The 142593-nt window shown below is 54.2% G+C and overlaps 2 protein-coding genes and 1 pseudogene across 2 annotated transcripts; 2 read left to right on the top strand and 1 right to left on the bottom strand.

The window, feature by feature from the left end:
• Nucleotides 1-34323: 34323 nt before the first annotated feature.
• On the top strand, nucleotides 34324-41326 carry TPPP (tubulin polymerization promoting protein). Its single transcript, XM_065874349.1, has 3 exons — nucleotides 34324-34643; nucleotides 40841-40994; nucleotides 41132-41326. The coding sequence occupies exons 1-3, from the start codon at nucleotides 34327-34329 to the stop codon at nucleotides 41324-41326; spliced, it is 666 nt and encodes a 221-aa protein (XP_065730421.1). The 5' UTR covers nucleotides 34324-34326.
• A 2820-nt stretch (nucleotides 41327-44146) lies between these two features.
• On the bottom strand, nucleotides 44147-82441 carry CEP72 (centrosomal protein 72). The gene is given in 18 exon segments (XM_065875617.1): nucleotides 44147-44197; nucleotides 44974-44991; nucleotides 45864-46105; nucleotides 46327-46531; nucleotides 50670-50775; nucleotides 51792-51903; nucleotides 53022-53152; nucleotides 59782-59912; nucleotides 59914-59978; nucleotides 61111-61237; nucleotides 62218-62340; nucleotides 65865-65990; nucleotides 66788-66947; nucleotides 74304-74424; nucleotides 77070-77262; nucleotides 77794-77878; nucleotides 77880-77916; nucleotides 82363-82441. Coding segments are annotated over 18 exon segments (2112 nt in total).
• A 28416-nt stretch (nucleotides 82442-110857) lies between these two features.
• LOC136121683 (small ribosomal subunit protein eS28-like) lies at nucleotides 110858-111067 on the top strand (annotated as a pseudogene).
• The last annotated feature ends 31526 nt before the right edge of the window (nucleotides 111068-142593 follow it).

The following is a 142593-nucleotide window of genomic DNA, read 5'->3' as shown; positions in this document are numbered from 1 at the left end:
TCTAAGGCTTCCTGGGTTCAACCCAGTTCTGCCGGTTCCCTGGGCAGGGAGCCCTGTGCGTGTCTACTCCCGTGCAAACCTCTACATTTATTGGTGATGATTGCAGAGGTGCTCCACTAGCACAGCACCCAACACGTGGGAGCATGCAACTGTTTCTTACCATTAACTTGAAGATCCAATCATAAACGTGGACAAAGCTCTATTGCAAAGATGTTCACCGTAGCATTGTTTATAATGATGAAAAATCTGAAATCTAAAAATCCAAATTCAGGTGAATGATTAAGTAAAATGGGCTCTGAAGATGAAATAATGAAGTTAAATGCTTCTGATGTAATAAGTGGGGAAAAGCAGTATATAAAATTACCTATATGGCATGTTTGCAACTGTGTAAAACAAAAACCAAATCCTATAAGTGGGGGGAAAAGTGACAGAAAATGCATGAAAATGCATTAGAATGATTGAACTCTGGGTAACTTTTGGTTTTCTTTTTCTATTTTCCAAAGTGTTATCTGTGGTTGCATGATTTTTGAGTAAAAATACGGGAAATATTTAATTTTTTAGGTTAAAAAAGGAAGAAAAAGAACGAAAATGATACATTGGACATCATCAAAGTTTAGGGTTAGGGTTAGGGTTAGATTTGAACAAACTCTTTACCAAAAGGGATCTATGGACAGCAAATAAGCCCGTGAAAAGAGGCTCAGTATCACTAGGCACTGAGGAAATACAAATTAGAACTGCAATAAGGGATCACCACATACCCGCCAGCGTGGCTATAAGCAAAAAGTTTACTGATACCAAGCATGGTGAAGAGGCAGAGGAGGTGGAGGCCTGTGCCCTGCGGGTGACATGTGGAAGACGGGCCAGGCCGGCAGCGCCTGGGGTCAAATACATGCTTTCACGTGCACCAGCCGCCCCACTCCTGTCCACACCAAGCAGGAGTGAAAACACGTGCACGTGGACTTCTCTGCTTGGGCTGCAGAGGCCAGGCAGCCCAAACTACACGTTTCTTTTCTTACAATTCTGGAGGCTAGAAGTCTGCAGTCAGGCCATAGTCAAGGTTGGCTCTTCTGAGCATCTCTCCTTGGCCATCACACGGCCTTCTTCCTAATCTCCTCCTCACGTGAGAAAACCAGGCACAGTGGCCTATACGACGCACCCGAATGACCTCATTCCACATTAACTGCCGCTCTAAAGGCCCTGTTTCCAAATACAGTCACAAAGTCACGAGGGGCTAGGACTCCAACATAGAAATGGAGGGGATGCAATTCAGGCCAGAACCCGAGGACTGGGGGTAGGGTACCGCCCACCAGGGATCCTTCCCTGGACCTGGGAGCCCCTGAGGTAGCCTCACTCTAAGTCCACTTACGATGGGCTGGATTTTGCGGAAGGTAAGTTCCATGTCGAGGGCTTCTTTCTTAACCTGGTGAATCATCATTTACTCCTTTCCCCCCACAGGAACTGGATGGCACCCTGCGTTCATCCACAGTGGGGTAAGTGTGAGCTTCCCTACCTGACAAAGGGCCGTGTACTCCTCTTAACGCAGATACCTGAGGGCAGTGGTCATCTGTGATGGGGTATCTGGGGGAAGACATAATAGAAAATACAGTTTTTCAGGTAACTCTGTGACACTGTCACTCACGGCTGCCCCCCAGCCTGGAAAGTCCTGAGTTCTCCCTGTCACCTTCTTTACAACTGACACCTGAGCTAATGGACACATATGAGTCACGCTCGTTTGATTTCTCTCTCTGTGAACATGTAGGACGCCCTTCCGATGGTTTTCGATAGTGCCGTCCTGACGCAGGCCTGATTCCAGTGGGCGCTGAGTCTGTTCGCCTTCCAGGAACACGGGCCAGCCCACTGCCCACCTTCCTGCCTCAAGGGCAGGAAGTGGCCCTTTACAAAGGCCCTGACCCAGTTTCAAGCACACGTGTTAAAGCGTATGCTCTGTGCCCTGGCAAAACTGTGTGTGGCCACGAGAGTCTTGTATCTCAGAATAGCGTGTAACAATGAACACACTCACGACGTGACGGTAAGTAAATTACTCTTTATTCACTTACTCAGCAACAGGGAGAGCTTTAAATAAAAAGCTGCTTTTATAAAACATTTCCTATGTTGTAAGCATTTGGAGATTGCACGCTTACCCTCCAAGCTCAATCACTTTCATCTGGTGTCATTTAATACAATTTAAAATAAAAATTAAAAGGAACAAGTCATTTACTTGAATCTCACCCACCAAATACACACACGCACACACACGCACGCACATGCTCACGCACCTCTCCAGCCCTCTCCAGGCCACTGCATGTGGCCTCCTTCCGTGTCCCCCACATGCCACCCCCCGCCTCCCCGCTGATTCTGTTTCCCATGACCCCAGCAGAGTGAAGTGGAAGAAGTTCCTGCTGCCACCGTCCAGGTGCTCAAGTGTGACCTCCCTCAGGACCATCCGCCCAGAGAGCTCCCTAAAACTCCAGGTGAGCCCGGGGGACCCACCTCTGAGTGCAGAGTGAGGCTCTGTGTAGAAGTCAGGCTCCCCAGACCGAGGTTAGGATGGCTGCTTTGCCTGTGACCCAGGAGTGCTGGCTGCTCAGGGCAGCCCAGCTGAGTGCAGAGCAGCAGAGAAAGGGGGGCCAAGGCTGTTCTTGGCCGCGGGATGGTGTGTGTGTGGTAGAAGCAGACGGACCCCAAAACGGAGGCACCACCAGCAGCCCTTGTGGGAGTCCTGATGTCCACAAGCAGCTTTGAAAGACTGTCTAGTATCTTTTCATTTTAGCCTGAAGAATTTGGAGGGGCTGTGTAAACCGTGTTAAGTCTATTGGTGATAGATTCCCTCAGCATTTGTTTGCCTGAAAATGTCTTAATTTCTCCATCATTCTTAAAAGATACTTTCGTTGTGTATAGAATTCTTGGTTGGCAGGGTTTTTTTTCCTTCGTGACATTATGTCACCCCAATGACTCCTGGCCTCCATGGAATCTGATGAGAAACCACTGTTTATCACACTGAGGACCCCTTGTTTGTGATCAGTTGCTTCTCTCTTGCTGCTTTCAAAATTCTCTCCTTAGGTTCTGAGAATTTGGCTGTAATGTCTCAGCGTGGATTGTTTTAGTTTATCTTACTTGAAGTTTGTTAAGCTTCTTGGATTTGTAGATGCATGTTTTTCATCTTTGGGAAGTTTTCAGTCATTACTTCTTCAGGTATTTTTCTGTTCTCTTCCCTTCTCCCCTCCTCCTGGGACTTCCCCATATGTTGATACCTTTGATGGTGTCCCACAGGTCCACCAGCCTCTGTCCACTTTCCTTCATTCTTTTTTCTTTACGGTCCTCAGACTGGATAATTTCAGTTTCACCAAGTTTTCTGATCCTTTTTCCTGCCTGCTCAAATATGCTGATCTCCTCCAGTGAATTTTTTATTTCGGTTTTCATATTTTTCAGCTCCAGAATTCGTTTAGTTTCTTTTTCTAATTTCTACCTCTTTATTGACATTCTTATCTGTTCATACACCATTTTCCTGATCTCCTTTGATTCTTTGTCCACGATGTCCTCTGCCTCACTGAGCATTTTTGAGACAGCCAATTTAATATCCTTGACTATTAATTTGAAAGTCTAGGCTTCCTGTTTCTTTGTATGTTTTATAATTTTTTGTTGAGAACGGGATATTCTGAGTATTATAATGTGGTAACTCTGGAAGTCAGATTTGCTCCTCAGGGATTATAGATTTTTGCCTGTTGAAGGCTGGAACTATGTGTCTGTGACTTTTCCAAACTATTTTTGCCAAGTGTGTATTTCTTGTCACTGAAATTTCTCTTGCGTTATCTCTGTGGTCAGCTAGTGACCTGACAAAGACTTCCTTAAATGTCTGGCTGCAAATAGAGGGGAAAGGTTCTGTCTCTTTAAGTCCTCCAGAAGGTGGCACTGACGGAAGCTCTTGCTGCCAAGGGGGCCAAAACCAAGGCAGGCACCTGTGCCTGCCCCTCAGGGCAAGGCCAGACCAAGCAGAACACACAACCCCAAACTTGCGGAGTGCATCAGCCAGCTGCTCCGGGAATGAAGGTTCTGCCCGAAGCCGCAGCAGGACTAAACAACAGAGGGTGGCAGCCGCTCCCTCCCCCACAGACGTTACAGCATCTGATCGGTCTCCAAGTGTGAGATGGGTGACTGACAGCTCCTTTCAGCATGAGGGTTACCTCAGTGGAGGACGAACTCTAAAGCTTGCGACTGCACCCCTTTTCCCTAGCAAACCATTGCTGCACTTTTGATACACAGCCTTCTTCAACACAGTCATCAGCCACATCCTTCCCCGCAAATCTCCATTCCACAGTCGTCCACTGTTTCACCTACCTGCTTTGTCCGGTTTTTATTTTCATTCCAAAGTAATATTTTGTTTCCCCTTAGTTCCAGTAATTTTTAGATGGTTTGGAAACACCTCACCTCACCTTTGCTTCCTGGGCAGACTTCCTCTGCGTACTTTTTCTCACGCTGCCCTGTCTCTACCAAGATCACTGCTCCAGTGCTTCCATCTGGGGGCAGACACCCCGTTGTTGCCTGTGGACTCAGGAAGGTTTGTAGCAGTGATCGTTCTGCAGTGGCCCCAGCAAGTTATCCATTGAGGGTAGTCCCCCCAACCGTAGCAGCACCCTGCCCGCCTCACGGTGGGTTCCATGCGGGTCTCTCCCACCTTCCACAGCACACTCCCCTGACCATGTCCTTCTGTGCCCATTTGCTTCCACCTCTTTGGGAGTTGTCTTTTCTGGCCCAGCAAGGGTTTCCCTTCTTGTTTTCCCCTGAAGTTATGTCTTTACCCCTTTATGTATCTATTTATCTATTGACTATAATTTTAAAGTACTGGATCAGGGAAGGGAGACTCTAGCATATTTTAGATATGCTGTTTTGATTTAGAAGTCTCCTAGTGACATGTTTACTTGTAAGTCTTTCCAAATTTTCAAAGAACAATTTTGCATAATCCCAGTCTCTGGTTCATGCCACATTCAGCGCTGAAAGTTGAAATGATCACCATCCCTGACCCTTTGGCAAGTCTGGCAAGAACCGTGGTCACCCTTCCTGTTGGCTAGCTGGCAGACGTGGGACAATAAAGTCATCAGTCTGCTGGGCCAGGTTGGCACCAGGGCAGGGAAAAAAATGCCTGTATTCAGATGTAGGTGTGAAACACTAGGGGCTCCCTGGTAGCCAGGCCCCAGCACCACGGAGCAGCGAGTTATACGGAGAAGTTGCCAGGTTTGCGGTGACCTGTGTGTGCTCCAGGCACCCCCCGTTTGTCGTGCTGGGAGCCCACACAGGTCTCCTTGGCTTCCATGAGACCCTCACACACATTAGGCAAAGCACACTTGTCTTTATCCTGATGTACGTGCCGGAGAAAAAGCCAACATTCTCCACCAGAAGCAGTGGTGGTTGTAGCCACACAGAGAGATGAATGCTCTGAGGCTCTAGAGGTGACCGACTGCCCACGTCTCGGAGCTCGTCCAGGGGAGAGGCAGGCTTGTCTGTCTCTAAAACATCCTCTTGTCACTACATTTTGTCCCCTTTGGCAGTTTAACAAATACTGCATCATGTATTCCGTATTACTTCTCTTTCTGTAGGATGCAAAGGATCGACGAGACGTAAGGCAGCTTATGGAGGGAGACGTGGCTGAAAACCAAAGCTCAGCTTCAGGTAAGCTATTGGGCAGTTTGGGTCAGGTTGAGCTCTACCCAAGTGTGATTTTCTACAGAGTTAAATATTTTCTAAGGAAAAAAAAAAAAGGAGAGAGAAATCAGCATGGAAACTCAGGGCTGGGACGCTTGTCTCTGTGACGTGTCCGCAGACAGCCCCCGACGTCCCATGTGTTTGCCCTGCCTCACTCTGTGCCAAAAAGCCATCCAAGGGGTGGAGCTGGACACCGGCCGAAGCACCAGTAGCGAACGTCTGGCCCTGACTGAGGCCTGGTTCCGGGCATCCGTCTGTGGCCACCGATCCGAGCTGTGCACCACGAACGGTGCTGGTGGCCGACCTTGTGGTGGCCACACGGGGCAAGGTCCCACCAGAGAGTCTGGATGGCGACTGGAACAGAAGGTCCAATGTGCTCCACCACGTCCCACCTGCCGGGGTCTCGAGTGATTTCACGCAGCGTCTTCATCTTTTGTGAGTCTTCATCCTTCCAGAGTTTAAAAAAATATTCACCGCTCAGCCTTTCACCAACTAACGTTCATGACGATATCGTCTCATGAATGTGCATACCGGTAGAGCACACGGGACACCTCCTTGAGCTGTTAACTCTTCAGCACGCTCGATGTAGGACTCAGAGACTCCGACTCCTGGAGGGGAGACGGAGGCTGGAAGGGTTAACTGACGTTACGTCATTCCACGTAAGCTGAACCTGAAGGCTCACAAACACAAACGTGGCATCGATGAAGCAGGGAGGGGAGAGGGGAGAGGCTGTTCCATGAGCCCGAGTGTGCAGGTTGATTCTGAGGACAGAGGGTGCTCCCGACAAGCAAGCACCACAGGTGTGTGAGGGTGCGCCCACATGTGGAGGTCCTCCTAAAGGTGATGAACCAGCCAGGCGGTGAGGGGCTCTCGGGCTGGGGCTGAGGCAGGGAGACCCCCAGAGAGAAGCCCAGGGCACCTGCCAACCCTGGTGACCTTGTCTTCACAGACGTACAGGAGGTAGAAACAGAAGGCCAAGTTCAGAGCCAACTTCACTTTATGGGTTAAGTTGTCCCATAAAACCGGGACCCCAAAATGCGGAGGTGAGCCAGAGGACCCCAACTCTCTAGCCCCAAAGGACACAGGAATAATCAGCTTCAAACCCTGGAGGAAAAGAGAAAGATCATTGCTGACTGTTCGGGACGCCAGGCTGTCCCTAACTTTGCGAAAGGGGGCTGGTCCCCTGAGCCCCCAAGCTGAGAAGTGACATAGAGGCTCAGGGTCATCCTGGGCGCCAGGCGGAGACCCTCCGAGACTCGCCCTTCATCGCTTGCTGCTCCCTCATCAGAGAATCACGAAGAGGACTGCAGGGAAAGTGAGCAGCTCCCGGTAAGAGTGACCGACTTCACGTGGGGACAAAGCACCGGCGTGGGAATGCACAGAAACTAGCAGAAACAGAGCCCTCGGGACTCATCAGACGAAAACGCCAAATAATTATGAGGATTTATTTTGTTTAGAGAAATAAAAGGCGGAGTTTAAAATATCTGAAGAGAACAGAAAACTGTTCTTTAATTACCAAACACGTTTGAGGAAGAATGAAATAAAGCTTACAGAAATGCAAAAGGGCAGGACAGGAGGTGCACAAAGCCGAGACTGGTCTTCGCTGCAGCGGCCGGCTCTGTGCCGTGTGGGGCGCCGTGTGCTGTGTGCGGGGCCGTGTGCCTGGGCTCGGAGCCCCCCACCCCTGCACACACCCCTCCGAGGTGCTCACGGGTATGTCTCCTTTTTCTGCAGGACCCCAGGGACCTGCGCTGGCTGAGAGCCCCTTGCAGGGCTCCTTCTCTGCCGGCAGGCTGCCTGTGGAGTCGGTCCCGGAAACCCACGCTCTCCTGTCCTCTCTGCGTGGCCAAAGAAAGGACACGTGGTCCCAGAAGCACTGGGACGCCCTCCCCAGTAGCCAGAAGCCCTGGAGCTTGGAGCCCACGGTCATCAAGATCTCCGGGAGTTGCCAGGAGGTGCCCCACGTGTGGACAGTGGCGCCGTACACCCAGGTGCCCCAGGGCCTGCCCGTCATCGAGGAAGAAGAGTATGGGATGAAGGTGACCCCTGTCGTCAGCGTGGAGGAGGGCTGCAGCCCCGAGGAGGCCACTGAGCCCGGCAGCTCCACCAAGGTCCCCATGATCGTAGAGCCTGAGGACCCGGAGTCCGAGGACCGGGCTGCTCAGCCTCCATGGAGCAGGCGTGTCCCCCAGGGCCCCAGGGCGCCCCTCCCTCCAGAGCTGCTCACACAGCCTGGCCTCATTTCCAATTCTAGGAGGAGACCTGGGCCCCGTGGTCCACCTTCAGATCCCGCGCTCCCTCTTCAGACCCCGCCGTCCACCGTCAGGCCCCACACCCTCCGTGAGGGCCAGGAGGGAAGAGGGAGCACATGAGCCCCTCTGCTGCTGGCTGCGTGGGAAAGGCTTTACGATCGCTGCACTTCACTCACTCTAGAAGCCATGTTCTAAAGGCTCGCATGCTTTTCTAAGCACGTCTAAGTGTTATTCCAGGAAGGAAGAGGATTCAAGATGCAGTGGGTGCCATGTTTTTACTCTGTTGACTATTAATGTTTTTAACTGTATGAATTTAAGTAGCTTTTAAGAAAATTCTTCAGAATTCCTTAGTAAGTTTTATAAGAAAAAATAAAAGTGAATTTTAATGGCAATAACCTTGAAATCAGTCTTGGTAAATTTCAAGTCCCTGGGTTTCAAGTGGCTGCTTCTGTGGAGGGCTGGCAGCCGATCCCTGGCCTGCCCGCCACACTAGTGCTGGGGTCTGAAGTCCGGTGTGAGCCAGGCCTGGTCCGGGCCTCCAGAACTGGCTCCCAAGCCCAGGCCCGGGGGCAGCCGCCCCAGCCTTGTCTCTGTCACTCCCCTGAATCGGGCCCGCTGCAGGCGGTGACCGTCCAGGGCACAGCCTGCCTCACCCGCGCGGCTGTGGTCACACCTGTGCTGGCCGTGCTCACCCCCGCCAGCACGGTCAGAGGCCCTGGGCAGGCTACTGAACTCCCATTTCCTCCGCGTGAGCCACGCGGTGAGGAGGTCCCCTCCTAGAGGGTTAGCCTCCAGGCCACCTGTGTGGTCCCCCATCAGGAGAGCACACGCGTGTGTCGCACGTGACGCAAGGAGCCCCTTGGCCTCACCTGCTCATATGCCCATGTTCTTCAACCACAGAGTCCGTTTCCAGCCCCTTCCTCCTGACGGAACGTGTTCTCCCTTGGGGACCACCTGGAAGACCCCCAAACTCCCTCGGGCCTCTCCAGGGTGGGCCTGCACTCCCCCCGCACCACCCGCACACACTTCTCATCCCCATCAACAGTCAGGGGGCCCTGCCTCCAAGCTGAAGACTGCTGCGTCCTCCCACCTGCGGGAAACCTGGAGCGGCCCCTCCCTGTCCCTGTTTCCCTGCCACCTCCAGCCCTCTCTGCCCTCCTCCACAGGGCTTGGGTGTCTCTCTGGGCCCCTGCCCCCAGCCCCCAAAGTCTGCAGGACCTGCTAGTGGAACTGCTGTCACCCCGATTACTTGAAATTGGATTATGGCACCAGGTGGCAGCTCCCCTGGCCCCATGGCATGGGGATCTCCAAGTCCACATGGGCTCATGGGACTGAGGGAACCCAGCCGCTCATCTGACCTCAACCGTAAGGAAAGATGAGCCTCTAGCTTCCAGAGGGGAGGTGGTCTCTGCCTCCCACCCAAGCTCACAAAGAAGACCCAGAAGATCCCCCAAATAGAGAGCAGGTTCAGAAGCTGGGTGGCTAGAAAGTACTGACCAAAAGCATGCAGGGACTACGTGATAGGCGTGAGGGCTGTGGCCCTCTGAGTCATGAATATGGACTGAGGACCTAGGACACGAGACATGAAGAAAGGGCTCCCAGGCTGTATGGTGACGTTTTTACTACAGAACAGTAAGCACTTGTTTAAAAATGCATTTTTATTGCATCCTGCATTGAAGAAAGTGAGAAAACTCTCAAGAAACTAGAGAAAGGGAGCTGGGAGATAAGTAGTGAGCACACAGAAGGGTGGGCTTCTTTGAAACTAGGCCTTGAACCAAGAGCAGGGCTGGGTGCAAGGTTCCAGGACTAAATCGGGGACTCCAGCAGAAATAAACCGAAATAAGGCGGCTGAAGTTGAGACCCTGGATTTCTTAGATTTCTAGATTTCAGCGTTTAAGATCAATCAAAATCAGTTCACAATCAAAGATCAGAGAAAACCCACCATTGTGAGTGGAAGTCAACAGAAACAGCAAAAGTGGATTTAGGCCCCAGACACTTGAGATTTGGAACTAGAAAGATGGAATATTCAATAGGGTGCGTGAAATATTTAAATATATGAAAATTACAGAAATAAGCAAAAAGAAAATTTCCTTCATGATCAGGAAGATATGTAAAAGATGCAAATAGACTTTTTAGAAATAAATATACATGTTAAAATAAACATAACAGGTAAACGAAACATCAGATTAAACATAGTTGAAGAAAGAGTTATTAAACAGGAAAATCATCTGAAGAAATTACTCAGAATGCAGACGCAGCAGAGAGGATGAGAGATGGACAGAAAGAAGGGAAGGTTGGCAGGGACAGAGGAAAGATGGGGTCTCAGATGCTAGAGGAGAGGAAGACAAGAACAGACGGAGGGAAGTGTTATAAGGAATGATATTAGGGTTCCCCTGAACTAACAAAGGACATGAAAGTACAGGTACAGGAGGCATAATGTATAACAAGCTGCGTAAATAAAAAAGAAACCCACACCTAGACATCTTGGAGAGAGAGGCAGAACACCAGACAATCTGACCTTGAAAGCAACCAGAAAGAGGACGGATCACCTACCGAAAACAGGAGACTTCTGGACAGTGACAACAAAAGGAGGGAAGTGATGTCCACAAAGTGTGACAGAAATGGGCGTCAACCTAGAAGCGTGTACCCAACAATGCGTACTTAGGGAAAAGAGCAAAAACACATTCTTAGATAAATAAAAGCTGAGTTTACCACCATCAAAGGAAAACACGTAAAGCAAACACTGGCAGAAGCCACAGCAAAAATGGAGAAGTGCTTCCAATACACCCCTCTCGGCTGTGTCAGGCCACCACATCGGAAAGGAAGTAAAAATACAGGTAGGACAACACGATGAACAAGCCCGGTTTAGGGGGCACCTTCAGGACCCTGGACTCGTTTTCTGGAACATGTATGTGGGTTCTGCTCAGGCACACAGGGACTATTTCCCAAAACAAAGCCCGAGCAACCCTCTGGCCACGGGCGTGGGTGGCTGAGCATCTCACCCCTGTCCCCACCCCCGCCCTGTGTGGTGCCGTCTCCTGCTGCCTTAAGCGTTCCCCGTGACCACGGAGCTGAGCGTCGGGAGTGCTGTACACGCCGAGCCTCCCTCTTGGTCTTCATGTTTGGGCTTCAGCGAGCTTCTTGCACCTTTGGGTTTAGTTTACATCGAATTTGGAAACATTTTGGCATTCATTTTTTTTCTAACATCTTTTCTGCACTCCAACCCCAATATTTTCTCCCCTTTTTCAAGAGCTTCAGCTAAACATACATTAGGCTGCTTCAAGCTGTCCCACAGGTCACTGATGATTTTTTATTTTTTGGTGGTGGTGCCACACAGCATGTGGGATCTTAACTCCCCAACCAGGGATCAAACCCGTGCCCCCTGCAATGGAAGCACAGAGTCCTAACTAGCAGACCGCCAGGGAAGTCCCTGTGATGATTTTTTTTTAATTCTCTTTTATCTCTGTTTCATTTGGGGTAGCTGGCATTGCTGCGCTTCTCCATGGTCTAACCTGCCAGGAACCCCTTGTGTATTTTATCTCGTGCATCGTAGTTTTTACCTCCATGAATTTAATCGGTAGCGTTGCTATAGTCTTAGAACACGTGGGATAAGTTATAATACTGTTTTATTGCCCTGTGTCAGTTCTAGGTCCATTTCAATTGATTCATCTATCTTCTCATTATGGGTTTTATATTTTTTTTTTGCTTCTTTGCACACCTGATAGTTCTCATTGAATGCCAGTGGTTGTTAAGTGTACCTTTTGGGTGCTAGATTTTCCTGTATTCTTATACAGTAAATTTTCTTGAAGTTTGGTTTGAGATGCAGTTTGGTCTCTCTGCCTTGCTGCTAAGATGTGTAGGCAAGACCAGGGCAGAGCTCAGGCTACAGTCTACCATCCCCTCTCCAGAGCGATCCCCTTCTTTCCAGGCACCCCAAACGCCCGAGAATTGTGAAGTCTTCTTGTTGGCCGGTACCCGCATCACTCGTGACCTTGTGTGGGCGTCAGGCTCTGCCCCCTCTGACATTTGCAGTGGTCCACTCCCAGCCCTGCCGGTGTCCTCACCTATGTGAGGGGTCAGCGCTCAGCTGTACTCCCTAGGGGGCTGTGTAGCTCTCTCCGTGCTACTCTGTCCACTTTGGGCCCCCCGGTCTCTCCGCTTTGTCCCCTCACCTGGGGAGGCTGCCGGCTCCACCCGGGTCCTCTCCCTGCACCTGGACGCTATGTAGGACGTCAGCTGGGTCACTGTCCTTTGTCACCTGCTGTCCAGTGCCTTGCAAACCATGGCTTCATATATTTCATCCAGTTTGGGGTTGTTTCATGCGAGAAGGTAAATCTAGTTCCTGTTACTCCATCTTGCCTGGAAGCAGAAGTGTGTTCAGTGATTATCTGATGCATATGGGCTACTGCTGCACACACACCCATTTTCCTTTGCACACTCAGGAAATGCAGTCACGGGACTGGACCCACACAGGCTCAGACAGCTGCTGTCGTCACTGGTGAAGACGCGCCAGGGCCGAGGGGTTGCAGACCCTAACCCCCAGCAGTGACGCGCCCCCTGAACAGCAGGAAGTGGGGGCGGCGCTTCTCAAGAGCGTGTGTTCAGAGAAGGCAGGGAGAGGGTAGCTGACCCAGTAGCTACTACCTTAACAGGTTAGGGACCGTGCTGAGAGCTCCATGTGCTAAGAAGGCAGCACAGAAGAGCAGATTATTAGTTTAGATAAGTGGCAAAGGCTAGGACTGGGCTGAAGGGCGGATTCTGCTCCCACGGGGCAGCTGACCCCGGCATGGTTTCCGGGGAAGCGTGGTGCCTCTGTCCCGGGATCCTTTCCAGACGACGAGACACGGTGTCAGGCAGAGCCAGTGACTCCCCTGCAGTGGACGTCTTATGATGGATTTCCACAGACGCTGGAAGAACAAGCTTATCAAAATGGCTTTGATTTCTGTTAAACTGTTTCTATTTTTATAACCTCTACGACGTGGATGCACGTCCACGTCCTCTTGAAGGGACCTCAAGCCCTGCAGTTTATAACGCTGTCCGCCGTGACTTCGGGGTGTCCGACTGTCCTACTGCCCTCTGGCTCTCACTGAGCCTGGAGTGCACAGGCGTTAAACGAACTTGATGGCACATTCAGGAAACCGTGCACGCCTGTGTTGGCACCATATGCCCTCAGCCTCATGCAACGTTGGGAAAAAGGAAAAGCCAAGGTTGGCTGCCTCGGATGGGCACGGGCACCACCTCGGCCACTGTGATCACAGCAACCAACAGCCCCGGGGAAGAACTCAGAGTCCGTCGCTGTGCTCAGAGCTCACGCACCATGTTGCCAGGGTTAGCACCACAGGTTTGGCACGAGCAGAGGTGAGGAAGGATGCGTGGGCAGGAGGGGTCCCCAGAGCCAAGGGGAAGCACCAGGCCTCCACCCCGAGTTGGTGAGCTGATGCCTCTCGAGACCGTCTTAGAAGCAAAGTTAATAACAGACCCCAGGTCCTGGAGGTCTTATTAGAATAAAAACTAGGGAATCACCTTAAACCATCAGAAATTTATATGGCTTTCTTAAATGCCCAGGTTTATGACCACAAGGATAAGTCTATGAGCCACAAAAGCAGGTTTCCAAGGTGAGTATCAAGCACGAGATGGTGGTGGACGCCAGCCCTGCCCCAAGCCTGCTGTGTGTCCTGGGTCAGCTTCTCTGAGTCCCAGGGGCATCGCCTGAAAATCGGGAGAGCGATCAGGGCTGTGCACGCCTAGGACCCCCAGGAGGACCCCGTGCTGGTCCAGGGCTCGGCCGCCAGCATCGAGAGGTTCTTCACAATCTGGAACGAGGGCCCCACGTTTTCATTTTGACTGGATCCCGCACCTGACGTCGGCGGCCCCGATCGGACCTCCACTCCAGGCAGGATGCGCGGCAGGGCAGGGCCAGCGTGGGCCACAGAGCGGGCACTGGGCATCCACGGTCACCATGCTGGGCGGTGGTGAGGACATTCCTCCCCAGGAGCCATCTCTCCGTCCACCCCATGCACCTCACCCCAAGGAGGGGGCCCTGCTGGGCACCGACCAGCAACGAGCGGACAGAGCGGTCCCCAGCGGGCTGAGGCGCCCCACCCCGGGCAGCCGCTCCCCAAGGGGCTCAGAGCTGGCTGAAGGTCGTCCCTCCTTCCTTGGCTGCCCGGGGTATTTTGGCTCCATTGGGTCTAGCTTCGATGAAGGGCGACTCTTCCCTGGTTGAGCAGCGCGAAGTGGGAGTCGCCACAGCTCTGTCCCCAGGCGAGGTGGACGGTCCGCCTTGTGCCCGCCGGTGTCGCCCTGCCGCCTGGTGAGAGCCTGCACGTGCCCGCGGCCCACGAGCAGCTCCCCACGTGGGGGACACTGCACGGCCGAGGATGGAAGCTGCCCGGGCCTCCGAGCACGTGGTCAGGAATGCATTGCAGCCAAGAGGACGGACTTCGGGTTGTAAAATAAGGAACGCTCTCATGCCTAGCGTGTGGAGTTAGGTATAGCCTGAGGCTCCAGCCCCTTCCCGCCCACAGACGCCCTCTGCCTCCCGTCTGGGTGGTCCTCGGGGTGGGGGCCCAGGGTCCAGAGCCTGAGGTAGCCAGTGGGGGCTAGGGTGGACGAGGCGTGGGAAAGAGAGCGCGCGAGGAAGCCAGGCCAGCGAGCTGAGCACTGTCCTGGGGGGAGCACAGAAGGTGGCCTCTGTAGATGTAACTAGGGGCCTCTACAGGAGGGCACCTCGGATTACCCTCATGGGCCCTAAATCCACGAGATTGTCCTTAGGAGACACAGGGAGGAAACAGACACGGGGGAGGAGGCCACGTGAAGACACAGGTCGAGGTCAGGGTGATGGGGCCACAAGCCCAGGGATGCCCGGAGGGCCCCGAAGCTGGAGAGGCAGGGAGGGTCCCCAGGCCCCTGCAGGGAGCACAGCTGCCGACACCTTGACTTTGGACTGTGAAGGCTTCTGTTGGTTAAGCCGCCAGCATGCGGTCCTTTGCCCTGTGGCCCTGAAAAACCAGCACAGTGTCTTACAAGTACAGATGATCCCACTCACGGGCGGCCTCCGTGTGGCCACCGTGCAGACGTGCATGTGTCAACTCGAGTTGGCTTTTGATAACTGGAGTGTAGACGGAGGTCGTCCAGGTCTCGTCAGTGGACCAAGGGCCAGGGAGCAGCGTCATCCCCCACCAAGGGTGCGCTGGTCCAGCAGCCAGCGCTGGAAGAAGGCTCTTCCGACTCCCACAACAGGATGGAACCTGCCATCCCATCCTATCGCGAAGGGGACTCTCCCAGCTCGGTAAGAGCCCATGTCACTATTTCAGGCGATCTTTTGAGTGTGGCCAGGACTGATTCTATGCTGTGAACTCAAAACACAATCTCATTCACAGACGACCAGTGGTAGCCTCCAGGAATGGTACAGCCGGCAACCCCGCTGGCTGACTTCTGGCCGCCTGCACCGTGGGGCGTGGCTACGTGGGCTGTGGCTCTAGCCACCCCGTCGTCGTGGGGGCGGCAGTGCTGGGAGCCCGCCCCGTCCCCCAGGCCCCGCCTCTGCGATGACTGTCCCTCACACATTTCTGCCCCCGGAGTCTGGCACTCACCTCCCAGAGCAGTTCCGCCATCAGTAAACCCACACATTTATGCCACAGCACTTGCACAGGTTTTGAAAAGTGGGCTGAATGCCCGCCTTTTGGCTAATGCGACACTGGGAACATAATAACGAGTAGTGTTTTTCGTTCTTTCATTTGCATCGTTAACAGTGCCTTCAGCGGTGCTTGGGGCTGTGGGGGACAGAGAAGGTGTAGCCCAGCTTCAACCTAAAGAGTCAGGACCGCAGGTCAGGGGGGGCGCCCCAGGGAGCCTCCTGCTTTCCCGTTCTTCCAACTCTAAGATTCTGGACTTATCTGGTGTTCAGAGCGTGAAACTTTTCAGAGAAACGAGAAATAGAAGCCCATCTTCAGCCAGTTTTCAGCAGGAGCAGAAACCAGAGGGGTTGAGAGGAAGGCACTTCAGCCCAGGACCACGGTGGGGATGGGCGGGCTCAGCCTGCCTGTCCCTGGTTCCCGAAGGGTCGAGAAAACCGCATCCTCTCTCCCGGGGGCGGGCGATCTGCTGGACAGCAGCACCTGTCACCCCTTCTCTGGCTCAGCACCCCGGCCTCCTCTGCTGCCTGGCCCGGCCGGAATCCCAGGTGATGTTGGAAGCTGCTCCCCGCAGTTCGATTCAGAAGAGACCTGAGAGCTGAGCAGAGCCTGGGGTCAGGTGTGGGGTCTCTGCAGCCAGGAGGGAGGACAGAGCCTGGGGTGGGGGGGGGGGAGGAGTGAGGTCTGTGGCCAGATGGGCCATGGAGGTGTGTATGTGTAAGGCTCAGGGTGGGGGCTTGGAAGCCAAGAGGGGAGGACAGGGCCTGCGGTGGGCTCCTTGGCCAGCTCCAGGTACTACAGCAGTGAAGCTAGAGGCCACAGTTCCCCCTGGAGCCCGGGCATCTGGACAGCTTGGGGCGGCTTGCTCCACTGGAGGGGGTCCTGGAGGATAGAGAGGGAGACCCCTGCACCCCAAGTCTCAGTACTAGAACCTCCCTGTCACCCCGGCCCCAGAACCTTCGGCTGAGCAACCTCCTGGTTGAAGGCGGGGCCGCGCCCTGTCTCCGAACCCACCCCTCCTGTCGCAGAGCCTCCCTGGTGGAGAGGAGGCAGCAGGTGTACCAAGAAGAGAGAGGCAGAGACCCTGGAAGAGGCTCTGAGGTCTGCTGCTTTCACCCAGGTAACCCGCGGAGGCCCCGGTCGGACGCAGGAAGATGGCCCGCCTCCAGCTGGAGTGGGGGCCTGGGTTGGGGCGCCGCCGCTTGCCCCCGGGAAGGCGTCCCAGCTGCGCACCGCGCCCAGGGCCCGGCACGGACCCGCCTCCCCGCCTCTGGCCCACCCCAGCCAGGCGCTCGCCTCACCCTCCCACTGTCCCCCAAACGCTCGCGGGGCGGCCCCACTCCTCGCCCCACCCTGCTCCCCTCCGTGGGGCCCGAGCCCGGCCACCCCGGACCCCAGCGTTGGCCCGAGCGTCTCCGCAGAGAGGCCAGCGCCCGGCCGCCCCAGCCAGGAGGCCCGTCCTCGCGCCCATCCGTCGACCCGCGTCCGGGGTCCCGGAGGGCCAGGTGGGACCGCACGGGCGACACCCCACCCCGCGGAGACGTGTGGCCCTGGGGCCAGCGCCGACCCGCCTTGTAAGGCAGGGTCCGCGCTCTGGCAGCCTCAGTGCGCCAGGCAGCCCGGGAGGGAGGGGGCGGGGCGGAGCCGCCAAGAGAGTGCGGGGCGGGCCTGGGGGGGCGGGTCCGAGAGGGGGCCAGTGGGGGCTTGGGGGCGGGTCCTGGGACGGGTTCTCCAATGGGAGCGCGGGGAGGGCAGGGCGTGGGGCGGACCGGGCGCGGAAACTGGGAACCAGGGGGCGCGCCGGCGGGTCTGGGGGCGGGCCTGAGGCCGGGGGCGGAGCCGGCGCGCTGGGAGCTGCGGCGCGAGCGCAGGCAGGGTACCGGGTCGCTCGCGCGCGAGTCGCGGAGGCGCCGCCGCTGCAGTCGCCGCATCTCCGAGGTAAGGGGCCGCGGGGCTCCGTCCCGGGGCGCGGCGCGCAGGCCTCCCTGCTCCTCCTGCCACCTGCGCCCGCAGGCCGGGGCGCGCCACCCATTCCCGGCGCCCGCCCGCGCCCCTTCCCCGAGGCCCAGTGCGTCCGTGCGCCCCGCGCCCCGGAGCTGCCGGCTATCCGCGCGGCTCTCGGGCCCCCGTGGTTGCGTCCGGGCGCGGGTTTGGGGACGCGGGGGCGCGGGCTGGAGCGACCGGAGATGAAAAGGACAGGTTTATAATTGGGCCCTAAATGAGGCGCTGTGGCCTTCCTTCGCGTCGGTGCGTAACGCGACAGTGGAAGCCCCTTGCAGCCCCTTCCCTCTCCGTGTCCTGCTACATAAACACCGTTCACATGCCCAGGCCTGGGGTGGCGGCTGCCAGCGAGACGGCGGGACACTGGGGCTTAGAGGGTTTGAAACGAAGCCACTGTCATACAGCACGAAATTTAGGAGACCCAGGGCCACAGAAAGGGCCGTTTGTGTCCACGGGCCGAGAATGTACGTGATCCTCTGGCGAGAACTCGGCCGCCCCTCTCGGTCCGGCATTAACGTCGCCATATCGGTGCAGGTGAGAGGGTCAGGCCTACACTTTGCAAATCCAGAAGCATCCCCGGAGGGGTGTTCTGTTTTCTTATCGCATGTGGGCACATAACCCGGCAATCAAGATAAAGAGGTTGGCTGCCAGTGTATTTTTTCCACACGCCCCTGGGGACCAGTGCCCCGCCCTTGAAGGAGGATCCAGAGAAACCCTTTATTCTGCGGTTTCAGTTATGTAAATGAAGCCTTGAAATGAGGTGGGAAGAAAACCTTCTCTGTGACTGCTGTTTTGATAGGCGTTTTGTGCTGTCTGATGATGGGACACCTTTTCGGCTAAGCTGTCATCCGTCTGTGTATTTACTGGCTAATTCATCTGCCGTTTATAAACGATAAAAGACCTAGCTCCCGTGGCCCCCACCACCACCTCCCAGGACTCCCTGTGGCCAGTCTCTCAGGGAGGGTGTGCTGGGGGCGGCCGCCCCAGGGCCTGGGCCAGCCCCTGCCGCCTAGGAGGTGATCGGTAAACCCTGACCCGAGCTCCAAGTGCACTAGGACCACATCCGGGATGGAGCGATGGGGCTGGGGAGGGAGAGCTTGGAGCGGGCAGGAAAGGGGGGGGAGGGGCGGGGCCTTGGGACAGGCGCCTTGCGAGTGCCTTAAACTGGACTCCATGATGCCTTCTCTGGCACCAGCCCCTGTTCCCACCACATGGTTGGAATCGCAGGGCTCAGTGATGAGCGACGGGGGAAGGGGGTGCTGGTGAATTTCCTGGGGGTATCTGCGAAATGCGTGCCACGCAAGGGTACGTGTGTTTTCCTGGGGAAGGGGCCTTCACGATTTCCAGAAGGATCTGTGACTCAGAAAGGTACCCTAATTTATGTACTACATTAAAAAATTCTCCATCTTTTTGGAGTGATGAAGTGGTGGAGATTAGAGGAAGCTGTGTTGGCCGAATTCTTACCTCCTCGGCGTTGTTTGGCTGAGATCTTCGTGAACCCTTTGAAGTTGCAATAAATAAGCTGTTTTAACGATATACAAGGTTATAGATGCTCATTGTGGGAAATGTGCAAATCACAGGAGAATTTCGTAAAGAAAAATCACTCGTCACTGGTTGAGGATTAAGAGAAACCTTTGAGCAGCCAAACTGTCCTCCGGGGCTGCGTCCTCGTGGCTTCCCTCCCTGGTGGGCAGTGGAGCCGCTCCCTGCAGAAGAGGCTGAGAATTAGAAGCTTCCTCAGGGAGAGGCTTGCTGGCTTAGCGCCAGGGCTATTTATAGCTGGTGATGTTGCTGTGAGGCCAGAGGAGCACGTACAGGAGACGCCATCTGGGGCTACTGGGGCCATGAGGCACAGCCCCCACTGCACCTTGAAGTATCAGGGCCTCCCTGGGTCGGGAGGTCCGTGCCCTGGGCCCAGCCTGGCACCATCTGGAAACCACCCCAGACCGAGGGTGCTGGGCACCGTGCAGAGGCCACCTGAGCCCAAAACCCTGGACCAGACAGATGCTGGGATTAGGCAGGAGAATCGACACACGCCCAACTCCTACTGCTTCAGCAGCAGGTGTTTCCTGGGCAGGAAGGTGGGGAGCTGCCTGGGGGGGGGGGGCCCAGCGGCATCTGGGGCTCAGACGTGGTCTCCGGCGCCCCGTGTGGGCTCGCCCCACTCTTCAGCCCCTCCTGGGGAGACCAGCCTCCTCTCTGGGTGGGGCGGTAACCACGCTGTCACAACCCATGGAATCCCCAAAGCCAGCACCCCCAGAGCCCACAGCGTCCCCACCACGAGTCCCAGCTCTGCAGAGCCTCTTCGGAGGGGGAGCGTCCTCAGCCGCATCCACATGGCAGCTCCTGGAAATGGCTTTGATTGGCCCTGCTGGGGTGACAGGGGAGGGTGCGGGTTCTGTGATCTGCAGCCCCTGAGAAGGGCATATGGGGGAGGGGCAGCTCCCCACAGGGCCGAGGCACGCTGTCTCCAAATCTCGTTTGCTGACAGGGAAGCAAGGCTGTTTGGAGCTTGCAGATTTCCCCTTTAACTGTGGGACGTGCAGTGACATGCAGTGAAGCTCAATTGTAATGTAATGTCTAAATGTCCAAATGTAGGACCTTCTTTGGTGAAGAAATGTAGGAAGTCTTTCACGGGGTGTGAGGAAATGATGGTGTTCTGACTTCGGTACCAAGCCCAAGTGTGTCCTGCGACCCCCCCATTAGCAGGGGGAGCGTGAGCTCACCCTCCGAAGAGCACATTCGTGCCCACTTTTCCTTTTCTTGATCAGATTTGTGAAAAGGAAGGACTGGTCCTTACCTTTTCTCAAGCCTAAAAGTTAAGAACACCTGGACCCCTTTCCTGCCCATCGCCTTGCGTCCCACGGCACAGTGTCCGCCTGTGTCCCCAGCATGTCCCGTGTCCAGTTGTCCCAGCACCGTCTCCCCTCTTCGGGCCACATTCCCAAGGTCTCATCCTGTAACCCTGTTGCGCCCATTTGTTCATCAGACATCAGGTGCCAGGTGAGCCCGGCCAGGTCAGCCCCGGGAAGCTCTCGCTCCGGCGGGAATGTCACAAAAGCCAGCATCCTCCGGGGGCCTCGTTCAGGCCTCACACTCCCACTGCCTCTGGGTGCGGGGGGGCCGTGGGCCTTGGAGCCTGGGAGGAGCCGCCAGCACCCAGCTGCCTTCCTGGGAAGGCGGTTGCCGCAGCTCATCTGGGCCTCGCCTCCCCCGCCCTGGCCCTGCCGGCTGCTCGGCCCCCAGGCCTCCGGAGGTCCCGAGGCCGCTCCTTCTTCCTCCTGCCAGGGGCTGTGGCTGCCCCCCCAGCCCGTTCCTGGGGAGGGGCTCTGCTTTTGCTGTGGTTTTACTACCTGACCCTGTTTCCGCCCCCCCTCCGGTTTAGTGTTTAGCCTTCCTACGTCAGAGCACGTGCTCTGCCATGCTGGCGCGTTTCGGGCAGTACCGCGTGGAGCCGGCGCACGCTCCGTTCCGCTGATCCCTTGTGTGGGCCACGGGCCTTGGGGTTATTTCCATCCTCTGGCGTGGCTGCCTGGAGCCCCGCTGCGTGTTCCTCGGAGAACACGCGCGAATGTTTCTGCCGGGCCCTCGGCGCCCCGTCTTAGCCTGTGGGACCGGCGTCTCCCCGGACTTGAAGCCCCTTGGCGGCCGCGCTCCACAGCCGCCGGCAGCGGGCAGGGCGCAGTGGCCTTCTGGCGGGTGGCCGTCTGGAGGGTGCGTGCCAGCGCCTGCGTTTCAGGCCAAGGTAACGAAGCCGGGCGTCCCCGCCAGTGACTGGGTGTCCGGATGTGCTGGGCCTGCTCGAGTCCCTTGCCCATTTCTCTAGCGCTGTCTTTTTCTGGTTGATCCACAGGGCTCTTTCTAGATTCTGGAGACAGCAATGTAAGAGACACCTTCTCTGCCCACAGCTGTCTTTTCACTCCTTAGTGCTATATCTTCTGATGAATGGAAATTCTGAGTTTTAATCTGGTGCCGTTTAAGAGTCTTTTCCTTTAGGGGTAGTGGGTTTTGTGTCCTGTGTAGAGAGTCTTTCCCACCCAGGACATCAGATACTCTCAAGCATCCCCTTCCTCAGGCTTCATGATTTTGCCATTCCTGCTTCAATCTGCACCTGAATTCATTTCCATTTTTCTCCACGCGTCTGTTCAGTCAGCCCGTCTCCTTTTGTTGAAAAAGTTTTTTTCCCCGCTTCTCCTGCAGGACCACCTTTGTTGTCCACACTGTCTCTGCACCTGTGCAGGTGGACTGGAGGCTCTCTTCTGCCCGGTGGTTTATCTTCTGTCCTTGTACCAGGACCCCACGCCACACTGGCTTCATTTCCAGAACTTTCCATCGAGTCTCGAAACCGCTGGGCAAATCCTCCACCTGTTCTTCCTTCACGATCGCTGGTTAATTCATGGTTCTTTGCCTTTTCGTGTCTATTTTACATTCAGCTTGTCTCACTACCCAGACATAAAAAGTGTTAGAATTTTTATTTGGATTAAATTAAAACTGCGTGAATTGAGGGATAATTGACATCTTTGTATTTCAGACTTAATCCATGCTCATAATATCACTATTCTTTCAATAATGCTTCAGAGTCTCTGTGTCTTGCGCATCTTGTGTTAAATTTATTCCTAGGTAATTCATACTTCCTCACTTTTTTTTAAATGGTATATTTCTAAATACCTTCTATTGTCTGGTTTTGCGGCTACGTGGAAATAGAATAGATCTTTGCATGTTGACCACGTGTCCAGAAACCTTGCTAAACTCGCGTTGATTCTAATAGTTTTCCTGGGATCCCTTTGGATTTCGTATGTACACAGTCATAGAAACGCAAATAATGCCAGTTGTATTTCTTCCTTTCTACGTTTATATCACATTTATTTCCTTTCCTTATCTTTCCACACTGACACAGTGAGTAGAAGCGGTGATAGCAGGCGTCTTTCTCTTACTCCGGTTTGAAAAGAAAAATTTTCAGTATTCAAAGCGTGATGATTTTGTAGCTTTTTGTAGGTACCCATTATCAAATTAAGGAATTTATTTCCTTTCCTAACTTGCTAAGAGTTTTTACGGTGAATAAATGCTGAAATCCATCAAATGCCTTCACTGCATTTATTAAGATGATAATATGATTTTGGCTCTGTATTGTGTTATGTGATGAATTAAGTTAATGTTAAATGAACCTTGCACTCCTGGCATAAACCAAACTTGATGGTAAGGTATTGATCCTTTTTATCTATTACTGGATTCAGCTTGTTTGTTAATATGTTGTTTAGGGTTTTTGTATCTGTGTTTGTGAGATTGGCATAAATTTTTCTTTTCTTGTAACGCCCTTGTCAGGTTTTGGTACCAGGATTATTTTAGCCAGAATGAGTCCGGGTGGCGTGTTTCATCTTTTACTCTTCTCTGGAAGAATTTGTGTAAGACTGACACTATTTCTTCTTTCAGTGTAAGGAAGAATCTGCTGGTGAAGTCATCCAGGCCTGGAGTTTTCTTTGTGAGAAGGGTTTTAAATAAGAATTCAAGCCCTCAATAATTATAAGAATTAGTAATAAATACAAGAGCAGTGGTAACATATTTCTTCTTGTTACTGTTTGGGAAAATGGCTTTTGTTTTCTTTTTAGGAATTTGTCTGTTTCATTTAAATTATCAAACACATTGGTCTAAAATTGTTTATAATATTCTCTTATTATATTTTAATCCCTTAATATCTGTAGAGCTTGTAGGGATGTCCTCATTTTCCATTCTGATATCCGATACTTTTGACCGTCTCTTTTTTTTCCTTGATTAACGTCCCCAGTATTTATCAATTTTATCAGTGTTTGCAAGGCATTAACTTTTGATGTCGTTGGTCCTCTGTATGATAGATTCGTTTTCTAATTTATTAATTTTTACTCTTATCTTCATTGTTTCTAACGCCTTTGTCCTTGATTTGCTGAGGTTTTCCCCTGACTTCTTAGATGGTAGCTTACCTCACATATGATGGTGTACCCACATACGATTTTCCTATGTGTGTACACCGTGTACGTGCACATAGCTATGTACATGTGCGCCCACACACACGTTTCCACCACGTCTGGCTGTTTTCTTTCGCGTATGTCTGATCCACGAGTTCTTTAATCTGCTCTGCTGTGAAACCCATCCACTGAGTTCTGAATTTTAGTTACTGTGCTTTCTAGGGCTGGAATTTCTAAGGTGTTCTTTTTTCAGATCTGCCTCCTGCGTCCTTACAGCTCCCGTTCTTTGCGGGAATTCCTCATCTTGTCCTTTTCTTCTTTGCACACGGCGCGCACTGCCCACTTCTTCTTTGCACACGGCGCACGTAGCTGCTTTAAGCTCTGTGTCTGATCGAGCTCCAGTAACTGGAACCTCTCGTCGTTTCTGCTTCCTGTTGTTTCTGCAAGTTCTTGGCACTTGTTCCCCTCTTGGGCCCGGTGGGTTTTTTTATCATGTGTGGATATTGTGTTTTTCCGTCTCCAGCGGCCGTCTCCTCTTCAGGAGTGCTTGTGTGTGTCCTGCCGGTGTTTGGGGCACCCACGATCCAGATCCCCGCATCCACGCTGGGGCTTGAGAGGAGCCGGCCTGACCGCCCCTGACTCCCGGGCGCCCGTCCGTCCACCCCCAGGGCAGGGCTGGTCTGTTCAGGGTGCCCTGCCCTTCCGGGTGGGGGGCCTGGGGCTTTTCAGTCCCCGTGGTTGGTGGGAAGCCTCCCAGCTGTCTGGCGGGGGCGGGGAGCGAGGGCTGGGCTGCAGACCACTTCGGAGACCCTCGGGCTGCCTCTGGCTTTGCGCCTCACACCTGTGCCGGCTGCCGTCCTCTTCGGCTGCTTGGGGGTAGGAGAGGCTTCGCGGCCCGCAGGCGACGCTGTCCCCCACCTGCCAGCCGTCAGACCCAGGTGGTGGCCCTTCCCCGCAGGCCCCTCTGCTCTTCCTGGCCCTGCGGTTGGCTTCCCCGGGCCCCGGCCAGCCCTCCACGCTGTGGGCTCCTGAGAGGCCTGGCGCCAGGACCTGCCGTGCGGGCACGTGGTGACCGCAGGGCGCCTGCCGTCGGGGAGAGGCCAGGCCATCCGCGGGCAGCTCCACGTTCCTGGAGCTAACAGACTTCCTGTTGAGGGTCTCACGTGCACGCCAGACCCTGTCTGCGGGGAGGGCCCTCTGCCCGCTCTCGCCTCTGGGTTCTGTGCCACCGCCCAGGCTTCGCTCCTCTGGGCCTTTGCAGGCGCTTTTCTCTGGGGCAGAGACCCCCTTCTGGTGTCCCTGCTGTGTGTGGGTCCTGGGGCTGCTGTGACAAAGGACCACAGACTTTTGAATGAAAACTACAGAAATGTGTCCTCTTCCAGTTCTGAGGCCAGACTCCCAGTCCGAGGTTGAGGTGTCGCGGGGCCGCGCTCCCTCCAGAGGCACCAGGGAGGGTCCCTCCTGCCTCTTCCAGCTCCCGGGGCTCCGGGCATCCCTGGGCTTGTGGCGACGTCCCTCCCGTCTTGGCCTCCGTCTTCACGCGGCTTCTCTGTGTCTGTGTGTCTCCTCTCCCGTGTCTTGTAAGGACACCTGTCAATGGACTTAGGGCCACCCTGGTCCAGAGCGCACCCATCTCGGGATCCTTAACTTGATGACGTCTGCAGAGACCCTTCTTCCAAACAAGGTTCCTCCACCTTGCGAGGACGTGGACACACCTGGCTCGGGGCCACCATTCACCCACCACACGTGCCCTGCACAGGGCCCGCCCGACCCCAGGTTAGCTGCAGGTGCCATGTTCTTGGATTTTGTAAGAAACATGCTGACAAACAGTAGAGACCGGCCCTGGGACCCGGGGACTGGGGCCCCCAGGATATTGGTTCCTGGGAGGCCAAGGGGTCCCAATGGAGTGAGTCCCCCGAGAAGCCCCAGCTTCGTGGTGACCCAGAGAAGTTCCTGCTGTCCGCATCAGTTCTTCTGAGCGGCTGGGGTGGCAAACCTGTCCTGGCCCCTTACTCCCCCCCCGCCCCCGTCCCCTCCCCCGCCAGCCCGACCAGCAGGAGCCCCGAGGAGGCCCGAGGGTGCGGCTCCCACGGCGATCTCACTGCAGGACGGTGCGGGACGCAGGATGGCCGCGGCCCCCAGGAAGGCGCCCGCTCAGCTACCCACCTTCTTCCCTCTCGTCCCAGAGAAACCGCGTTTGACTTGGGCACAGGGGACAGTGTGGCTGTGACTGTGGTTCCCAGGCTGCCCCGAGGGATGGCCTAGCCTCAGTGCAGGAGGTCCCACCCCCACGGGCCTTTCCGGGCCTACGGCCTGAAGCATGTGACCCGGGACCTGGGAGGCATCCTGCTTGGACGGTGTGGCCGCTCATCCCGTCCTGTCAGGGCCCCTGCGGGGACCGTGAAAGGCAGCGCCGAGGCGGCAGGGCTGCATCCACGCCTGAGACTCCTGGGACCGTCTGCCCTGCGGGGCAGGCACTCAGAGACCGCTTTGTGCCTGCCTGGGAGGCTCCCACTGCCTGGGACGAGTGGTCATTCACATCGAGTGTTGGGCAGCCGAGGAGTGGTGGCCGTATTATGATTAAAATGTGAACAGTTGCCAAAGGGCTGTGTTGTGTTCAAATGGACTCTGAAATAAAGAGGCAGAGCTGCGGGCCGGCGGCCCAGAGGGTGTGCAGGCCCGACGCCTCTGTTCCCCCTCGCGCTGTTCACTCGGAGGCTGTGCCTCTTCCAGGGGCTGCACCGAGGGCGAAGCTGGACCCCGACCTGGGGGCCTGAGCCCTGGTGGACGGAGGGGAGGAGGGGGAGGCGACGGCATCCATCCCCCCGGCTTCTGGCCGCTTGGTCTTCCGCATCTTCTGTCCTAACCCTCACCCGCCCACCTCATCTTGGCTGCGCGGGTACAGCGCGCCCACCCGGCAGGGGTCAAGGAGGTTCTCCCTGGGACCAGCTGACCAGGCACCCTGGCCTCCTGTGCGGCCCCGGAGCAGCTGTGCCTGGGACTTACCTGGGGGCTGCTGCAGTTATGCCCTCGCCCCCTCCGTCCGCGTCAGTCCTGGGACCGGGCCCGGTGGGTTGAGCCATCCGAAGGGGCTGGGCTGCCCTGGGAGGCGCCTGCTTGCCCTGCACTCTCTCCTCTCCTTCCCGCACTTGGCGCAGAGCCTCTGGGTTGCCTCCGCGCGTGCGGCGGCATCCGGCGAGCGGCGTTCTGTGGCCAGGCCCCTGCACGGCCGAGGTCAGATGCGCTCAGCTGACCGTCAGCCCGGTCAGCGTCAGGCACTCCGTCGAGGTCCAAGGAGGGCTAGTTTGTCAGATGCTCGGGACCTGGCATTTCCAGGGCCCGTGTGGTTCTTGCGCGGAAGCAGGGTCTCAGCTGGACCCCAGGCCTTGGTATCACATCAGCGGGCACAGCCACGGCTCAGGGACTTGGGCTCTCGGCCCTGGTGGAGGGTGCCGCCCCTGGGCCCAGCTTGGTGTAGACATCTGGAGGGTGCTGGCACCACGCCGGCCCTGAGAGCGCAGGAGGGCGGCACGTGGGGCGGGCCGACGGGGCCGAGGACCAGGGACGCCTGAGGAGCTCGAGAGCCCAGGGCTCCCACCGCGGCTGGTGGCTCCAGAAGACTCCTTGTGGCGTCCGCTGTCCCGGGAGCCCTTTCCCACCTGCGGGCCGGTCTCCTGGTCCCGAGCAGCCTCTGGGACGAGGTCGGTGACAAGAACCCCAGTCGAGCTCTAGTGCATCGTCAGTGGCGCCCCGGGGGCCACAGCGCGCTGAGGCCTCTGGATCCCCCAGCTCCCCGACCCTTCAAGGAGGGGGCTCGCCAATGGGGCGGCTGTATTGTGGGGAGGTTCCAGACTTGGGGTGCGATGCCTGGTGACCCGGCAGAGCCCGTGGTGGGGTCCGGGCGCTGTGACCGGGCCGTGACCCGCGTTTTCCCCATGCCGCCGGCCCAGCTCGCTCGGCGTGAGGTGGGGCAGGATTCTGAGTTCCGGGAGGTTTGGCGTCAAGGAGGCCAGCGGGACGGGGCCTGAGGCCTGAGCAGCGCCCCCTCAGGGCCTGGGAGGCGGGGAGTCCCCTGTGCGGGTCCCAGCTCCCTGACATGCGCATCCTGCCCCCCAGAAGCACGCCACCCCCGAGCCCTCACCCCAGGGCCGGCAGCTTTCCCAGGCCGCCCTCCAGCGAGCCTTGGCCATCCTGGTGCACTCAACACCTGCCCGGGGCTTCGGGCCCAGAGGACCAAGGAGGTGGAAGGGGCCCCGGGGGCTGGAAGGCACCTGGATCCCGAGGGGCAAGATGCTTGAGGCCTGGTCCGATCGCAGGAAGTGCCTGCAGGTAGGGTGTAGATTATGGGCAGTATGAGGAGGAAACGAGGGGCTGAGAGCTGGTTTGGGGGAGCCAGGGGTTGGAGGTGCGTTCACACCTATGGAAGCAGGAACACACACTCCACCGTTAGTCTCAGTGCAGACCTGTGTTCTGCTCAAGGAAGGGGAACCAGGAGAGGCAGAGCTGCTGTTGCCTTTAAAACAATACCGGGCCCAGCTCACATTTACACCTGGCCCAGCTCACATGCACATGTGGCCCATCTCACAGGCACACCTGGCCCAGCTCACAGACACACCCGGCCCAGCTCACAGGCACACCCGGCCCAGCTCACAGACACACCCGGCCCAGCTCACAGGCACACCCGGCCCAGCTCACAGACACACCCGGCCCAGCTCACAGGCACACCCGGCCCAGCTCACAGACACACCTGGGCCAGCTCACAGGCACACCCGGCCCATCTCACAGGCACACCTGGCCCAGCTCACAGGCACACCCGGCCCAGCTCACAGACACACCCGGCCCAGCTCACAGGCACACCCGGCCCAGCTCACAGACACACCCGGCCCAGCTCACAGGCACACCCGGCCCATCTCACAGGCACACCTGGGCCAGCTCACAGGCACACCCGGCCCATCTCACAGGCACACCCGGCCCAGCTCACAGGCACACCTGGCCCAGCTCACATGCACACCCGGCCCAGCTCACATGCACACCCGGCCCAGCTCACAGGCACACCCGGGCCAGCTCACAGGCACACCTGGCCCAGCACACAGGCACACCTGGCCCAGCTCACAGGCACACCCGGCCCAGCTCACAGGCACACCTGGCCCATCTCACAGGCACACCTGGCCCATCTCACAGGCACACCTGGCTCATCTCACAGGCACACGTGGCCCAGCTCACAGGCACACCTGGCCCAGCTCACAGGCATACCCGGCCCAGCTCACAGGCACACCTGGCCCAGCTCACATGCACACCCGGGCCAGCTCACATGCACACCCGGCCCAGCTCACAGGCACACCCGGGCCAGCTCACAGGCACACCTGGCCCAGCACACAGGCACACCTGGCCCAGCTCACAGGCACACCCGGCCCAGCTCACATGCACACCCGGCCCAGCTCACATGCACACCCGGCCCAGCTCACAGGCACACCCGGGCCAGCTCACAGGCACACCTGGCCCAGCACACAGGCACACCTGGCCCAGCTCACAGGCACACCCGGGCCAGCTCACAGGCACACCTGGCCCAGCACACAGGCACACCTGGCCCAGCTCACAGGCACACCTGGCCCATCTCACAGGCACACCTGGCCCATCTCACAGGCACACCTGGCTCATCTCACAGGCACACGTGGCCCAGCTCACAGGCACACCTAGCCCAGCTCACAGGCACACCCGGCCCAGCTCACAGGCACACCCGGCCCATCTCACAGGCACACCTGGCTCATCTCACAGGCACACCCGGCTCAGCTCACAGGCACACCCGGGCCAGCTCACAGGCACACCCGGGCCAGCTCACAGGCACACCTGGCCCATCTCACATGCACACCTGGCCCATCTCACATGCACACCTGGCCCATCTCACAGGCACACCCGGCTCAGCTCACAGGCACACCCGGCCCAGCTCACAGGCACACCCGGGCCAGCTCACAGGCACACCCGGCCCAGCTCACAGGCACACGTGGCCCAGCTCACAGGCACACCCGGCCCAGCTCACAGACACACCTGGGCTAGCTCACAGGCACACCCGGCCCATCTCACAGGCACACCCGGCCCAGCTCACAGGCACACCCGGCCCAGCTCACAGACACACCCGGCCCAGCTCACAGGCACACCTGGCCCAGCTCACAGGCACACCTGGCTCATCTCACAGGCACACCTGGGCCAGCTCACAGGCACACCCGGCCCATCTCACAGGCACACCCGGCCCAGCTCACAGGCACACCCGGCCCAGCTCACAGGCACACCCGGCCCAGCTCACAGACACACCCGGCCCAGCTCACAGGCACACCCGGCCCAGCTCACAGACACACCCGGCCCAGCTCACAGGCACACCCGGCCCATCTCACAGGCACACCTGGGCCAGCTCACAGGCACACCCGGCCCATCTCACATGCACACCCGGCCCAGCTCACATGCACACCCGGCCCAGCTCACAGGCACACCCGGGCCAGCTCACAGGCACACCTGGCCCAGCACACAGGCACACCTGGCCCAGCTCACAGGCACACCCGGCCCAGCTCACAGGCACACCTGGCCCATCTCACAGGCACACCTGGCCCATCTCACAGGCACACCTGGCTCATCTCACAGGCACACGTGGCCCAGCTCACAGGCACACCTGGCCCAGCTCACAGGCATACCCGGCCCAGCTCACAGGCACACCTGGCCCAGCTCACATGCACACCCGGGCCAGCTCACATGCACACCCGGCCCAGCTCACAGGCACACCCGGGCCAGCTCACAGGCACACCTGGCCCAGCACACAGGCACACCTGGCCCAGCTCACAGGCACACCTGGCCCAGCTCACATGCACACCCGGCCCAGCTCACATGCACACCCGGCCCAGCTCACAGGCACACCCGGGCCAGCTCACAGGCACACCTGGCCCAGCACACAGGCACACCTGGCCCAGCTCACAGGCACACCCGGGCCAGCTCACAGGCACACCTGGCCCAGCACACAGGCACACCTGGCCCAGCTCACAGGCACACCTGGCCCATCTCACAGGCACACCTGGCCCATCTCACAGGCACACCTGGCTCATCTCACAGGCACACGTGGCCCAGCTCACAGGCACACCTAGCCCAGCTCACAGGCACACCCGGCCCAGCTCACAGGCACACCCGGCCCAGCACACAGGCACACTTGGCTCATCTCACAGGCACACCCGGCTCAGCTCACAGGCACACCCGGGCCAGCTCACAGGCACACCCGGGCCAGCTCACAGGCACACCTGGCCCATCTCACATGCACACCTGGCCCATCTCACATGCACACCTGGCCCATCTCACAGGCACACCCGGGCCAGCTCACATGCACACCCGGCCCAGCTCACAGACACACCTGGCCCAGCTCACAGGCACACCCGGCCCAGCTCACAGACACACCCGGCCCAGCTCACAGGCACACCCGGCCCAGCTCACAGACACACCTGGGCCAGCTCACAGGCACACCCGGCCCATCTCACAGGCACACCCGGCCCAGCTCACAGGCACACCCGGCCCAGCTCACAGACACACCCGGCCCAGCTCACAGGCACACCTGGCCCAGCTCACAGGCACACCTGGCTCATCTCACAGGCACACCTGGGCCAGCTCACAGGCACACCCGGCCCATCTCACAGGCACACCCGGCCCAGCTCACAGGCACACCCGGCCCAGCTCACAGGCACACCCGGCCCAGCTCACAGACACACCCGGCCCAGCTCACAGGCACACCCGGCCCAGCTCACAGACACACCCGGCCCAGCTCACAGGCACACCCGGCCCATCTCACAGGCACACCTGGGCCAGCTCACAGGCACACCCGGCCCATCTCACAGGCACACCCGGCCCAGCTCACAGGCACACCTGGCCCAGCTCACATGCACACCCGGCCCAGCTCACATGCACACCCGGCCCAGCTCACAGGCACACCCGGGCCAGCTCACAGGCACACCTGGCCCAGCACACAGGCACACCTGGCCCAGCTCACAGGCACACCCGGCCCAGCTCACAGGCACACCTGGCCCATCTCACAGGCACACCTGGCCCATCTCACAGGCACACCTGGCTCATCTCACAGGCACACGTGGCCCAGCTCACAGGCACACCTGGCCCAGCTCACAGGCACACCCGGGCCAGCTCACAGGCATACCCGGCCCAGCTCACAGGCACACCTGGCCCAGCTCACATGCACACCCGGGCCAGCTCACATGCACACCCGGCCCAGCTCACAGGCACACCCGGGCCAGCTCACAGGCACACCTGGCCCAGCACACAGGCACACCTGGCCCAGCTCACAGGCACACCTGGCCCAGCTCACATGCACACCCGGCCCAGCTCACATGCACACCCGGCCCAGCTCACAGGCACACCCGGGCCAGCTCACAGGCACACCTGGCCCAGCACACAGGCACACCTGGCCCAGCTCACAGGCACACCCGGGCCAGCTCACAGGCACACCTGGCCCAGCACACAGGCACACCTGGCCCAGCTCACAGGCACACCTGGCCCATCTCACAGGCACACCTGGCCCATCTCACAGGCACACCTGGCTCATCTCACAGGCACACGTGGCCCAGCTCACAGGCACACCTAGCCCAGCTCACAGGCACACCCGGCCCAGCTCACAGGCACACCCGGCCCAGCACACAGGCACACTTGGCTCATCTCACAGGCACACCCGGCTCAGCTCACAGGCACACCCGGGCCAGCTCACAGGCACACCCGGGCCAGCTCACAGGCACACCTGGCCCATCTCACATGCACACCTGGCCCATCTCACATGCACACCTGGCCCATCTCACAGGCACACCCGGCTCAGCTCACAGGCACACCCGGCCCAGCTCACAGGCACACCCGGGCCAGCTCACAGGCACACCCGGCCCAGCTCACAGACACACCCGGCCCAGCTCACAGACACACCCGGCCCAGCTCACAGGCCCACCGGCCCAGCACACAGGCACACCTGGCTCAGCACACAGGCACACCTGGCTCAGCACACAGGCACACCTGGCTCATCTCACAGGCACACCCGGCCCTGTTGCAGGCACATCGCTAACATGGATTCCCAGCCCTCCTGGCTGGGGGCACCGTGGGCTGATGTCACGCAGAAGCTGTGACTGTGGCATATAGGGTCTGTCCTGGGTCACCTTTTCTATAGGTTTTTCACATAGTCACGTCTTAAGGGCGTTGCCAGGGAGAATCATTCTGGAGACACAGGCCTCGTGGCGCCTTTTTGGGGTGCGGACAGCCTGTGAGGGGCTGGTGGGCCCAGGGGGTCACGTGGTGTCTGAAGACAGCTGTGCCCCTGTGGTGGGATGGCCCCTGGAGCCTGGTGGACACTCTGGGGCAGGCGTCCCCAGGTCCGCCCGTTCTGCATTTCCTTCCACTCTGGTCTGTGAGCCCACCTTGCAGCTGCCCTGCCCTCTCCAAACCCTCATTTGGAAATGCAAATCCGGTAATGCAGTCCATCCCCATACCCGCCGTGAATCCCTCACCATTTCCCAACTCCGGAGCCCGCGGGGTCAGCCGTGCCTCAGCAGGGCCTGGCCAGGTGACACTCACACAGTTCCCTCCACCTCACCTGCCCACCCACCTGTTCCTCCTACCCCTGGCCCGGGTGCCACCGCGGGGACCAGCTGCTGACAAGCGTCACGTGGAGGGAGCGGGGCCGGAGCCCGCGGGGCCTCCGGTTTGCCGCGTCCACAGCCGGCCACAGCGATGCCTGGTCACGAGGTGCAGGCCCACACGTGGTTACTGTTCGTCCTCGATGGCTCCAACATCGGCTGTGTTATTTCTGCTCCCCCCACCGTCCTGCTTCTCCCCACAACAGGAAGTCACCTTGGAGAGCTTCCCATCTGCGTGTAGGGTCTCACTCCTGTTGTTTTCGTTAAAGTAATTTTCCAGTTACTTTATTAAGCTACAAACGTGGAGCCCAGGATGGAGAGCTGGCTCCTGGAGCTCATCACCACATCCCCAGTCATGTCCCCCTGCCCTGAGCCGCGGGGTCCTGGACCGTCCTCACCAGCCACTGAGCCTCTTGAGCCGCACTGCCTTTTCTGTTTGGGGAACTTGTAGGTCCTGAGTTCAGCAGGGCCCTGCTCGGGACCCCCACGATGCCAGGTTGCCTACTTCCCCCCGCTGACCACTAGCCATGACTCTGGGGGTGGGCGTTGGTGCTCAGCTCCCGGCTCCCCGGAGCTGCTGGAGGTGGAGGGGTCTTCTCAGCCCCGTGGGGACCCGGGCTCAGCTTTGGGCATTCACTGGGCTCCTGACGCCATCAGCCAACCCCCCAACATGAGCCCCCCTACCCTGGGCCCGGGCCGCAGCCCCGCTCGGCCCTCGGAGTCTCCACAGACCCCTGCTCTCGCCTGGGGCTTCCCTCTCCTACTAGCAGCCTGTCCGGCCCCCTGGGTGGGGGGCACCCTGGTCAGCAGACCGGGCCCTGAGGTGGGCGCAGCAGGGTGACCGTTCTGGATCCCTTCCCCGAGGATGGTGTCACCCCACCAATGCCCGGGAAGTTGTCACTCGGGGAGCCCCCAGAGCAGGAGGGTCCCGAGTCCCCCAGGAGGCTGGCTTGTGCCCCCCCGTGCTGGAGGCTTTGACTGTCGGGGACTTGGCGGCCAGGGCGCCGGGGCTGGAGGGGCCTCGCCGTGTCCTGCAGCAGATGGACGCTTTGTCCCTGGCAGGCCACAGCCCTTGTCCGCGGGCAGCGGGGGCCTTGGGCAGCCGCCCGCAAAAGCAGGTGACCTCTCACTGCTTCCTCCCAGTAGCATGGCTGACAGCAGGCCCAAGACCCCCAAGCCCGCCAACAAGACGCCCCCCAAGTCCCCAGGAGACCCCGCGAAGGACAAGGCAGCCAAGAGGCTGTCACTGGAGTCGGAGGGTGCCAGCGAGGGGGCAGCCGCCGCGGGCCCGGAGCTCAGCGCCCTGGAGGAGGCCTTCCGGAGGTTTGCGGTGCACGGGGACACCAGGGCCACCGGGAAGGAGATGCATGGCAAGAACTGGTCCAAGCTGTGCAGGGACTGCCAGGTGATCGACGGCAGGAACGTGACCATCACCGACGTGGACATCGTCTTCAGCAAGATCAAGTACGTGTGCGCCTGGGACCAGGGGGGTGGTAGCGGGGCCCCGCGTTCTCTCGGGCGGCCGGGAGGCGACGCTTCAGGACGCCGTCCCCACCCGGAAGAAGATGCCCGGGAGTTTGAACCAGAACACGCCCCAGTGGGGCCGGGAGCCCAGGTCAGGGACGCTGCCACAGCCTGTGGGGTCTCAGGTGGCAGAGCCCGGCCCGTGGGGGGCTGCTGGGGGCAGGGCCATGAGTCCGGGAGGTGGGCGTCTGTGGCGCCGCTCCCCTCAGCTCTGGGGGACGTTCGCGTGTGAAGAGCGGGGGTGACGAACGGTGGGCACCGTGTACTTGTCCGTGTGTGTCTGCACGCGTGTGCACACGGGCTCGGGCGTGTGGTCCGGGCATCGACACGCCCCTCCCCCTTCTCCTGCCCTTCACACCCTGTGACCACACCTTGGGAACAGCAACAGCGTCCCCGAGGCATCACACAGACTCGTACACACGTGCACGTGCGTGCACACACAGGTAGGACTCAGGTCTCCACTGTGCTGGTCACGGCTCACCCGGAGGACAGACGCCCTGGACAGGCCCTGGAGACCCCGTGCGTGGAGGCACGGGCAGTGGAGGCACACGGGCCCTCCTGCGCCCCGGGAGAGGGAGCCCCGTCTGGTCCCGGTCCCGCTCTGGAGGGCAGGACGCTGCTCAGACACTCAGGGAGGAGGCTTGGCCCCTGGCGCCCAGGCACTACGGGGGCCCCACCTCAGAGCCCGGCTGCTCTGGGCCCCAGGGTCTCTGCCTCGGCTCGCTGGGCGCGGGCCGGCGCGGGAAGTGGGCGGCTGCGGCCCCGGCCCGGCCAGGGGTCGTGGTCAAGACAGAGTGAAGACCAGCCTGTGGCTACTCCCCCTCTGCCCTCCTGGACCTGAACTCCCCGTGGGGTCCCTGTGACCTGTGTCCCACTTGGGAGAGCCTGTTCTGGGGGAGGGTCCCCCGGACCTCCCAGCTGTGCAGCGGGGGACCTTGCCCTTGGGAACGGAGAGGGAGACAGTGCTCCCTGGGGGGGCGGTGCCCTGAGTCGGGTCGTGGGGTCCTGCAGGACAGGCAGGGAGCCACCCCTGGGGGACCGGGTCTGAGGAGCGTGGGGCGCGCGGGTCGTGGGACCGCGGCCGCTCCAGGTGGCAGCCGCGGCAGAAGCGCCTCAGCTCGCGGGAGCCGTGGGCGCGGAAGCGCACGGGTCGCCGGCGGCGATGGCTGTTTCTGTTTGGGGCGGTTGCCATGGCGCCGCAGCCCTGCCGCCAGCGCGGTATCTGCAGCCTCTGTTTAGGCCCGTCGCCATGGCAGCGCTTGTTTGTTTGCGTGTTACTATGTGTTAAGTTTTAAACAGGCTTCTTGCAGCTCTTCCCCAGGCCTTGATTGAAGACTGCTGTCTCCGGGACCAGGGCTGCCCCCCCGCCCCCCACCCCCCGGCCCCAGGGCGGGAGGAATTAACTCAGGACCCCGTTCCCGTAAGTCCCGCCGGGGGTCTGTGGGCCGCAGGGTCCCCTGCGTGTGGGCCCAGGTGGGAAGGCCAGGGAGGCGGAGGGGGGCTCTGCTGGCCCTTCCTGGCCCCCACTCGCCGGCTTCCTGGCCAATGGTGGCGTTTCCCGTGACTCTGGAGCCCTGTCTGGGCTAAAGGTTCGGAGCACGCACGCCGGGGCGGGGGACGCGGCCCACTCTTGCCGCACGGGCTGCGGAGGGAGCCTTCTGAAGCGCAGAGCTTGGCGCATCGGTGCGGAGACCCAGGCCGGGCGGGATGCCTCGGGAGCGGCGGGCAGAGCCGGGTGCGCCGTGCGGTCCCGGGCACGCCAGCGGGGCCCGGCGCCCGCTCAGGGCCTGAAGCCCGACCCTGCGCTGCCCCTCCCCGCAGCCTGGTGGGTGAGGCTGCGGCATTCGGGGCCCTGGTCCCAGCACGTGCTTCCAGCTGTGGCGTTGGGGGTCTCACAGCGTCCTCCGCGGGGGCCTCTCCTGGCCGCCCGAAGCTGTGCAGGGCATCCAGCGGCTTCTGCCTTGGCCTCCTTGGGGCCTGCCTGGCGTGTCTACAGAGGGCCAAGGCTTGGGGGGCAGGAATCGGGCAATTCCGCCCATGCTGGCTCCTCAAACCGCTGATATCGGTGTTGGACGCCAGTGCACACAGGCCTTTCGATGACCTTCCCCAAACACCCGGAAGTGGTTTCAATGACCTCAAGTGCATCTGTCCCCAGAACCCATCCCTGAGCCTCCAGCCTGCGTTAGGCCCTCGCGAAGTCAGGAGGAACTTAGGACGCTCTTTCCTGCTTGGGGAGTAGCTGACTGTTGGGGTCACAGCTGCCCTTCAGGCGGCCGGCCTGGAGGCCGCCAGACATGGGTGTCAGCAGCCTCCTTCCAGGTCGCCAGCAGCGTGGTCCCCGGGGCCCAGGAGCAGGGGGCTGGCGTCTGCCCGCTCCCAAGGCCTGGTACCAGAAGTGTGGGCAGCTGCCACACCACGCTGCAGACAGCGCTCCCGTGGCAACCCGCACAGCCCCGCTGGCCCAGGGTCTGATGGGAATATCCCAGAGGCTCCCTCCTCTGACCCTCGTTGGTGCCCGAGTCTCCCCCTCCGGATCCCACTTCCTGCTCTCTGGACAGGTCACCCAGGTCCCAGCTTCTGCTGCTCAGGGGAGCCTGGGAGTCAGCTTTCTCCAGCCCCCAAGTGGCATGTTATCTGTGGTCCAGAGGGGGCCCCTTGCTCCGTCCTAGGACACGTTAGCCAAAGTCCAGCTGCCTTCATGACGCTGGCCCTGGAGACACAGACCTCTGTCCTCGGAGGGCTGCGCTGCCCACCCTACCACCACCACCCCCCGCCCAGATCCCTGGCATCGAGTGCCCCTGGTGAACTTCGGGAGTGGCCGGGCTCAGCCCTCTGCCTGCCCTGTGTTGGGCCTGGAGGTCTGGGGACGCAGGGCCTGGGAAGCACAAGCCACGGGGCCTCGTGTGTGACCAGTGACCCCATTACTGCTGGACCAGCTTTCTAGCAGAACAACAGCCTTCTGAGCAAGGCACTGGTTGGCCCCAGCCCTGAGCCAGGAGGAGGGGGGTCTGGTGGGGGACCCCCTCCAGTTCTGTGCACTCTGGAGAACAGGCTCCCTGTGTGTGGGGAGCCGTGTAAAGTGATCACGTGTCTCCAGGGAAGAGGCTGGCAGTGTCATTCGAGAACTCCCCAGGGACTGCTCCCAGCGGGGGCCACGGGGCCCCCTGGGGAAGGCTCCCTGCCAGCCCAGCCCGGGCTCCGAGACCCTGCCTGGCGGTCACGGTGGGGACACGCGGGGACACCCGGCCCCGCCAGGTGGAGCAGGCAGGTCAGCGCCCTGGGCCCGCACGCCCACTCGATGTGAATGCGGCCTCTGATGGAGGCCCCGTCGGCCGCGCCCCCGCCCCCAGCCCGAGTGACTCACGCTGGTGGTGCCTGGTGCCCCAGCGGCCGGTCACCAGGCTGGCAGTCAGGCCTGGCATCCGTGAATAGAGACAGGAGCGCCTTGGACAACCCAGGACAAACAAGCGGGGCCCCGCGGCCGTGGCGGGTCAGCAACCAGCAGGGATGCCAGGTTCCCCGCCCCGACAAGGCCAGGACCACGCTGCCCGGGACAGCTGGGCCAAGGGATCCCCCCAGCCCGGCCCACGGACCTCAGAGCCGCCGTGGCGTCGCAGCCAGGCTTTGAGGGGTGGAACCCACCGCCGGACACGGGGGCTCTGATGAGGCCTGCGGTCCAGGTGCCCCTCCCGACAGCCGTCCAGGCCTCTCGGGCTCCGCTCACCACCCGCCCACGTGGCCTCGTTGGTGGCACGACTCGGTCGTCCTCCCCACGGCCCCTGCGGCTGTGTCCTCCCTCCGCTGTCTCCCGACCCTGGGCTGGCCGGTCAGCACGTCCCGTGTCCGCAGGCTCACGTGTCAAGTGCCTGTGAGTCCCGGCATGCACAGGGGACGTCCTGAGGCGTGTTTATCGCTTAACCGCTGGGCTGTTGGAGTCCTGGTGACTGAACAGAACCACGAATAGGAGAGCAATACACACGCACGGGTTTACGTGCGAGTGAGACCCAGGAGGGGTCGTGGGGTTGTGCGTGGGCTGCCAGCCCACCTCTGGGGGATGCTGCTGCCTGCACCCTTCCACACCGTGGTGTCCTTTTATCTGGTTTACTTACTTCCACTGTCCCAGTGGGTGTGCGGCAGGGCCACATCCCGGTTTAACCTGATTTCCCTGGTGCCCAGTGACGTGGAGCGTCCTTCACGGGCTGGTTTGCACTTGTAGATCTTTGACAAAGTGTCGGGTTCAAATATTTTGCCCAACTTTTTTTTTTTTTTTTTTGCAGTACGTGGGCCTCTCACTGCTGTGGCCTCTCCCGTTGCCGAGTACAGGCTCGGGACGCGCAGGCTCAGCGGCCATGGCTCACGGGCCCAGCCGCTCCACGGCATGTGGGATCTTCCCAGACCGGGGCACGAACCTGTGTCCCCTGCATCGGCAGGCGGACTCTCAACCACCGCGCCACCAGGGAAGCCCTTGCCCAACTTTTTACATTGGGTTTTTTTCTTGTTGTTGAGGTATGAGTTCTTTGTGTATTTCAGATACAAGTCCTTTATCAGATTTTCTCCATCTGTGACTTGTCTTTTACTTCTCTTAACAGTATCTTTTGAAGAGCATGGTTTTAAAACTTTTGGTCAAGTCCAATTCATTGTTTTTCTTTTATGGACTGTTTCTGGGGGGGGTCGTTCCTGAGAAAACCTTTGCCTACGCCAAGGTCACGCAGAGTTCCATTGGGATGCTTCTCCAGAAGTTGGATGGTTCGGGGTCTATGACAAATGCAGGACTGTGGTCCAGCTGAGTTAACCTCGTAGACGGCGTGGGGCACGGGCAAGGCCCCTTCCTCTGTGCACAGCCTCCGGCCGCCGAAAGGACAGTTCCACCTGCACTCATTGGCTTATGCAACCTTGTCAAAAACCCTTACATGTGGCCTGTTTCTGACTGTCCTGTGGCCGCTCTGCGGCCGTCCCTGTGGCTTTGCGGCCGGTGCTGACGTGGGGGCAGCCCCCTCCCACTCTGCCCTCGCCTCTCCAGCCGGTCCCCTGGCTGCCGTCGGCTGCATAGTCTCGAGCCCTTGGCTTCTGCAGGCAGCCTCTCTGTTGGTCCCCGGGGCACCTCCCCCCACCTCCTCTTACTGTAGAACATTGAAAGCCTCACCGGATGGATCAGCTGGGGAAGATCCAAAGTGGCAGAAGTATTTTTCAGTTAAAATTCGTAGAGAGCAAGAGCCAGTCTAGAGCCATTTTGAAATTGTGAGAATGGACTTCCCTGGTGGCACAGTGGTTGGGAATCCGCCTGCTAACGCAGGGGACATGGGTTCGAGCCCTGGTCCGGGAAGATCCCACATGCCGCGTAGCAGCTGAGCCCGTGCGCCACAACTACTGAGTCCACGCGCCTGGAGCCCGTGCTCCACGATGGGGGAGGCCATTGCAATGAGAAGCCCCTGCTTGCCACCGCAACTAGAGAAAGCCCGCGTGAAGCAACGCAGCCAGAAAGGGAGGGAGGGAGGGAGGGAGGGAGGGAGGGAGGAGAAAGAAATTGCAAGAAGGACCTACCAGGTCCCGGGCAGCTGTGGGATGCCTCCGGGGGAGGAGCTGCTTCCGGGTCCCGGCTGTGCCCCAGCCCGCCCAGTGCTGGTCAGGCCCCGGCCACGGGGAGGCGGCCCCCAGTCCTGTCCCTGAGTGGGGACCGTGCCCCCCACCCCCTGGCGACCCCGCGCAGGCCGGTGGCCGCAGCCAGGACTGCAGCTGCCTCTGTGCCGTGGGATCTGACGTGCTTTTCACCCTGACTTTCCCTCTGATGGAGGCCACACGCTCGCCCGCTTTAGAACCAGACCAGGATGTGTTTTGATGTCCAGTCGTTCATAAAGGACGTGCTTCCTTTCAACTTTGTTCCAAGACGATTTATATTTGCTGCCATTGCCGATGGCAAACAACTACTGGGTGCAATGCTGCAGACCAGGGCGGGGCAGGGGCACGTTCTGTGTTTTAATGGCAGACTCGCTCTGGGCTGTGGGAAAGAGGTGGGGTGAGGGGTCCCCCGATGTCAGCGGGGCCCTGGGTGGGGCGCGGGTCCCAGGCCAGTGACTGCTCAGCGCCTCCTCCCCGTGCCTGGGCCCGGTGGGCGCCCCCTGAGCCCCCTCTCCCTGCAGGGGCAAGTCCTGCAGGACCATCTCATTCGAGCAGTTCAAGGAGGCACTGGAGGAGCTGGCCAAGAAGAGATTCAAAGACAAGAGCAGCGAGGAGGCCGTCCGAGAGGTGCACCGGCTCATCGAGGGCAAGGCCCCCATCATCTCGGGGGTGACGGTGAGTGCGGCGGGCGGGTCTCGGGAAGGAGGCAGAAGCGTGGTTCCCGGGCGCCGGCGGCCCCCGTCTGCGGTCTGGGCCCCTGGGCTGGACTCGCCCTGGCGGCTTCCCTAACCTCGTTCCCCGCTCTCTTGCAGAAAGCCATCTCCTCGCCCACCGTGTCGCGGCTCACGGACACCACCAAGTTCACGGGCTCCCACAAGGAGCGCTTCGACCCGTCGGGCAGGGGCAAGGGCAGGGCGGGCCGCGTGGACCTGGTGGACGAGTCGGGCTATGTGCCGGGCTACAAGCATGCCGGCACCTACGACCAGAAGGTGCAGGGGGGCAAGTAGCCGGCGGGGCCTTCTCCCGTCGTCCGGTCCCCCGCCGCCTCACACTTCGTTACATTCCTGTGCTTTGCAGGCAGGACTCGGACCCGGGGCTGGGCGGCCGCGGAGGCTCCAGGCCTGCCTCCCTCCCGCCCGGGCCCGCACTCCCCTCCACCCCAGCTTTGGCCCCGACTCACCTTTCCTAACACACCTGCCTCGTGCCCGCCAGGAAGTGGGCAGATGGCCCTTTCCAAAGTGTCTCTCGGGGCCAGACCACACTGGCCACTGGTTTGCAGCAAAGGGGGCGTTTTAAAGGAGCTGGTGGGCAGACCCTGTCGGGGCGGTGTTGACCCGCAAGCGCCAAGGCACCAACCAGCAGCACCGATAAAGCAGAGGGAGCCCCAGACAGGGCACCGTGGGGCCCGGAGAGCACCACGGAGGTGTGGGAGGCGGGGTTCACAGTGCACGCTTGCACACCCAGCACACACAAACACACCCACGCATGCACGCACACGCACCGCGCACACACCGCGCACGCACGCACGCACACGCGCTCAGATGCACAAACCGACCGCCAGGTCTGCGTTGAGGGCGGGCGCCGAGCTGAGGGCTGCCGTGCAAAGGAAGAAGCCTCTGTCGACCAAAGTGACTCCAAGTGTGACGTCACGAGATTTTAAAATGGACACTAAGGGCAGTTCATTTCGCTTCTCTGAGAAGAAATAGGAAACAGTGATGCATGTTTATTCTCAGAACGGCTCAGGGAAGACTTAGAATATCCCGTCGCTGTGACTCCCTCCCAGCGGCCCCTGTGTCCCCGCCCCGACCCGGGAAGACCCCGGGGGCCCTGGGCTAGAGGCTGCGCGGGTAGTGCGACGGCTCTCTCCTTGCTCCTCTGGCCGCTGTGCTTCCTCTGGCCTCTCTGGAGCCTCCGTGAGCGGCCTGCCCTGTCCTCCCCGCTCAGGAGTGCAGAAACCGCAGGGCAGGACCAGGCCAGGGGAGGGCCCGAGGCCGGTAGCATCTGCGGGGTTTGGTTTCTCTGAGACGCCGGGGTGGGGTGGGGGGCTCCTGCTGTCACAGTGGGCCCTTGGTGGTGTGTCCCTTTGCATGGACATGGCCACAGCCCGGCGTGTAACCCTCTGGACCCTGTGGTCCTGGTTTTGGTCCCGGGGAAAGCCCATGGCGGCCCCCAGGGAATGCTTCCCGGGAACCCAACCGCCCTGCCACTATCTGTCCTGTGTCCAGCGCAGCAGGCCGGTGAGGGGCACCCCTCCATGGACACACGGCCTGGCCCACGGCACAGGTGGCCGTGAGAAAGGCCAGCACTGCCACGGCAGGCACGTTGGTCACAGCTGGACCTGGGACACCTGCCCACCCACACGGAGGGGCTCAGGCCAGCGCTCCCAGCCGACACGGCCCCTCGCACGGGGGGCCCCCCCCGGGATGGCGGTGGCCTCTGCGGGCAGCTTCGTCTTGAGGCCTGGCACCTCACCGCGATCACCCAGGAAGTGACGGAGCACAGGCACCCGGGGCTCACTGCGAAGATGTGAATCGCTGCCGTCTAGGAAGTTTCTAAAACTTGGGGATCCAAAGCTGCCCGGCCAGGCCCCCAATCCGCCACCAGGAAACAGGCCCGAGGGCTGGGGGAAGGCAGGCAGGAGGCTGGCCCCACCCTGGGCGCCTCTCCTCCCTCCAGAGGCAAGAGTCACCTGGGGAATCGCGTCTGCAGAGAACTCTGAACGTGCAGAGTGTTTCTGGGCACTAAGCTGATCACAGATGGCAAAGCCCATGTTCCAGTGCCAGCCGGTTCCTCTCCGTGGACTCGGGACAAGACTCCTCCCCAGACCCAGCCGCCGCGGGTCTCCGCCTGCCCGACAGCCCGGCACCCCGCACAGCCGTCCCGCGGCAGGACACTGGGGTCCAGCCCTCCCAGCCAGTCAGGGGCTGGCCTGCCCGGGAGCACACAGGAGGCAGACTGAGCAGAAGAAACGACGCCAGTGGCGTCCTGGGACGCTTCCTCACGCTGCCCCTCCGCCCCGGGCCCGGCCTGCGGGGCCGACACCACCCGCCGCAGGAAACCCATCTTCCCGATGGCTACAGCAGCACCTCCCCCTTGGGTTAAGGAAAGTCTAGCGCACACAGCTGCCCCCGTGGCCAGCCCTGTGCTCGTGAGCTGCGGAGGCCTAGGCGTCTGGCTGGGTCTCAGGTGTACCCAGCCCGCCTGAGGCCTCCTTCCCAAAGGGTAGCTCTGGAAACACATCTCCCCGCTCAGGGCAGGAGGAAGCGGCGGCCCCCTCCCCCTCGGCTCCGTCACGGCATCTGTGTGTAGCCCAAACATAGCACGGCGCTCGGGCTCCAAGCTCTGCGCAGACAAACGTGCCTCCCTCAGGCTCTGGGTGCTGTGGACAAACAGGCAGGTGTGCGCCTTCGCTGCATGTTCTATGCAACACCCATTCGCTTCTACTAACTGTGGTTAACTAGGAACTACGTGTCTCTCTGTGAATGAAGGAAACTGCACAGCAAGCCCAGCAGGAAGCAGGGGCCCGTGGTCAGGGTGCACCACGCTGACGGCGCCGAGCGCCGGGACAGCAGAGCGAGCGTTGGAGAACATCGTGCCACAGTACTTATTTATTTCTATTTAATGCTGTAGGATAAGCAACTAGGCGGTGGTCAGTTCACCAAAATTGAAGTTCAAATTACGTACGTTTAAAATATTATAGGAAGAGATCTATATTTATACTGGAGTATTTTTACACCTCGAGTATCCTCAGTCTTAAGGTTTGAGGCCAATGAAAGTTACAGTCAGGAAGAGGCACGGGGAGCTCCAGCGGCATCGCCTAAGCTGCGCTACGTCCACGCCCCAGTGGCCGAGAGCTCGGGGCAGGCCGAGGCATCCCTCTGAAGCACCAAGCGGACAGAGGCTCACACACCCGAAGCCTGGGCCTGCTCAGCCACCGGCTGCCGTGGATCAAGCCCTAACGGCACACGGCCCTGCCGCGCACCGCCCGTGGCTGCTTCTGCGGCCACGCCGGCGGCAGGGAGATGGGTCACAGACGCCACGGCCCACGAACCCTACAACAGCCACTGCCTGGACCTTCAGGGGAGGCTGCTGGTGCTGTCCCCGCCCCTGAGGACCCAGCAGGCTCCCTTCTCTGGGAATGTTCCCGCGTGAGCTGGCACACCCTGTCCCACAGTGCACGCAGGTGGAGACACCACTGTCACCTGTTCCGTCCACTCAGGTTGACAATTCAGCTGTACTGTGAAGTCACCACGAGGCTAGAATGTCCTTCGAACTCTGACCCTGAGTAGCTTCCCTCCGCTGACTGACTACTGAGCCCTCTGTGAAATCCCGTGGCTCGGGTGTGGCCAGTGGTGGCCCCAGGCACTCCTGGGAGGTGGTCGCCCTGCACTTTGAGATGCTTTAGTTAACTTTCTCTCTTCCCCAAACCAAGCCAAACAACAAAGGAGATGCACATAACTCAAACTTGAAAGGGATCATATGCTACTAGTTTGTACTAAGTTTTTTTCAGGAAAGGGAAATAAATGTATATATAGATGCGATCTATTTTTGCACTGTTTTCTTACTGTTAGGGAGCGATGAGGGCATCACTTTGCAGTGTGATGGGACAAGCAGTGTGGACGTCACGGGTGCTCTGGCTCAGAACCCCACTCACCAGGAACTCTGGGGGCGTCTGTAGGGCCGAGGCGTGGTGTCACCTGTCAGTCGCGGTGCAAGGCCTGGCTTGCAAACCTGTGATGAAACAGCCCCTGTCTGTCTGCATACCTCCTCGTGTGTTCCCTGTTGTTAACACTGTGTCAGACTGGTAAAGTGACAAATAAAGGTGTTGAATCGTGGGTCTGTGGTCCTCAAGTGCGCTGTGTGCACGGGCAGTCGCGTGGGCACTATGGTAACACGGACACGCCCAGGAGAGGCTGCAACTTACGGGAGCGCCAGCCGCCCTCCAGGTGCAAGGCCTGGAGTGGGATCTGGACACAAACCACATCACGGACGCCCACATCAGCCCTGAAAACGGGGATGACGCCATCAAAACTGACATAAAATAAGGACGTTTTTAGACCATGATGGGGAGACTCGTGCCAGCAGGTGAGAAAGGAAATTGTAAACGCAGAGAGTGATTAGAGACGGAGAGTCTGAGATGTGAGAGAGAAGTGGGCAAACAATAAATAACTACAGGTAAATAGTGACTGTATTTCATTTAAACAAAATATTTCATTAAGGCACCTGAAAAGCATGACATGCAAGCCGGAAGGGGTGCACAGGGAGTCACGTGCTCATGGCTCGTGTATGATGTCAGGAGTGCTGATCAAATAAACACAAACATGTGCTGTGATACCACACCAGGAACAGGGCACACAGCCTCCAAACCTGTAGAGGTGAAAATGTGAATGACAGAAAATTATCTAAAAACGGCAACACTGGACAGGAAAATAAATCATCCAAGTAGAACAAACAGCACAAGATGAGATGGCAGATTTAAACTAAAATGTATCAATTACATTAGGTGATGAAGCAGGAGAAACACAGAAGTGGTAACAGCTCAACCGCCAGGATGAGGAACGACCAGGGAGAATGAGCGGGGCTGCGCAGCGGCTCGGAGGCGGTCAGCCGTCCACGGTGGGTGCCACCCCCGCGGCACACAGGAGGACGCAGGAGCGGAGGCCTCCGGACCCCGCCAAGCTGGCCCAGGACCCCGGTCAGCGGCCTGTTGGAGGCATGCCCGGGCCCTGCTGGGGTCACTCGGTCACTGACTGGGGCTGCCTGGACGAGGGCCCTAAGCTCAGGAGCTGGGACAGAGCCTGACGCCACGGCAGCTGCATACCGTCCCCTGAACAGCAAGGTCTTGCGTGAAGGGACACACCTGCCCCTACGTCTCTGCCACAGGGACACAACTTCAAATGCTGAAACTATTAAAATGTCATTAAAAGATTGAGTGTCATGCTAAAAAACCTGAAAATTAGGCCATAAGAACAAATTCCTAGAGATAACGTAACTTAGGAAAACTCACTCAAGAAGAACTGGGAAGCCTGCACAGTGCTGGCCAGGTGAGTACCAACGGCAATGGAGAAGCCGGAAGTCCAGGGGCTGGGCAACAAGGCGTGCATCTCACTCACACGGAGGCCAGCTGGGGCCCGGGGGGAGGGGTCTTCTCTGCTGAGCCCCGAAGACACGCCTCCTTCACCTGCAGAGTTGGTCACATGGCCCCAAACCAGCTATAGGGGAGGCACACGGACGGCCCCTGAGAACCCACTCTGCTGCATTGCCAAACCATAATTCAACTGAATCAAGTCAAAAATCTCCTCACAAGATGTGAACTGGTACAGCCACTATGGAGAATAGTATGGAGGTTCCTTAAAAAGCTAAAAACAGAACTACCTACCATATGACCCAGCAATCCCACTACTGGGCATATACCCTAAGAAAACCATAATTCAGAAAGAGTCATGTACCCCAATGTTCACTGCAGCTCTATATACAATAGCCAGGACATGGAAGCAACCTAAGTGTCCAACAAATGGATAAAGAAGATGTGGCACATATACACAATGGAATACTCAGCCATAAAAAGAGATTGAAATAATGCCATTTGCAGCAACATGGATGGACCTAGAGATTGTCATACTAAGTGAAGTAAGTCAGAGAAAGACAAATACGGTATCACTTATATGTAGAATTTCAAAAAAATTATACAAATGAACCTTTTTGCAAAACAGAAACAGACTCACAGACACCGAAAACAAACTTATGGTTACCAAAGGGGAAAGGCAGAGGGGAGGGATAAATTTGGAGTTTGGGATTAACAGATAAACATTACCTATATATAAAATAAATAACAAGGTCCTATTGTGTAGCACAGGGAACTCTACTCAATATCCTGTGATAAACCAGAATGGAAAAGAATATGAAAAAGTATACATATATATAGATATATCTATAGATATACAGATATATATCTATCTGAACCACTTTGCCGTACAGCAAAACTAACATAACATTGTAAATCAACTAAATAAAAAAAAATTTTCAGACATTCAGGGAAGAAGCAGTTACAATCTTATACAAATTCTGCTGGGAATAGAGGATAGTGACGACGCAAACCCCAACAAGAACAGCATCGCAAGGACAAATGTCACCCTGGGCACGGACGTACCACGTTCTTCTCAGAGCCACACTCACGCTGTGCCGGCCGTGTGTGCGACCTGTCCGGGACCGTACTCACAAGTCACTCAGCCCTCACGATGGCCTGCGAGGCAGGCACTGCCAGCCAGGACGTTGGCCCAGAGAATCTGACTGCCCAGGGGGACATTAAGTGGCACACCTGGAACACGAAATCCTACACAAAACACCCACAAACCACGTACAACAACGTGTATGGAAGGAAAGCCCATCATCAGTAAGTCGTGCTTCTCCCAGAAAGTTACTGTAGTTACAACCATATGAATAGGACAAGGGAGAAAAGTCACATGGTCATCTCAGTAGTGGCACCAGAGTGTCTTACTCATCCACTCACGATGACAAATTCCTAGCAAACTAACAACAGGAGCAAGGCCACCAAAACCCCGAATTTAGTGGTGCAAGTTTAGCGGTGAAGTGGTGAAAGCTCGCCTTTGATTTAACACCCAGAACAAGACAGATGCCCACTCTACTACCACGTATAATCCACAATTATATTAGACGTGCCAGCCAGCACAGAAGAGCTAAACTCAAAACAAAACCGAAAAGAAAACATAAAGTAAAAGCCCAGAGTAAAGGAATGGAACGGAGAAAAGAAAAGCCATTACTCACAGAAGGCATGACTGCGCTAGAAAGTCTAGCACAGCTACAGGCAAATTATCACGAGTCTAACAAGATCGCTGGGTGTAAAATTAATGTACAAAAAATCAATTCTATTTCCATATAATACAAACAAACACATTTCAAAAACACATCTTTTAGATATGGCATCACAAAATAAGGAAAACCTAGGAAGGAACATAACAAAAGATGCATAAGACCTCCATGGAGAAAATTACAGAACTATAATTAACATACATTAAAGGAGATCTAATAAGTGGACACAGATACTACAGTCATGGCTTGTAAGACCCAATATTACCTATGTCCGCTCTTCCCAAACCGACCAATGCAATCCCAAACAAAATCCCAAGTTAACCAGCTAATTCTGAAGCTCATGCAATTCACAGGGTCAAAAGTAGCCCGAGCCCCCGACATGGGGTGGGAGGTCTTGACCTACGGAGTGTGGCACTGCACAGGGACGGACTGGACCCCAGCGGAGGGAACAGACACACGAATCATTTGTGACCAACGAGTCTTGTGAATGGATGGTGCTACATGTGAAAACCCCGGAACTGGGTCCTTAACCCTCACAACACGCACAGAAGTCAATTCCAGGTAGAATATGTATCTAATACTCAAAACAGACAAAACTGTGCGCTCTTTTAGAAGATACATGGAATGTTTTATGACCACAAACAGAAAAATCATCATGAAAAAGACTGATAAATTGCATCCTATTAAAGTTTAAATTGGGACTTCCCTGGCAGTCCAGCGGTTAAGACTTTGCCTTCCAAAGCAGGGGGTGCAGGTTTGATCCCTGGTCGGGGAGATAAGATCCCACATGCCTCACAGCCAGAAAACCAGAAGCAATACTGCAACAAATTCAATAAAGACGTTAGAAATGGTCCACATCAATAACAACAACAAAAAACGTTAAAGTTTAAATTTTCTCTTCATCAAAACACACCATTAAGATGTGGAAAGACAAGAAAAAGCTATTTGCAAACATAATGCACGAAGTACTAGTACCCAGCACCACAAATAACTCCTACAAGTTAAGAGACAGACTATCCGGTAGGAAAACAGGGAAAATCCTTGACCAGGCACCTTGGAAAGGCAGGTGCTCCCCCTGGCCGATGGGGCAGCAGGTGCAGGACTCCCTAGGAGGCAGACTTCTAGAAGCCTGATGGAAAGTGTGGGGCGTGAGGGCCAGCAGGTGTCCCCACGTACCTGCCAGCAGCAGCGTTAGCTGGTGTCACCACTTCGCAAACAGTTCCAGATGATCTGTAGTAACGCCACTCAGAATATGGTTAAGGAGTTAAATGAAACATGAACATAATGGGAAATAAAACCTTTATAAAAAAGGTGTTCTTTCCTTTTTATAAAAAGGGACCAAACGGAATTTTAGTACGAAGGAATATACAATTTCTAAAATTAAAAATTCAGTCTACAAGCCCAACAGCAGATCAGGCGCATGGAGGAAACAGACGTAAACTCTGTGACGGGACAACAGAGACCACCCAACCGAAGCTCCTAGAACACTAAGGAGGAAAAGACCCAAGATTAGGGAAAGGGGGGGCCAGACCCAGGGGCTGACGTGGCGTCACTGGAGTGCTGGGGGGAGGGGATCGGAAAGGCGGCTCGGGTCAAGGGAGAAATAACGGGAAATCGTGGCCCAAACTTCCCACATTTGATGAAAAATACAAAGCTCAACGTAACCCAAACGAGAAACATAAAGTAACAGCATGGTGACAATCTTCTACAAGCTGAAAACGGATTCATGCGAAAATCTTTAAATAAAAAAAAAAATCTCATGATGAAACACGCACCCCCCATACCGACTTCCCTGTGGTTACGCAAACGCAACGCAACCTGAAGGCGAGGGCCGCCTCCTGAGCCCCAGGGCCTGCGCCAGACCCTGCTCTCGACCTGCAGCTCTGCTCCCTAAGTCCACCGCACGGCACTCTCAACAATCACTCCGCTTCACCAAAGAAAGCAAGTATTACCTAAGATACAACGTTTCCAATCTAAAAATCTAATTTTACGCCCTGTTAGGACATACTTTTCAGAGATGAACTGCAAGCCAAGGAGAGCGGGGCTTGGGCGGTATTTCTCCTGTGGAAAGTGAACGCCGCAGACATTCCTCACAGCTCTAGGTGTGACTTGTACTCAGTCTCAGACCTTGCAGTTCGTGCTCATCAACCGTGGTGCACGGCTTACGTCATAAAAGAACTCAACGCGAAACTCAGTTATAATCGAAGAGCCACTTTTTAGGACAATGTATTAGTTCATTAAATAAGGGTTGCTTGTTACACAATCAATTATTTTCTTTAACCGTCCTACAGAGCCGCTTTCTTGCACGTTAGGCAAAAAAATACAGCATTTTCTCAAGATATTTGATGAAAAACTACTGACCTGTTTGTCTCAAGACATGTAAGGGGCTTGGATGAGCCTGTCTTTTTAGGACACTTCAGACCCCCCCTCTCCCCGCCCCACAGGCCCTGAAGACAGACACCCACGGAGAGGAGCGCTCAGGCATGGACGCGGGCGGGAGGCTGGGGCCCAGGGCCGTGCTCTGAGCTCCCCGTGGCTCCAGTGCAGCGGCCCCACCTCGGCCTCGTGCTGCGCCCGCACCCGGCCCAGCTCCCAAAGGAGGTGCTCGTTGGTGCTGACCAGGGACCTGGAGACGAGGCAGGGGACAGCGCTCAGCCCCGGGCCCCATCCCCGCCCCGAGGGCCCTCGCGCTGGCCCTGCTTCTGCCCCTCGTCTGGCGGGGCTGCGTCTGCCCGCCAGTTCTAGAAAAGGTCCAAGGATGGAAATTTCTAATTCGCGGGCAACTGCACTTCTGACATGGACACGGCACAATAGGAAAGGCCTGGGTTCCTTAATGCTGTGGCCGTTTTTAACTCTGGAGGAATCTCAGCAGGGAAGTGGGGCTGCACGCTGCCGACCCCGTCTCCAGGCTGCCAGCTCACCCGGTTGGCACTGACTGAGGGACCTCCGTGGCGCCGCGAGCCACAGATAGCGCGGGGCCGCGTTCTCCACAAAGCCGGCCACGCCAGCGACAAACCCCGTTTGCCGGGACACTGGGAGAGCCACGGGCCAGGCGGAGGTTCAGCACCGACCCACCTGCTGCTCGGAGAGGCGCTGCGGCCCTGCCTTGCCCACACCGAGCCCACGGAGCCCACCCGCCTGCGGCCTGCCTGCCCTGCCCTGCGGGGCTTGTGCTGGGATGGGCCCAGGGGCCTGTGGCCCCCAATCCCCACAAGGTCACAGCCGGGGCCGCCGTGGTGACCTCGACCGACAGTGAGAAGGGGGCGGGGGGAGAGCAGAGGAAAAGGGAGGGTGGGACGGGAGTGCTGCCCTCAGGCCTGCCCCCCACTGTTGCGGCTTCCCCTCCGCAGCCCCACCCGCTTGCCAGCACGCAGGTCTCTTCACAAAATCTGAGCTGGGGGCAAAGGTGGAATCTGTTTCTGCGAGAACAACCGAGAACCACCACGCCGAGGGGGCACGCGCAGGCCTCCAGGACACGGCACCACCTCTCCCTCGCCCCTCGTCCCCCCTTAACACCTCCCAGGAAGCTGCAGCAGGAAGGACCTCGCGGCTCAGTAAGACGCAGAAGCTCACACAAGCTCTGAGTCAACTCAGCGACACATGTGGGCTCGGGACCAGCGGCCCGCTGCCCCGGGCAGGCACCTACGGCTCTCCTGCAGCATCTGGGTGAGTTCCTGGATCCTGTCGTAGTGCCCCAGACGCCGCTTTAGTTCCACAGTCTCCCCGGAGAGCTGCTTCACACTTGTCTGAAATCCTGATGGGAAAAGAAGCAGCAATATTCAGTGAAATGTGCTCCCACATTTTTAAAATTTTTATTTATTTAGTTAGTTAGTTTTGGCTGCGTTCGGTCTTCATTGCGGCGCGCAGGCTTCTCACTGGGTGGCTTCTCTTGTTGCGGAGCACGGGCTCTAGGCACGCAGGCTCAGTAGCTGTGGCTCGTGGGCTCTAGAGCACGGGCTCAGTAGTTGTGGCGCACGGGCTTAGCTGCTCCGTGGCATGTGGGATCTTCCCGGACCAGGGCTCGAACCCGTGTCCCCTGCACTGGCAGGCGGATTCTTAACCACTGCGCCACGAGGGAAGTCCCAACACTCCCACGTTCTGGAAACTAAAATGATTCTAGAGTTTAAAGCGCACCTGGGAAACATGGGAAAAGGTCATCAGGGTGAACAAAGCAGCCCCCTCTCCACCTGCAATCATCCCACCCAGGGCCCAGCGCCGGCCCCTGCTGTTGGGGATGAAGCCCCGGGACTCTGCCCTCCGGGCACTCCTGAGGGGTGCGTGCGGTGTGGAGCAGACAGGTGGAGGTGGGCCTGGCGCCAGCCAGAGGTCCTGGGCTGACCTGCTGCCGGACAGCAGGGCCTTCGGGAAGAAGACCCCGGCAGCCCACAGGACTGGGGTGAAGGGCTGCGGGGACGGTTACCGGGCGGCGGGCCCCGGAGGGTCTCGGCTGTGACTGTGCTCACGCCCCGAGATGCTTACCACCCGGTCCTTTAGGAAGAAGTTTCAGACCCCCGAGAGGTCAGACTGGAGCAGACACTCAGGCTGAAGCCCCCGTGGGACCCCACGTCACCTCACATTACCCCAGAGCAGGCTGCACCCCACCTCGAAATCCCAAGGGCACTTTTGCAAAACTGGCAAAACAGAATCCAAGACAGTGAAGAGGGAAACAAAAATGCCCTGCGTCCGGAAGGAGCCGTAACCAAGGAGGAGGACGCCCCGGGGAGGGCCCCGTGGCCTTTCAGCAGCTCAGGACGGTCCCGGGCCCGCGTGCCCGCGCTGGCAGGGCTGGGGGCTCCGGCCCCGCTTCACTGCGCTTGCTGAGTCTGAATCCCGTGAAATCCTGACTCTCACACGTACAAGTAAACCGCGAACTCGCCAGCGAGCTGCAGTTCAGTGTGGACGGAGCGTCGGCGTTTCTCACTTCTTTTTTCACGCTGGACAGAAGAGACTTCAAGCTACTGCTTTCCTCCAGAGTTCGGCCCAGATGCTGCCTCAGGTGATCCGCAGACACAGAGCAACGCATGCCAAACAGACGAGTCGAACTCTGTGCAGACTGCATCGCTACAAAGATGGCATCTGGGGCCCGTCTGTCTGGATCCAAATGGTCCCAAACTGCACAGTGTAAGGAGAAGGGGTGCCACTACTCATCTGCCCAAACCCCCAAATCCACGGTCCTCTGTTTCCGGGCTGACAGGCCTGCTGTGCCCATGGGGACGACGCACTGCCCGGTGACCACGCAGGCTGGGGCTGCAGCCCTTCCTGGATGCGAGAGCCATTTGTGTGCAGACACCCAGAGGATGCCGGCACCACTTCACTATTTTTCACTTATGCCTCTAAAAATGAAGCTTTGTGTAGGATCTCTGTCTTGGTAAGATGGTAAGCACCAGACACTTCAGACACTTGTCTCCCAGCAGCCCTGTGGCTACTTCCACTCCCATCTTACAAACGGGGGGACTGAGCACAGAGGGTGCTCACGCCCGGGAGGAGACCCGTCCCCGCCACACACAACACACAGAAGCCACCACGTGGCACCCTCCCCATCAGCTGCCGCATCGTGAGGACTTGCGGGGCTGCCTGGAGTGGGCGTGGAGGACCTGCACCCTGCTAAGCCTTCAGAGGAGACCCCAGCGCCGAGTGACAGCCTGGCAGCAACTTCAGGAGGCCCTAAGACACACGGCTCAGCTACCCTGGGCTCTGACCACAGAGACCACACAGGGTAAGCGTGTGCTGTTTGAGGTGTGACTGGGGGTGACTTGTTACGCAGCAACAGACAACCTGACAGAGGGGGTTCAGTACCTGCTGCCATCCCTACAGCCCACCCTCTTAACCACGGGACAGAAGCCAAAAAGCTTCTACACAGCAAAGGAAACCATCAACAAAATGAAAAGGCAGCCTACGGATTGGGAGAAAATATTTGCAAACCATTTGTCTGATAAGGCGTTAATATCCAAAATATATAAAGAATTCACACAACAGTGAAAAAACAATCTGATTTAAACATGGGCAGAGGACCTGAACAGACATTTTTTCAAAGAAGACATCTAGATGCCAACAGGCACGTAAAAAGATGCTCAGCATCGCTAGTCATCAGGGAAATGCAGATCAAACCACAGCAAGGTGTCACCACACCTGCCAGAACGGCTTCATCAAAAGGACAAGCGATAACAAGTGTTGCCAAGGGTGTGCAGAAAAGGGAACCCTCGTGCGCCGTTGGTGGGAATGTGAATTGGTGCAGCCGCTACGGAGAACAGTATGGAGGTTCCTCAAAAATTTTAAATCAGAGCTACCAGATCCAGCAATTCCACTTCGGGGTGTTTATCTGAAGCAAACAAAAACACTAATTTGAAAAGATATGTGCACCCCCCGTGTTCATAGCAGCATTGCTTACAATAGCCAAGCTATGGAGCGACCCCAGCGCCCATCAGTAGATGATGAACGGATAAAGAAGATGCGCCGTATGTTACAACGAGAAAGATGAATACCATGTGATCTCAGTCACACGTGGAATCTAAAACAAACAAACGAAGTGGAGCCCACAGATACAGAGAACTTGGTGGCTGCCAGAGGCAGAGCTTAGGGGTGGGAGAAGGGGGTGAACCGTTACTGCTCTTTAGTTTAAATCAATTGAATTTTTTAAAAAAGTCTACTGCAAAGAAAAGGGAGAGGTTGTTAGTTAGATTAAAAACGCAAGACCCAAGTGTGTGCTGCCTACAGGGAACCCACTTTAAATATAAGCACCCCAATAAATTAAAAGGACGGAAAAAGAAAGATACACCACAGCAACACTAATGGAAGAAAGCTGCTGGTGGCCATGCTCGTGTCAGTCAAAGCAGAGCGAGAGAGAGAGCGAGCAGGCACAAAGGGGAAAAGCACGAGAGGAAGCATCAGGGGACTCACAGCGGTCAATGGCAGGCAGGGTGCCAGGTGGCGGCAGCGCGTGGAGGGCAAGGCAGAGAACGGCCAGGAGGTGCGCCCACGCGGGACAGCAACACCGGTAGGACCACGCGCTGGGAACGCCGACACCACTGAGCACACAGGTGTCACCTCAGCGGCCCCCGGGGGACCAGGGCACAGGCGTGGGCCCATCACATGGCACAGGGGTGACCAGATTCACACCGGGCAGCCTAACTCCACGGCCCCCACATTCAACCCTGACAACATACGAGCTTGACCAAAAAGAACAATTATACCATATGGGTCAAATTTACTTATTTTGGCTATAAAATAAATAAATAAAACGAAAACGAAAGAACACTTAAATAGTTTCCATACAATTAAACTGAACCATAATGATCGTGAGGTAAAAACCTCACCATGCTGAATGCATGATGGTCTTTAAGTAAAAATTATACATGTTTAAGGTGCCCCTTCGATGGTCTGATGTGCGTGTGCATAGCGATGGCCACAGTCGAGGTAATACACACATCTTCTCTTCACAGAGTAGCCATTTTTGGGGTGATGACAACACTGGAAATCTGGCCTCTCAGCAGATTTCCAGATTCCACGCGGTCTTATTCACTGTGACCACCAGGCACGCTTTGGAGCCCGACACTCAGTCACCTACAGAGCTGCCACTCTGTGCCCTGGGCCACCATCTCCCCACTCCCCCCACCTCCCCACCACCGGTGACCACCGCTCTGCTCTCTGCTTCTATGAACTCAACTCTCAGATTCCACATAGGAGATCATGGACTTTGTTTTCTTTCCACGTCTGACTTATTTCACTTAGCATAACACCCTCGAGGTCTATGGCAGGATTCCCTTCTTTCTAAAGATGAATAATGTCCCACTGTACACATACACCACGTCTCCTTTACCCACTCATCCACTGAAGGGCGCTTAGGCTGCTTCCACATCTTGGTTACTGTGACTAATACTGCAGCGAACATGGCAGTACACGTATCTCTTCCAGATCCTGATTTCACTTCCTTTGGATAAATACGCAGAAGTGGGATTGCTGGATCATATGCTAGTTCTACTGTGGGTTTTTTGAGGACCCTCCATACTGTTCTCCACAGCGGCTGCACCAACGCACATTCCCGCCAACAGTGCACAAGGGTTCCCTTCTCTCCACATCCTCCACTTGTTATCTTCTTGTCTTTTTGACGACAGCCATTCTGCAGGTGTGAAGTGATAGCTCACTCTGGTTTTGATTTGCATTTCCCTGATCATTAGTAATACTGAGCATCATTTTCACATGTCTGTCGACCATCTGTATGTCTTCTTTTTAGGTCCTCTGCCCGTTTTTTAGTTGGGTTTTTTTCTTCTATTGAGTTGTATATTAACCCCTCGTCAGATAAATGGTTTGCAAATATTTTCTCCCAATCCATAGGCTACCTTTTCATTTTGGTGATGGTTTCCTTTGCTCTGCAGAAACTTTTAGTTTGAGGTAGTCCCACTAGTTTACTTTTGCTTTTGTTGCCTTTGCTTTTGGTGTTACATCCAAAAAATCACTGCCAAGGCCATGTCAAGGAGCTTTCTTCCCCTGTTTTCTTCTAGGTTTTTTTTTTTTTTTGGCCGCACTACACAGCATGCAGGATTTTAGTTCCCCTACCAGGGATCAAACCCATGCCCCCTGCAGTGGAAGCGTGGAGTCCTAACCACTGGACCACCAGGGAAGCCCCTTCTAGGAGTTTTAGTTTCAAGTCTTATATTTAAATTTTTAATCCACCCACTCTGAGTTGAATTTTGTGTGTGCTGTAAGATAAGGGTCCAAGTTCATTCTTTTGCCTGTGAACATCCAGTTTTCCCAACACCATTTACAGAAGAGATCATCCTTTCACCATGGTGTATTCTTGGTGCCCTTGTCAAAAATTAGTTGACATATATGTGTGGGTTTATTTTTGGGTTCTCTATTCTGTTCCAGTAATCTATGTCTGCTTCTGTGCCAGCACCATACTGTTATGATTACTATAGCTTTGTGATATGATTTTAAATCAGGAAGCGTGATGCCTGAAACTGTTCTTTCTCAAGATCACTTTGGTGATTTGGGCTCTTTTGTGGAACTACAAAAAGAAGAATACAAATTAAAAGAAAAATAATTATACAAATTTTAGAATCGCTTTTTCTATTTCTGTGAAAAATGCCATTGGAATTTTTATAGGGCTTACACTGCGACTGCAGATGTCTTTGGGCAGTATGGACATTTTAACATTAACAACCTTCCACCCGTGAACATGGGATATCCTTCCGCTCATTTGTCTTCTTCAACTTCTTTTATCAATGTTTTATAGTTTTCAGTGTTAAGATCTTTAGCCTTCTTGGTTAAATTTATTCCTAAGTATTTTCTTCTTTTTGATGCTATAAATGGAACAGCTTGGGAACAATCATTGGTATAAAGAAATAAGAATGATTTTTGTTGTGCTGACCTTGTATCCTGCAGCTTCACTGAATGTATCTGTTCTGCTTTTCTTTTGTGAGGTCTTTAATGTTTTCTACATGAATGATCACATCGTCTACAAATAGAGGTGACTTTACTCCTTCCTCTCCAATCTGGATGCTTTTGTTTCTTTTTCTCACCTGCTTGCTCTTGCTAGTACAGTTGATCCCTGAACCACGGCGGGTCGGGGGGCTGGGGAGCCGACTCTCCTTGCAGCTGAAAATCTGCATATAATTTATAGTTAGCCCTCCAAATCTGCAGTTCTGTGTCCGTGGATTCAACCAACTTCCAATTGTGTAGTACTATAGTATTTACTATTTTAAAAATCCACGTATAAATGAACCCATGTAGTTCAAACCCACGTGTTCAAGGGTCAGCTGTACTTCCAGTGGAAGAGAAGCTGCAGACTGGACACCCTGGTCTCATACTGGGTCTCAGAGGAAAAGCATTCAGTCTCCCCCACTGATCGTGAGGTGAGCCAAGGGCTTCTCACAGATGGCCTTCATTGTGTTGAGGAAACTTTCTTTTACACCTATTTTGTTGAGTTTTTTTCTTATCATGAATGGATGTTGAACTCTGTCAGATGCTCTGTCTCCATCACTTGGGATGACTGTGTGGTCTTTATCTCTCCATGAGTTAATGTAGAGTATTAATTTGTGTATGTTGAACCAACCTGGCATCCCAGGGGACAATCCCTCTTGGTGGTGATGTGTTGTTGAACTTGGTATACCAGTCTTCTGTTGAGGATTTTTACATCTATGTGCATCAGACAGTAGCCTGTAGTTTTCTTTTCTTACAGTGTCTTTGGCTTTGGTATCTGGGCACTGCTGGCCTTATGAAATTAGTTTTAAAGTATTCCCTCTACTTCTATTTTTTTGGAAGTTTAAGAAGGATAAGTATTAATTCTTCTTTGAATGTTTGATAGAATTTAGCCATGAGGCCATCTGGTCCTGGACTTTCCTTTATTAAGAGGTTGATTACTGTTCCATCTCATTTGTTATTGGTCTCTTAGGTTTTATTTCTTCTTGATACAGTCTTGGTAGGTTGTATGTTTCTAGGAATTTATCCATTTCTCCTAGGTTCTCCAGTGTGCTTGTATATAACCATTCTTTGACTCTTTTTATTTCTGAGGCATCTGTTGTAATGCCTCCTCTTTCATTTCTGATTTTTAATCTCCTCTCTTTCTTAGTCTAGCTAAGAGTTTATTGGTTTTGTGTATTTTCAAAACCCAACTCCGTTTTGTTCACTGCTTTCCTGTTGCTTTTCTACTCTCTCATTTCTTTCTGCTACGATCTTTATTATTTCCTTTCTTCTGCTTTCTCTGGGTTCAGTGTGTTCTTCTTCCTAGTTCCTCTTGCTGTAAAGTTAGCTGGTTTATTTGAGATTTTGAGATCGTTTTTCCTTTTTAGTGTAGGCATTTATGAGTGATGGTCTCATGGTGAGGTTACAAAAGACGAGGGCAGCCTCAGCCAGGAAGTGGGCTCCACTGCCAGGCCCACACTGTGCTGGCTCTGGCTGCCCTTCAGCGCCACCTGGTGGCAGAGTTCCCACAGGTCCAACAGGACACCTTGGTCTCATAGCTGGCTAGTGCAGACAGGACAGCCAGGTAACTGGAACCTCTCTCACCAGTGTTCTGGGGAGCCTGAGCCAGGCAACACTGGGGCCACAGAAACTCCACCTCCAGCCCAGCCTCACTCTCTCTTTTTCTCTCCCACTCGGCCTCTCTCAGAACAGAACGCAGCTGCCCAGGAGAGGCAGAGCTGGAACAAGTGGCAATGCTGCCATCTGCAGTCACTGTCATGAGGGGTCCTGGAGTGACAGAGTCACGCTGCATCCCTGAAGGGCAGCTGGAGTCCCTGGGGGTGAGGAGAGCCTGGTGGGGGAGGGGGTTCGCGTCCTGCAAAGGGCAGGAAGGGGCCCCGGTGTTGTGCCCAACAGCTGTAAGGGGAAGCAGCGTTGAGAAGCTACCCTCATTCTGTGATGTCAAAACTACATTTTGGGGCTCCCCTGGTGGCGCAGTGGTTTAGAGTCCACCTGCTGATGCAGGGGACACGGGTTCGTGCCCCGGTCTGGGAGGATCCCACATGCCACGGAGCAGCTGGGCCCACGGGCCATGGCCGCTGAGCCTGCGCGTCCGCAGCCTGTGCTCCACAACGGGAGAGGTCGCAACAGTGAGAGGCCCGCGTACCGCAAAAAACAAAACAAAAAAGCCCTACATTTTGCCCCATCTGTGAACAAACGGAACTAACTCACCATCTCCTTCCGAGTGTCGCTGAGTTTCGACACCACCTCACTCATCTTCACGCTACACTGCTGCTGTAGCTCAGCAAGGGGACTCTGCAAAGACTTATTTTCCATAGTCAGGGAGCTAATTTCTTCACTCACATGTTGTTGAACTGTCCTGAGTGGCTGTAAACTCTTGGACAGATGACAAAATGTGTCTTGCCTGAGCTAGAAGAATCAAACATTATTACAACATCTATGTTGAAAGGATGAGTGTAAACAAAACATGTTCAATGCATTTTGAATAACACGGGCTACATGGCTCAAAAACACTGACCGGCATGGAGACTGGAAAAGGGACACGTACGCCATTGAAATGACCTCATCAGGCCTCTTTATCCCCCGCCGTGGATGAGGACCAACAGGCAAAGAGCAACAGTCTTAGAGACCTAGAGAAGGGGCCTCAGGGAAAGGCCACCATTAGGAGGTCTGCCTGAACGCGCTCCCACACAGCACCGACTGCTGCTCCAGGCCTGGCCCTGCTCCACGACTGGGAAAGCAGACAGTCCTGCTGCTAGCCCTGACAGGGTGTAGGTTTATGCGGTCAGGATCCAGGGCCGCCAGCTTCTCAGGGCGCCCTGACTCCAGAAGGCGAAGCTGAGGGGCCAAGACCCTGAGTGGAAGGCCTGGGAGCCTATGGTGCAGCTAAGCTGGGAGATCCGGGCAGATCGGGGTCTGCTGGAAGGAGAGAGCTGGCAGGTCCCTGCTCCCGCTGGGGCACGTGAGGCTACAATCAGGCTGTGGGGAAAGAGAAGGTGGCCCTGGGGACGCAGCATGTCCCCGCCTCACACCCTGACTCTGGATGTGGGGTCCCCTGTGTGCCCCTGTACCCAGGCACCAGGCAGAAGAAAACCCAAGTCCCCTCTGGGGAGGGGCCACATCTTCCTGGGCCTCAAGTCATTGCCACCAAAAGGTCAGCAAATCCAGGGCCCTGCATTCAGTCAAATGCTGAGAGGATTCGGAGAAGACAGCAGCAGCATTTTAGTCTCTCCAAATCCCCACAGAAAAACAGAGCAAGGAGAAGCAAACACCCAGGAAGAGCGATGCCAACACCACTGGCTGATGACACACCTCCAGGAAGCCTGGAGCGCCAGCAGGTGGGAGACGACAGCCGCAGGCCACGTGGAGTCCTCCATGTCTGCCACCTCCGGAGAACCCAGACGCTGTGAAGAGGACCATCAGGACGCTCCCCGCAGCACAGTGAGGCAGTGACGCCGGTGAGGCGGTCCGGCGAGACACGGGGACCAGCGCCCCGCAGTGGGGCGCAAGCACCTGCCCGCAGAGCCCTGGGCCAGCTCGCCGAGGAGCACCTCGCTGCTGTGCAGGGGGCTGCAGCCACTCCAGTGCCTGCCCACCAGGTCGAGGAGCGCCACCTCCAGGGTGGCCTTCTTCCCAGGCGGCACGGCCAAGTGCAACTTGGGACACACCTGCACGGAAACAAACCACGAGCGTGGCTTTTTCCCTGCCTGAAACCAGTGGGTACGATGCAGCACTAGGCGTGCGTGCCACGCTGATGCCCCGTCCCACCGCCTACAAGCACGACGGCGGTTCACACACCACAAGCCTGCAGGCGTGGCTCATGGGATCCACCTCCCCACCCCTGCACGTGCGTCCACATCTGTGGGGCGGGGACAACATCTCACACCGGGAGGAACGGCGAAACTGTCACCCTAGTGTAACAGTCAGGAGACGGTCGGTTCCCAGGGACAGCTGTCCTGGGCCCTCCTGAACCAGCCCCAGCGATTGTGGGAGGGAGGAGAATCGTCTCGGCCTGAACAGTCACTGGAGCCCCGGAGGCTCTAAGTGCAGTGCAGCCCACGCGGGACTAGAGGGAGGGCTGGCCGGGACGGCGCAGGCTCAAGGCTGCCGAGGCTCCACCCCGGGCCCAACCACGCCAGGGCCGCAGTCACTGGCATTCACGGCAATGCTGTCTTTTCTTCTGTTTAGAAATTGTTTTACCAATTTTAAGGGATTACTGCAGAAAGCGGGGTGGCTCCTGCCCACTTTCTGAGCGCCTAGGGAACAATTCCTGGGTCCGGGGATTTGGGGAGTAAATGCCAGCAGTGCCAGAGCTGGGGACGAGCCCCGCCGCCCCTCACAGCCCGGCGCTCCCCACTGTTACACAGATAAAGGGCTTTTCTCCTCGAGGCCGTCTGGAACAGCCAGCGAGACCCTGAAGGGAGCGTGGGAGCGGCCTGGGCCACTTGAGCCGGGACAGCCCTCACTCCTGGCATCACTGCGCACCCACGGGAGCCCCAGGAGCACCGGGAAACACATGCCCGCAGAGGGGACACTGCTCTACCCGAGGTCACACCAAGGGCGGGCCGGTCGGCGTGGGAACACTGAGGCCGGCCGCTGGCCCCAAAGAGCCGAGGCTGAGAGCACCTGTGGGCATCAGCACACATACCTCCGCCGGGAGCTGCACTGGACGCTCAGCCGCAGGCGTGGGTGATGGAGCCGCGGTGCCCAGCGCGGTCAGGCTTCTGCCTTCCACCCGGCAGAAGGGTCGTGCCCTCTCCAAGAGGACGATCTCACCACAGGGTCAGAGTGCTCAGAGGAGGGGGCGCCGCAGGCAGCGCCCCTCCTGCAAAGTCCCAACCCCACAGCAAGGGCCAGCCCGTCAGGCGAGGCTCCGCCCGGGGTGACACCCATCTGGGGACAGGGAAGGCCCAAGCACATTCCCAGCTCAAGCAAGTCCTCGTTTTCCTTCCTTCACTCAATCCACTGAGAGACTAAAGAGGCGAACAGACAGCGGCCAGACGAGCCGTGAAAGCAGAGCTCAGCCCCGCGGCCTGCGGCTGGAAGCCACCCACCACCTACGATGGGCCCAGCGTCCCTGATTCTATGTCTCCAGCTCAGGACCAACCACAGGGGGCCAGGCGCTCCCCTCACCAACCTCGTGGGACGCCCCCTTCCAGCCCCAGCCCCCGGCCTCCCTGGGCCGCAGCCCCTGTCAGGGCACCTGTGCCCCTTCTCTGCTGGGACACTCTCCCCCAGCGCCCGCCTGGGAGTGACGTGGCAGGGCCAGCCCCCTGCCCCGCGAGCCCGGAGGGCAAGCCACCCACTGTCCGTTGGGTGGTCTTCACTCGTGCCCCAAACTTTGAGAATGTCTCCATCTCCAATTGGGCCAGTGACAAGGGTGACAAAGCATCGTCCACAACCGCTCTGGATGACTCTGGGCGAGAACCTGCACTCCCAAACGAGGATGTGTCTTCGGAGAGCCAAAGGATGCACACCCAGGACCCCCGCTCCCGAGGGCGCCGTGGGTGGCTCCAGCCGGCGGGACGAGGAGGCCGTGTAAGCCAGCGCCCCCGGGAGGACACTTCCACCTCAAGGCCCTTTGCACCACGGGGAGAGGCGAGCAGCCTGGGAGCGTGCTTCTCAGAGAATGGGGCGGTGACAGCGCCGCGGAGCAGTTCACCTAAGAGCTGCGCTCACCTCGGGGTCGTGTCAGCGCTGAGGAAGGAAGACGCGGCCTGATAGAGGACGGCGGCCCCATGGCCTCCACACCTGGCTCAGCTCACGCACGCTGTGTGGCCTCTGCTGCTCGGGCCCCCAGGCCGCCGAGCGGGAACAGGGCCCCAGCTCCGGCCCTCCTCCAAGCAGCTCAGACACTCCTGGTCCGCAGGGGCCCGGAGCATCCCAGCACGCACCCTTCGCTTCCTGTGCTTTTCCGAGCAGGCAAAGGATTTAACCCCTTTTGCGTCAATAAACTTGTCTTCTGAGAAGGAGGGGCTGAGTCAGGGTGGGGTCGGTGGGGTCTGCAACAGAGAAGGGGGCAGAGCCCTCACCACCAGGCGCCCTGGGCTCAGGGGCCGGCACTGCAAGTTAAACAGCTGTGCGCACATGCATGCGTGTGTGTGCGTGTGAGCATGTGTGCAGGCGTGTGTGCCTGTGTATGGATGCACGTGCACACGCACGTATGGAAAATCCACCAAAGAGTAACGGAACTGAAGTAGTGACTTCAACAAATGGATCCACTGATTACTGTATGTCCTCTCACCAGAACTATATGTAACAAAGATGAGTCAAGTGGGTAACACCTTAAGATCTGGAAGCTACAGGGGACTTAACAACTTGTTCCTACCGGAGACACTGTCGACGCGTCGGATCTAAGACCCTCCCTCCCCAGCCGCTGAGCCACTTCCCGGGCACCTCGGGGCCCGGCACCCCACAGCCCAGGGCCCTCCTCCCAGGGCAGGCTCTCCTGAGGCCCCTCAGCCTGACCGCCCTGGACCCTCCTGCACGTGGACTCTGCAGGCACCCAGGCTCAAATCTGCCCCACAAGGCTGCCCTCTGGCCAGGCCTCCCCTCAGGGCTCCGTGAACAGAGCCACACCCAGGGCGTCCCCGGCAAGTGCTTGTGACCTGAGCGGACGGACACCACTGTCATCTGGCGGCCCAAGCCAGAGACCACCGGGACAGCCCTCCCCCGCAGTTCCCTGTCCATCACCATACGTCACCAAGTCCACCCAACCAGCGCCAACTGGCCACCTCTGCCCTTTGCTGGGACTGGTCTGCCGTATCCACTCGGACCCACTGCCCGCCCCCCACAACTCAAATGCCCACCGACCACTCCATGCCGTCCCCTGCCCCCAGCCCGGGGACCTGGCCTCCCCCCACCATGCGGCACTGCGCTCCCTCACTTGGACCTGCGACCTGTGCTCTTCGGTCCCCCACCTCCAGCCCAGGGCCTCCACACAAGCCCACACCCACACAGCACAGCTGAGCCTGGCCACCAGGGGCCAGCAGAGCAAGCCACACTGGGACTGGGGGCCGGCCCACAGAAGCACAGTCTGAATGCTTCAAAACCCTCCAGGACGTAGACGATGGGAGGATGCAGAAACACTTCCAGCTCACAGGCGTCTGAGACACGACACTAAGATACGCCACGTGTGCCGGACAGGATCCAGGACCCGAACACGCATCCACGCATCCCCATGCACACGTACGTGTGTAGATGCGTGTGTAGGGACACACGCGTGAGGTCTCAGGACATGGAGTAAATGCGGCTGGTGCCTCGATGCCACGGCCTGCTCTGCAGTGGCCACGGGGCACTGGGCAGCCACCATCACGACCCACCAAGGTCCCCACGAGCTCACCTGCACAGGCCTCAGGCAGGGGCTAGGTTCGCTCACACTGGGGGGTTTCTGACGCCTTTTCCATATTCGTGCAAACAACACTCTCAATTAACTAATTTCCCTTGTCTTTCATTTTTTAAACTGTAACAGTAGCCACTGTCGTAACTGGGCCCACGTATGTCTCCGGAAGAAACTGTGTGTGTGTGAGTGAAAGTGTGTACTCACAGACCAGGAACCTAAACCACAGGTGTTCTACAAGTGTCAACTTGCATTCATAGAGAAGATTCTTTCCTAAGACACCTTAGGGAGTCGCGCGCACACACAATGAAGAGGAACGAGGGCAAGCAGTGGGGCGGGGCCACCTGGAGGAGGGGCAAAGCGCCGCGGGGCGGGGCCGGGGGGGGCTCGCCACGCGCCGGCCCTGCATCCTCGGCTCCGCCCAGCCCCGCTGGAGCTGCCCCTCCGCTTCCCGGGGCCCTTCCTCAGGGGGTCCCCACGCTGCTGCTGTGCTGACTCAGGACTCGATAGATGCCGCGGCTCTGCTGCATTAAAAAACATTTTCAAAGCTTTATTTCAGGCTCCCAACGGTGCACCGTATCTGTCAAGTATACTCCTTCCGTGGGGTGAACGGGAAAAGAAGGCCGAGTGGATAACACACACCAGCCCACCCTGCTGGGAACCTGCAGCGGTCACTGCCCACAGCGCCCAGGGGAGGGTGACCCAGCCGCACTCAGGAGAAACCGTTCGGCCGAGGAATCAAGACAGACACGACGGTCAACAGAACCCAGAGACTCCGGCCCACTGAATTAACAAGGGCGCCAAGGTTATTCAATGAAGAGAAAGACAGTCTTCTCAACAAATGGCACTGGCACAGCTGGACATACGTGGGGGGACAGGCGGGCAGCCTGACCCACTATCTCACGCCACACCCCGAAATTCACTCAAAAGAGCGGCTCTCAGACCTAAGCACTGACCCCCAGCACGTGGACCGGTCCGTGGGAGGAACCCTCCACAAGCAGGGGCAGCACACCGAAAAGCACGACCACGAAGGGAAACACGAAGAACTGGATTAGTGTGAAATAACACTGCTCTCGGGAGCACTGCTTAGAAAACAACAGGCAAGCCACAGGGTGGGCAGAAACTTGCAGTACTATACCTGAGAAAGGGCTTGTGTTCAAACACCATGAAGAAGTCTTATGCCTCAACACCAAGAAAAGAAAAGGGGAGGGGAACAGACAGGAACAGAAACGCCACAGAAGATGTGAGCCCATGGAGAGGCTGTGGTGACTTGTTTTCAGGAGATGCTAATTAAAACCAACAAGAGATACCACCATACACCCAGGACGGGAGCCAGCGTTAGAGACTGACAGTCCCAGGAGCTGGCGGGGACGCCAAGGCAGAGGTGGTCCTGCAGCAGGGAAGCCCCAGCCCGCCGCGTCTTCATGGAAAGCTCTCAGGAACCCACAACTCAGAAGCAGCAGCAGTGGAGCTGAAGCTCACACACACGTCCCGGCGGAAGAGCCCCCGCAAAGGGCATGAAGTTCACGTGCACGTCCTCACCAACGTGCAGCTGGAGCCGGGAGTCCCCTCGTGGCCGGCAGGGACTCCCTCCCTCCAGCACAGGACGCTTCCTTCCTGTCTGCTTAGACATCTCACTTCTTCCCTATCCCTGTAACTGATCTGAGGAGGGACCTGATATAAACAGCCCTGCAACATGACTACATCCACCTCAAATACACTGACTTCTCCTTTTGTAATTCCATGATCCAAATTACTGATATTCACAAGTGCACAAGATTTCATGAAGATTCTGCATTTAAAGGTAAGTTCTCTAAGAAGGCATCAACCTCCCAGAAAGGCTGCAAGCGCTGGCCCTCTCCCTGGAGCAGCAGCCCACCTTGGAGCGCCGGAAGCTGGCCTCTTGCTCCTGCTGGCTGGAACTCGTGCTCCCAGGAGGGCTGCTCAAGCCCCACCCACACCCGGCAATGAGGTTCAGGGCCGCCTCCTCACCCGCGTCCACGACAAGCACTTCTTGGCCGAGGGGGCAGCGCACTTGGCTCCGGAGCGATGCAGTCTGCAAAGAAAAGCAAACCCAGTGCTGTGCTGCAGCCCACAGAGCACTCCAGCCGTACAGACCCCGGGAGGGAGACACCTATACCGCGAGCACGGCCACAAGGTCTCCGAGGAGGAGGAGCTGGTGTCTCTACCACAGCGAAGCTGGAGCGGCTCAGCCAGGACAGCTGGTCGCCACACCAGGATTCATTCAAGGACAGAAGTCCCAAGAAGCTCCCCTGTGCTAGGATCCCCTAGCACGTACACAGTGCCATACGTGCGATCAAGAAAGTTCAAGGAGGACTCCCCTGGGGATCAGTGGTGAAGACTCCCCGCTCCCAATGCAGGGGCGAGGGTTTGATCCCTGGTCAGGGAACTAGATTCCCCCATGCCACGTAGCGCGGCCAAGAAACAAACCAACAAAAAGCAAGTTCAAGGATGTGGTGTTCCGACTTTCTATTTTCACATTAAGTGAAAACATTTCCCTACCAACTGAAATGTGAGGTTTTAGAATAGGACGTCCCTCCATACAGAGGTACATACCTCATTTCCAACAAAGGCAGCTTAAGAAATCACTCTTCAAAATAGAACTCATTCACACGCTATGAATATTGATTTTATGACACCTCATCATACTTTGAGAGGTCAATGAATGATATTCCTTATTTTCTCATACTGAAGGTGTTCCAGATCCCTGCAGAAAGAGGGGACTTGGTTCTCCTTCGGGGTCTGACCACAGACACCTGACAGTGGACACATGCAGCCTCTCTGGGTATGAACTGTCACCTCTGGATAACAGGACGTTGCACCAGATCACCTAAACTCTGTGGCAGCTTAGTCTTCAGATAATCAAGGACAGGTAAACTGCAAAGCACTGCTGAAAGAAATTAAAGACGAGATAAATAAATGGAAACACACCCCACGTTCACTGATTGGAAGACTTAACACTGTTAAAATGTCAATACTACCCAAAGCAATCTACACAATCAGTGCAATCCTATCAAAATCCCAATGACGTTTTTTGCAGAAACAGAAAAACCCATCCTAAAATGAGTCTGGAATCTCAACGGACTTCAAATAGCCAAAACGACACTGAAAAAGGGCAAGCATTAGAGCTAGACTCAGATATGGCAGAAATGCCGGATGAAATCAGACCCTGATTTAAAACAACTATGAGAAATAATGCTAAAAGATCTAATGGAAAAAAGAGACAACATGAAAGAACGGATGGGAATGTAAACAAAGAGATGGAAATTCTAAGAAAGAAGCAAACAGAAGCATTAGAGTCAAAAACACTGTAACAGAAAAGAACACCTCTGATGAGCTCTAGACTGGGCATGGCTGAGGAAAGGATCTCGCAACTTGAGAATATATCAATAGAAACCTCCAGAACTGAAAAGCGAAGATTAAAGAAGACTGAAAAAAAACCAGAACAGAATACCCAAGAATTGTGGGACAACTACAAAAGGTGTAACATACACATCTGAGAATACCAGAAGGAGGAGAGGGGAACCAAAAAAATATTTGAAGATGACTTAAAATTTCCTTAAATTAATGTCAGACACCAAATCACAGAACCAGGAAGCTCAGAGAACAGTGGCAGAGTAAATGCCAAAAAAATTACAGCGAGGAATATATTCTACTGGAGAAAACCTAAGACAAAGAAAAAAATCTTGAAATAGGCCAGAGGGGAAAACCATGCAAGCAAAAATAGAGTGAAAGACTCAGTATGGAGACAAAAAAACTACCAACCTAGACTTCTGTATCCTGCAAAATTATCCTTCAAAAGTGAAGGAGAGGGCTTCCCTGGTGGCACAGTGCTTGAGAGTCCGCCTGCCGATGCAGGGGACGCGGGTTCGTGCCCCGGTCCGGGAAGATCCCACATGCCGCGGAGCAGCTGGGACCGTGAGCCATGGCCGCTGAGCCTGCACGTCCGGAGCCTGTGCTCCGCAACGGGAGAGGCCACAACAGTGAGAGGCCCGCGTACTGCAAAAAAAAAAAAAAAAAAAAAAAGTGAAGGAGAAATAAAGACTTTCTCAGATAAACAAAAACTGAGGGAATCTGTTGCCAGTAGACCTGCCTGGTAAGAAACATTAAAAGAAGTTCTTTAGAGAGAGAGAGAATGACACAGGTCAGAAACTCAAATCAGAGAAGGAATAAGTGAAGGCAGAATAAAAACTTCTATTTTTCTTACAATCTAACAGGCAACAGTTTGTTTGAGATAATAGCAACAATGTACTCAATACGTTATGTTCAGGTATTACACGCAGGGTTATAGTTTGGGTATAAATGAAATGAATGACAGCAATGATACAAGGGACAGGAGGGAGGAATTAGGAATATTTTGTTATTATAAGGTACTTGCACGACCTGTGAAGTGGTATAGTGTCTGAAAGTGGTCTTGGAGTACTTGTAAATGTACATAGGCAGACCTTGGAGATATTGAGGGTTCAGCTCCAGACCACCACAATAAAGCAAATATTGCAATAAAACAAGCCACACCATTTTCTTGGTTTCCCAGTGCATCTAAAAGCTATGTTTCCACTGTACTGTAGTCTATTAAGTGAGCAAGAGCATTATGTTAACAAACAATGTACATGCCTTAATTTAAAAATGTTTTATTGCTAAAAAATGCTCACCATCATCTGGGCCTGCAGCAGGTCATACCAGCAACATCAGAGATCACTGCTCACAGAGCACCACAGTATAAAGAGATGGAAAAGCGTGAAATATTGCAGGAATTACCAAAATGCGACACAGAGACGTGAAGTGAGCGAATACCACTGGAAGAACAGCACCAACAGATTTGCCTGACGCGGGGTTGCCACAACCCGCAGCCTGTAAAACACGATATCCGCAAAGCACGACAAAGCAAAGCACGAAAAGCGAGGTCTGCCTGTCCTGTGCATCCAGAGCAGCCACTAAAAGTGAAAACATAACTGACATGCTAAGGAGAGAAAATGGAATCATAAAATGATCATTTAAAATCACAAAAGGAAGGAAGCGATCAGAAGACAAAAACAGGAACAAGGGCAACAAGTAGAAACAGCGAACATGCAGCTATTAATCCAACTGTATCAATACCACTTTAAACATCAATGGTCTAAATGTACCAAGTAAAAGGCAGATTGTCAGCGTGGATCAAAATAAAAGGCCCAACCACATGTTACCTAAAGAAACCCGCTTTAAATATAAAGACACATAGATTAAAAGTAAATGGATAGAGAAAAACAGACCATGCTGACACCAATCAAAAGAAAGCAGAAGTAGCTACACTACTTCCAGACAGAGCTGACTTCGGAGCAGGGAGAGTGATCTGGGATAAAGAGGGGCATGACGTGAGGACGACTGGCCGGTTCTCCAAGAAGACATAACAGCCCCTGACATGTCTGCGCCTAACAAGACAGCATCAGACTACATGGTGCAAAAACTGATAGAACTTAAGGAGAAAGGGATGGATCCACTTCAACACCTCTCCTTCAGAAAGGGGTAGATCCAGCAGTCGGAAAGTCACTAAGGACATAGCTGAACTCAGCACCACCCATCACCTGGATGTAGTGACATCTACCTCATCCAAACAACAGGATACACATTCCCCCCAAGCTCACATGAAACATTCACCAAGATAGAGTCATTCTGGGCCCTAAAACACACTTTTACATGTTTAAAAGAAAATAAATCATTTAATATTTGTTCTCAGGACACAGTGGAATTAAACTAGTAATAAAATAAATAACAGAAAGATAACTGGGATATCTCAAAAAACTTGGAGATTAAACAACATATTTCCAAATAACATGAGTCAAAGAAATCTCAGAAGTATTTTGAACTAAAATATTTCAAAATAAAAATATTTTGAACTAAATTACAAAGAAAATACATCTTATCAAAATTTGTGGGATGCAGTGAAAGCAATGTGTAGAAGGAAATTTGTAACACTGAATGTATATATTAGAATGAAGTAAGCTCCGAAATCAATAATCTAAGCTTCTAGCTTAGGAAACTAAGAAAATAACAAATTAAATCCAAAGCAGGAGGAAGAAAAGAAATAATAAAAATTAGGGCAAAAATCAATGAAACTGAAAACGGGAAAGAAAAAAAATCAACCAATCCAAAAGCTAGTTCTTTAAAAAGGTCAACAAAATGGAAAAACCTCTATGCCACCATCATTTTACCTAAGGAAAAAATGACGCAAATTACTAATATCAGAATTAAAAGAAGGAGCACAGCAGGAACTGTTCTGTGGACAACAAGAAGATAACAGAGGAACACTTTGACACTCTATGCCCACAAATGTGATAACCTAGATGAAATGGAATGGTTCCTGGAAAGACACAATCTACCAAAACCGACAACAGGAAAAATGGATAATCTGAACAGACTGGTATTTATTACAGACTTGAATCAATAATTGATAGCCTCCTAAAGCACCAGGTCCAGATGGGTTCATTGGTGAATTTAAGGAAGAAATTATACCAATACTCTACAATCTTTTCCATAAGACAGAAGCAGAAACAGAGGGAATACACCCTAACTCATTCTATGAGGACAGCATTATCTTAATACCAGAACAAGCAAAGACAATACAAGGAAACTATAGACCAGTTATCTCTCATGAACACGGATGCAAAAATCCCCAACAAAGTATCAGCAAATTGAGTCCAACAATGTATAAAAAGAAGTCTACACCACAGCCAAGTGGGATTTACTCCAGGTATGCATAGCTGGTTCAATACTTGAAAAACATCAGTGTAATCCATCACATCAACGGACTCAAGAAGAAAAGTTATATGACCATATCAATAGACGCAGAAAAAGCATTTGACAAAATCTAATACCCATTCATGATAAAAGTGGTCAGTAAATTAGGAATCAAAGGGAACCTCCTTGACCTGATAAAGAACACCTATGAAAGCCCACAGCTAACAGCACACCTGGTGGTGAGAAACCAGCTGCTATCCTGCTGAGATCAGGAACAAGGCAAGGATGTCCCCTCTACCCACTGCTTTTTAACATTGTACCGAAAGTCCAAGCTAACACAATAAGACAAGAAAAGGAAATAAAAGGTATACAGATTGGGAAGGAAAATATAAAACTATCTTTGTTCACAGATGACATACCAACCATCTATGTAGAAAATCTCAAAGAATCGACCAAAAAACAAACAAAAACTCCAGGAACTAATAAGTGACTATAGCAAGATTGTAAAATTCAAGATGTATGGGTCACATTGTGTCCCCTAAAAAAGAGATGCCGAAGTCCCAACACCCCATACTTCAGAATGCGACCTTATTTGGAAATAGGGTCTTTACAGAGGTAATCGAGTTAAAATGAGGAAATTATGGGGAGCCCTAACCAATACTACTGGTGTCATTATAAAAAGGGGAAATTTGGACACAGGACAGGCAAGCGCAATGCGGAGTTCTGTGAAAAGTCACAGAGAGTAGACAGCTATATGAATAAAAGGATTGGAGGGAGGCATCTACAAGCCAAGGAACACCGACTATTGCCAGCAAAGTACCAGGAGCTGGAGTCATAGAATGGATTCTCTCCCAGAGCCTCCAGAAGGAAGCAACCCTGCCAACACCTTGATTTCAGACTTGTAGCCTAAGAACTGTAAGACAGTAAGTTTCTGTTATTTTAAGCCACCCTGTTCGTGGTACTTTGTCACCATCAGCTGTACACAAGTCAAATACCAGCAATGAACAACTGGAATTTGAAATTAAAAAACCTAAACTAGCCTCAAAAGAACAACATGCTAAGGTATAAATCTTAACAAAATATGTACAACACCTATATCAGGAAAATCACCACCCTCTGATAAATGAAATCAAAGAAGAACTGAATAAATGGAGAGATATTCCATGTTCATGGATAAGACTCAATAGTGTCAAGATGTCAGTTTCTTCCCAACTCAATCTGTAATTCAATGCAATCCCAATCAAAATCCCAGCAAGGTAGTTTGTGGATACTGACAAACTAATTCTAAAATTTATACGGAAAGGAAAAAGACCCAGAACTGGCAACTCAATATTAAAGGAGGCCAAAGTCAGAGGACTGTCTCCACGTGACTCACAAAACTCGCAAATGTGGACGGGGCTAGAAAGCTCTGTGGGGTCTCTTTCATAAGAGAACACCAATTCCATTCATGAGGGCTCCACCTTTAGGACCTAATCACCTCTCTTGGGCCCTATCTCCTAAACCCGTCATGCTGGGGGTTAGGATTTCAGCATACGAATCTGGGGTACACAACACACAGACCATTCCGCAGGGTACCACGTGCAGCTGTCTACCCAGCAACTAGTTTGATTTGAAATAGGGAAGTGAGGGGAGGGGAGCTCCAAGGGAGGCATCTGAGGGAAGAGGAGATTCTAGAGATTTGAAACTGATCCTAGAACAGAAGTTGGCAAAGTATGGCCCACAGGTCAAATCTGACCCACTGCCTGTGTTTGTAAATAAAGTTTTATTGGAACACAATCATTAGTTTATGTATCGCCTACAGCTGCTTTCATACTACAAAGGCAGGGTTTAGAAACTGAAGCACAGATTATATGGTCCACAGAGCTGAAAATATTCTCCCCAGCCCTTTACAAAAAAAAGTCGGCCGACCTCTACATTAGAGAAATTGACAGATGAGCTAAGGCATACGATGTAAGAGAAAGAAAACTATTAAAAGCCTCAAACAAATCAAAATGGTGTACAAGAAGTATATAATCCTCGTACATCACAAGCAAGGTAAACACCACACACATGAAGACTGTATGCTTTCAGAGCACATTTAAACACTACCCACCCCGACAATCTAAAGTTAGACATAAAGATGCAGACGGCAGGAGCTGGGAGATGGTTAGAAGCCGGGCACAGGCTCCCACAGCCCAGCCAAAGCAGAGTGGGAGCCCTGGTCACAGAGCACTGAAAGAGAACGCGGGAAGGAGCAGAGCCAAGCACTAACACCGCCAGGGTGGGGAGAGGAGGCTCCGGCAGCTGTCAGATCTGCTCAAAGTGCTCACATCCAGAAATAGCCAAGATCTGCGTTGTTTAGAGATCAGAAAGTAACTGAAACAGAACCTGGAAGCAGAAACAGTTACAGAAGGGAAAGCGGCTGCCTCTGAGGAGCGGGCCAGGAGTAGAGAGAAAGGACTGCTGCCTCTCACCGCAGGTCTTTTGTGCCACATATTTTACATCCATCACTTTAATAAACATTTTAAATATTTTAAAAAATACCATATAGAAAACGTGGACGACAGGAAGAGAGGCTGTCCCGCAGTCTCCTTGATCCCCAGCTGGTATCCAGCGTTTCTCCCCACGCTCCCCGGGATGTCTGTCCTCTAGGGGGCAATCGGCACTTTAGTTAATACCACTCCTGTTCATACCTTTCGACTCCGAAAACGGCCGGGAAGCTGTGCTTTGAGTCCAACGATTCCTCCGAAGCCAAATGCAGCCGGGATGCTCTCCGCTCACTCTCCCTCACAGGGCGGTCATCTAGGGTGGAGGTGCCGCAGAGGAACTAGCAGGCCACGAGGCAGGTGGCAGGGCCCAAAACCAAACCCCGCGGTGTGCCTGCCGGCCTCCCCTCAGGACTAAAGGTGCCCCCTTGCCCAGCCAGCCACACATGGCGTGTGACCAGGACTGCCATCCCTTGTTCTGGGGACCTTCCCTCCCCTTAGGGCTGACCCCACCACGGCATCCCCCAGATCACTGGGCAGACCCAGGAAAGCAAGGCTGGGCTCCGGGGGCTACATCTGGTTTCCCAGCAATGCCGAGCACTGATTCCCAGAGGGCCGGCAGCTCGCACCAGGCTTGCACCTCGGATGCCCCGGAGGCAGGAAAGGAAACACACACGCAAGTTCTCACGCAGGCTCGTCCTTCTCATCTCCTCTTAACGCACATCCTGGGTGCTGGGCGAGGTTCCCAACCACACTGACACCCCTAGCAAGTGTCCATGGGCGAGGAGCCTGAACACACTGGAGAGAAGACGCCCTGGCCATGTGTTGGCGCCCAGGGTTTACATCCTCAGATCCTTGGGACCAGAACAGGAGACAGAGCCAAGTTTCAACTGTCCCCGCGTGTGCCCTGGGCCCAAGAAGACCCCACTCGTCCACAACTGCACCTCCTCAGAAGCACCCGAGGGGGGCTCCCCTCCCAAACGCCAGAGCTCGGCCCTCGGGATGGCTGCCACAGAGCTCCTAGGGAGCACTGAGCCCACAGCACCCCGGGAGGTGCACCAGCTCGGTGAGAAACGGGGGAAACGAGGAGGTGCCCAGTACCCACTTCCACAGGTGTGGCCACCGCACAGCAGCCCCGACCCGCACGTGGGACGCCCCCGGAAGCCCCTCTGTCCTCTCAGGGACGCCATCCACCACACGCCAGCCCGGGGCCTCCCGTCTCAGGGCCTGGACGCTGCCGTCATGCCGACAACACGTGACTCTACTTGCCCAGCCTGAACTTCGCTTCGGCGTCAGTTCCACGTCCCTTACTCTGAGCATCCTTCTCTGGACGGTTCCACTCTAAATTCAAACTCAATATGACTAAAATCAGATGCAAACCCACCCTGTCCCCCAGACCGCATGCTCTCCTCACTGCGGCACTCTCCCAGACCCCGGCCCAGGGCGCCCCAGAGCACTCTGGCGGCACCCTGCTGGGGGAGAGGGCCTTCCGAGCGTCCCCCACTCCCGCACTGACTGGCCCCAGTTATGCTCCCGCCTCACGTCTGAAAGCACCTTTCACGTGTGGGAAGGCTCTCACGACCCCTTCTCTATGCGAGCAGTCTAGACTGAATTGACAACTTTCCTCACAAACGGAAACAAATGATTTACGACTGAAGACCGCAACAACTTTCCATAAGGACTGTCACGCTTCTGAAAAAGAGTCAAATTCAATTGTTTACAGGATACATAACGGTCAAATAAAAGTTAGAACACAAGCACTTAATCCTCCCAAATATCTAAAGATTAACATTAAATGTTGAAATTCTAAGTAGGTTTGAAACTAAACAGCATGCCTCTGAGGGTCAGTGCCCCTAGGCCCAGGCAGGCACAGCCTAAGGGTGCGGCCGGGCTCCCCAGAGCTCACGGCCCGCCAGGACCGGGGTCCAGGAGGTAAGCCAACGCACGCGCGCAGCTGGGGGCGTTCATGAGACAAGCTGTGTGCGGCTGAGAGGTGCCACCGGTGGGGTGTCTACAGGCCCTGGTAGACCCCGAAAGGACAAGAGCCATGGTCTGCCCACCGTGGAGCCCAGCATCTACCTGACAGATGCTGCCATGATGTTGGTCTCATTTCGGTTTGGGTAGCTCAGTCCCTGGGAGGTGGAGACGCCCCGAAAGCCCCCCAGCCTCCCCAGGCAGTCAAGGGCCCTCAGGACGGAGAACACGCCATGATCACTGGGGGCACAGAAGGACCACCCTCCTCCACTCAGACACCGCTGCACCGCTAACCAGCACTTCCCACGGGAGGACCCGGGTCCGAGACTCGAAGCCCCTCCTTCTCCAGGGTTTCCACGGCCAGCACGCCCTCTCCCCGGGAAGTGCGACATGGGGGCGGGCATTAGCAGTGCCCTGGCCACACTGCTCACAGCAAAGTGGCTCCTGAGAGCCGGGACGGTGGGTGGGAAGACGCTGTGGCTTCCCCAAGCACAACCCTCCTGACTGGGCACGGCTGGCGGGCACCCTGGTCGCTCAGCCTGCGAGCCTGAGAGATCCGGCTCTTTTAAGGCTACGGGCCACTGAGCCAAGGTGGTGACTGCACCTGCCAACAGGACCTCACACTCTCGTGCCTGTCACCTGGGGAGGGCGTGGCACCATGATCTTCTCGCCCGTGTCCTCCCAGGTGGACGTAAAATCAGGTTGAACCCAGGTGTCCAGCTGAGCCTGAGACGATGCCCAGGAGACCAGGCCAGGAAACAGGGCACCGGGAACAGCTAGAAAGCAGAGCCAGCCCACGCCTGTGCCCGTGGCCCAGCAGCCATCTGTGGCCGCAAGGAAGGGGCTCCCTGCCACCTTCCAGGCAGCTCTCCTGTGAGAGGAGGAAATCAGCTTCCCTTTCCAGAAGGGTCAACAGCGCCGTCACCCCAAGAACACGAGACACCCATCGGGCAGCACCAAGCGAGGCCCAGAGTGCGGCCGGCCTACGCAGCTGCCGCAGCCGCGGGAGCATGCGCACCACGAAGAGGCGGTAGTCAGACTCGCCCTCCACCACAGGGTGCGGCCGGAAGTGCACTTCCGCGAGCTCAGTTAAGCAGTGGAGCCGGAAGACCTCCGCCAGCGAGGAGATGCGGACGCGGTAGACGCTGAGACGCTCCAGCGCCGCCAGGTACTCCATGCCCTGCCAGGACAAACACGGCCAGCCAGCCATGAACACGAACCAACCCCCGACCTCACAGACGCGCCCGAAACGCACACGCGCCGTCACCGGGAGAGCAAGGCGGGTAGGTATGCTCAGCTGGGAGTCCTGCGCCCCCACGGTGAGCCGGCCGCGCGTGCCGACCGCGGGGAGAGGACAGCCGACGCCTGCTGCGTGGATGACGAGAACGACAGCTGACAAAGGACGAAGGGTGACTGGCGTGCACACATTCGTCTTTCGGGCCTGATCTTATTTCCTTTACAGATACAACCATCTTCATCAGAGAGCTATGACTTCTCGTTAAAGTAGCTCCAGACATAATGTGATGCATAAGAAGTCCAGCTCACAGCGGACACAGGAAAATCAGCACCAGACTGGCGCTCCCTGTGAAGTGTATGGCTTACAAGTACCAGAAGCATAGTCATAGGCAGACTGCCGTATTTACCATAAATGTACTACCCACTGCTATGGACAGCAATACATTTTCTTTCTAGAAACAAACCTAAAACTTACCTCTAGACTAACCAAGGAGTTTCGTGAGAGATCTCGAGATTTTAGACCTGTTAAATTCATCAAAGAATTTCCTAGGTGAGTAATCTAGGTAAGTTCCGGGAATAGATAATGACCGAAGTTCAGCTAAGAATAGAAAATTAAGAGATTTTAACTTTATTATTTTATTGAAAATAAATTACTGCAATAATTTATTCTCCCTCCAAAACCCTCTCACCAGGAAACCCTCCTAAGGGGGTTCCCACTTCCACACCTGACTGCTCAGCCCCACTGCCTGTGGGCCTCTGTGCAGGGATCGCAATCTGAAACCCACTCGGCAGCTGACCTGACCACCCGTGCCGTTACAGGTGAGGGCCAGCTGCACACGAGGTGCACCGAACACCTCTACGTGGCACACCCAGTAAGCAGCCGTTAGACAAACATCACTACAAAAGTAAGCTTCTGTAATGAAAAAGACACTGTGTCTGGATACAACAGTATCTTCCCAGGAACTTTTGTTTTAAAACACATCTTGATTACATATGAAACTGGTTTTTGGGCTTCCAGTTCCAGACAAGACAGAGGAGACATATTTCACCCTATTCCTCCCCATTTATTAGACCTAAAAACCCTGGACAAGAACACGGGAAGCAACTCTGAAGCGTGGCGACTCTGAAGCGTGGGGACTGTCTAGGGACCTGAAGAAAATGGTCAAGCACTGAGGGTTGGTTTTGTTCTGTCTCCTGTACATCCCGATCTGAGTGCAAGAGAAGCTGGCCACCCAGAAACACCCATGGACACCTACCAAAAGATACGGGTAAGCCTGCTGTCCGTGGTCAAAGGACCAGGAGGGGTGGCCTTGCAGGACAGACTCCTGACAACCTGAGCCCCACTCCAGCCCAACGCCAAGAAAAAAACAAAATGTACCTCGTATACCTGGCCTCGCACGGTGGCCAGCACCAGGACAGTGTGAGTGGACATGACTGCTGCCCTGGACTGGCTGTAACGAGGCATCTGCAGATGCTATGTGTGTGACAGGGGCCTGGCCACCACCTCAGCAACAAGGCAGCACCCAGGCAGTGCCAGTACTGAGTAACAAGATTTAAATAGGAAGCAGAGTCCCAATCAAAATGACCAATCAAAAATGATCAAGAACTAGGAAAATCTCAATCTGAATGAGAGAAAACAATCAATACATACCAATAATGAGATGACAGAAATTAGAATTATCTAACAAGGATTTTAAAGCAACTGATATACAAATACTTCAATGAGCAATTATGAACATGAATGAAGAAAACAGCGGTTCTGGGCAAAGAAACAGAAGATGTAAAGAAGAAACAAACAAATTTCAGAAATGAAAAATATAATAACTGAAAGAAACAAACAGAAAACCATGGGAGCAGCTCAATAACAGAATGGAGATGACAGAGGAAAAAATTCAAAGAGATAAAATGCAAAGATAAACTGAACAAAATTGTCCTATCTGACCACCAGAAAGAAAACAGACTTAAAAAAAAATGAACAGAGCCTCAGGGGCCTGTGGAAGAAGAAAAAGCAATCTAACATTCATGTCATTGGGGTCCCAGTGGAGATCCAGTCAGAGTTTCAAGAAGAAAAGAAAAACAGTATGGCTAAAAATAAAAAATTTTAAGTTAAAGAAATAATGGCTGAAAACTTCCCAAATGTGGCAAAACACATAAACCTACACATTCAAGAAGTTGAGAAAACCCCAAACAGAATAAAGGCAAAAACTGACACATCAGAATCAAACTTCTGAACACTAAAGACAATGAAAGAATCTTGAGAGCAACCAGAGAGAGAGGCATTACCCAGAAGGAGAAACAACTCCCATGGCAGGGAGTTACTCCTCAGAAACCATGGTGCTGAAACAAAGGAAGTGCTCTCACATTTTTCCATTGCTGAAAGAAAAGAACTTTAAACTCAGAAATCTATATCCACCAAAAACAGCCTTCAGGACTAAAGGTGAAATATAGATATTCTCAAATGAAGAAACACTAAGAGAATCTGTCACCAGCACACCTCCCTAAGATAACTGCTAAAGAAAGATCTTCAAACATTAAGGAAAGATAAAAGAAGGAAACCTGGGACATCAGGAATAAAGAAAGAATAATGAAACAGGTAAACATGTGGGTCAGTGTTTCCTCCTAAGCTATTTAAACTGTTGGATGACTATAAAAAGAAAAAGTCATATCATTACTGTGGTTCTCAGGTATGCAGGGGAAATGTCTAGACAACTAAATTATAAAGTGGGAAGATAATGAAACCTAAATGGTGGTAAAATTTCTATATTCACCTGACGTGATAAACCGTTCACACAAGTAGACTGTGCTAAATCACATACTGTATACTGTAATTTGTAGAGCAACCACTAAAAAAGCTATACAAAGAGATATGCTCAGAAATATAATAGGTAAATCAAAATGGAATACTAAAAATACTCAAGTAAACCACAGGAAGGCAGGAAATTGGAAACAAAAGAAGAAAAAACAAAGGGAACAAACAGAAAAAAAAATAAATGGCTCACTTAAGCTCTGCTGTATTAACGCATTAAATGTAAATGGTCTAAATACACTATGAAAGATAGGGATTGGCACTGTAGCTTAAAAATGATATACAGTATACACTGTCTACAAGAAACTCATTTCAAATATTATGATATAGGTAGGTTTAGAGGTGAAATAGCACATAGATGGGTAAAGACATACCCTGCAAACACCAAACCAAAGAAAGCTGGAGTGGCTACACTAATATCAGATAAAGTGGATATCTCACTGTAGAAAATTATCAGGGATAAGGAGGAATAATACTACATATGCTACAAGGGTCACCCCAACAAGAAGACATAAAAATTCTAAATATGTATGCACCAAATAGCACAGCTTTGGTGCATACATATTTAGGATCTTTAAGTCAAAAGAGAAATAGATACATCCACAATTAGAGTCAGGGGTCTCAATACCCCTCTTCTGGTAATTGAAAGAATCACTAGACAGAAAATCAGCAAGGATACAAAAGAATTGAACAACGTCACAGGTCAACAAGATCAAATTGACATTTATATAACACTCCAGTCAATGCCAGAGTACACATTCTTTCCAAGTGCACTTGGAACATTATAGACCAGATCTTGGGCCATAAAACAAACTTCAAATTTAAAACAATTAAGATCATACAGAGTATGTTTTCTGACCATAATGGAATCACACCAGAATCAGTAACAAAAAGAAAAAAATACCAAACAAACTAGGAAAACCTGCAATCACACAAAAATGAAAAGAACACACTTCTGAACAATCCATAGGTCAAAGAGGAAGTCAAGGGAAATACACAAACACAGTGAATTAAATGAAAATGAAAATACAACATAACAAAACTTGTGGATTCAGCTAAAGTTGTGCTCAGAGGGAAACTTATAGCACTAAAATGTTTATATTATATTTAAAAAGGTCTCAAATCAGAAATCTAAACTTTCATCTTAAAAATCAAGAAAAAGAAGAGCAAAGTAAATGCAAAGCAGCAGAAAGAAGAAAATTATACAGAATCAATGAAATTTGAAACCAGAAAACCAATGGAGAAAAAACAAAAGTTGGCTCATTGAAAAGATTAAGGAAATCCATAAACCTCCAGAAAGACCAAGAAAGAGAAGACAGAGATGACCAATAACATGGACGGGAAGAAGGGTATCACTACAGACCCCAGAGACATTAATAGGCTAATAAGGAAATACCACAAACTCTACACACATAAATTTAACAACTTAGATGAAATGAACCAGTTTCGCAAAACCCCAGACAACTGTAACTCACCTAAGATGAAGGTGATGATACAAACAGTTCTATAATGACTAGAGAAACTGAATTTCTCATTTAGAAGCTTCAAATACAGAAACTTCCAGGCCCATAAGGTTTCACTGGAAACCTCCATCAAACAAAGAAGAATCGGCACCAATTTCACACAGTCTCTTCTGGAAAACAGAAGAAGGGGCAATTTACCAACTATTTCATGAGTTGGGCATTACGTGGATGACAAAACTAGACAAAAACAGGAAAACAGAAAACTAGCGACCCGTATCCCTCAGGCCGTGGGCCCACGGGTGCTCCGCACAGGACGAGCAGGGCCCGGGACACCCTGGAGTCCTACTAAAGGAGGGCACGCTCGTCCTCCAGACACAAGGCGCTCCAAGCTTTTTCAGAAAATCAGCCTGACGCACCTTATTAACGGGGAAAGAAAGCCCAAGTGACCTTATCGGTCAAGGCGAAAAGCACTGGCGCAAGGGCGCAGCAAACCCGGCTCGGAAGAGCTCCCCGCGGGCGCTCTGCGAGGCCGAGCTAGGCCCCCGCCTCTCCGGGGACTCAGCTCGGAACCCCAGCCCCTCCCCCACCCTCCCCCACTTCGGCCCCCCCCCCTCCCGGCCTGCCCCGCAGCCCACCCCTCCCCCTCCCCCCCCCCAGGCCTGCGACCGTTCGGGAACCGCGGTCGCGTTTCGGCACCTCTGGCCCGACAGGTCCGCCGACACCTCGGCGGGAAGCTCGCGCCCCCGGCCAGCGCCGCCCACCGCCCGCCGCGCACCCAGGCCGCGGTGAGGCGCCAGCCCGGTCTTCCCCCGGATCTTCTCTTCACACAGGACCAGCCGCCCCGCCGGCGCCATTCTTTCAAACGGCGCACACCTGTCCGCGCCTGCGCGCTGTGGCTGCCGACGGCCGAGGCGCGGGGCCAGGACCCAGGGTGGGACCGGGGGGCGGGGCCGAGGGGGCGGGGCGGGGCCAAGGACCTCTGCGGGGTGCGGGGTGCGGGGTGTGAGCAAGTGGACGAAGATGCCGGGAGGAAGCGTTAGGGGAAGTCGGTGCCGGCCCCAGGGCTTACGCACTTGGAGACCTCGCATCACCTGGGCACCTGCCCCACCTGGGGACCCTACCCACCCCCAGATTCGCCTGCGTCCTGGGCTGCGGGCGCCCCAGGTTCTGCGCGAGGGCTCCTCACGTGGGGTCGCAGTGCTCTCCCGCCACGGTCAGGTGGCTCAGCGGCAGCGGGTCCTGCTCTGCCCCCATCCTCAGTTTATAGGTGATGAAATCTGGGGTCTGGCCTTGACACTCATCAGCTGACCGAGGGGTTCACGGCGTGTCCGGCTCACTGGGCTCTTTGTGGAGCACCTTTAGGGAAGACTTCCCTTACAGTCTGGATCTGCCCCAGCCAGCGCGAGCCCTGTGGGTGCCCCTCCCTCCCGGGTCACCCCAGAGGGTGCCCCTACTGCCTCTCATCCCAGATTTGACTGGCCTGTGGCAACATCCCCTGGCATGTCACAGCCTGGGTGGTGGCATAGGGAGGTGTAGGTGGGCTTGTAGGGCCAGGGGTGAAGGGCAGGTATAGACACTCAGGGATGAGGGGCAGTGGTGTAGACAAGGGAAGTATGGCAGAGGGTGTAGGGCAGGGGCGAAGACGGGGGTGTAGGGGAGAGGTACGGGGTATGTGGAGGGGCTGGGGTGGGTGGGGGCATCAGGGTGCCTGAGTCTCTCCTGAGCGGAGCGGGGCTTCAAGCCTGCTGCACCAGGCCTGTGGGGCTGTGCCATTTACGGAGGCCGGCAAACACTCAGCGATATTTTGAGTCCGGATTGCCAAGTGACTGCCCACAGTTCCAGACCACATATTGCCATCATCTCACTTCCTACAAGACCGTGGAGGGACTCGGGCACACCCGAGGCCTGGCGTGTGGTCACCAACCAGGTGCCCCCTGAGTGGAGCTGGTGCAGCCAGGAGGCTAGAAACTAAGCAAATATCCCGCTCTCAGAAGTAAACGGAAGCAAACAAAAGGCTTCTGTCGCTGTCCTCCCCCCACCCCCGGCCCCCGAGAAAAACGGCTTGTCAGCAAGGGCACAGCCCACACGCCAAACATCGCTGCTTCCTCCTGCTGCAGGTCACTTCAGGCCGGGCAGCCCAGTCTCAATTCCTCTACAGCTTTCTAGAACATTCCAGGGAGGCTTCCAGGCCCCTCAGCCTTGAGCCAGAGTCGGGCAGTTCATCCCAGGGTGAAGGCTGGTGACAGAGATGGAGACCCAAGGACAGGCCCACGCCGGTCCCGCGGACTGGGCAGCCAGAGGGGTCCTCCAGGGGCTGGCGGCCTGGAGCATCTTGGACTTCCCCTACTCTTTGACTGGCCTCGGCTGGGAGGGGGTGGGGGCGGGAAGAGAAGGGGCAATCTCCCACCTTCCCCCGGAGAGCAGAACTGTCCAGGCCCCAGAACCAGAGAGGCTGTGGCGCTGGCCACGCGCTCTGGGAACTGCGTGAGCTCTTGTGTCACCACCTCTCCACCCTGGGGTGAACGCCGGCACGGTCACTTCATCCACGAGGAAACATCAACCAGCTGGGTGCGACCGGACTGAGAATCAGTGTCAGACCCGAGCCCAGCCCTGGGTTGCTTCTGTACCAGGCCCTCCAAACGGGAGGCAGGGAGCCTCTGGGAGCCTGAAGACAGACCCACACAACCACGGCTCCAGACACCACTGAACTCACACGTGCCCCCGTTCACACCCTGACACTAGTTAAGATGCAAGTAAAACCCAGCTGGGGTGGTCCTGACGTAAGGACACCCGGCTGGAGTCCCCAAGGTGGGCTGAGCTCAGCTTGGCTGGCTGGCAGCCAAACCTCTGTCCTGGACACTCGGCCATGCAGCTCACTTCCCAAGAGGCAGGTTCCTTCCCGGCTGCGTCCAGCAAAGACTCCTGTTTCCATGCCCTGCCTGCGGAGCCCGTAGCCCGAAGGGTCTCCCGTCCTGCTGGCCTGGGCCATTCCCAGAGCTCGTGAGCCGCCTCCGTGCCCAGCAGGGCTTCAGCCGGGAGGAGGAAGCAGAGGCCAGCTCTCCCTGCAATTGCTGACCCTAGAAAGCTGAGACTTCTCAGGAAAATGGAAACTTCCCGCTCATTCTGAAAGTAGGGAGGCAGGACAACTGGGCCTGACTTTCTGCACTGCAGCGGCATGGGGCGAGCCGCAGCCACTCACAGGCAGGCCCCGGCTCCATCTGGACAGCCCCTCAGGCACCTACCCCGGAGAAGCAGCACAGGTGGTGCTGGGTGCGCCTAGCACCTTCCAGGTGGGAGCTGCCCCTGTGCACACCCCCTGCCCCTCACACAACTGCTCACCGATGGGGAGAGATACAGGGATGAGGGGCACACCTCAGCCATGATCCCAGGGTCCCCAGCCCTCCTGAGGACGAGACCACCTCCGTCAGGTCTGGGCACCTGCGGCCTTCTCCCCACCTCTGAGGCTCTAGAGAGTGCAGGGCTCGGGGCCCTTTGGACCAGGTGGATTATGGCCAAGGTAACCAGGCCTCGGAGGCCTGCTCCCCACCCTGGTCCTTCCCCGCCAGCCTATTTCAGCTGCCCTAACTGCTTCCCGAGAGCTCGCCTGCACTTACCCTGTAGATCCCAATATCGCTCTGCCTGCTGCCGCTACACCGGTTCCTGCTGGACTCGGAGCCCTCACCTGGCCGAGGCTGGCAAGCACACGGCAAGAGGCCAAGCACTGCCATGCTTTTGTGGGTCATTGGTTACATCCACTTTATGGTGGGCAGCATGTGGGACTGAGACCCAGGCATTCAGGTTGAACAGTGCAGCTGGAGGCGGGGCCTGTCGTGAGGGGGGCCAGCCCACCCGTGATCACTCTGAGGGGCCGTGGGCAGGTTCCCTGGCTCTTGTGTCTGGGGCAAGCTGCTCTCGGAACCGAGTCTTCTCATCTCTAGAAAAAAAGTAACAGGGCTCTCGAGGGGATGGGTGGTTCCCAGCCCTCTTCAACGTTGTCTAGTTCCAACGGAGAGGGTGGAGAACCTCTTACATCTCTTACAGCTACGGATGGCCACTTCTGGCTGATAAGAAGTAAGCATGAGGCTACAGTGGCATTTTGGGGTAAAGTTTTGATATTCTGGGAAAAGAGATAAATGTAGGTGACACATGCCAGGCCCCCCTTCTTCTTGCCTTGACACAGTTGTGATGGCTGGAGCTGCAGCAGCCATCCTGGGACAATGAGGAGGTAAGGAACCGGCATCGCAGAGGTGCCCAACCTGGGCTCCAAACCAGTGCCAGTCCCTGAACCTCCAGCCTCCTGGCTCAGTGAGAAGAGACCAGTGAGAGTGACCGTTGCTGCAGCTGAATGCATTCCCACCCGATCCTGGGGTCTGCTGAGGTAGCAGATGAAAAGTGTGTGGCATAGACTGGACCAGTCAAGAATACTCGTAGGACATGGGCCGTAAGGCAGAAGTGTAGCAGCGACTGTGCCAAAGGAAGACTCCCTTTCCACTTGGGGGAGAAAAGACATGGTCCCAGAGGAAGAAGGGGAGGGGGCGTGGAGCCGCGTGTTTTGAGCAGAAGAGTGGGGAGTGAGAGGCCCCCACGTGGCCCCAGGCTCAGTCAGAGAGGAGGAGCCGGACGGGGCAGACCTGTCACTCCCTCTGCCCAGGGGTCCAAGTGTGGCTCCGAGTGGGGGTCCAGCCTGGCTGAGTCCAGGTGCTTCGTGTAGGTGATGGAGCAGATCAGGGCGAAGTACAAACAAAACTCGAAACTTAACTAACTGGTTTCCCAACTACAAAGTGACTGAGAAATCTGAAGCCACCCTCCTGCCCTTTGTCGTTTGTGATGATCAACAGTTGAAATAAATAGGGATGCGACCCCCAGAGCGCGGACTAAACCCAGGTAGTATCAGAAAAACAAAAGTGGAAGGAAATCGTTGCCTTCAGGAAGCTTACAGTTTACTGGATAGTGTGTACTTGAAAAGGCTATTTTGGGAAAATTTTTGTGAAACTGAAAAATGCGCCCTTCCCCCCAAAGAGTCCATGCAAAACCCTTGGGACCTCTGAATGTTACCTTATATGGCAAAAGGTGAGATTAAGTTAAGGATGTTGGGAGGATTTTATCCTGGATTATCTGGATGAGCCCTGACACAATCACGAGAGATGGAAAAGAAGACACAGACGCTACACACGCTCGGGACCCCACGAGGCAGAGGTTGGCATGATGAGGCCACGAGCCCAGGGACGCCTGGAGCCCCCAGCACCTGGAAGAGGCAGGAAGGACCCTCCCCAAGACCCTGCGGAGGGAGAGTGGCCCTGTGACACAGGTGCCTGTCTGCGTGGTCATGGCGAACCTGCACGTGAGCCGCTGAGAAGAGGCTCCACAGGGTCCTGAGTCCTCTCACATCTCAGGGGCTCCTGGAGTAACTGGGAGGCCCCAGGCAGGCCCTGTGCCCGCTCTGCCTGCCGGCGAGAGGGGACCTTGTCAGCCACGGAGTCTTGATGGGGCGTTTTCTGGGCCAGCGACCACCACGGGGTGAGGGGCATCGCTTCTCACGCGCTTCGTTCCCGACCTCAGCTCCTCACATGGAGGGAGACCAACTCCCAAGAGACCCTGGGCCCTGGAACACCAGCATGGAGGGGAAGCTCACTTTGTCACTGGCCTGCTGCAGAGGGGCCCAGGAGCACGCTCCCCGGGGCTGGGTCCCCTGCTGGAATCGTATCACCTGAAGTGTGCACCTTCCTCGGGACCCTGAGGCTGAGTTGTCTCCTGTGGGTTATGTGCTGTTTTCTGTACTTATTTAACCTCAAATAACCATTTTCAGAACTCAGTCTCTGTTACCGATTTCATTCAAAGGCCTCTTTTCAGTCTCAAGAAGCAGGAAGCAATATCCTTTCAAAAACCAATTCGCCACATATTTTGGCTCATTAAATAAATAGTTTAACTCTGGACCCAGCTGATTTTTGAGGGAGTAAACAACGGGTTGACTCACCAGTTTGCAGCCCCCGTGAGGCACCTCCACCTGGCCCGCGAGTGGGGTCCGGCCTCACCCCGCAGATACACACCTGAATCCTCACCAATTTCACAGAGGGTCAGAAATGGGCTTTTAATTTGCCGACGTACCCTCTGCTCGGAGCCCCAGGTGGGGTGCACAGCGTGACACGCCCTGCAGAGAAACTGTCAGAAGGATGAAAAGCGCCACGGAAGCCACTGAGGGGGCAGGACGGGACGCGGCGCTGGGCAGGTCCCGACTTTCACTGTGGGCGTTTGAGCAAAGAGCTGACGAGCTGAGGTTAGCTGTCCACACCGTGGGCCCCGCGGGAAGGTGTAGGGCAGAGAGGAGCCGGGCCATGTCACTGTGGCCGGCACAGGCGGGGGAACCTCGTCCGCCCCAGGGCTGCACTGCACCGCCCGGCGCCAGCCCCTGTCGAAGCCACAAAGCCAAATCAGTACTTGTTTCCCCTTCTACCATTTGCTTCTCCTCGCCCAAGTGACTTTTCTGCTGACCCTCGTTGACCCTCCACTGCCCCACTTAACCTTCTGGTGCCTTTGGTCTTAACCCATGTTTGGACAGACCCACAGGGTACAAAGCCAAATGGCAGGTGTTACACAAACAAGTATTTCATTTAGTTTTTTAAAATAAACGTCAGATCAGTTATTTAAGTAGTCAAATGGTTGGTTTCATACCCTTGAGCAGAAATATCTATGGTATTGGAAGAACAAATCATTAAATTGGGAGTAGGAATCCAAAGAAGCCGAATAGACAAGCAGTTGAAATACGTAAACAGATATCTTTCAATTTTTAGTAGTTTTTGATTTTGTTGTTTACGCGTTGATAAGTTGATTTATTATTTTTGGTGAATATTAACTGGATTCTTTAAGTGGTTCATTTTCTAATTCTTGAAGTGAACATGGAGCTGGTTTATGGGATAATTTCTAACCCACACGAAAAGTTGTGTGTCATTAAATTCAGCTAACACATCAGAAGGACATAGTAGAAAACAGATGAAGACCATAACGTAACATTCAAAAGGAGCTAAAGAAAACAAAATTATAGGGCTTTCCTGGTGGCGCAGTAGTTAAGAGTCCGCCTGACAATGCAGGGGACACAGGTTCGAGCCCTGGTCCGGGAAGATCCCACATGCCTCGGAGCAACTAAGCCCGTGCGCCACAACTAGTGACACTGCACTCTAGAACCCGTGAGCCACAACTACTGAAGCCCACATGCCTAGAGCCTGTGCTCCACAACAAGAGAAGCCACCGCAATGAGAAGCCCGCGCACCGCAACAAAGAGTAGCCCCCGCTCGCGGCAACTAGAGAAAGCCCGCACGCAGCAACAAAGACCCAACACAGCCAAAAATAAATAGATTTATGTTTTAAAAAAAGAAAGAAAGAAAGTGATAGAAACCATGAAAGAACAACATAATTTAGAATTAGGACAACTTAGAAGTAAAGTGATTGGAGAAAGTGAATATTTGAAAACAAATGACCAAACTCAGGAAAGAGTTTTAAATATTTTTAAAATTTAAAGAAGACTAAACCAGAAGCAACACAACTGTGAAAACTCACAACGGATATTGCCTTAAGAGAAATGAAGAATGTTTTTTAAACTAAGAGTTGCAGGAAGAGGAGGAAAGGATTGAAGAGGAAGGAACTGCAGAGAAAATGAGCAGAGACCCAGGGACACACGCCCCTGAGGAAGGAATCGAGGCCGCAGACGAGAACCATAGCACAAAGAAGACTTCCAGGAAGAAGAAAAGTCACTTGAAAACATGTATTGAAAGAGTTCACCGAGCACTGGAAAAACAGCCCAGAGTGACCAGCCCTGAGGCACCCATCAACGGAATTAGTGCGCTTCGCAGCAGAAGGGAAATTACTTGGTCATCAAGACAAAAGAACCAAGTCACTGGTAAAGGGAAGAAAATCAGTGTCATCTTTCTACCAGGTAATCAAGGAAAGAGAATAGAGGCCAGGACTTCAATCCAGCCAGACTGACCTCAAGGGTTAACAGAAGGGCGGAAGACTAGCAGTGTGACCCCCAGCCCTCAGGGGATGCTCTTGGTGTCAGGAGCCCATGCTGAGGAGTCCACTGCAGCCGTGGTCAGCAGCCATTCTCCTACAGGGATAGAGGGTAAATATTTTGGACTCTGTGCACCAAGAGGAAAATTGAGCCTATTGTGTGGGTTCTTATGTGACCATTTAAAATATAAAAACCGTTCTTACTAGGGGTCTCATAAAAATAGGCTCTGGGCCCGGTGCCGCCCTTGAGTAGGTTTGCTGGTCTCTGTACTGGAGAGCTGGCCTCAGACAACCAAAAAGACCGGTGTGTGTGTGGCGAGGGTGGGGGGGTACCCATATCAGGCTGGTGATCCAAATCAGAATTAAGATTTAGAATTTGGAATCAAGATTCTAGGCACAGAACTTGGAATCCAGAATCTGAACGCAGAACTTAAACCAATGAATTAAAAGCAGGATCCAGAATAAGGATTTGGAAATGGAGGCTGAACAGTTAGTGCCAATACTGACAGTATTTCTTTTTTTTTAAACAAATTTATTTATTTTATTTATTTTTCTTTGGCTGCGTTGGGTCTTCGTTGCGGTGCGTGGGCTTCTCATTGCGGTGGCTTCTCTTGTTGCAGAGCACAGGCTCTAGGCGCACGGGATTCAGTAGTTGTGGCACACGGGCTTCAGTAGTTGTGGCTCGCAGACTCTAGAGCGCAGGCTCAGTAGTTGTGGCGCACGGGCTTAGTTGCTCCGAGGCATGTGGGATCTTCCCGGACCAGGGCTCGAACCCGTGTCCCCTGCACTGGCAGGAGGATTCTTAACCACTGCGCAACCAGGGAAGTCCCGACAGTATTTCTTAAACTTGTGAAACTTAATACTCTTTCCTTTTCATTTTAATATGGTTAATGATTTAACTTACTTGCACACCATAAAGTCTACGTTTTTCTTATAATGGCACATTGATGAGGACACAACACAGCACCCCCAAAACTCCCTTTGGGCTTCCCTTTTGTAGTCAAACCCTTCCTCTACCCCAAACTCCTTTCCGTTTCCCCATCTCTAAAGTTGTGTCTTTTGCAGAAGGTCATATAAATGTACCCTTTGAGACTGGTGTCTTCAGCCAGCAGGATGTCTTTGGAGTCACCCAAGTTGTCATATGTATCAGTAGTTTTTTCCTTTTCATTGCTGAGTGGTATTCCATCCATGGACGTCCATTCGCCTGCTGAGAGATACGAAGTTGTTTCCAGTTTTTGGTGATTATGGATAAAAAGCTGCTATAAAGAGTCAGGTATGGATTCTTCTATGAAACAGGTTTTCATTTCTCCAGGGTAAGTGTCTAGGGATAGATAGCTGAATCATATGGTAAAAGATTGTTGAACTTGAATAGAAACCGATTTAAAATGCCATTTTCTGGAGTGCCTACATACCACATGCTCTCCCGCCAGCAGCGGAGGGGCGCTCCGGTTACTCTGCGTCCTCACCAGCACTTGAAGCTGTCACGTGTTTGGTTTCTCTCCCTTTCTTCTCTTTTTCCTTTTGTGCTGTACTGATGAATGCAGAGCAGTATCACACTGGTTTTAATTTGCACGTCCCTCGTGACTGACAATGTTGGGCATCTTTCTATGTTCTACATTGCCATCTACAGTTCATTGGTGAAATGTCAGTTCAAATCTTTTGCCTTTATTAACTGGTTTGTCTGAGAGCTCTTTATACAGTCTAGATACAAGTGCTTTGTCAGATGAGTGCCTCGCGAACATTTTCTTTTAGTCTGTAGCTTGTCTTTTCATCCTCTTAACAGTGCATTTTGCAAAGCAAAGGTTTTGGTTTTCATGAAGTCTAATTTATCCATTTTTCTCTTTTATAATTTGTGCTTTTGGTGTTAGATCTATGAATTCATATTCTAACCCAAAGTCAAAAACATTTTCTCCTATGTTTCCTTCTAAAAGTTTTATAGCTTTACATTTTGCATTTAGATGTATGATCCATTTGAGTTAATTTTTATAGGTCAACATAGATGTGCATATAAATGTTCACTTTTTGCATATGGATGCCCAATTGTTTCAACATCATTTGTTGAAAAGACAACCCTTTCTCTGTTGAATTACCTTTGCATCCATTATAAAAATCAATTGACCGTATTTGCGTGGGTCTATTTCTGGACCCTCTGTTTTTCCCCATTGATTCGTGTCTATCTCTTTGCCAGTACCACACTGTCTTTGTCACAGCACCTTTACGGTGAGTCTTAAATCAGGTAACATAAATCCTCCAACCGTGCTCTTCTTTTTCAAGACTGATTTGGCTAATCTAGTCCTTTGCCTTTCCATATAAACTTTAGAACATGCTTCTCTTTATCTAGAAAAATCTTGTTGATATTTCTATTGGAATTGCATTAAACACATAGACCAATCGGGGGAGAGCTGACCTTTTTACTCTGTTGAGTCTTCCAGTCCATGAACACATTATGTCTTCTTTGATTTCTTTCATCAGCATATTGTAATTTTCATCATACGGACCCTGTCATGCTTTATTAAGTGTATGTGTGTTTTATTTTCTTTGGAACAATTATGAATGGCACTGAGGTGTAAATTTTGGTCTCCATGTGTCTGTTGTTAGGGTATAAAAATGTGATTGATTTTTGTGTGTTGAGCTTGTAGCCTGTGACATTGCCAAATTTGTTAGCCCTAGGTGTTTTGTTTTGTAAATTCGTTGATTTTTTTATATAAACAATAATAACACCTACAAATGGATATGGTTTATTCCTTCCTTTCCAATCTGTAAGTCTTTATGCCTTCTTTTGCACTAGGACATCTACTATGTTGTTGAAAGGAGTGGTGAGAGAAGCCATCCTTTCCTTAATCCGGATTTTGGGGAGAAAGTATTCCGTTTTCTTGCCATCAAGTGTGATGTTAGGTGTACATTAAGGAAGCTCCCTTCTAGTCCCAGTTTGCTGAGAGTTTTCGTCATGGATAGATCTTAAACTTTGTCTTTTTTTCTGCATAATTTGAAATGATCATGTAGTTTTTCTTCTTCGTCTGTTAACATGGTAGATTGTACTGGTTGAATTTCAAGCGTCTGTCCAATCTTACATCCCACTTGGTCACAATGCGTTATCATTTTTACACGTTGTTTAGTTCGATTTGCTAATATATTGTTGGGTATTTTTGCATCTAGGCTTATGAGGTATATTTCCGTGCAGTTTTATTTTTCTACTGTCATTTACTTGATTTTGCTATCAGGATGATGCCGGCCTCAGAACATCAGATGGGAAGTGGGTTTTTTATTCTTCTATCTTCTGGAGGAGATTGTATAGAGTTGCTTGTATTTCTTCTTTAAATATTCATAAAATTCACTACAGGAGCTGTCTGTATCTGGAATTTTCATTTTTGGTTTTTTCACTATGAATTCAATTACTTTAATACAAAAAGGATTATTTGGGCTATTTAGTTCTTCTTGGATGAGTTTTGGTAGCTTGTGTTTCAAATAATTGGTCCACTGCATCTAAGTTGTCGAGTGTGTATGCTGGAGCAGTTCATGGTGGTCCCTACAATCCTGTAATGTCTGTGGAGTCGACAGGGCACCTCCTCTTTCACTTAATTTATGTCTCCTCTATCCCTCTCTCATCGGTCTGGTTAAAGGTTTGTCAGTTTTATTGATCTTTTCAAAGAACCGGCTTTTAGTTTCATTGATTTTTTTTTCTTTATTGTCTTTGTGTTTTTCATTTCATTGGTTCCTCTTATCTTTATTATTTCTTTCCTTCCACTTGCTTTCAGTTCAACTTGGTCTTCATTTTCTAATTTCTTAAGGTGGAAGCTTACATTGTTCATTTCTAATTATTTTCTGTTTCAAATATTCTTTTTTCTTTCTAGTTAAATGCTTCTAATATAAGCAGTTAATTCTATGAATTTCCCTCTAAACACTCTTCAGTTTTGATACCTTACATCTTTATTTTCACTCGGTTCCAATAATTTCCAATTTTGCTGAGATATCCTCCTTGACACATGGCTTATCCAGAAGTGTGTTGTTTACTTTCCACATATTTGGGGAATTTTCCAGATGTTTTTCTGTTATTGATTTCTAGTTTAATTCTATTGTGGATTTTTCTTCATTTTAAGTTTATTAAGGTGTGTTTTATGACCCAAGATATGTCTATCTTGGTGAATGTTCCACTGGTGCTTAAAAAGAATGTGTATTTTGATGTGGTTTGATGTCGTAGTCTATAAGTGTCAATTAGACCCAGTTGGTTCATGGTCTTGGTCAGTTCTTCTATAGCCTTGCTAATTTTCTGCCAACTTTTTTGTCAATTACTGAGAGAGGAGTTGTTACAGACTGAATTGTATTTCCCCAAAATTTGTATTTTGAAGCCCTAACCTCCAATGTGACTGTATTTGGAGACGGGATCTCTAAGAAGTAATTAAAGTTAAACGAGGTCATAAAGATGGGGCCCTGAGCCCACAGGACAGAAGAGAAAGACAGCAGATATCTCTCTCTCTGTCTCTCTGTCTCTGTCTCTCTGTCTCTCTCTCCACACAAGCACAGAGGAAGGTCATGTGGGGACACAGCAAGAAGGTGGCTGTCTATCAGCCAAGGAGAGAACTCTCACTGTAACCTGCCCTTCCAGCCCCTTGATCCTGGACCCCCGGCCTCCAGGGTGTGGGAAGGTAAATGTAGCTCAAGCCGCCCAGGCCGGGGTGCTGTGACTGCGGCAGGCCGGCTGAGACGGGAGGGTGGGGTGTCCAGCTACAGTGACGGAGTCGTCTATTCCCTTTCAAGTCTATAAGGTCTTGTATTTTGAAGCTCTGCTGTCAGATGCACATACATTTAGGATTATTATGTCTTGGTGACTGGATTGTTCTGTCATTACATAATATTCCTCTTTATTTCCAGTAATTTCTTTATTCTAAGGTTTATTTTGTAACTTCATTTTTTAAAATTGGTGTTTGCTTGGTGTCTTTGTCTACCCTTTTACTTTCAGAGTCTCTGTATCTTTATATCGGCAGCAGGTTTCTGTAGACGGCGTGTAGAGAGGTCTTGTTGCTTTTATCCAGGCTGACCGTTACTGCCTTCATTGGATTCTTAGAACATTTGTCTTTATTTTCATCGTTGACACGTTTGAATTTAGAGCCACCATTCTATTACATGATCCCTATTTGTCTCCTCTTCTTCTCCCCCATTTCCTGTCTTCTTTTGGATTATTGGAATAATTTTTAATATTTCATTTTAATTTACCTGCTGGTTTAACTAAATCTATTTGTGTAATTTCTTCAGGGGTAACTCTAGGGGTTACTGTATCCACATTAACTTCTCCCTCTACTTATCAATCTAGTAGAATTAACATTTTACCATTTAAAGTGGGATGTGAAAAGCTTATCGCCTCTCTACCTTTTATGTTGTGGTTGTCACGTGTATTACACCCATATTCACTTAATCCCTAACACGTACCCTAACCCGTACCCTTACCCTAACCTTAACCCTAACCCTAACCCTAACCCTAACCCCTAGCCCCTAACCCTAACCCCTAGCCCCTAACCCTAACCCTAACCCTAACCCTAACCCTAACCCTAACCCTAACCCTAACCCTAACCCTAACATTAACCCTAACCCTAACCCTAACCCCTAACCCCTAACCCTAACCCTAACCAGTACACTAACACCAACCCTAACCCTAACCGAAATTCTACCACTTCATGTTATAATTGCTGCTTTCAACCGTCATACATATTTTAAAGACACATCTACAAGCTGTCTACAGTTTAAAATATAATGGTGTAGGTACGTTATAAATACAGGAATGGAAGAAGGTATATCAGACAAACATCGATTAAATAAAAATCCTCCAATGGCCTTATCAGCGTTAGACAAATTGACTTCAGGGCTAGGAACATCCACAGGAGTGATGAAGAGAAACCAGCCGCAGCGCTTGCCCAGGATCTGCCGCTTCGCCTGCCTGCCCTCCTCCCTTCCTCCCTTTCTCCCTCCCTTCCATCTTCCCTTCCTTTAGCTCGAGTTTCCCTCCGGGGACATGCCCTCTGCCTGAAGGATTCCTCGGTGTACCTGTCAGAGCAGGTGTGCTGGCCACAGGCTGTCTTGGTGCTCCTTCACCGGAGAATGTCTTCACTTCCCTCGTTTTGATGACGCTTTTGTGGGACACACAGCTCTGACGTGATGACCTTTCAGGTTTGGCGCTTTTTTTTGTAAATAAAGTGTTTTTTTTTAAGTAGAGCTGATTTACAATGTCGTGTTAGTTTCAGGTGTACAGCAAAGTGATTTAGTTACACACACACCACACACACACACACACACATATTCTTTTTCAGATTATTTTCCCTTATAGATTATTACAAAATATTGAGTATAGTTCCCTGTGCTATACAGTAGGTCCTTGTTGTTTATCTATTTTATATCCTGTAGTGTGTATATGTTAATCCCAAACTCCTAATTTACCCCTCCCCCCCTCCCCCTTTGGTGACCATAAGCTTGTTTTCTATGTCTAGGGTTTGGCACTTTAAACATGTTCTTCAACATCTTCTGGTCTCCACGATGTCTGATGAGAAGCCCCAACCGTTTGAATTAATGTTCCCCTATGGGGAGTGTGTCATTTCTCTCTGAGCGCTTCCCAGCACTAACTTAATTAATTTAAATAAACACTATTTTCCCAGCAAACACTTCATGGAACACCTGTCGCGTTCACCACCTCGATGATTAAGCAGGTACAGGAAAATCTGTCTTTGTTATCTCTTTATCTTCACATCCTAGGAAATACAGTGTGGTATCTGTGACAGATTTTCTGTTTGATGGTATGTCTGAAGAATGTTTGGGTTATTACTTCTATAAGAAAGAAATAATTTCTCAAAGTTGACAAAAACAATGATGGCCATTAGGAGGCATTAGAAGGTAGAGCAGGAAACACCCAACACCAAGCCTTGAACTCGATGCGCACCCAACCTGATCTCGGGCGAATTACCTGAACATATAATGCTCATGTAACGTTTAACCTCGCTCTCCACAGTCCTGGGGTTAAGTGAGGTCAGAATCAGCCTGACAGCTCTGAGATGACGCTTCCACTTCTTTCAAAGCACAGGCAACCTCGGAGGTACTGTGGGTTTGGTTCCAGACCACCGCAATAAAGCAAGCTTCACGGTAAAGAGCGTCACACAAACTTTTTGGTTTCTCATACGAAAGTGCATGTGAAAGTTATGTTTACATCGTACTGCAGTCTGCTAAGTGTGCGATAGCTTTATGTCTAAGAAAAGAATGTATATGCCTTAACTAGAAGTAGTTTATTGCTAAAACACTAACCATCTTCTGAGCCTTCAGTGACTCATAATCTTTTTGCTGGTGAAGGATTTAAAATATTTTGAGAATTACCAAAAAGTAACAGAGACAGTAAGTGAGCAAATGCTGTTGGAAAAATGATGCCGATAGACTTGTTCAATGGAGTGTTGTCACAAACCTTCAATCTGTAAAAACGCAGTGTCTGTGAAGTGCAGTGAAATGGATTGCAACAAAGCGAGGTCCGCCTGGATGAGGCATGAGCTGCCCGTCGTGTGAAGCTGGCGGGGCTCTCCACCTGGCGAGAGGACGGGCTGAGGCAGGCGTGGGGGGACTGGAAGGGTCCTGGGCCACCTGAGAGCCGCTAAGGGGGAGCAGGCGCCAGCCGGGCCCCCAGGGCAGAAAAGGCACCAAGGGAGGACATTTGGAGGCACACGTGAAACGGAGCGTCTCGGGCTGGGGGCCCTGGAGAGAAGCAGCCCTGCTAGTGTTATGGGGCCCCTCGTGGGCCCTGACTCCACGCCTGCACTGCCGTCCCGCTTTGCAGCCATCCTGCCCTGGAGGCCGAGGCGCGGGGCCTGGGATCTCACCCAGAAGGCTAAACAGGAGTTCAGCAAGCAGCCTGCCTGTCACCTTCCGGTGTGTCCTTCCAAAGTTTGTTTATGCAAATGTAAGCAAATTATGAGCGCGTCATTCATTACCCTCCCCCACTTTAGGCAAAAGGCCGCATGGTACACAGACCGCTATTCCCCACCCGTTCTTTTCCTGATGAGAGCGCTCGGAGCTCTGCAGGACGGATTTGAATCGGGAGTTGGTCGACGCCGTTCCAGGGCGTCGGAGCGAGCCAGCCCCAGCGGGTCCCGCTCAGTCACGGAACCACGGTGCCCCCGCCCTCGCCCCCCGCGTGGGGACCTTGTGTGGCCCGACTATCCCCATTTTACAGATGAGGGAGCCGCGACAGCGTTTGGGCCTGCCGAGGGCTCACAGCTAGGAAGAGGCAGAGCCAGGATTCAAGCCCAAAGCTGTTTCTCCCCAAGGCCCACACCCTTTCCCTTGAGCCTCTGGACTTCTCTTGTCCACCCCCCTCGTCTGTCCACCGCCCACCCATCCTTCTGTCTAACCATCCAGCCATCAAGGGCTCACGGGTGCCACTCCCTGGACCAGCCCTGACGTTACAAACCGCGCAGCCAGAGCGACCTCCCTGACACGTAGAGTGGCCACGCCCTGTGTGAAACCCGCAAGGGTTCCCATCGCCTGCCCGCAGGGGAGGCCCCGGCCCCTCCCGGCCAGGCGCCCCTCCTCTCCCACTTCATACTCCGGACCCGCCCCACCCGCTCCTGCCTCGGAAGGCGCCGCCCTGTCCCTGTCCCACGCTGGAGCACACCTCTCCTCACCCCAGCCTCACCCATCGCCGGACACATGCGTCCTCTGCCGCTGCGGCATCGGCTTCCCTTCTCTGACTTCCAAACCTTGAGTTTCCTCTGGAGCTGCCTCTGCCCCGCTCTGTCCCCATGTCTCCAAGGGCACCGGGGTGGGCGCCCACCTCAAGCTGGCTGAGTGAGAGTCTGAATCAAGACCTGCTGACTCTTAGGAAAGAGGCAGTGTTTGTACCAGATTTTGGAGCTGGGATCGATTTGCCGCTACTTGGGAGAGCCCACCTCTCTGTGAGAACACCGCATCGTGAGAACACGACAACAGAGAGGAAAATGGCTAAGAGATGGACTGGGGCAGACTTGTGAACTTATCACTTAAACACCTGGATCCAGCCATGTCTGAATGAATTGAGGCTGCCCCGGAGTTGAAGCAGGAGGTCATCACAGCTTCTCTAGAGCATCTGCTGGAGATGTGCTGACTAGTGGCGCAGCTTGCTTTCTGTACAAGTTGAAAACAGCAGAGTTCTGTCCTACGATTCCATCTGTGGCTTCAACAACAAAAAGTCAAGATGAGTTCTGTCCACAACTTGAGAAACCACCTTAGAAACAGACATGCCATTCCAAGAGGAAACACACGTCACTAATTCACACCGTGGCTTTAGGTTGTAAATCTGCTTCAAAAGTACAGTTATAAGAACTACCATATGACCCAGCAATCCCACTACTGGGCATATACCCTGAGAAAACCATAATTCAAAAAGAGTCATGTACCAAAATGTTCATTGCAGCACTATTTACAATAGCCCAGAGATGGAAACAACCTAAGTGCCCATCATCGGATGAATGGATAAAGAAGATGTGGCACATATATACGATGGAATATTACTCAGCCATAAAAAGAAACGAAATTGAGCTATTTGTAATGAGGTGGATAGACCTAGAGTCTGTCATACAGAGTGAAGTAAGTCAGAAAGAGAAAGACAAATACCGTATGCTAACACATATATATGGAATTCAAGAAAAAAAAAATATCATGAAGAACGTAGGGGTAAGACAGGAATAAAGACACAGACCTACTAGAGAATGGACGTGAGGATATGGGGAGGGGGAAGGGTAAGCTGTGACAAAGCGAGAGAGAGGAGTGGACATATATACACTACCAAATGTAAGGTAGATAGCTAGTGGGAAGCAGCCGCATAGCGCAGGGAGATCAGCTTGGTGCTTTGTGACCGCCTGGAGGGGTGGGATAGGGAGGGTGGGAGGGAGGGAGACGCAAGAGGGAAGAGATATGGGAACATATGTATATGTATAACTGATTCACTTTGTTATAAGGCAGAAACTAACACACCACTGTAAAGCAATTATACTCCTATAAAGATGTAAAAAAATAAAATAAAATAAAATAAAGTACAGTTATAAATGGTGCACATCTGGTTTTCCTCGGACCCCACCCATCTACCCTCCACCCAGCTCCTGCAGTGTGGTTTCGAAAGACCTGCAGGTGTGACACCTTCCACACCTGCCCGGTGGCCGGGGCACAGGGCAGCCACCCCATCAGGAGCCCTGAGGGTGAGGACCACTGGAGCTTGCCATGAAAATGGCATTGCTTTTTTTATTCTCTTCCTGCTTTTTAATTCTGTAGCCAACAGGAGGGTGATACCCCTGTGTAGGCTCAGGAATTGGAAATATAAAGTATCAGCAGATATTGAAGGATTAAGAGCAGAGAAGGGAACACCTTATGCCCTGGTGTCATGTGAATGCCCGAGTAGGGCAGAGCAGATGTAAAGAAATCTTTAAAACACACATATACAGAGACTGGGCGAAATTCAAAACAAGGCAGAGCTTATCAGAGGAGGAATCTGCCCACACATTTAAGGGTTAGGACAGAAGGATGCGGTGTTTGCCCACGTACTCCATTACCTCTGTGTTGCTCTCATGCCCAGCAGAGAAACCCCCGGCTGGCTGGCCCGCTCGGCGGCCCAGGACCTTCTTCCAAGGCCCTCATCCCGCGAAAGGAAGCGAGCGCTCCCACTGGGCCGCGCACACACCGCACGATCCGGTGTGGAGTCTGAGGGCAGGACAGCCTCAGAGGCCGCGGGTCACACGTCCTCATCACAGCCAGCACCGTGACGTCCCCCAAACCCACATCCTCGGAGAGAGGCGACGAGTGCCCCAGGCCATGGCCCTCAGGGAGCCCACCTCTCAGATGCCCCCTCCAACTCCCCCGACCCCAGTGCCTTAGGGCGAGGGCACAGGCCAGGGTCAGCCCATCTTTCTCGACCCTGAGAATTCAGACAGATATCCCCAAATAGTTGTCTACAAGGACTGATAATATTTTAGGCCTCCTTAATTCCATTGAGGAACGAGATGGCGATGAGGAAATAAAAGTGTGACGGTGGGCGACAGTTGAGCACGAGGGATAAGAGCTTGAGTCCCAGCGCAGCCTCTGTCCAGCTGCGTGGCTCTGGCCGGATCTGGCAGCCTCTCTCTGCCTCAGTTTCCTTACCTAAGCATGAGGACACAGCTGCTCCCTGCGTGCCAGGCTGAGCCACCAGGGGCCCCGGAGCCATTGCTATCGAAGGGCTGGTTTTTGAATCAGGGTTCCATCCCACCCAGCCCGTCTCTGCCCTTCCTCCACCCCAGATTCGTCAGACCCTCTGGGCTTAACAGCTGGGATCGCCGGGAGCCTACAGTCAACTTGGGTAGAATTGACAGCTCATCAATAATGAATGTTCCAATCTGTGAAGGCGACTTCCCATGCCTCTGATCCAGACGCCCTGTATGCCTTTTGTTAAATTTAGTCCTAAGTATTTTAGAGTTTTGATGCTATTAAAAACTGAATAAGTCAATATTTTTGTTTTCAACTTGTTTGCTACTATATAGATACATAACTGATCTTGAATTCTGAGACCCAGCTAAGGTCTTATTCATTCTAGTAATTGTTGTGAAGATCCCTTAACATTTTCCGTGTTAATAGTTACGTCATCAGTGAATCGTTGGAGGTAGTTTTACTTTTTCCTGGCCAATCTTTATTCCTTCTATTTCTTACTTTACTGCTCTGAGACCTGCAGTGAAGTGTGAAATAGACATGGTTAGAGCAGGCTTCCCTTCCTTGCCCCTGGTCTCAGAGAAGCATTCAATATTTTGTCACTAAGTACGATGTTAGTTGTAGGTTTTACGCTGATGCCTTTGCTTCCTGAGAGCTTTTATCTTGTATGGTTTTTGAATTTTGGTAAATGCCCTTTCTGCTCCTACTATAATGTTTATATGGGTTTCTCCTTTATTTTTTCAAGATGGAGAATTCCATTGATTTGATTTTCAAATACTAACCTAGTCTCACATTCATTCCTGGAAAAGCCCTACTTTGTCACGATGTATAATCTTTTTCATGTATTGCTGGATTCACTGGCCAGTATTTTGTTTACATTTTTAGCGTCTCTTTTCATGAAGCTTGTTCATCTGTACCTGTCATATCTTGTACTGCCTTCACCTGGTCTGGACATCACAGTTTAGCTAGTCTCACGAGTCAGGTCGGGAAGCGTCCTCTTCTCCCCGGTTTGGGAATAGTTTATGGAATACTGCCGTTATACCTTCATTAGCTATTTCATAGAATTCATTTGAAGCCATCCGGCCCAGGCGTTTTCATTGTGAAAAGGTTTTTGATCACAAATTCCATTTCTTGAATAAATAAGGTGCTGTCTGTAATAGTATTCAGTTCATTAAAGTTCTTGCCCAGGAAATAGGACCGTTCTGATTGTCCGTCTCACTTGCTGTCAATCTTGGTAAGTTGTGTTTTTAACAGAATTTGTGTATGATATAAATTGTCAAATGTATCGGTATAACATTGTTTATAATGCTCCGATATTGTCCTATTAAAATCCATAGAATCTGTAGTGATGTCCTCTCTTATATCCCTGATCTTGGTAATTCACGATCATTTTTTCCTTTAACCATCATTTTCTTCCTTCTACTTACTTTGGATTTCATTTACTCATCTTTTTTGAACTTCCTAAGGTGAATTCTTAGATCGTTCTTTGAAAACAATTTTTTTCTCTAATGTGAGCATTTAAGGTTATAATTTTCTCTTTTTTTTTTTTTTTTTTTTTTTTTTTTTTTTTTTTTTGCGGTACGCGGGCCTCCCACAGCTGTGGCCTCTCCCGTTGCGGAGCACAGGCTCCGGACACGCAGGCCCAGCGGCCATGGCTCACGGGCCCAGCCGCTCCGCGGCATGCGGGATCCTCCCATACCGGGGCACGAACCCGTGTCCCCTGCATCGGCAGGCGGACTCTCAACCACTGCGCCACCAGGGAAGCCCTAATTTTCTCTTTAAGCTCATCTTTCGCTCACTTTACAGATTTGATATGTTATGTACTCATTATCACTCAGTCTCAAATATTTTCTAATTTCCCTGATGATTTTTTTGACCCATGAGTTATTTTAAAGTGTGTTCTTTAATTTACAAATATTTGTGTACAATCATTATTGATTTCTAATTTAACTCCATTGTGGTCAGAGAATATACTCTCTAAGATTTCACATATTGGAAATAATTGAGACTTATTTTATGACCCAGTATATGATCTATAGTAGTATTAAGTTCCAGAATTTCCATTTGGTTCTTTGAAAAAAATCACTTCCATTTCTCTGCTGAGACTCCGTGTTTATTCATTATGGTTATATTTTCCTTGAATTCCCTGAACGTGTTAAAGTCCTTATCTTCTAATTTCACCATTTGTCATTACCTGCCCACCAGGTAGATTTCTATTGGCTGCTTCTTCTCGTAGCGACAGTTCACACTTCCCGTCTCGTTGCACGTCTAGTTACTTTTATTGTAAACTGTTGTACGCCTGGCACTGTGCCGGTGTGTTGTAACAACGCTGAATTTTGTGATCTTTATCTGATGAGTGTTTGCTGTTGTCCTAGCGGGTCGCCTGCCTGACTGAACTCAAACAGCAGCTCTGTCCCCCTTCCGTGAGTGGCAGCGCCCCTGCTCAGTTCTTCCAGCTGTTGCCTTTCTTCATGGGACCCTTGGCATCTTCCCCGCAAAAGCAGCCAGGGGCCAGCGGAGGATTTGGATGGAATTCGCACACAGATTTGAGCTCCCTCCTTTTTGCGACTTTAGCCTTCGTTTCCCGGCATCTGGCTCTTCCATCCAGCAAGGCTGCAGCTTTCTCTTGGGTTACAGCAGCCCCACACCACACAGCCAAGTGTGTCCTTAGCCGAAAGCTGTACACGTGTGAATCTCACCTGCTGCAGCGCCTTCTTCCAAGGATTGTCTGTGTCTAAGTCGTCCTCCGGTTGTCTTCGACTAGTGTTTCATATTTTTTCCAGAGTGCACAGTTATTATCTGGGGGAGTTACTGATCACGCTACCCTGCCACTTACGAAGCTTAGCTCCCCACATCGCTTTTATTCAATGCAAAGTTTTCTTTCTAAAGTAATTGATACTGTTTACATTTACTAATAGGATTTACCAATGTCTTTCCCTTCTCTTTTTTCATCCCACTCCTTCCTGAGGAAGTGTATACTTGGTGCTTATTTCTGGGAAACTCTAAGACTTATACACCGATCGCACATTTTAGGACATGAAAATTTCGGATGACATTCCAACTTACGTTAGATCTATTTTTGAGTCCTTTCAGTAAGACAAGACACCGAGAGAGACAACAAAGGTCTCACAGTCCCTTCCTTTCTTCCAAGACAATGTCGAGCCCATCCTCCTGCCACTGCCAAAGGCGAGATGTTCAAGGTCCTGAGTGAGGTGGTGCTGGGGATCGGCACAGGGGAGAGTCCCACAGTCTGCCAAGCTTAGTGGGAACACCTGGGCGCCTGTCCCAGAAAGAGGACGTGCTCTGGCCACTCTCAGCACCCTCCTTAGGAACCTTGTGACAGAGCTCTCTTTCTTCATTTGGGACACTCAAGCGCGGGTCTCTTCTTGTTTCCCTTTGAGGTATATGTGGTGAGGGTGCTATCGAAGTAGCCTCAGAGCCAAGGAGAGAAGTGCCTCCCTGGGCCCACAAGGCCACGTCGTGGAGGCCTCCCAGCTCCCAGCCCTGCAAGCCCACAGACCCCAGGCTTTGGTGTCCCTTGTCCAATGCCACGTGCAAAGGGATCCATTTGTTAGGGGCACGCCTACCTGTTCATAAGACCCCAAACTCAGATCTAACATACAGCCAACCTAATATTTCTGGTCACCACGTCCCAATCAAACTGGGACAACTGCTCGCCGGGGAATGGTTAATACCACAGGTCTCCAGGGTGAAGGAAATGATACGGCAGGAGGAAATGTTTCTTTTAATGGTTGAGAGAGGATTCTCGGAGACGGTGGAGGAGGAAACCCCAGGACTCTGTCCCCCACCTGGACGACATCTCACTGGCCCATCCCCCAGCCTCCTGAAGAAGCCACACGTTGCATGCAGAGCATGTTGGAGAAGGACCCTGACCCCAGACATCAGGGACCTGTGCTCATCGCCACCTCCTGCTCCTGAGCACAGTGTTGCAGACAGAGGGGGTGCCAGTGTGGCAGCCCCCCTCTCTCTGACTGGAGGGACTTCCAGGGGATTTAAAGGGCCAGTGCTTTCCCTCCTTCATAGCTATAGAATATACACACAAGGAGATGAGAAAGAAATGTAAAAGTTACACTACAAAATATCAACTAAACACGAAAAAAGACAGGAAATGTTGGACTGAAGTCTATAAGGCATATAGAAAACAGATAGCGTAATGACAGAGTAAGTCCCTCCTTATCACTAATTACTTTAAATGTAAATGGATTAAACTCTCCAATCAAAAAGCAGAGATGAGCAGAATGGATAAAAACTCATGATTCAATGATATGCTGCCTACAAAAGACTCACTTTGGATCCAAAGACACAAATAGACTGAAAGTGAAAGGATGGGAAAAGTCATTCCATGCAAACATTAACCAAAAGAGAGCAGGGGTGGCCGGTACTAACATCACACAAAACAGACTTGAAATCAAAAAGGTTATAAGCGACAGAGAAGGAATTTTATATTCATAAGAGGTTCAACCCAGTTAGAAGATACAAATACAAACTTTTACACACCTAATGATAGACCATCAAAATATATGAAGCAAAAATTGACAGAACTGGAAAAACAGACGGTTCTACAATGATGGCTGGACACTTCAATATGCCGCTCACAATAATGAACACAACCAGGCAGAAGATCAGTAGGGAAATGGGACTTGAACCTCACGACAAACTAACTAGATCTAACAGACGTATACAGAACACTTCACCCGACCCAACAGCACACACAGTCCTCTTAAGTGCACATGGGACATTCTCCAGGACAGACTATAGGTTAGGCCATGAATTAAATCTCAATAAATCATAAAAAGTATCTTCTCTGACTACAGTGGGTAAAGTTAGAAATCTGTAACTGATGAAACAATCACTAATTTGTGGAAATTAAGGAGCACACTCTTAACCAAAGGGTTAAAGAAGAAATTTCAAGGGAAATTAGAGAACACTTAGAGACGAGTGAAAACGAAAACACAACATACCAGGGCTTACAGGATGCAAAGTGGTTGAAAAATGGAATATTTCCTGCCATGTCAGTAAACAAAGGATATCACAGTCATCAGTGACTACAGCCATGCCACGTGAGCGGCTGAGCTCTAAGGGAACTCAGGAAGGAAACAAAGAATGCCTGCCATCTAGCAGCCATCAGACTGCAGCCACTCCCAAGGGTAAGCCCTGTGGAAACTCAGGATGTGAAAACACAGGATACTGGCCCCAGATAGCTGAGGTGTATATCAAAGGAATGACCTCAGTGAGCCCAGACTCTTGCATCTTCCCACACACAGAAAAGCGCGAAATTCCTTAACTCAAGATGTTGCGCGGCATGCGGGATCTTAGTTCCTCACCAGGGATCGAACCCGCGTCCCCTGCAGTGGAAGTGAGGAGCCTTAACCACTGGACCACCAGGGAAGTCCCTAGTCTTCTTTATTAACAGTAATCTTTTGTTCCTACTACCTGTCCTATTTTGTCCTTGCAAAATTCCTATATATCCTGGCTCCCCGCTTTGCCTCCTCAGAGCAGTTTTCTTAGGATTACTTGAGATTCTGCATCCCAGGCTTCAGTATGTCCACTCAGTAAAATATAACTCTCACCGTCTTTTTGTTTTTTGTTTATTTTTTTGCGATACGCGGGCCTCTCACCGCCGTGGTCTCTCCCGTTGCGGAGCACAGGCTCCGGACGCGTAGGCCCAGCGGCCATGGCTCACGGGCCCAGCCGCTCCGCGGCACGTGGGATCCTCCCGGACCGGGTCACGAACCCACATCCCCTGCATCAGCAGGCGGACTCCCAACCACTGCGCCACCAGGGAAGCTCAACTCTCACCTTTTAAGTTATGAATATTTTTTTTTCTTTAGTTGACACGGTGCTAAGGGGGAAGTACAGCTATAAACGCTTATGTTAAAACAGAAGAAAGAAGGACTTCCCTGACGATCCAATGGTTTGGACTCTGCACTTCCAATGCAGGGGGCACGGGTTCGATCCCTGGGTGGGGAACTGAGATCCTCCAAGATGTGCCTCACAGCAAAAAAATTTAAAAAAGAAGAAGAAGAAGAAGAAAGGTTTCAAATCAGCAACCTAACTTTACAATTTAAGGGACTAGGAAAAAAACAAGCTAAACCCAAAGCTACCAGAGGAAGAAAATAATAAAGATTAGAACAGAGATAAACAGATTATCGAATAGAAAAACAAAACAGAAAATCAACAAAAGCAAAGATAATTGACAAATCTTAGCTAGATGACCTAAGAAAAAAAGAAGATTCAAATACTAAAATCAGAAATTAAAGTGGGGACATTACTACCAATTCTACAGAAATAAAAAGGATTGTAAGAGTGCTATGAGCAACTGCAGCAAACTGGATAACCCAGATGAAGTGCAGATTCCTAGAAACACAAAACCGAAACCACAAAGAAACAGAAAATCTGAGTAGAACTAATATTAAGAAGGAGATTGAATCTGTAAATCAAAAATTTCTTGACAAAGTAAAACCCTGGACCCAGCGGCTGACCTCAGTGAACTCTACCAAATATTTAAAGTACTGAGGCCAATCCTTCTCACACTTTTCTAAAGAACTGAAGAGGAGGAGACATGTCCTTACTATTCTATAAGACCAGCATTGCCTGATAACGCAGCCAGACAAAGACCCTAGACAATAAGAAAACTACAGACCCATGTCCCTTATGAACTGATACAAAATCCTCCACAAACACGAGCAGACTGAAGTCAGGAGTGTATTAAGTGTTCCACACTCCTTCCCCGTGATCTGTGACCTCGCTGCCCCCAGGGCGCACCGTGTACCCTCCAGGACCTGTGAGTAATAGACCTGTCTCTTCCGAGTTCCCTGATGGTTGTCGTGGAGGGCGTACTGCGGTCACACTGAGAGCCCCAGGGGCCAGTCCAGCCACAGCACCATCTCCGGGAAATGTCTGTGGGGCTCTAGGCAGGTAGTACGGCTCAGGTGAGCGTCCCAGGCATTCCCAGAGGTGGCGTCACTAGCAGCAGGCTGAGACCAAAACAACACACAATGGAACCTTATTCAGCCTTAAAAAGGAAGGGCGTCCTGACACCTGCTACGACACGACTGAGCCTCGAGGACACTGTGCTCCGTGAAGTAATCCAGTCACAGGACAGATGCTGTTTGGTTTCACGATATCAGATACTGAGAGAGGTCAAAATCAGAGAGACGGAAAGTAGGGTGGTGGGGCGAGGGGCTGGGGGAGGGGAGGGGAGGGATGTTTACGGGGACAGAGCTTCAGTTTTACAGGATGAAGAGTTACAGAGATGGATGGTGCTGCTGGCGGTACAACAGAGTGTACTTCACACCAGCGAACTGTACACTTAAAACTGGTCAACATGGTAAATGTATTTTACCACGATAAAAACTTTGAAAGAAAAAGTGGTTGAGGAGAATAAGTCTAGTTTGGAGGAATAGAGGTAACCAACAGATAGTGTAATACCCGCTCCTAAGTATATACCCACGAAAAGTGAAATCCTCTGTTCACATAAAAACTTGTACTTGGATATTCAGGCAATATTTCTTACAATAGCCAAAGTATAGAAACAACCCAAATGACCACAGACTGGTAAATGGATACATAAAATGTGTCCATCCACACAATGGAATGTTTTTTGGCAATAAAAATAAATGAAGCACTGACACCCACTACAGCTTGGGTGAACCCGGGAAACATTGTGCTAGGTGAGAGAACCAGGCACGAGGCCACGTAGCTATGATTTCTTTTCATGAAATGCCCCAAATGGGCAAAAACATAGAGACAGGAAGTCGATTGGTGGTTCCAGGGGCTGGGGGGAGGGGGGCTGCATGGTGATGACTAGGGGAGCAGGGTTTCTTTGGGGGATTAAGAAGGTTCTAAAATTGATCGTGGTGACGGATGCACAACCGGGAATACACTATAAGCCTTTGAAACACACACTCTAAACAGATTAATTACATGGTATGTGAATTATACCCCAGTAAAGCTGTTTTTCAAAAAACAAAAAGCAAACAGAAAAGAAATTTTGTCACAAAAGAATTGGGACCTCCTGGCAGTCCAGTGGTTAGGACTCCACGCTTCCACTGCAGGGCGCTGGTTCTATCCCTGGGCAGGGAGCTAAGATCCCGCATGCCGCGTGATGTGGTCAAAAAGGAAAAAAAAGAGAAAGAAGTTATGTAACAAAATAATGACTCACGTATGTTAGGGCAACCTGCTCAGTTCAGAGGAAAGTGCAGTGTGATGAATGTGGAGCCCTGATTTTTGGAGGATCGCACTGAAGAGCTGGCCGGACGCACCTACTGTGCCCTGTGAACCGTCTCCTCTTAACACGCGTGGCTGTGGGGGGGGGGTCGTGGAATCGGGTGAGGGACGGGGAGCCCCTGGCCAGCTCTGCTGGTCAGCGGCACCCCAGAGAACTGGGCCTGCTCCCTCTCCATGCCTCTCAGGCCAGCTCACACACAGGGAGAGGGGCAACTGGCACTTACATTAATTTTTGAAATCATGTTTTATTTATTTATTTAAACAGAAAGCACATGTATACGGTAGGAAATTCAAAGGGGACAAAAGGGGTTTACATGATGAGCGGGTCCCCTAGACACCTAGTTTTCACCCCGGAAGTAATCAGTCACTGGCTTGGCCCCTGTGCTTCCAGAGCCGTCCATGCTGCAACATTCTTTTTCTCCACATTTGGGCATCTTCTGCCAGATTTTAACTCCTCCACAGATTGATCTATTAATGCCTTAGAACTTGTCTTGATTATCCAAGGTTTTTAACACGTCATAATATGATAGAGCTAGCTCCACCTCATGGCTGTTCCCTTCCCAGAATTTTCCTGGCTATTATCTATTTAGCCAGAAAATCCTTTATTCACACTACCCAATCAATCTACAGATTTAATGCGATCCTTATCAAATCACGCATGACATTTTTCACAGAACTAGAACAAATAATCCTAAAATTTATAAGGAACCATAAAATACTCAGAATTGCCAAAGCAATCTTGAGGAAAAAGAACAAAGCGGGAGGCATAACCCTCCCAGACTTCAGACAGTACTACAAAGCTACAGTAATCAAAACAGTGTGGTATTGGCTCAAAAACAGATACATGGATCAATGGAACAAAGTAGAGAGCCCAGAAATAAACTCACACACCTATGGTCAATTAATCTTTGACAACAGAGGCAAGAATATACAATGAAGAACAGACAGTCTCTTCAGCAAGTCGTGTTGGGAAAGTTGGACAGCTGCATGTAAATCAATGAAATTAGAACACATCCTCACACCACACACAAAAATAAACTTAAAATGGCTTAGAGACTTAAACAGAAGACATGACACTGTAAAACTCCTAAAAGAGAACATAGGCAAAGCATTCTCTGACATAAATCACACCACTGCTTTCTTAGGTCAGTCTCCCAAGGCAAAAAAAATAAAAGCAAAAATAAACAAATGGGACCTAATCAAACTTACAAGCTTTTGCACAGCAAGGGAAACCATAAACAAAACATAAAAACAAACTACAGAATGGGAGAAAATATTTGCAAACAGTGTGACCGGCAAGGGCTTAATTTCCAAATATACAAACAGTTCATACAATTCGACAACAAAAAAACAAACAGCCCAATAGAACAATGGGCAAAAGACCTAAATAGACTTTTGTCCAAAGAAAATATACAGATGGCCAACAGGCACACGAAAAGATGCTCAACATCACTAATTATTAGAGAAATGCAAATCAAAACTACAATGAGGTATGATCAAATGGCCATGATCAAAAAGTCTACAAATAGAACAAATATATGGACACTAAGGGGGGAAAGTGGCTGGTGGTGGTGGGATGAATTGGGAGATTGGGATTGACATATACACGCTAATATGTATAAAATAGATAACTAATAAGAACATGCTGTATTAAAAAGTAAATAAAATTCACAAATTAAAAAAAGTCTACAAACAATAAATGCTGGAGAGGGTGTGGAGAAAAGGGAACCCTCCTACACCGTTGGCGGGAATGGAAGTGGGTGCAGCCACTGTGGAGAACAACATGGAGGTTCCTTTAAAACGTAAACACAGGCTCTCTGCCCAACCACCGCCATGCTGCCATCATGGGCATGAGCCGTGTGCAGCCCATCAAGCTTGCCAGGGTCACCGAGGTGCTGGGCGGGACCAGTTCGCAGGGACAGTGCACGCAGGTGCGCACAGAATTCACGGGCTACACGAGCCCTCCATCATCCGAGATGCGAAAGGCCCCGTGTGCAAGGGCGACATGCTCAGCCCCACTGGAGTCACAGCAAGAGGCTCGGAGGCTGTGCTGAACTTGGGACTGGGTCCTGGACGTCTCGTGACCACTTGGCCCATGAGGGTGACCAGCTGTTGATAAAGTGTTTAGATTGTAAAAGAGAAAAAAGTGAAAGCAGAGCTACCATATGACCTTGCAATCCCACTCCTGGACATATAGCTGGAGAAAACCATAATTCGAAAAGATACATCCACCCCAGTGTTGATAGCAGCATTATTTACAGCAGTCAGGACATGGAAGCCACCTAAATGTCCATCCACAGAGGAATGGATAAAGGAGATGTGGCACGTATACACAATGGAATATTACTCAGCCATGAAAAATGGCTCCTTAAGGCTCCTCCTGGAGACTGTGCCCTTTGTGTTACTGCTGCACGTGGTGTCTGAACAAGTCAAAGGCATCAGGTGTTCCTGCCCATCTGGCCTCCTCACCGTTCGTCTTGGTGTCACACAGATGTTGCATGAGGGCATCGCACCTGTATTTACCTGCGTGATTACCCTTCTCGTGCAGCCACTCCTCCTCACCCTTCTCTGTTTCCAATGCGGGGCCTTTTTCTCCCAACCTGAAAAACTTCATTATTTCATCACACGAGTTTTGTCATTCCAAGGTCTGACATTTTTATTTACCCTCCATGTTTTCAGGATAGTTTTGCTTTGCATGAAATTCCAGGCAGGCAGGGATTCTTCCTTTGCTTATGGTTGTTTGTTTGGTTTTTTTTCGTCAGCTCAGGGGTGATGTGTTTCACCGTCTTCTGACTGCGCTGTTTCTGCTGTTATGAGAGCTAACATGCTAACTGCTGATCCCTCAGGGTGATGTCTTTTTCCTTTGGTTGCTTTCAGATGCTCTCTTGACGTTGGTTTGCAGGAGCTGGCTGTGACGTACGGAGCTGTGTGGGTCTTTACGAATGTGTTCTGCTTGGGTGTCACTGAGATTCGTGAATGTGGTCTTGACGTTGCTGATCAATTTGGGGAAATTCTTGGCACCTAACTTTTCAAGTATTGCTTCTGTCCCATTGCCTCTCCTCTCCTGGGTTGGGGTTCCATTTACAAGAGTTTTAGATTTTTGACCATTTTTCTGTCATTTCCACCGGCATATGGGTCCTGTAAGTCCACTGTCCCTGATTAAAGTGGAAGCCTCCTCCACCCCCTGCATTCCCACGAGGGGCTCCCCACTTCCTGAGGCTTAATTATTTTAGGTTTCCTTGTATCCTCAGCCTTTTAATGGGTTTTTTAAACTATAAATTTATAGCTTAACCAGCTTGTATGATTGTTGGGTGGATCTAGACAGTCTCTTGTGACTTTCTACATTGTAATTGAAGCAGAAGTTATCAATAAATGTGTATTTTCTATATAAACTTTATTTGTAGAATTTTTTCCTGACCATTTGAGAGTAAATTGCGAACGAGATGTCTCTTCATTCCCCTATACCTCCGAGACAGGACGCTAACTCGAATTGCGACCACCCTCCAGTCCTCAGATTCCATGAAGTTTCTCCACCTGTCCCCCAGCATCCTTTAGCAGAGACTCCAACCCAAAATCGAGCATTGTTTTAGCCGTCACCCTTGACGGTTACGGTTCATTCATTTTGCAGAAAGCCCCTCAGTGTGGGTCTGTCAGATTTTCCTTGCGACCACAGGCAGGTTACAGGGCTGCGGCAGGAACATCCCAGACGTGGGGCGATGCTGTCCCCACGGCGCTGTGCCACCTGGCAGGACTCCCACCTGCCCCTCAGCTGAGAGGCTCCCCTGTTCACTTTGACCTTTAACTAAGGCAGTGTTTTCAGGCATCTTCACTATAAAGTTGCTTTTCCCCCCAGTGTAGTTAGGAAGCATTTTATGGAGAGGTTTTCTGAGGCGGTAAATATCCCATATTCCTCCTCAAATTTACTGTGTCTTTATTTATGGAAGTCTGGACTCATGTATTCCAGTCGCATTCGGTGGGTTATAGCTCATTACTGCCATTCTTTAGTTTCGTGGCCACATCGCCCCAGACTCAGCCAGTGGCAGCCTGTTCGTGACGCTCCAATGTTCCTGCCCCGCCTTTCTGTGAACAACTCACTTTCTGACACAAGATTTCTGGCTCACCTGTACTTCCCTTGCCCCGGCCCTGGAATTGTTCATCCGCCGAGGTGGATCCCGGGTCCTTTGGGTAAAGGATGGTATTTAGAAGCCCAGGTCTGGGCGCGGGTGTGCTGGCTGCTGTTGGGTTGATCCCCAGACATCCCTGGTCCAAAGTGGGGAGCACATGGTTTCTTACATCTGTGATTATGTCCATATCCACCTGTATATTTGGAAAATGGTAAGTTCACACAGATGCCGTCAATTACAATGCAAGTCGGAGTTTACAGTCATTCTCTCTCTTGAAATTTGTGACTCCCTTTGCTGACAGTAAGAAACTCAGGTCCCATTGTCCTCAATGTGCTTACGTGTTTGATCCACCCTTTAGGGAACACATCTCCATCTCACCCCCCCCAGGACAGCCTCTTCCTCTCACGTGTGTGGGTCCCCTCAGCCACTTGGGTTCCAACACAACATGCCAGGCCAGACCTTTGTCCCCACCCCCATCTGCCTGGTGTGCTTGGGCCTGACCATGCGGCGTCCCCAGCCTCTGGTCGGGGGTCCTCACCTGCCATGGGCAAGGTTACCTGGGCACAGGGAAGTGGCAGGAGAAGCAGCCAGGGATCCAGCTGAGATGGGGGACCCAGGAGCCTGAGCCTGACTTGGAGGAAGGGGTCTTGGCAGAAGAAAAGGCCCTGGGGCCGCCCTGAAGCCTGAGGAGCCCCAAGGAGGTGGGAGGGGGTTTTGTGAAGCACATGCTAGCTGCAGACCCCACGGTGGGAACCGCACTGCCCAGTGCTGGACCTGGGGAAGTGTTACTGGGTGTGATCCCTTTCTGTGGTTCCCCCATCCCGGGCAGTATTCCAGGCAAAGACTGGAACACCCTGATAAAGCAGCAATTAAATCCCCTTTCTTCATCTGCTTCTCTTTGACGTGACAGGCAGATTAATCTCATGAGGGGTTGGGCCGGCCCCTTATCTCCCAGCACAGGGAAGTGGGCAACGCTCGCTGCAAAGGCTTTGAACTCCTGCGGGGAGAGAGCCAGTCCTAGGACAGCCCACTGGCCAGAACTTGGGACAGGGAAGGAGATGGACTCACAGCGGACGCCCCGAGCCTGGCGAGGTGCGTGCTGGGGCCCCACGTACAGCGTGTGGGCGCAGGGCCCTGGCGTGCGTGCCCTGGCGCCATTGGACACCATGCTCCCGCAGCCACACACCGTCCCCTGGAACAGCAGCGGCGGGGTCCCGGTGGCCAGCCTGCAGTGGCTCTCCGTGCGGACCCCCTTCCTGCTCAGCCTGTGGACACTCGTGGCCCTGTCGTCCATCCTGGGTAAGCACGGGCGTCGGGTCGGGTCCACTCCTGTCCGCGGGGCAAGCCTCTCGAGTGTGTGTGTGGGTTCCGGCTCTGGTTCAGGACTCCTCGTGCCCTGTGGCGATCTCGGGTCAGTACTCCCTTCCGGAACAGCACGTGGACCCCCAAGGCCCCTCGGCCACCCTGCCTGGGGTCCTAGTCCCGCACCTGCCCAGAGTCGTAGGGGGCTGAGCCAGAGAGGCTGATGGGCCTTTGGGGGCCCCTTTGAGGGGAAATGACTCATCGAGCACACGGGCACCGTCCTGGCTGATGCAACAGCCGCAGAGCCCCAGGAAGCGGTGAGGCCAGGGGCCGGCCTTCTGTCTGTGCTCAGCTCCCACAGGGTCCTGCTCCCTCGTGGGCCAGGGTCTCCTCTTAGCACGTTCGCTTAGCAGTTCTCATACCGAGTATGAAAGGATGAATGCCAACCACCCCATATATCCACAAACTTAAACTGGCGGAGTCGGGGTTTGTGAGTGTCTATTCCTTACAAGCACTTAGCCGCTTGGTAAGAGTGTGCAGAATCGTTCAGCTCTGACGATAAGTTGAACTTTAGGGCTATGGTATCAAATTAAATTAAAAACTGACATCCAGCATGTGATCAGTCAAGACAAGACAGTGTATTCTATTACGTCCGAGTCCAATGACCTCTTTGCAAGGAGGGTTGACTTGGCCAGAATACTCCCCTCGGTGCCATTGTCACCCACGAGCGTAAGCAGCGTGTCTGTGGGCGGCTGAGGGTCCCTTCCAGCCTGCCAGCAGCCGATGACCACATGTCCTCCCTGCTGGTAGAAGTGCTGAACCTCAGGTAGCCACGTCCCACGGGCGCACAGGCCAGCGAGGAAAGGAAGGTAAGACTTTGCTAATTGAAGAGACACCTACAAAATGCAGGGCTCCCTCGGGACAGCCAGTCTCCTGGCCCTAGAAGTTTCCCCGGGCAAGAACACATGTGCACCTACATCCCTCTGCTGCTGTGGCAGAAGGGAGCCGCCCCCGGGATCCCAGAGAGAGCCTGGAAGGGCCCGGCGAGGGGCCCACGTCTACCTGCAGAATGACCCGAGGCCGCGAAGGGACTAAACAACCAAGGTCTTGCCCCCAGCTGCAGGGGGCTGGGGCCGCATCCCTCCAAGGTAGGAAATGGGGAGGGGCAGCATGGCCGGAGCCCAGGCGGGTCCACGAGGTGCTGCCTGAGTCTGGGCCGGGAGGCAGGTGTCTAGGCGTGGCTGCAGCTGCCCGCCCCAGAGACGGAGTGGACCAGACTGAGATGGCGCTGGCCATCGGCCTGTAGTTCAGGAGGGAAGTGATAGCCAGGGTGACAGCACTCGAGCAACCGTGAGCGTGGACGAGGCCACGCTGGGTGGGCAGGGCCAGCCATCCAGGGCACCGACAGCCCTTTCCTCCGTGTGCTGGCGGAGGAGAGGCTTGGGGGCAGCGGGCATGTCTTGGAGGGCCGGTGGGGAGAGCGCCGAGGGGATTCTGGTGGAAGGCTCGTCTTCCAAGGTAGGAGGACACACAGCTTGTTTATGTGCTCTTAGGGACCCTCCTATCGGCGGGAGGAAGCAGGCGGCAGGAAGACCTAGGATCCTTTTAAACATGGAGCCGTTGCCAGGGGAGCCCCAGGGTGACGATGCAGAGAAATGGGAGGAAGTGGAGGGAAATTCGAGGGCTGACTGCACCTGTGGGCCGGGCGCACGAGGTAGGGGCAGCGCAGGCCCGGGTCGCTGGCCTGGAGCCCCTGCTGGTGGGTGGCAGGGGCAGCAGGTGTGCCGTTGGGGTTGGGAAGACAAGCCTGGGGTGAGGCCGTGGCAGTGAGGGGCCAGGGGCGCGGAGGCCAGGACTCCTGAAGGGGCGGTCCGGGAAGGAGCTGAGTGTGCATTTCCACAATGACAGATTCAGGCAGGAGCAAATGGAGAGGGTGGCATTGATCCAGGAGCTAATAAAACGAGCCGGGGAAATGAGGGGGCACGGCCTGGCAGCGGATGGCCATAGGTGATGACCTGGGTCTTTAGGGAGGGGTCCAGAATCAGTGGAAGAATTCTAGGGGCAGGCAGAGCCTCGTGGGCACACAGTGGTGAAACGAGGGGTGGTCCGGGAGGCGGGGCTTCTCGTGAGGGGCACCGATGGAGAGAAGGGACGGGGTGGGGTTGGTCCCGAGGACTCAGGGCAGGTAGGAGGTGAGGCTCTGTGGTGGGAAAGGGACGTGGTGGCCTCTTCACCCCCAGGAGACGGAGGTGGGTGCGGGCTCAGCCCAGGCCAGCCTTCCTGTTGACCTTGGTGACGGGGTTGCGTGGGGAGACAGTCCAGGAATCCCTGAGCTTGTAGGCGCGCCTGCAAGTGTGGCAGACTTTGCAGGACTGAAGCATCCGTGTGTTGGTGCAAAAGCATGGCTATTCGGACAACATGGACTCAGGGAGGCTCACACGAACGCCCTTCCACCTGCGCCGCTGCTTCTCATCAGGAACCGCGCACGGGCCCCACAGTGACGGCCAGAAAGCCATCACCCCCCAGGCTTCCCTGGGGAGCCCCCTCCCCGTCAGCCAAAGGTGGCCCCTGCGGCCATGGGGGTGGATCTGAGGGGCACAGCCACGCCTGCCCCAGCGGGCGGGCTTGTCTGGGCGGGCCCGTCCCTGATGTACAGGGACAAGAGCTCTGCTGGGGAAACGCACGCGCACGCTGGGCTAGGGTAGCGAGTGCCCGCCGGAGCCGTTCCACCAGCCCCGCCAGGGCTTCAGAGAGTCCCACGCCCGCAATCCTCGCGGCTCAGGGCTGATGAGATCTTTGCGTCTCAGGCTTTCCGTGGTATCTCGTTTTGGTTTTGTTTGAATTTGCTTGACTGACGCTGAGGCTTTATATATTTACTTATTGGCTACTTGGATTTCCGCGACGGTGACGTACTGTTTAAGCCTTTGGTCCACCTTCCTTGTTCTTGTTTGTAGGACTCTGTGTGACCCGACACTGCTGCTTTGTAACCCATGTATCGTCACAGACCCTCCCCAGCTCCAGCTTACCTTTCCTCCCTTAAAACCATGTCTTCTGAGTGCAGAGGAGTTTCCTTTTAAAGTAGTCAGATTTATCTGTGCTTTATGGTTAGTGTATTTTTGTCCTATGTAAGCCATCTTTCCAAAAGGACACCTAGGTTTTCTTCCAAATAGACACGTACTCATCCCAGTGACCTTGACTCCCAAACACCATCCTTTACCCATGAGCCTGCGAAGCACCTTTGTCACAAGTCAAGTGACCATCGTACTCTATCTGGGTTCCCTATTCCCTCCCACCCTCTGACCAGACCCGGCCTCTCCCAACCACTATGGTTTCTTAGTCGGGACGCCCAGGAGAGCCTGTTCCGCTATGCACAGTTCGATCAGGGTGGGCCGCTTAAACACAGACACATTGTCTCTCAGTTCCAGAAGCTGTATGTCCACGATCCAGGTGTCACAGGATGGGTTCCTCCTGAGGCCTCTCTCCTGGGTGTGTAGACAGCCGTCTCCTCCCCCTGTCCTCACATGGCCGTCCCTCTGTGTATATCTGTGTCCTGATGTCCTCTTCTTATAAGGACCACAGTCACTTTGGATTAGAGGTGACTCTTATGACCTCATTTAACCTTAATTACTTCCTTAAAGACCCCCATCTCCAAATATAGCCTCATTGAGGGTTAGGGCTTCAACATAGATATCGGCGGGGGCACAGTTCTGTCCATAACACCTGCCTCACTCATCTTTAAGGGTGTTCTGGGCTATTCAGAGCTTCATGTGTGCCCGTGTAACATTTGGAATGAGTTTGTCAAGTACAGCAAAATCCTCACTGGGATTTTTATTGGGAATATATTGAATCCACAGATTAAAGTATTTTGCAAATTGAGTCTTCTGTTACAAGAACATGCCTTATTTCCTAATTTGGAAGACAAAGTGCAGCCCCCTCCATAAAGGGAGGGTTCTCGGTTGATCAGTTTGTTTCCAGGTAGCATTCTGTTCTCCCCCAGGCAACGGTATCACACTGGAGGTGAGTTTTTGGCCTCTGCTGTTGGCAGACTGGATGCTCAGCCTCGGTGTGGGGATATGGGCGTTGCTAAGCCCCTGCAGAGCCTCTGTCTCTGCCGCCTTGGCCACTTTGCCCCTGGGCTCACTGAGCCACAGTCCTTTATCCACGTGCTCATGGAGGGACCCTCTGCAGTCGGCATCCCCTGGCGGGCATTCAGGAGGGACCCCGACATCTTAATGCTCTGTGCTTGTCCCAGGAGGTCCATCCACAGCTCCATCTCTATCCCAAAGACCACCTTGTCACCAGTTTTCCAACCAGGGGTGAGATTTGCTGCCCAGGGAGACATTTGCATTGTCTGGAGATATTTTTGGTTGTCCCACCAGGGAATAGAGCCCCCTGCATCTAGCAGGGAGAAGTCAGGGATATTGCTAAACACCCTACAATGCACAGGTTGTTCCCATCGACAAAGAATTGCCTGGCCCCAAATGTCAACAATTGAAGTTGGACCCTTACCTCACACCTTATAAAAAAAAATAACCAAAATGGATACATGACCTAAATGTAAAACCTAAAGGTATGACCCTTAGAAAAAAACATAGGACAAAAATTTTCACAACATCGGATTTGGCAGTGATTTCTTTGATATGACACTAAAGGCACAGACAGCAAAAGAAAAAATAGACAAATCGGACTTCATGAAAATGTTAAATTCTTGTACATCAAGAATTTGTACATCAAGATGTACAAGGGCTTCCCTGGTGGTGCAGTGGTTGAGAGTCCGCCTGCCGATGCAGGGGACACGGGTTCGTGCCCCAGTCCGGGAAGATCCCACATGCCGCGGAGCGGCTGGGCCCGTGAGCCATGGCCGCTGAGCCTGCACGTCCAGAGCCTGTGCTCCACAACGGGAGAGGCCACAGCAGTGAGAGGCCCGCGTACTGCAAAAAAAAAAAAAAGACACTATCAACAGAATAAAAAGACAAACCACAGAATGGGAGAAAATATTTGCAAGTTATATATCTGATAAGGATTTAATATGCAGAATATATAGAGAACTCCTGAAACTCAACAACAGCAAAACAACAATTCAAAAATGGGTAAAGGACTTGAATAGACGTTTCTTCAAAGAAAATATACAGATGGCCAATAAGCACATGAAAAGATACCAATCATTAGGGAGATGCAAATCAAAACTACAATGACATACCACTCCACACTCCTTAGGATGGTTTCTATCAAAATTTAAAAAAGCCAGAAAATAGTAAGTATTGGCAAGGATGTGAAGAAATTGAAACTCTTGTGCACAGTTGGTGGGAAGGTAAACTGGGGCAGCCTCTACGGAAAACAGTAGGGAGCTTACATAAAAAATTAAAAATAAAATTACCATATGATCCAGCAATTTCACTTCTGGGTATATACTCAGAAGAATCGAAAGCAGGCTCTGGAAGAGATATCTGTACACCCATGTTCACAGCAGTATCAGTCACAGTAGCTAAAGTGTGGAAGCAACCCAAGTGTCCATTGGTGGATGAAAGGATAGCAAAATGTGATATGTCCACACAATGGAATATTATTCAGCCTTAGAAAGGAAGGAACTCCTGACACCTGCTAAAATATGGATAAAACTTGAGGACTTTATGTTAAGTAAAATAAGACAGTCACAAGAAAACGAATACCCTGTGATCCCACTCACAGGATGTCCCTAGAGCAGTCAACTCCACAGAAACAGAAAGTTGGACGGTGGTTCCCAGGGGCTGGGGGAGGGGGAGTTAGTGTTTAATGGGGCAGAGTTTCAGTTTGGGAAGATGAGAAAGTTCTGGAGTTGGATGGTGGGGATGGTTGCACAACGACATGAATGTACTTGATGCCGCTGAGCTGTGCACTTAGACATGGTGAAGGTGGTAAACTTCGTGTTATGTGTGCTTTACCACGTGAAAGACTTGGGCGTAAAATGCCAACAATGCTAAGGCTGAGGGACCCTGGATGAACCCTCCCAGCAATCTGCCAACGTCCCTCCAAGTCCTGCACATGCCCGTGAGTGTCCCCGCCCGCCACCAGCGCGGAGGCCACTTCCACACCCGTGAGTTGCTGCGGCTGCTCCTCACGGCATCCCGCCCCCGTGTCTCCCCATCTGCTTTCCCTCATTTTCTCCTGCGGTCTGTGCTGCTGCGTGGACCGCCCCCCTTCAGCTGAAGTTTTCTCCTTGCTGTGTCGTTTGTGTTTGTAGCACAGGAATGCTTTTGCTTATCCGAAAACATCTTTATTTTGCCTTCATTTTGGAGGATACTTTCAGTGAGTATAAGATTATAGGTTGGCAGGATTTCTTTTCTTCCGCCACCTTTCAGACGTCGTTCAATTTTCTTTTTAAATAAATAAAATCATTTATTAAGAGCACGTTACATTGGCTCAGGAATATGCAAATAAGAAAATTACTTCAAACAAAAAATTTGCATTACTTGTCTTTTTCGTACTGATTCCCAGAAATTCTAGTTTTCTGGATACTAATATCTGTTCTATGAATTGCAAATATCTTCTCACAGTCAATAGCTTTTTCTTTCTTTCTTTCTTTCTTTTTTTCATTTCTAAGGTGTATTTTCTTGAAGAGGAGTTTTAAAATTTGAAACTAACTTAACGATAAACCTATCTTTTGAGGTGTTTTATTTCACTTATGGTATTTTCCCTCCACCTGGAAGACAACATGGTTCTTAATTAGCTTTGGTCTAGCAAACTTGTAAGTATTTAGTCAGTTCGCTATAAGCTAATAAGTAACCTCAAAAGTGTGGAAAATGACATTCTCATCTTGAGACAGGTCACCTTGTTGCCTGAGAAGTATCTGGTCCAGCTCTGCCCCAGAGGAGGGGGTGTCCATACAGCAAGAGAGTGGTGCCTTGTCTCTCCTTAATCGTAACAGGAACATAAAAGGCCATCCCAGTATCACAGAAATAACACAGTAATAGCTCCTACCTCACTGGCTGTGATAAAGATGAGCTGATATAACTGCTTACACTGTGTGCCCCACTGTGTCAGCTTCCTTGTTCTTTTCCTAAGGGGCAGATACGCTGGGACCCTGAACAGTGTGGGTGGTCCAGACAATGTGGGTGGTCTGGGCAGCGTGGGTGATCCATGCAGAGTGGGTGGTCCGGGCAGGGTGGGTGATCCGTGCAGAGTGGGTGATCTGTGCAGGGTGGGTGATCCATGCAGGGTGGGTGGTCTGGGCAGGGTGGGTGGTCCAGGCAGGGTGGGTGATCCGTGCAGAGTGGGTGATCTGTGCAGGGTGGGTGATCCACGCAGGGTGGGTGGTCCAGGCTGGGTGGGTGGTCCGGGCAGGGTGGGTGGTCCGGGCAGGGTGGGTGGTCCAGGCAGGGTGGGTGATCCGTGCAGAGTGGGTGATCCACGCAGGGTGGGTGGTCCGGGCTGGGTGGGTGGTCCGGGCAGGGTGGGGTCCGGGCAGAGGAGAGACAGCCATGGAGACAGGCTGTACCCCTTTCCCCAGTGGGCTTTCCTCGAGTGCGCCTTGAGCGCTGGTCTGGGCGCCGCCCCGGCATCACAGCAAGGCCGTAACCCTGGGCATCATCTGGAAACCTGCTGCCGTCCCGGCGGCCTTGCCCTCAGCCTCTGCACCGGGAAGCAGCGGCTGTCCAGCAGGTGGCAGGCCCGTCACCTCCTCGCTGGGGCGCCAGCCCGAGGTCCCCTCCCGCTGCTTTCTCCTTCTCTCTCTTCTCAACCCACCGCACAGAAGGAACGGAGCTGGCCTGACATTTTCCTGTTTCTTGGGAATGTACATGCTCCTTTGGTTTATTCTCACAAGGTTTTTATACTTAATCAGAATTAAGGGTAGGAGCACAGCCGAGAACCCTCCCAGGAGTTCCAGGAGCCCTCGGGGTCCCTGAAAGGTGGCATGGGGGCCGCTGTTCCATCCCCGTGTTGGGGACAAGGGGCAGACTCAGGAGGAGGGGCCTGGGCACGTGCTGGCACTCTGCCCCCCTCCTGTTGGCCCCCGCCACGGAGACAATCCAAGGACACGGAAGTCGGCTCCACTGGTCTCCAGAACCCGAATCCTCACCTGGCTTCTGCATTCAGTCACGGAGAGAAGAGATCCTCCCCAGCTCCACATGAAGACAGATAAGTAACTGTAGCTTCCTTTTCAGTATCAAAGCCCCCCACATGCCACTTAATGTTTCAACGTCCTCAGCTTGGGGAAGATTAACAAGTGTGTCTCCGTAAGAAACGGTAGAGAGGCCGGAGGGCCTTTACCTATTCCCTCACCCGCCAGCGCAGCGGGGCCGTGGCGCGCTGCCATCACGGCACTGCCAGGAAGTGGGCCCGCGAGATCTGGAAACAAAACCTGTGCTGGCCCCCCGCCTGCTTCCACCGGTCAGACCCCTGAGCGTCCGTGCTTCCCTCGGCCCGACCCCACGTCTTGGCCGCAGCCCCTGGTGGCCCAGGCACCTTGGGGAGTAAAGGTGCATCCCAGGGTCACCTGGAGGCCCCAGCATCACGGACCTCCTGGCAGGCAGGGAGCTCCCTGCCGTTCATTTCCATTTCTGGCTAACTTTCCCTACAAATACTGGGGCTACGGTCTTATCTTTATATCAGATGTTTTGAATGGTAAATATCCAATGAACACGGAACAGCTGTGTCGCCCTCGCTTTGGTCCAGAATGGAGGCACGTCTGGGTTTTGTTCGTGCTCGAGAGAAGCTCTGGGGCCCAGCACCTAGCCCTGTGGTGCTCGCGCTGGTCTCTTCTCTGAAACGAGCTGGGGGTGGGCACCCGGGGAGGGATGGACACGGCTTACTGTGTGTGGAGGGTCCCTGGTGGGGCCCCGGGGCAGAGGTATATGGGGAGAGCTCTCGGACCCGCAGCTCTGGGCCCCTGGCACGTCCCTGCAGCCCAACCCAGCAGCCGTGGTCGGGTGTAGCCTGCCGCCCTGCTTGAGGCGGGCCGCCAACCTTCCCTGGCGGGGGTGGGAGCCGTGGCCCTTCGGGGGCACCTAGGCAGCTGCCCTGCCTGCTGCGGCTCAGTGCTCACACAGGTTATTCACAGGACAGCAATGCGAGGGAGGCCGCGCATGAGGTTCATAAGAGTTAAGCAACCTTGCAAGGTCCCTGGGTGGGAAGACCGCACGAGCCTCGCCAGGGCACCATCCCAGGTGTCACCACCTCTGGGGCTCTTATTTATGGGAGCCTTGTGCCGTGTGGAGCATAGTTACGTAAGTGGCCCAAAATTCCTCTGAGAAGGAGATAGGGGTGAACACCCTAAATAAACAACCGGAGGGATTTGTTGAAAGGTAAAGACTCGTTTATTTCCCTCGTCATAAACCTGCCGTGGTAACTGGGCAGCGAATTCGGTGGCCGGGGCGCCTGCCGAGGCCCTCGCTGCTTTCGGGACCTTCTTGTAGACACGTGCTGGGCGGCTGGTACGAGACTCCAAACTGGGGAGGAAACGCCGGAAACAACAGAACCAGGGGCTGCCCCTCCTCGTGTGGCTTATTCCTGGCTCTCTCTGAGCGGGCCTGGCCGGTGCCCACAGTTCAGTGTGCACGGCAGATGCTGGGCAGACACTCTCCAAATAACTCTTCCATTTGCTTGTAGCCATGTGTGTTCACTGTAAAAAATCTGGGAGCTGTAGAGAAGTATAAGTTGATGAAACAAAACCGCTCCCGAGTCGTGTGGTCCGGAGCCTGTCAGGACCTCGACGCACGTCCGTGCAGGCAGCGTCCACGTGTGTGTGACCTTCTCTCCTCTGCTCTCAGCATCACGTTGCACATATGAGGGTCCTGATTTTTTTTTTTTCCTAACATCACATAGTGAACATTTTCCCACGTCATTAAAATTGCTTGAAATTTTAAAGGAAGCATACATCATCAGACGAATACACTATAATTTATTTAATCAGTCCCTCGTTTACGCTGCCTACTGAAATGCATTTTATGGACCCAAGCGTGTGTCCGTGTGCGAACACTGACCCTTCAATGCCCCCATACCCAGCCCCAAGTGCAGATCCCACATGTTTCCTCACCTTTCTGGTAACAAAGGGACTCTATAAACTGTGCCCAATGCAAAGACAAGACTATCCCGGGGCAGTATTCAAGCTGGCACGAAATGGATATTCATTCATTTGCTGCTAGAGGACCCTGGGAAGGTGGTGCCCGCAGAAACGGGCAAGGCCACCAGGTCAGGAGGCCGGCGAGACCCACAGGGCACAGCCACAGAGGTACCGGGTCATCTGTCCTTCGCAGCTGCCCGGCGTGATATTTGGGGCGGGGGGGTGCGGTCCCTGTGGCTCTGGTCTCCTGGGGGGCAGGACAGCAGCCCCAGCACAATGGCTGAGGGACCAGCAGCCTCGGTTCCTGGTGCAGGTGTGGGCAGGGCCGGGGGCTCTCACCTGGCGCCTGGGCCTCAGGTGAGCGAAGCAAAGAGCCCCTTGGGTTCACCTGAGCCAGCAGCACCACCCACGGTGGGCTGTCCCAAGGGCAGGCCACTGGCAGGAACCCATCCTGACCGGACCGCTCCGTGGGCCTGGCTGCCCTGGGTCGAGCGGCCTGCAGACAGGGACGTCAGCAAGGCCCGCACAGCACCGGGCAGCACCGCCCAGACAAGCCACACCCCGCCGGGTCCCGGGGGCCAGCCTGCCCCTGTGCCTGGGAACACGGCCCCCCACCTGCCTCGCCAGCCCCTCCCCGGCTGCCTGCCTAACAGCCCATGTCTCTCACCCCCTTTGCTGGTGCCAGACTTGAACAGCCTTGACCCTGGGCCCCTGACCACACCCCCGGGCTATGCAAGTGGCTGGACAGTGCCCGTGGCACTAAGGTGAGCCTGGGAGGGCTGAGCCCCGGGGTGCTGATAACAGCACTTGAAGGTAGGGCTTCCCCTCCCCGGTCTGGCGGGCCCTGGAGGCAGGGGGCGGGGGAGCAGGGCCTGACCCCACTCCCTCCCGAGGGTGTCCGCTCTGCCGGGGTCAGGGTGGCAGGAGGGAGACCCCGGTCTGGCGAGGCGCTCCTGGCCGCTCAGAGCCCCCGGAGCACAGCTTCTGCCTCCTGGGCCCCAGGCTGGGCCTCCCTTCTGCCGGGGGTCCTGGGTGCCTTCCTGCTGGGTGTGAGAGGGCAGGAGATAGCAGCGGGGGGGACCCACGCTCCTGACCATCTGGAGGCTCCAGGCCCCCAGGGTGAGCTGTGGAGACAGCACTCCTGCCTTGGCTCCCCAGCAGCAGGCCTAGCGCAGGAATAATGGGCTATCACGAGGTCCATGCCTGTGACTCTGGGGACCTTACTGGCAGGAGGGCCGTCTCCCAGGCCCACTCACCTGTCTTCACCAGGTACGTGGTGCCCCAGCGCGGAGCAAGGCCACAGTGAGGTGAAGGGCAGAGGACGGTCCGAGGCCCCCCAGAGACCTGCAGGCCGGCTCCAGGGCAGGGCGCTGGCAGGGTCTCAGCCTGGGCAGGCGCTGCCACGAGGTCCCGCAGCCACACGTCGTGGAAAAGCCGCGGGTGGGTTCCCCGGGGTCAGGGTCACGGTCATGTCATGGCGGGCAGGACCGCAGGGCCGCCTTTCCCGATAAGTCCCTGGCAGCCGCTGCGAACCTGGAGGGACAAAGTCACTTTCCTGCACGGCCTTCCCGGCACCTGCCCGGTACCTGCCCGAAGCCGCCAGAGGCCACAGAGGCCGAGCCTGCCGGGAACCCAGGAATCCACCGTGGGGTTGCAGGGACGTCCCCACCCTGTGCTCCTTGGGGTCCAGGGCCGATTCTCTGGGCTCTGTGGTGGGTGGTCCTCATGGCCTTGAGGGGGTGGGGAGGCGGGCCTTCAACCGGTTGGGGGCCACATGGGCCGGTGGGCAGGAAGGAGGCCCCGTCGTGTCCGGGGGCTGCCACGCCTTCCTGAGGAAGGGCCGGGCCTGCTCTTCATCAGCTAAGATAAGCGGCTTACCCTTGGGGAGTGGCCAGCATGGCCGTGCCAGCCTCTGCCTCCTGGAAGCCCCGTATCTGATGGCTGAACAGCAGGCACCACCACCCTCCCGCTGCTCGCACAGTTATAAAGCCTCGAAGTCACACGGGGTGAAGACGTCCCGGGCGCCGGCCCCTCCCGCCGCAGCCGCTGAGCCTCGAGCCTGCGCGTGGCGGAGCGAGCTTGGCTAGAGGTGACTTGATCATAAAACGATTGGCAGATCCTCAGCCCGAGCGTCCGGGCAGGAGCCCCACCCGCTATCAGGAGCCCTCGGGGCGGTGGGGACAGGCCTCTGCTCTGAGCTTCCTTCTCCTTTGCTGCTGAGGGCGTCGTAAACCACGAGAGGCTAACAGCTGGGCGTGGGCAGGGCAGAGACTCCGGGGCCCCTGAGTGGACGTGCGGCCCGGCTCCCAGCCCTCGGACACAGCCTCCACCCCACGAGCGCGGCCCTGACCACACTCGCTCTCTCATCTGGTGGTGACGTGGCCCCAGGGAGTGTCCCCAGAGGAGGCCTTGAGGCCTGCGGAGCAAAGCCCCCCGGGACCCAGAGCCGGTGGGCGTCAGGCTGTGGCTCCCTAAAGGCCCGGCCACCCCACTGCCGTCCAGTGCCCCATCCAGGGTGCGTGTGCAGAAACCCCAGGGGCATTACCGCCTGGGCTGGCTGAACTGGGGCACCGGTGTCTTCCTAGTAAACAACACGTGAAACATCCCTAGATGGTCTCTCTTCACAACTTTAAGGTAAAAGACACCTGCTTCTGACTGAAGCAGCTCTGCCGGCTCTGCTTCAGAGCCTGCTTCTGACACGCGCTGTTCGCACAGCTTGCACAGACGGGGGCTGCCGGCGGGGCTGCAGCTGCAGGCTGGGGCTGCGTCTTCCCCGCGCGGCCTTTCCCGACCACCCCCGCCCTCATCCCTCATTCGCGGGTTCATCCTGCACACGCGGGCACCAGGGCACCAGCACTGACTCGGGCAGAGAAACCCCAGCGCCCAGCTCCACGTCAGGGGGGACAGACGCTACAGAAACAGAAGGGGTGCGCTGGGGGTCGCGGTCTTCAAGGCTGGAGGTCAGGGGAGGGGGCGGTGCCGCTCAGCACGGTTTGAGGACGGGCCTGCAGGGGGGTGGGCAGTACAGGCTCTGGGGGGAGGGCAGGTCTCACAGAGGCCAGAGGCGGGACAGAGGTCAAGAAGAGGTGTAGGCGCAGGGGCCAGGTCTCAGGTGGGCTTTGATTTCTCCAGGGGGCATCAGCAGGAGGCTGACGGCCCACCCACCTTTTAAAAGGATGCCTCACCTCCTACAGGTCAAGGGCCTGGACCAGACCAGGCGTCACGACCCCGCACGGCCTGCGACCATCACCACGTTCTGCTCGTCCTGGGAATTGACTAAAACACGCTGTCCTGTCCAGACACACTTTCTGTTATCTTTTCCTATTTTTTAAGACTTAATTTTTCTAGAGCAGTTTTAGGTTCAGAGCAAAACGGAATGGAAGGTACAGAGAGTTCCCACATACCCGCTCCCTGCCCCCCACACAGCCTCTCCCATTATCGACGTCCCCACCAGGAGGGACATTCGTTCCAACTGATGAACCTGTACTGGCTCATCCTCTCACCCGAAGTCCAGCTTACACTGGGGCTCACTCTTGGTGCTGTACATTCTGTGGGTTTGGACAAATGTATAGTACGTGAGTCTGCCTTTATGGCGTCCCACAGAGCAGCTTCCCTGCCCTAAAACCAGCCTGTGCCCCACCTGTTCTGCCCTCCCACCAAACCCCTGACAACCACTGATCCTTTTAACGCCTCCACAGTCTTGCCTTTTCCAGAATGTTCTAGAGTTGGAATCCTACAGGATGCAGCCTTTTCAGATCAGCTTCTCTCACTCAGTCACATGCATCTAAGGTTCCTCCACGGCTTTTCATGACTTTGATACCTCGTTTATTTTAAGAGCTGAAAAATATTCCAGGGTCTGAAGGACGCCTTGGTTGCTTCCAAGTTTCGGCAATGATGAATACAGCTGCTATAAACATCTGTGTGCAGGGTTTTGTGTGGACATAAGTTTGCTACTCCTTTGGATAAATCCCGAGTAGCGGCGTGATTATGGATCAGATGCTGAGAGAATGTTTAGTTTTGTAAGAAACCACCAAACTGTTTTCCAAAGTGGCTACACCTGTTTGCATTGCCACCAGCAACGAGGGGGAATTCCTGTTGCTCATTGCCTATGTCCCAGATTGTGGCTATTCTGATTGGTGTGTTCTCATTGTTGGTCTCTCGTTGTTCTAATTTACACTTCCCTGATGACACGTGAGCGGAGCATCTTTACATATGCTTATGTGCAGTGTGTTTATCTTCTTTAGTGAGAGGTCTATTAACGTCTTTGGTCCATTTTTGTAATTGGGTTGTTTGTTTTCTAAATGTTGAGTTTTTAAGAACTCTTTGTAAAATTTGGATTTTTTTTGGTTGCGCTGGGTCTTCGTCGCTGCACGCAGGCTTTTCTCTAGTTGCGGCCAGCGGGGGCTACTCTTCGTTGTGGTGCCTGGGCTTCTCGTTGCAACGGCTCCTCTTGTTGCGAAGCACGGGCTCCAGGCTCTCAGGCTTCATAGTTGTGGCGCAAGGGCTTAGTGGCTCCGTGGCATGTGGGATCACCTGGGACCAGGGCTCGAACCCGTGTCCCCTGCATTGGCAGGTGGATCATTAACCACTGTGCCACCAGGGAAGCCCTATCAGATGTGTCTTTTGCAAGCATTTCCTCCAGTCTGTGGCTTATCTTCTCATTTTCTTGAAACTACCTTTTGCACAGCAGAAGTTTTTAATTTTAATGAAAGCCAGCTTATCAATTATTTCGTTCACAGGTCATATCTCGCTGTTGCATCTAAAAACTCATCTCCAGACCTGAGGTCATCTAGGTCTCTCCCATCTTGTTTTCTGGGAGCTTCATAGTTTTGAGTTTTCCATTTAGATCCCTGATTCATTTTGAGTTGCTTTTTGTGAAGGGTGTGAGATCCGTGTCTCAATTCATCTCCTCTTGGACATCCGTTTTTCCAGCACCATTCGCACCCTGGCTGATGTAGTGCCCCTGAGGCTGCCACCTCCCGGAGCCACTCTCCCTCAGAGTACGAGCTGGAAAAACCGAATCTATCTGAATATTTCCTTGAGCACATCAGTGATTGGCAGGGATTTCTTAGGGAATGAATACAAATTTTGCTTTGAAGCCAAATATGACTGTTGGATTGCCTGCTGCCCCAAGCCCCGTTTCCCGAGGGTGGGTCGCTGGGTGAGTGTAGGAGCAGGTCTCAGGACTGGAGCCCAGGGCCACAGGGCACAGGTCCTGCTCCGAGGGGCTCTTGCCTGGAACAAGCAGCCGCCGCCCCAGAGGCACCTCTGCAGCAGCATCGCAGGCCGCGATTTGGGGCTTAGCTGCTCCCTCCTCCTGCTCTGGGTCCTGGAGCATCGGTCAGAGGAGATGAATGTGACGTCAGGGCTCTAGGGGATGCTCCGACCTTAGGCCTGAGGGTCCAACAAAGTTTCTCATTTCCTTGTTGAAATTCTCTCCAGGGGAGACAAACTGGGTGACCTGGTACAGCTCAAAACTGCAGTGGGACCCTGGGCTGGAACCCACGCTGGCCTCGGCCCACCCGCAGAGCATTCCACCACCCCCAAGAGCGCCTGCGGCAGGACTCGGGGGAGGCCCGCTCTCGGGTGGGCAGGGCCAAGAGGCAGGGCCCAAAACTGTCCTTGGTGAGACTCGTGCTGGGCATTTCACGAAAAGCTTCCGTGGTCATGGTGAGAAAGCCACAGAATTGTGGGTGCCGGCCTTACCCGCTGCATGGCCAGGTGGGACCTCCCTTGGAGACACGGCCTGAGCACCTGGCCTGGCCACAGGGGGTGTGCAGATCTGGAGCTCCCAGGCGCCACCTGAGCTAACAACTGCCTCCTCTTAGAAGGGGGCTCGGCCAGCTGGCACCCCCTGCAACGCAAAAGTGGGGAACGGGGCTAGTGCCTGGTCCTCTCCTGGGACGTGGGGAGCCAGGGCGGTGTGATGGGCCAGGCACACTGCTTTTTCGCTTGAACCCCAAATAAGACGTGGCGGCGACTCCACCAATGCAGTCAAATTGTAACAACGCACCGTGATTCCCCACAACTCACCCACAATTTCAGTCTGCCTACAGGCCAGAGGGATGGCCTTCAGGGAGACCCAGTATCAGCTCGGCTCAGCCCCGGCCCGGCCCCCGCCCCAAGCCCCGCCCCCAAGGCCCTTCCCGGCCCCGCCCTCTCCTGCGGCTCTAAGCGGGAGGGGAGCTGAGAGCAGCCAGACCGAAGGACGAGGGCTCAGAGGGTCAAACGGTCTGCACGGCAGCGCGGGGGGCAGACTGAGGGCGCCGTGCAGCCCCGTGCCTGGCCTTGACACTCACCCTGCTTGTGAGGACGGCCTGCTTGTGACGGGGCTGGTCCAGATGCCGCCGCTGCCCCTTCTCCAGTCCCAGACCCTGGGGTCTCGCTGACCCACTGATTCTCAGGCAGGGACGCCCCACCTCCATGCCTCCGCTCCCCCAGCTCCCACTGTCCCCACCCCAGCTGGCCCTCCCTCCACTGCTGGGCTGGCTGGAGCCCGCCTCCTCGTCTGACCCCACTGCCAGGGGGCCCGACCCCCCGGGGCTGCAGGACAGACCCCCAGGTGGGGCTGGTCCACCCCTGCCTGCCGCCGGTGGGTACATTCTCAGGCTCGGGGCCAGAGCCCTCCTCTGGGCAGACTGTCTCCAGGCCTGAGGCCTTTGCGGGAGCCGCTTGTGGACACCGTCGTTGTGGTCACTGTGGATGAGCCCTGTCTGGACTGGCTTCCCGACAGGCAGTGGGAGGGGCAGGGGGAGGTAGCCCGGGCTGAGCCCGCTCAGGACAAGGAGAAAATGGACGGTGTGCAGGTCAAGCCTGGCCTCTGGAGATCCCCGTGAGGAGGCATGAGGGAGGGGGTCTGCAGCTGGCCTGGGGGCGACAGGGGAGGGCCCGAGGCAGGAAAGAAGGCTTGGGGGCTCAAGGGAGGACCCAGAGCACAGGGGAGCCTCAGAGATAGGCAGGGGCGGCTTCTCCAGCCACCAGGCAGAAGAGACAGGCCTTGGGGGCTCAGAGCGGGCGTCCTCCCCGCGCTCCTGTTGCTGTAGAGGCCCAGGGGTGGCCAGGGCAGCTCCCTGCGTCCAGGGAGGGGGCTCTGATGGGGCCTTCGGGGAGGCTCTTTGGCCTGAGGCTGGACCAGGGGCCACCTCTCCTTGGAAGCCGCTGTCTTGAGGCACCCTCTGCCGTCAACGTGAATTAGCAGGAGTTAATGTGTAGTTCTGCAGCCCACGGGTATCTTGCCAGAACCAGGCTATTGTCTGATAAGGATTGAATGAGAAGAAGGAGGGAAAACACCTGATAAGAGCCTTCTCCCATTGTGAGGCGCACCAAGGTCAGGAGGGGGTCCGGGGGAGGGCACAGACCTGCCCCTCCACCACCCAGGTGGGGCCGCACCTCCGGGACCCCTGGTGTTCCACCGATGTCCGCACCGCCCTTGGGGGACTTTGCGGTGATAGCTCAGCGCTGGTCTATACTGAAAGTTCCGAGTTATTCTGTTCTCACTACTTTGTGCTGACGGCTACCCCGGGCCACAGCCTTGATGAGGGGCTGGTCACTCAGGTCACCCTGGGAGCCCCGGCCTTTCCATCTCCATGGGCTTTTCCCTCCTGGCTCACAGACAGCAGCCCTGAGAGGCAGGGTCAGGGCGAGTGGCTGTAAGGTCACCGGTCCCACGTACAGGCAGTTCCCTTCCTGCTGGCAGGTTCCAGTGGCAGGTCGGGCAGAGCACAAGCTCTTGGGGTTAAAGTAAGAACATGGTGCGTCATAAACTGGGCTCATGTCCCACCCAGCCCGAGCCCAGGGCCCTCACGCCACCTGTTTATGGGCCCGGCTGCCAGCGGAAGTAGGGCTGGTGGCTAAGGGCCCGTGCTTGCTGCTCCCCAGAACGATTCTGCCAGGGCAGGGTACCGGCCTCTGGGGCACCTCCAGCCCTGCCCAATGCCCCCGTGTGCAGGTCACACCTCCACCCTCCTTCCTGGGGTGATGGGCACCCTTGGGCACGGCCCCCTCTCAGACGAGCAAACCTGGAAAGGAAAGGGGGGCACCATGCATGTTAGAGAAGAGCTCCCGTGGACTGGCGCCCCCCACAAGCTGCTCAGAGGCGTGGACTCACAGGAACCAGCATCCAGAGTCTCAGGACACACGCGCTCACACGCGGCTTTGCTGTCGGCGTCTGGTCCTGGTCGAGGACAGCCTTCCTGCCCTCGGTCTCCCGTGCTGCCAGCAGGTGGAGGGTGTCTGCCTGGGAGACGCCACGGGGCCGGACGCGGGATGCCGCTGCGGTGCCGGCAGCCTCGCCTCCGCCAGCTGATGGGGCCAGGCCCACGGCTGGCAGAGCTGGGCCCCCCGAGAAAGCCTGTGGGTGCGTGCAACCTCCTCCAGCCACCTGCACCGTGACCATCACGCACGCGACACAAGGTCCACGCTCTGCGGCTCTGTGGTGTTGATGAAAATACTGCTGTGTTGGTCAGCAAATGTCTGGTGGTCACCTGGCCAGCCCACTGGAGACGTCACCTCCCCCGGTGAAGCCGTCCTCTTGCCTGAGCACACGTGTGCAGACACGCTCTGGGGCGGCCGCGGCCACACTGTCCGCAGGTGGACAAGGCTGAGAGGTGGTCCAGCCGAGGTTCTCGGCGTGTCTCCTGAAACCTGCTGGCCAGGGACTCATCAGCGTTCCCGGTCGCCCCAGGCCAGCTGCCCCCCACCGCCAGGCCTCCCCCTCAGCCCTCATGCTTCTCCCACTGTGGGCTCTGGGACGACGGTGCCGGGAGGTGAGTGGAGAGGGGCTTCAGGCCGAGGTGTGTGGGTGCACACCAGGGAGGGGCGACCGCCACGGTCGGCGGCAGGCAGCCCGTGAGCAGAGCGCCTGTTACCCAGGGCCGTCTGGGCAAGTTCATAAACCAGTTGCTGTTATCACCATCACTCTCCTTCAGGTGAGCCAGCCCAACTCAGTGGGGCACGTTCACTGTGGCTAAGCTCTGTGCCGGCCCCATGCCCGGGCAGTGGCTTCACTGGGACCATCACAAGTGGCCTTGGGTGCCTGCGGAGAGCACCTTCCTCCGGCATGGGTGGACAGTCGCCCACACCTCTCACTCACTGAGCCCAGACACTGGACCCTCACGTGGAGCCCTCGGGCTGGGCGCTGTTGCCATCACCCCATCTGACAGATGAGGTATTAAGTCACTCCCCAAAGGCAATACAGCCAGCCAGAGCAGGGGCAGGATTCCCCCAGGCCCTGGGGCCGGCGCAGGCCCACCCTCCACACTGCTGCCCCTCAGGGAGAACGTCCACGGCCAGGGCAGCCGTGGGGGCTCTGGGGGCCTGGCTCCAGGGCCACGTGGTGCGCGGTGATTCACCAAAGCCTTCAGCTTCCTTGCTTTACGATGGGATTAGGAGGCGTGGACGGGGCTCACGGGGCTCACCGTGCACGGGGTTCCCATGGGTATCGAGTGAGATCAGGCACGCAGTGGGGGTTAGAGGCTGCTTTTATTTCTCTGTGTATGGAAGTCCCGATCTCTAAACAGGGAAGTCCAAGGCAGAACAATGAGCACATTCATTTGCGGGCAGGCACGAAGGCCCATCCGTGTCCTGAGCCAGGATCCCGGGGGGCAGGCAGCGGTGTGGCCGGGGGACCGTGCGGCTGGCTCATAGACATGCACACGTGTGAGCGGGCCACAGATTCTTCCCGGTACGTTTTCTTAAACGCCAAAGGTGTGTTAAGGTGTGGCCCCGACACAAAGGAAAACTCCAGACTCAGGAATTCCCTGCCACAGCCCGCGCCGTGAGCTGGTCACGGGCAGACGGTGTACATTTGATAAGGTGTCAGAGTCACAGAATTACTGAGAAAATATTTTCGCGTGAGGGAAGTGGTGAGCAAGCATGCACTTGCCTCTTGCTCTTCAGTTGATTTCGGCCGACTGTGGCCCGGCTAGCCAGCCGGGAAGGGGGCCCAGCCTGGCTGTGCTGCGGGAGGACCCTGAGCAAGCATCCAAGAAAAACACCCTTGTTTTCACACGCTGAAATGCAGGAGCAGGACAGGTTGATTTTTGAAAATATTATTCCTGAAATCTAAACCTGCCGCTGGCATTTCCCGGCAGCCTGGCTACTTGGGCATCTCCCATTCGGGATGACAGCATTCACCCTGGGCTTGGCTGGAGCCGCTCAAGGAAGCACATTTGAACCGGGGAGGAAAAACTTGAATTTTCATATTGTCTCCCCCGCCTCGCCCCACATCTCCACAGTGACCTTCGCACCCAGCTACCCTGGCCGGGGGTGGCAGGGGGGTGGGGTGGGGGGGGGTGACTGCTGCAGGAGGGGTGGGGAGTGGCCCTTCCACGCCCTTTCTGGGGCCACTAAACGGTGACTCAGATGGTGTTGCTTTCCCAATTCTTCCTCAGAATTACACTCAATAAACCTGCCGACTCTATTTCTGGAAAGAAGTCCGGTTTATGTCCCACACGGCCGTGTCTCCTTTACAACCCCCAATTGACCTCGGCCCAGCCAGGGCCAGCCCAGGACAGCCTGTCCTCACCGGTGCCTTTGCTGCCCGGCCCGGGCGGTGCTCGGGCCAAGCTCCAGCTCAGGAGTGGCAAGTGAGGATGGGCTGCATCCAGGATGGGGCAAGTCCTCCCTGGCGGTGGGGTGGGAACGGAGGCCAGAGGGGATGCAGCTGGACTCGGGAGGGGTCCCCTGGGCTGAGTCTGAGCCACTGGAAGCTGGTAGGGGCCAGAAGCTCCATAGCCCAACACCCGAGCTGCGGATGGGAGGCCCGCTCAGGCCACTCCTCAGGGAGACGGGCTCAGCGTCCCTTCCCTCTCCAGACTGGACCTTGGCCCGTGAGACTCTCAGCCTAGGGGTGTTGGCTCCTGCCCACGGGGTCCCCGCAGACAGGCCACCCTCACACGCAGCCTAGGGCTGTCTGTCTGCGCGGGTTTCCCAGTCTCTCATCCTCCCTCGATCTGCTTTCACCCTCATTTTACAGATGGGGAAACCCAGGCACAGAAAGGCCACGTACCCAACAGTGCTCCACAATCCCCATGAAAGCGCCAGTGTCCTGGGAGCCTGGTGTGCAGTGGCGCCCGGCAAACCTCATGCCACGAGCAGGTTGCCGGACATAGGCAGGATGCACTGGGGACGGGGCAGCGACCTGCAGAACGCTTCCAACAGGCCTGTGACGATGTCCACTGGGGGACCGGGAGACAGACTCGCCCCCCTCCGGGACAAGAGCTGGTCTCGACAAAGCATGGCTCAAGGCCCAGTCCTGGAGTCCCCGGCCGTGGGGCCGGCGAGAGGCGTCCCTGGAGAGGCCCTGGCGGGGGTGCGGGAGTGGCAAGGGTCAGCGGGTCTCAGCCGTCTCAGGCCCCAAGGGGTGGAGCAGGGGAGCGCTTGGCCGACGCGGAGTGTCCCCGCACGCAGGACAGTCCTGTGGGAGATGCACTGAGGACAAAAGCAGGTTTGCTGAGCCCGGCTGACCGCGGGGCCTGGTGGCCTCCCATCTTGGCTTCTGCGTCCCCTGGAATCCAGCACACACACTGAGAGGGCAGGTCCCTGCTGGGGCCAAGCCCGGGGCATCTGGGAGCCTGGGGACACGCATGTGGGGTCGCCCTGTCCTCTGGCTCCACCCCGTCGCCAAGGAGGCCAGCAGCCCCGCTCCCCCTGCCGCTCCCGGCCCCGTGGCCCCGTGGCCCCTGTGCCCTACAGGGGAATGCCAGGGTCTTCAGGGACCAGGCGGCCCTACTTTGGGTCATCTTCCTCCAGTGGGGACGGGTTCCTCCAGAGCCCTTATTTCTGTTTGGGGGTGTTTCTCAGGGGAGTCTGAACAAACAGCTGTGCTCAGGCAAGTCTGGGCCAACAGGGGTGGCCCCCTCAACGACATGCTGCACGTGTCAGCAGGGCAGGTGGAAGGGAGCCCCAGACCCTGGGACAGGTGACACGCTCGTGCCCTGCAGCATCCAGGCAGAGGGCCTCCCATGGCTGGGAGACCCGGGGATAAACAGTGGAACGGCCCGGGTGCACAGTGGGTGCCTGGGCTGGGGTCGGCCTCCTGCCTGGACACGGATGGGTGTCCTGCACCGAGCCGGCCCCGCCTGCAGCCAGGGCCGAGGACTCCGCGAGGGTCACTCGGGACGGTGCTGGGACAGTGTGTCCGGGACCCTCGCTGGCAGGGAGCGGTGCTGCTTTCACAAAAGCACCAGCAGAGGCGTCAGGCCAGAGGGAGCAGGGCCGTCCTGACCGACCTCGCAGACAGAGCCCTTTGTCCTCCCTGTGGCCCTTCTGACGAAGGCAGGCAGCCCTCGCCTGGGGGCCTCGAGGGAAGAGGCTGCTGGGGGCGGGCGGACCTTGGCTGTGCCCTGGACGCCGAGTCCCCCAGAAGCCGCCCTGTGCCGGGCAGTCTCGCATGAGTGGCGTCGCCATCTGAAAGGCTAATGTGTGCGAATGAGTGCTCTGCTCACCGCAGCCCTGCCTAGGAATGTGCCTCCCCGCCACACATCCCACACGCTCCTCCCATGGAAACTTTCCATCGCCAGCTGGTCCCGCCGCGCGCTGTCCTCGGGGAAGCCTCCAGCTTCAGGCAACACCGGAGCTGGTCGGAGAGCTTGAAGGGAGGCTGGGGGCAGCTGCTCCGAGGCTCAGGGGGACAGGGGTCGGCGGCCGCGCGCTCACCGTCGGCCGGTTTCGTCGATTCCACCTGTGAGTCCCCATGGGGACCCCGGCCCGAGCCAGTGTGAAGCTCCCCAAACAGGAGCCTGTGGCATTCGTGGTGCTTCCTAAATGGGGACAGTCCCGCTGGTGACAATGACAGGCCCCCAGAGCCAGCCAGAGCGCCAGCCTGAGTCCAGCCCCGCGGCCTCCCGCCACCCCAGGGCCCCGCCTCTCCAGGTTCTGCAGCTGCCCAGGCCTCCCGGCCCCTCTAGCGTGTGTGAGCCCAGGGCTCCCAGAGGGCTCCTGGCTGTCTGTGAGTCCGCAGCCAGCCAACCAGGCACGGCTCACACTTAAGAATGAGGGTAAAAGGACAGATGCGTGAATCTGCTCACAGACAATTTTCATAGCATGTTGGTAGGAGTTCTAAAGTTACTCGTGGAGAAATCTCTCTGGATTTCCTTTTCGGGGCCGGGGGGAAGGGGGAGCCATGCTGCACGGCTTGCGGGACCTTAGTTCCCCGACCAGGGACTGAAGCCAGGCTGCCGCAGTGAAAGCACCAAGTCCTAACCACTGGGCCGCCAGGGAATTCCCACTCTGGATTCTTGTAAAGTAACTGCTGTCAGGAGTGAATGTGTTAAAAATGCTGGCGCGTCCCCGGCGAGTGGGGCTCGTCCCGGAGGACAGCAGTCCGTGCGGGGACACAGTGTTCACCGGGCGGCACCCGGCTCCGAGGTCCGGAGGCTCCTAAGCCCTCTGCACACACCGTGCTGGCCCCAGACAAAGCCCAGCTGCCCTGCTCTCCCTGCCTGGCTATTGTCACCTGGCCTTTTAGGCGAGTGTTTGCTCTGGGCCTGGCCTGATACTATCGATCGTCAGGTGAAGTGGGGCTGCGGGTGAGGTAGCAGAGGTTTTCAGTCCCAAGGGGACCCGCCGTGGTGCACATCGCGGGGTGCAGGTGGGGCCACCGGGCCGTCCACATCTGTGCTCCGTGGTGGGCGGCCACCCGGGAGAACTCGGGCTCGCCAACATAAAGGAGACCCGGCCCGAAGCAGGTGGGCGTCTGGGAGCTGGTGCAGGCCCTTCCGGTTTCAGGGGAAGCACGGAAAGTAAAGGCATCAGGAGTCTGAACGCCCCCCCGGAGGGAGGATGCGTGTGGGGAGAGTGTCAGGGCTGGGACGCAGCTGCCCGACGAGTCAATTCCTTTCTTCTTGAGTAACGTCCAGCAGCCGGAGCGACGTGGTGCTGGAAGGCAGACCCGACGGCGACCGGGGACCCCCCGGCCCATTCTGAATGCCCCTTCACTCGTGTGGCTACAGCCCTGCGGCCCCGGGACTCAGCGCCCCATCCTTCCCGGCTGGGCGCTGGGAGTCCCCAGCCAGCACGCAGCCTGGGGGTCTGTCTGCGTGGGCTGCAGCCTTTACTTCGGGGGTGAACGGGCCCTCCCAGAGGGTGGGCCTGGTAGGACTGGGCTGGGCCCAGGACAAATCCAGCGATGAAGCTGACCCAAAGGCTCAGCGCAGCAAGCCCACCGCATCTGGCCGGGACACACCCCAGAGTCCGCGGGGGCCACTGGGCCTGGGAGGAGGCCAGAGGACGTGGCCCGGATGACCACTCACCTGTGAGAAGCCCCGGGAACTCCAACGACAGCCAAATTCTGTGTGAACGGTGACTTGGAACGCCGCAGGGCAGAGGCAAGCGAGACGGGACCACAGGAACTTGGGGTGGCGGTGAAGTGATCCCCATGTGGCCGCTGCCACTTGGACTGGCCCTGCTCTGTGTCTCTGTGTCTCCAGGGCTCATTCGTGCTGTTCTGACATTTAGGCACGAGGGTCCACTTCCCACGGGTTGGCTGGGCAGCCGGGGCGTCGTTGCTACATGCAGAGCCTAGTGGGTCAAGCAAATCTCTGCTGAAGGGAAGTGAATATAAAAGGGGAACTCCTGGGGAAATTAACTGGGCCCAAAAAGCCGAAGGAAACATTCGAGCACATGGAGACATTTGAGCTAAGTCTGAGCAAGTGATAGAGCAGAGGGGAGCTGTGGCCCTGGCGGGGTGCTGTAGGTGACAGGAAAGACAGACACGGCAAGAAGCCCACGGCAACGCCCAGGCCCTGAACCCGGCGATCGCCACGCACACGTTACTAGTTACGAGCAGGTGCGTGAACGTAAACCTTGTCAGACTTGGTGAGAAAACAAAAAATGCACTTTAAATATAAAGACGGATGGAAAGCAAAACAAAGGACAATGATTCTCCAGACACACATTAACCAAAAGAAAACTGGTGTGGCTACACGAGTATCAGAGGAGACTTCAGGCAAGAAGTATCAGGAGAGAGAAAGAAGGACCGTCCATAATGACACAGCCAATTCAACCTGAAGACACAGCAGTCCTCAAACACAGCTTAAACCATGGAAAGCAAAAGCTAATAGAACTAAAACGACAGACAAAGCCATCGCCAGAGAGGAAGGTTTTAACGTAGCTCTCTCCGTTACTGAAATTAGTAACGATATAGATTTGAACAACACAATTAACCGATTTGACTAAACAGACTAATATCAATAATAAAACCCTACATCCTTCAACTGCAGAATGTACACTCCTATCAAGGGTGCGTGGAATATCTACCAAAATAGCCCAGATTCTAAATCACAAAGCAAGTTTTAACAAATGTAGAAGGATTGAAATCACACAGTGTACGTTCTCTGGTCATGGTGGAATTCTATTAGATCTCAACTACAGAAAGGTAACAGGAAACACGCCCAAATATTTGGAAATTAAGCAACTGTCACAAGCGAAACACTTCTAAGTAACTTTTGTCAAAGAAGAAATTACAATGGAAATCGGAAAATATTTTGAACTGATAAGAAAATGCAGCATATTAAATCCACCGGAATATCAGAGGGGGCTTTATAGTTTTGTTTTGTTTTTTTAATTGAAAAAGTCAAATATTGAAAAAAAAAAAAAGGAGAGGGCTTCCCTGGAGGCGCAGTGGTTGAGAGTCCGCCTGCCGATGCAGGGGACACGGGTTTGTGCCCCGGTCCGGGAAGATCCCACATGCCGCGGAGCGGCTGGGCCCGTGAGCCATGGCCGCTGAGCCTGCGCCATGCGGAGCCTGTGCTCCGCAACGGGAGAGACCACAACAGTGAGAGGCCCGCATACCGCAAAAAAAAAAAAAAAAAGGAGAAGCACTGAAAATCAAAGACCTAAGCTTCCAGTTCCAAAAGCTAGAAAAAGAATATCAAATAAAAGCAAAGAAAGAAGGAAAGAGACAATGATGAGTATGAAACAGAAGATGGAACTCCAATAAAGTCAGCGGGACCAGAATCCAGTTCCATGAGAAGATTCATGAGGTTGAGAAACCTCCGGTAGGACGGATCCCTAACAAGAGAGGAAACAAGAATGACCAACACGAGGAACGAAAGCGAAACATCACAGCAGAGTCTTGCAGACACAGAAAGGATCTTAAAACACTATGAGGAACTTTGTGTCAATAAACATGATATTTTTGATGAAAAGGGCAAAAATCCTTGAAAATTCAATTTACCAAAATGGACGCAAACAGAAACAAAAAGTCTGAATAGTCCGAGATTTATTAAAGAGATTAAATCTATAATTTAAAGCTTTTCCACCTAGAAAAGTCCAGGCCCGGATGCTTCCCTGGAGGATTCTCCAACAGCATCTTGCATATCTCGTGATAGGTTTTTTTCCTAGGTATTTCGTATTTTTGATGTTGTGTAAATAGTCTTTGTGTTTTTTCTTTGCAGTATGAGGGCCTCTCACTGCTGCGGCCTCTCCCGTTGCGGAACACAGGCTCCGGACGTGCAGGCCCAGCGGCCATGGCTCACGGGCCCAGCCGCTCCGCGGCATGTGGGATCTTCCCGGACCGGGGCACAAACCCGTGTCCCCCGCATCGGCAGGCGGACTCTCAACCGCTGCGCCACCAGGGAAGCCCCTAAATAGTACTTTTAAATTAACCTTTGGACTTCCCTGGTGGCGCAGTGGTCGAGAATCTGCCTGCCAACGCAGGGGACAAGGGTTCGAGCCCTGGTCCGGGAAGATCCCACATGCTGTGGAGCAACTAAGCCCATGCGCCACAACTGCTGAGCCTGCGCTCTAGAGCCTGAGAGCCACAACTGCTGAGCTTGTGCTCTAGAGTCCGTGAGCCACAAGAGAAGCCACCGCAATGAGAAGCCCGTGCACCGCAACGAAGAGTAGCCCCCGCTCGCCGCAACTAGAGAAAGCCCACACGCAGCAACAAAGACCCAATGCAGCCAAAAATAAATAAATAAATAAATTTAAAAATAATAATAATAAAGTAACTTTCATTTTCTAAAGAGTTTCTTGCTGCATGTAGAACTGGAGCTGGTTCTGTAGCCAGCAGCCTTGCTTGCCCATTTCTCCTTAATTCTAACAATTTGTCCAAGTCCTTCTTGGCATTGCTAAGAGTTCTCCTTCTTGTCTCTCTTGTCCTGAGCAGATTTTCAATTTCACCAAAGTCCCTTTCTGCCTCTGTTGATGGTCACCCACTTTCTCCCCAGTCTGTCAAGTGATGGTCGCAGGCTGGTTCTGGGGGCCGAGGGCTTAGGAGGTTCCAGCTGCGTCCTGCAGGCAGGGTTTCCTGGCCGCTGGGCTGGCCTGGAGGCCGGGAGGGCAAGTCACCAGGCACAGGGTCCAAGCATGCCCCCACCCGAGGGGTTTTCGTGGGGTCTCAGTGCCAGGAGCACGGTCTGCGGTTTGGGGTCCCAGGGTCATTTTCGGGGAGCCGGTGCCTGGTCCCTAAGAAGTCCCAGCCGGGGGAGGGCATGGGATGTCAGGGACATCTGTGGTAGGGGTCCCTCCTATAATGGGGGTCTTGCTTCCAGAAAAGGGGTCACTGAGACCCTGCAGGGAGGGGTCAGGCTCGGAGAGTGGGGGTCCCGCCAAGAGTCCCCAGCGTCAGGGCTGCAAGGACCAGCTGGGAGGGGAGTGGCATCAGTGAGAGAGGGGGGTGGGGGTCTTTCAGGTCACTGGAGTCAGGGAGGGTCTCCGGTGTCCTCGAGGGTGAGGAGGGGAGGACGGGCATGGCCCCTGGTCAGGGTCAGGGTCTGCAGCCGGCCCAGCCCCCAAAGTCCAGAATGTGCATCGCCCTGGGGGGCCCATGGGGGCCTAGACCCTGTGGCGCAGCCCACAGTTCCCAGGACCTCGACCCCACCTTGGACCCTGGCCTGGCCATCCTGGCGGTAGGACAGTGCTGGGGGTGTGAGTCCAACCCCAAGGGGGGCATCCTGGGGGCACTTGGGACAAGATAGCGCCTGCTTGAATGTCCAAAGGCTCCTTCCCTGCAAGCTCGGCCTTAGGCCAAAGGCTCCAGGCTCACCCAAGGCCTCAAAGCCTGACAGGCAGACCACAGAGGAGCTGGACTCACAGTTTGTTCGAGAAATGCAATTTTACTCCAGCAATCAAACAAGAGAACATAAATATTCAATTACGGTGATTTTGGACA

Source organism: Phocoena phocoena, chromosome 3, assembly GCF_963924675.1.
Source record: "Phocoena phocoena chromosome 3, mPhoPho1.1, whole genome shotgun sequence".
Classification (NCBI taxonomy): domain Eukaryota; kingdom Metazoa; phylum Chordata; class Mammalia; order Artiodactyla; family Phocoenidae; genus Phocoena; species Phocoena phocoena.
This window is presented reverse-complemented; position numbering and strand designations above follow the sequence as displayed.

Coding starts and splice junctions, on each gene's coding strand:
- TPPP (XM_065874349.1), top strand. CDS start 34,327: ATGGCTGACAGCAGGCCCAAGACCCCCAAGCCCGCCAACAAGACGCCC. Junction 34,644..40,840: donor ATCGTCTTCAGCAAGATCAA/GTACGTGTGCGC, acceptor CTCTCCCTGCAG/GGGCAAGTCCTGCAGGACCA. Junction 40,995..41,131: donor CCATCATCTCGGGGGTGACG/GTGAGTGCGGCG, acceptor GCTCTCTTGCAG/AAAGCCATCTCCTCGCCCAC.